Genomic DNA, 123,104 nt, shown 5'->3' with positions numbered 1-123,104 from the left:
TTTTACCGGTATATGCAAGGTAAGGGGACAAAGCAAATGAATGGACCAAAGAGAATAAAAATAAATCAGTGGAGACAACAGCGCTAAGACAACCAGAGATGAAGAGGGTAGGAGTGACAGCAAGTGAGATCTAATGAATAGTGATAGGTGTGGGGTTTTGTTTGTTAGGTTTTTTTTTGCCTCCAGGGTTATTGCTGGGCTCAGTGCCTGCACCATGAGTCCACTGCTCCTGGAGGCCATTTTTTTCCTCTTTTGTTGCCCTTGTTGTAGCCTTGTTGTGGTTATTATTGTTGTTGATGTCATTCGTTGTTGGATAGGACAGAGAGAAATAAAGGAGGGGAAGACAGAGAGGAGGAGAGAAAGACACCTGCAGACCTGCTTCACCATTTGTGAAAAAAAACTCCCCTGCAGGTGGGGAGCCGGGGGCTCGAACCAGGATCCTTACACCCATCTTTGTGCTTAGCGCCACGTGCGCTTAACCCGCTGCGCTACCGCCTGACCCCCAGTTTTTTTTCTTTTAAGACTTAAAGTAAAGGGGCCAGGTGGTGGCACACCTGTTTTAGTACACACATTACAGTGCATAAGGACCTAGGTACAAGTCCCCCAGTCCCCACCTATATCAGAGAAACTTTCATGAGCAGTGAAATACTACTGCAGGTGTCTATCTCCCCCTTCCCTCTCAACTTCTCTGTCTCTATCCAAAATAAATAATTTAAAAACCCTTTTTAAAAAAAGATTTGGGAGTCAGGCGGTGGCGCAGTGGGTTAAGCACACATGGCACCAAGTGCAAAGACCTGCGTGAGGATCTCAGTTCGAGCCCCTGGCTCCCCACCTGCAGGGGAGTCACTTTACAGGCAGTGAAGCAGGTCTGCATGCCAGCACTCACGTGGAATGGCTCCAACCAGGGGGTAAGCTTCCGACCCTCCCTCACCGGTTCTAGGAACCACGCAACTCAGAAAGAGGCATTGGAATATTCTAGTACGAACATTCATTTATTTGGAAAAGGGTACAGGTTTTTATAGAGAGTTAAACAAAGAACATTTTTCACATATGTCAGAAATTACAGGTTTCTTAAAGGTCAGCTTGCCCCTATGATAGGGGGCTGGTATGACAAGAATTGATGAGATACATAAAGGTCAAAACGATTAGTCTCCATGATGCAGGCAAGTTAATTATCCAAAGGCATTTGAGAGAAGCATAGGGGTTAAACCAGTAAGGTGAGGTAGAGAAGAAGCAAAACAAAACTCGATGTAAATCACAGATGTCAAAGGGCACAATGAAGTGGAAGTTGGGGTTTTCACTGCCTGGTGTTGGGAAGGTGTATGATAGAGTGTGTTCTCCTTTATGATCAAAAGGCGAAGTGGATTGTGAACTTTGAACTCTGAAGTAGGCAGCCATTTGGCTTGCTGATAGCAGGGGAAACTAAGTGTGAGAGGCTTGTAGGCTTTCTGTGAGCTTGAGAGACTAACAAGGAGAAACTGAGTCTGGGAAACTTTTCCCTCTTGGCTCATCTCTATAAGGAGAGAGGCTAACAAGTGGGGTGTCTTTCCAGACCTCCCCTAAGCTCTACCAAGCTTTCACATAGTCCCACATCTGCAGGTGTCTATCTTTCTCTTCCTGTCTCTGTCTTTCCCTCCTCTCTCAATTTCTCTCTGTCCTATCCAACAATGACATCATCAATAACAGTAATAATAACTACAACAATAAAACAAGGGCAACAAAAGGGAATAAATAAATATAAAAAAAATAAAAAGATTTGAAGTGAATTTTTGCTGTTAAGTACATGGAAATTTTGGGGTTACAAAAAAAATAGATCGAACTTCAAATACAAAATCTACATGTAATAAGCATCAGTTGTGTTATTTTATCAAACTCGTAAGTATATAAAAGAATGGATGTGGAGTTGGGGAGATAGCAAAATAATTATGCAAATGACTTTCATGCTTAAGGCACTCAAGTTCCCAAATTCAATCCCCAGTACCACCAGAAGCCAGAGCTGAGCAGTGCTCTAAAAATAATATGTAAGGGGCCAGACACATGGCACAAAGAGCAAGGACCAGTGTAAGGATCTTGGTTCAAGCCCCCAGTTCCCCACCTGCAGGGGGGTCTCCTCACAAGTAGTGAAGCAAGTCTGCAGGTGTCTGCTTTTCTCTCCCCCTGTCTCCCCCTCCTTTCTTGATTTCTCTCTGCCCTATCCAACAACAACAACAGCAATAACAACAATACCAATAATAACAGCAAGGGCAGCAAAAATTAGGGAAAAATAATGGCCTCCAGGAGCAGTGGATTCATAGTGCAGGCACTGAACCCCAGAGATAACCCTGGAGGCAAAAATAATAGTAATAGGGAATCGGATGGTAGCATAGTGGGTTAAGCGCACGTGGTGTAAAGCACAGGGACCAGCATGAGGATCTTGGTTCGAGCTCCTGGCTCCCCACCTGCAGGGGAGTCGCTTCACAGGCAGTGAAGCAGGTCTGTAGGTGTCTGTCCTTCTCTCCCCTTCTGTCTTTCCCTCCTCTCTCCATTTTTCTCTGTCCTATCCAACAATGACGACATCAACAACAATAACTACAACAACAATAAAAACAAGGGCAACAAAAAGGAAATAAATATTTAAAAATAATAATAGTAATAAGTAAATAATAAAGTAAAATAATTAACTTAGGGCAAGGGAAATAGCATAGTGGTTATGCAAAAGACTTTCATGCCCTAGGCTCCAAAGTCCCAAATGCAATCTCCCTGCATCACCAAAAGCCAGAACTGTGTAGTTCTATATATATATATCAAAAATATAAATGTAATTCCATAGCACAGCACAACCTCATGAACTTTTCCCAGAAACATAAGGTTAGTTCAATACCCAAGGAAATCTACTTTACTGAGAATCCACAGAAGAAAAGTCACATAAGCATATTAATGTGTGAAGTAAAAGCATTGGAGGATCTAGGAAATAGCTCACCTGAGTCCAGGTTTTGAACCCTGGCATCACATGAGAGCATCATAGCTCTGGGGGAAGTGCCATGAATGGTGGGACAGTACCATGGTGTCTCTCCATCTCTCTGTAGCTGAAAAAAAATTAAAATTCCTTTACAAAGTAGAACATTTATTACTCTAGCATATTATAGAAGTTATGCAGCTGATACAGGCACCTGTATACACAATAACTCTCTGCAAAAAGGAAATAGGTATATACATTTAACAAACCATATTCTGGAAAGTACTGAGAAAAAAATGACCCAATTCCTAAACATATGGGGAGAAGAAAAATTATGTTAATGGTGACTGGAGCATTTCATGCCTGAGGCTCTGAGGTCCCAGGTTCTATCCCTAACAACACCATAAGCCAGAGCTGAGCAGTACTTAGGTGTCTGTCTATCAATCACCTATTTCATTAAAATAAATAAAATATTTTTAAAAGATGACTGGAAAAATAGCATAGTGATTATGCAAAAAGACTTTCAGGCCTGAGGCACCAAAGACACTCGGTTCAATCCCCCAGCACCAACATAAATCAGAGCTGAGTAGGGCTCTAGTAAAAAAAAACAAAAACACACACACACACATTCTATTCTCCCAAAGTAATCATAGTAATGCCAGTGAAAGTTTCAGGATTATTTATTTGCTTTGTAAATAGATAAACGCTGACTGCAAATTTTACCAGAAGGGCAAAGGAACTAGAATAACTAAAACAAATTTGAAAGGAATAAAGCTGAGGATTGATTCTGTGCAATATAAAGACATGCTATGTGTTTGCAGTAAGCGAGACAGAACTGGGGGAGAGTCATCATACCAGGGGTCAGTAACAAGTCTGCAAGAATGTCTGTTTTACAAATGTGTACAGGAATTCATGGTGACAGAATGGTCTTTTTTTTTTTTTTACACCATCCCATAATTTTTTTAAATTATTTCTTTATTGGGGAATTAATGCTTTACATTCAATAGTAAATACAATAGTTTGTACATGCATAACATTCCCCAGATTCCCATTTAACAATACAACCCCCACTATGTCATTCATCATCTTTCATGGACCTGTATTCTCCCCTGAATGGTCTTTTTAACAAATGCATATGCAAAAAGCAAACTACATAAGCAAAAACAACAACAACAACAACAACAAAAAACAAACAGGGAAATTACTGAACTAGTAGAGCACAGAACTTCCATATACAAAATAAATAAATAGAAGAAGAACCTTGATCTAAGCCACATATTTTATACAAAGGTTAAGTTATTAACATTAACTTATGAACTCATTAACATTTAGTCATAGATATGAGGTACTTATGTACAACACGAAACTACAAAACTTAGGAGATAGAAATCTTGATGACCTGATCCTGGGAAAAAAGTCTTTAGCAAAGACATGAAAAATACAACTCATCAAAGAATAAATTGATAAAGTGAACTTTGTCACAAAGTCAAACTTAAAAATATATATATTTAATTAAGGCTCCATAGCACTGCTGTGTTCTGGCTTCTAGTAGTTCTGGGGATTGAACCTGGGACCTCAGAGCATCAGGCATGCAAGGCTTTTGCATAACCATTATGCTGTCTCCCCAGCCCCAGAATTTTGTTCTATAAAATACATTGACCCCACCTGCAGGGGAGTCGCTTCAGAGGCTGCCACATCCCCTTCCACCCCAGCTGGTTGACAGAGTCACATCTGGGAGAAACCCACTTCAGAGAAGGAATCTTCTTGGAATAGGATGTGGCATAATAAGGGGAATAATATTCTTGATAGAAATGACTGAGAGGATGAACTGTGAAATAAAACTCCAGAAACTACCCTGTGAAAATTGTAAACAATCCCTCTTGTCAGAAATTGCCAAACAATATTTCCCAAACAAAACCAATGGAGATTTTATGATAGCATTACAAAGGGCTGAGCTGTTAGCTCCTTGGCCTACTCAAGCACCTAAACCCCAACCTTACAAGAATAAGAAAACTAATAACAGAAAGATAGTTCCCACAGCACAGAGACCACCCCCCCCCCCAGCTTACAAGTTTAATGGGCAACTCTGGTATCCACCTAGGTCTAGAGGGTTACAGAGCATTCCTGACACTCCATTGCCCTATACAGGAGCATATGATGAGAAAGGCATTTGTTGGGTAAATATTAACGAAGTAAGAACAATGAATGTATTCTCAGCTAGGATTCATGGAAAGATTGGCTAGACAAGGTCCACCTTGGTGCATACACACTAAGAAACAAAACCAAGCTATAACTAAGCAATTAAACCAGTATTACAAAAAATATTGCCCAGAATGTGTATGCAGTAAGGAGGATAATAGAAAACATGCTTTGTCACAATATAATGTTTATCACCTTTTAAAAGAAAATTCTAGGAAACTTTTAAAATGTTACTTTCATTTTACTGTAACTCTTGCCACAAACAGTTGTACTACAAAGCATAAAAAAGGCTTGCTTGCTTGAATTAATCAGACAGGCATCAGACCTCGGTGTCTTGTCTCATTCATCTATCCACCGCTACTCTGACACACCTTCAGGGACTCCTGACCCGTTGCAGCTGGACTGTGGCAACAGGCGTTGAAGCAGGTCTGCGGGTGTCTTATCTTTCTCTCCCCCTCTCTGTCTTCCCCTCCTCTGTCCATTTCTCTCTGTCCTATCCAACAACGAACAACATCAACAAGAACAATAATAACCACAACAAGGCTACAACAACAAGGGCAACAAAAAGGGGAAAAAATGGCCTCCAGGAGTAGTGGATTCATGGTACAGGCACTGAGCCTCAGCAATAACCCTGGAGGCAAATAAAAAAAAAATACATTGAGACAAGGAAAACACAATCTACAGACTGGGAGAAGCTATTTGCAAATCCCATAGGAAAGGCCTTGATCTAAATTACAAAACTTCACAGAAAGAAATCAAACAATTCCATTAAAAATGGGCAAAAGACTTGACACTTCCCCAAAGAGGAGCCAGACACACATGTGGGTGGGCAGGCAGGCGCTCACCATCAGCCTCGGTGCCAATTAAAACCAACACCAGGACTCACTCTGTGCCTGCAGGTGGCTTCAAAGTTAAAATCGTGACACCAGATGCTTAGAAGGATGTGGGAAAACTAGATCTTGCTCTAGCAAATGGCTGGATGGTTTCAGATCCAGTTAGATACCACTTGACCCCAGGGTTCAGCATCTGTCTCTGTGACACAGAAGTGTGGTCTAGCAGAGGGCTGCCTGCAATGTCCAGGGAGGGGGCTGCCTCACTGGGGAGGAGGTGAGCAAGCTGGCTGTCCATGTGGGGGATCTAATAGCAGAGGACGGGAACACAGAGGTCCACTGAGTTCAATGGTATCAATCACCTTTTCCACCAAGTTCAAAGGCATCAGTCACTTTGTCCCAAAGACAGAAGAGGGAGGACAGTGTGTGTGTGTGTGGGGGGGGGGTAAGGTTGGACTATGGAGGGGGTGCCACTCACATTAAAGGGACAATGTACCATACACATAAAAGCATCTGAATGTGAAGGGCCACCTCCAGGCCTTTCCTTCCCAGCACTGGCCTGGCCTCAGGCCCTTTCTGGTCACCTGACCTGAATCTGCCCTCAGCCTGAGTCCGGGCACCCTGCCTTCCTGCTGGGGAAGGGCAGGGTCAGAGGGCAAAGTCTGAGCAGCCTCCGCTGAAGGTGCAGGTTAACATGGGCAAGCAGGTAGAGGTGGTAAGCCAGAGTGGAGGTGGGTGACAGAAACAGTGGAAGTGGCCCTGGCTGGGACCTGAGCTTAGCCCTATGGAACCTCAGTTGGCTGGTCTCTGTTGCTGGGGGTAGAGAGTGAGCCCACACCCAGTTTGTGTCACCTGCTGATTGGACCCAGCCCAGATGGGCGGTGACTGGCTGGAGGAAGGGGAGAGGCAGGACAATACCTGGCAGGTGCTGAGGGACAGCAGTTCAGCTTCCTCCTTGCGGCAGACCAGTGTCCACAGCGCAGGTGAGAGGTTCTCTTGGTCTGGGGGCAGGGGATGTGGGGTGGGGGGCTGAGCAGTCCTGAACTGGTTATCCTGGTTTTAGAGGGCTGGCTTGGTCTGAGGGGTCTGACTAGCCTTGTATCTCTGTTATATTGTAGCCTTCACACTGGGGGCTCAGAATGCTTCCTCCCCTGAAGGTGGGGTCCCACTAGTACTTGCCCCTCTACCTGTTGGTCTCTGTCAAGTGGCCTGGGTTGTCTCTGAGCCTCTGTCTGACCCCCCAGAAATGGAATCCTCACTCCCCATATGACCCTGGGACAAAGGCATCCCTACAGAGTCGGGCAGCAGTGCAGCGGGTTAAGCGCAGGTGGCGCAAAGCGCAAGGGCCAGTGTAAGGATCCCGGTTTGAGCCCCCGGCTCCCCACCTGCAGGGGAGTCGCTTTACAGGCAGTGAAGCAGGTCTGCAGGTGTCTATCTTTCTCTCCCCTTCTCTGTCTTCCTCTCCTCACTCCATTTCTCTCTGTCCTATCTAACAATGACAACATCAATAACAACAATAATAACTATAACAACAATTTAAAAAAAAGGCATCCCTACACTTCTTCCAGTTTGGATGGGATACATGAGGCATTTTTTCTTGCAGGGACACTCGATATGATACCAAATCACCTGATGTTCAGGTAGCAGAGCTCTCTGGGAGGTGGTTCTTAGGTACAGCGGTCGGCTAGCTTGGGGCTGGCTACTTGTGCTCCCATATGCACAGTATAACTCTGGGGCATGTGGGTTTGAGCCCCAATGCCGGACCCTCTCCCATATCCCCATGGCTGGAGAGGGCTCTGCAAGGGCTGTGGCCTCTGAGCCAGGTGCCTGGGACTAGCTGCATCCTGCTCGGCCAGCTGCCAAGGGGTCAACTGGAAAGTTTCAAATCAGATTAGGAAGGCCCATATTGGGGTTTCAAAGATGCTCTTTTTTTCCCCTTTTGTTGCCCTTTTTTTTTATTGTTGCTGTAGTTATTATTGTTGTTGATGATGCCGTCATTGTTGGATAGGACAGAGAGAAATGGAAAGAGGAGGGGAAGACAGAGAGGGGGAGAAAAAGATTGACACCTGCAGACCTGCTTCACCATCTGTGAAGTGACTCCCTGCAGGTGGGGAGCCAGGGGCTTGAACCGGGATCGTTAAGTCCTTGCGCTTCGTTCGCACCATGTGAGCTTAACCTGCTGTGCTACCGCCCGACTCAAAGATGCTCTTATTAAGAAGTCTCCAGCTTTGGCTGGCCAGTGACACCCTCAGAAGCGTACACACGTCACTGTGTACAAGGACCTGGACTCAAGTCCCCCACCCTTCCCTGTTCCCCGCTTGCACGCGAGAAGTTTCACGAGCAGTGGAACAATGCTGCAGGTCTCTCTCCCTTCCTCTTTCCCCAGCCCATATACCCTCTCTATCTCTTACTCTCTCTCTCTCTCTCTCTCTCTTTCTCTCTCAGAAGAAGAAGAAGAGGAGGAGGAGGAGGAGGAGGAGGAGGAGAAAGAAGAGGTTGTTTGCTGGAAGGAACGGTGGAGCTGTGTAGGCACTGAACCCCATGAATAACTCTGGGGGGGCAAAAGAAAGGAAGAAATGCCTTGTTATTAGAGTAGGCAGGTAGCAAGAAATTAATGAAGGAGAAAGGAGGTGGAGAGTGGGTGAGGGAAAGAAGCAGGCACAAGGGTTTGCAAACAGGTCAACTGGAAAGCAAGCCCACCGACCACATAACAACAGGGAAGGCTGCCAGCCATCTGTCCAGAAGAACAAATAGGGGTTGCAAAGACCACCTCCCAGGGGAAAAAATCCCTTCTGATAGGCATGTGCAGTTTCATTGAGGCCTGGGAATTTTTCTTTTCTCCACCAGGGTTATTGCTCGGGCTCGGTGCCAGCACTACAAACCCACTGCTCCCAGAGGCCATTTTTTCCACTTCTTCCTTTCTATTTTCCTTCCTTCTTTCCTTCCTTCCTTCCTTCCTTTCTTTTTTCTTTCTTTCTTCTTTCTATTTTATTGGAAAGAAGAGAGAGAAATTGAAAGGAGGGGAAGATAGAAATGGAGGGAAAAAGACACCTGCAGACCTGTTTCACGGATTGTGAAGCTTCCCCTGCAGGTAGAGAGTGGGGGCTCAAACTCAGGTCCTTGCACATAGTAATAGTGTGCTTAACCAGATGCGCCACCACCTAGCTCCTGCTAATGTCATTTTTGATGTTCACCTCTTGTGAAGCTTCTCTCTGCAGGTGGGGAGCAGGGACTTGAACAGGGATCCTTGTGCATGGTAATATGTACTCTTAACCAGGTGCGCCACTCACTGCCCAGCCCCCCTCCTTGGACTTTTCTGAGGATCATAGGAGGAAGCAACCATGTTAGGAGCCTGAGGATAGCACTCCTGGGGAGTAGACGCAGACCCCTAAACTCTACCTCCCCAAAGTAAGACACCCCATATAAACCCCCTAGGCAGAACACAGGCCAGCTGTGGACTAACCCAGCTGCCTACTTGATGCTCTTTTCTGAGTGTCTCCTTGGTGTCCATGAGCTTGCTTTGCTCACTGACTTACTTGGTGGCTGTCAGTGTTTCACTTCTGCCTACATGCCTGCTCAGGGCCTCTGTGTGGTTCATCTTGCAGAGGGCTTAGCTAAATTGAACCACACAGAGACTTCCTGCCTGGAGTCTCAGTGTAATTCAACTCCTGGAAGAGGTTCTCACTTTTGTCATCCCTGCCTGGAGTTTTGGGTGAATCTTCTCCCAGAGGATCTCAAGAGTTGAAGTCCTGATTCTGGTAACATTCTGATCATTCTGTGGAGAATCAGTGTTTCGCAACAGAAGCCTGGTTGCCCACACTGGCCATCAGTGAACTGGAGCTGGCTTATCCTGAGGTATGTTCCTCAGTCTTGCCAATGACCAGCCAGGTGGGGTGCCAGAGCCCCAGTAGGCTTTCAGCATGGGGGTGTAGTAAGTGACTGCATTGAAGGGCAACTGATGTCCACTGCTGTCTACTGCTTGCAGGTGCCAACCTTGTCCACACCATGGGGTCCTCGTGGAAGCAGAGGGTCCTTGGGGTCCTGCTGTGCACGGCGGCTGTCCTGGGCCTTATCATGCTAATTCTCATACTGGTGGACGTCACTAATGTACTGCTGCCTGCAGACACCAAGGTGGGTCCAATCCCTGAACAGAGCAGGAGGTGTGAGGGAGGATTGGGCTCCCCTCTCCTCACCTCTCCCGACTCTGTTATTCCTAGTATGGGATGGTGTTTGATGCTGGGTCTTCCCACACCTCCCTCTTCGTGTATCAGTGGCCTGCAGATAAGGAGAATGACACAGGCGTGGTCAGTCAAGCTATGGACTGCCGGGTAAATGGTGAGTGGGCACCACTCCTCCTCCTCCTTTTCATTTTCAATGAGGCTTCACTGCCGTAGGCTTACTTTTTCAATCAGAAAGAAACAATCTATCTATTGCTAGGAGCTAGGGTTATGAAAATATCTACCATGAGTATTCTAGTTTATTTTCTGTGTTTTTAATAGAAGATTTATGTATACATTAATGGGGTGGTGGGGAGAGAGGGAAGAAGAGAAAGAGAGAAAACCAGAGCATCAATTGGGCACATATGACGCTGGGGCTTAGAGTCTAAAGCCTCATCCACTGCACCACCTTCCGGGCTGCCTCTGTCGCTTGTTTTTTTTCATATTTATTTATTTATTTTTCTTTTGTTGCCCTTGTTGGTTTTTATTGTGGTTGTAGTCATTATTGTTGTTGTTATTGATGTCGTCGTTGTTGGATAGGACAGAGAGAAATGAAGAGAGGAGGGGAAGACAGAGACAGGGAGAGAAAGATAGACACCTGCAGACCTGCTTCACCACCTGTGAAGCGACTCCTTGCAGGTGGGGAGCCAGGGGCTCGAACCGGGATTCTTATGCCGGTCCTTGCGCTTTGCACCACCTGCGCTTAACCCACTGAGCTACCGCCTGACTCCCTATGTTGCTTGTTTTTATCTATTTATGAGAGAGAGAGAGAGAGGAGGGAGGACACACCAGACTATCACTGGCACATGTGATATCAGAGATAGCATGGGACCTCATGCTTGACTCTATCCATTGTGTTACCTCCCAGGCTATTGTCTTCTCTGTTTTGTAAAGATATACACCAACTGTTATTTATCTTTTGTGTGCTTTAGTTATAAATATAGCTAACAATTCTGTATATATTTTTCATTTTTAAAATATCTTTTCGTGGTCCGGGAGGTGGCACAATGGATAAGGCATTGGACTCTCAAGCATGAAGTCCTGAGTTCAGTCCCCAGCAGCACATGTACCAGAGTGATAGCTGGTTCTTTCTCTCTCTCCTATCATTTCTCGTGAATCAATAAATAAAATTTTAAAAATATCTTTTCTTTTTTCAAAAAAATGTCTATTTACCTATTTTTAATGAGAAAGAGACACACAGAGAAAGATACTCACAGAGAGCTACCAGAGCACTGCTCAGCTCTAGTTTATGGTGGTGCTGGGGATTGAACCTGGGACTTTGGAGCCTCAGGCATGAGTCTTTTTCATAGCCACTTTCCACTACATTTTTAAAAAGTGATATATGCTCGTAGTAGAAAAAATTCTTTAATGTCTGCATATAAAAAAGAAACAGTTTGAGTCCCCGGCAACCCCACCTGCAGGGGAGTCACTTCGTAAGCAATAGAGCAAGACTACAGGTGTCTAGCTTTCTCTCCCCCGTCTTCCCCTCTTCTCTCGATTTCTCTCTGTTCTATCCAACAATGACAGCAGTAACAACAATAATAATAACAGTAACAATGATAACAAGGGCGACAAAAGGGGAAAAAATAGCCTCCAGGAGCAGTGGATTCGTAGTGCAGGCACCGAGCCCCAGCAATAACCCCGGAGGTAAAAAAAAAAAAAAAGAAAGAAAGAAAGAAAGGAAAGAAGAGAAAAGAAAAAGAGAAAGAGAGGAAACAGAGAAAGACCACAGCACCAAAGCTTCCTCCAGTGCAGTGGGGGTCAGGCACAAACCTAGGCTGGGTACATAGCAAAGCAGGTGCACTCTCCAGTTGAGTTATTTTGCTGGCCCAAGTGGACAGTTCAGGGTGCTAGACATGGGTGCTTGCAGCCTGACTGCGGTTCCTGGCACGTAGTTTGGGAGATGGAATAGACTAAGGTTTCAGGAAGCAGCGCATCCCTCAACAAGTCAACCAAAAGGATAAAGGACTCAGACGTTGAGAGAGCTGCCCTAAATGGCCCAGCTAGCCAGTGAGCTGCCCCACAGAGCTTGACAGACCTCCCTGCCTGCACCTGCTCTTGTATCCGCCTGGGTAGCCTACTGCTTCCGGCTTCTGGGGGCTCCAGGTGTCCCAAGCCTTTGGTTGTGTCCCTGTATTCTCTCTCTCCAAGTGAATCCAGATCTTTGTGCCAGATCTCCTTCCTTTTTCTTACAAGGATACTTGCCATTGGGTTCATTTAGGTGATGGAGAAAGCCGTGTGTGTGTGTGTGTGTGCGCGCGCACGTGTGTATTTTAAATTGTTTTTTTTTTTTTTTTTTGCCACCAGGGTTAGCTCTGGGGCTCAGTGCCTGCACAACAGATTCGTTCCTTCTGGCAGTCCATCTTTTTCTTTTTTCTTTTCATTTTTTTTTTTTGCCTCCAGGGTTGTTGCTGGGGCTCAGTGCCTGCACTATGAATCCACTGCTCCTGTGGCCATATTTTTTTTTCAATTTTTTTTTGATAGAACTGAAAGAAACTGAGAGAGGAAGGGAAGATAAAGAGGGAGAGAGAAAGATAGACACCTGCAGACCTGCTTCACTGCTTGTGAAGTGACCCCCCCCCCACATGTGGAGAACCGGGGGCTCAAACTAGGATTCTTGCACAGGTCCTTATGCTTTGTACTATGTGCACTTAACCCAGTGCACCAATGCCCGGCCCCTTTTTTCACTTTTTAAAATTAATTTATTTTTACAGTACAGAGAGAAACTTAGAAGGGAGGGCAAGATTCAAAAGGAGAGAGAGACACCTTGTAGCACTGTTTCATCACTCGTGAAGCCTCCCTCCTGCAGATGGGAAGTAAGTTCTTGAGCCTGAGTCCTTTCGAGGGGTAATGTGTGTGCTCAAGTGGGTGTGCCACTGCCCAGCCCAACTGAGATACACAATTACACTCACAAAGGTCCTTTTCCCAAACAAGGTCATGTTCACAGCTTCCAGGGTTGTGATGTGGATATATGTGTGTGTGTGTGTGTGTGTGTGTGTGTGTGTGTGTGTGTGTGTGTGTGTGTGTGTGTGTGTTCATCTGCGTCACCACAGACACTGTCAGCTTTTGGGGTGAGTAGCCTGGTGTTAGGGGTGCTCTGTTTCAGGGTCTGGAATCTCCTCCTATGCCTCCAACCCTGCACAGGCTGGTGAGAGCCTGCAGGACTGCCTGCAGGAGGCACTGGCGCTAATCCCAAAGGCCCGGCATAAGGAAACACCCTTGTTCCTGGGGGCCACCGCGGGCATGAGACTGCTCAAGTGAGGAGGACTGGCCCCTGGGCATGCCCTCTCTAATGGTGGGGCGGGACCCCAGTGAGCTTGTAGTCAGCCTTGGCCCTGGATCCTCCAACAGCCAGAAGAACAGCTCACAGGCAGACAGCATCTTTGCAGCCGTCAGCCACACCCTGCACCAGTCTCCAGCAGACTTTCGGGGTGCAGAGCTACTGACAGGGGAGAACGAAGGTGCCTTCGGTTGGATCACCATCAATTATGTCCTGGGGGCACTGGTCAAGGTACCCTGGGCAGCCCGAGACAGGAGGATGGGTCAGGAAGGCTGTGAGGCAGAGGCTGGTCCCAGAACTCAGTGCCCCCATCCATGCTCAGTACTCCTTCTCCGGAGAGTGGATTCGGCCTCCGAAGGCAACGCTCGTGGGAGCCCTGGACATGGGTGGAGCCTCCACCCAGATCACTTTCGTGCCCCAAGGCCCCATCCTGGACAAGAGCACTGAGGCCACATTCCGTCTCTATGGCTTCAACTACAGCGTCTACACCCACAGCTACCTCTGCTTTGGCCGGGACCAGATGCTCAACAGGCTGCTGGTTGGGCTGGTGCAGGTGGGACCCCATGGACACTGGGGGGGCAAGGCTGAAGCCAGCAGGGCTTGTGGGGGACTGGTGCAAGTGGGACCCTATGGACACTGGGAGCGAGGCTGGGGGCAACAGGGCCTGGGGGAGGGCTGGTGCAGGAGGAGACTGGGGAAGGACAAAGATGAGGGCAGCAGGGTCTTGGGGGCCTAGTGTAGGGGGACCCCATGGAGACTGGGGGCTGAGCTGGGGGTAGCAGGGCTTTGAGGGACTGGCACCGGGGAACCCTAGGCTGCTGCTCAAGGTCACCTCTTTCCCTCCCTGCAGAGCAGCCCAGGCTCCATGATCCGCCACCCCTGCTACCTCAGCGGCTACAGAGACACTGTTTCCCTTGCCTCCCTGTATGACTCATCCTGCATCGACACCAAGCCCCCCCCAAACCTGCCCCAGAACTTGGCTGTGGAGGGGGCAGGGAACCCCGAGGCCTGCATATCCATTATCCAAAATCTCTTCAACTTCTCCAGCTGCCAGGGTCGAGAGGACTGTGCCTTCGGGGGAGTCTACCAGCCCCCTGTGCATGGCCAATTCTATGTGAGCACCTCCCCCAACACACACTGCACCCAGCTTCCTCTGGAGCCTCTTTGAGGATCCCAGGACCCATGTTGGGGCAGGAAGGGGATTCCACCTTGTTCCTATAGCCTCCTCTGACTTGGGGGCCTAGGAGCACCACTCTCTTGCCGGCACATAACCTCCTGTCCCCACTTCCAGGCCTTTGCCAATTTCTACTATACCTTCAGCTTTCTGAACCTCACTTACAAGCAGTCACTGCCTGAGGCCAACACCACCATCTGGAAATTCTGCCAGAGGTCCTGGGAAGAGGTGGGTGCATCTGGGGCTCTCTAGGTGCCACTGTCATAGACAGGGGCTTGATGGGCCCTTCCTGGGTGGGATTTGGGGGAGTCCCTTGCCATGCTCTCTGGTGAGGGACTCGGGGTGGGGGTCATCTACAGACAGGCACAGCCTCTATGGAATGGACGGGGAGGCGTCATTGACTCTGCTCCCTGGCCCTCAGGTGGTGGTGAGCTACCCGGGGCAGCAGCCCTGGCTGCGGGACTACTGTGCGTCGGGCCTATACATCCTCACACTGCTGACAGAGGGCTATGGCTTCACCCAGGAGACTTGGGCCAGCATTGAGTTCCACAAGCAGGTGATTGTCTCCCCCCAAAAAAAAATAATAAAAATCCTGTCTGGGTTTCCTGCCCCAGGAGAGAGAGGGCAGCCACTACCCAGCCCTGACTCACCCATGTGTTCCCAGGTGAGTGGCACAGACATCGGCTGGACACTCGGCTACATGCTCAACCTCACCAACCTGATCCCCTCCCAGGCACCGACCCAGGGCAAAGCACAAACCCAAGCACTCTGGGTGGCCGGCGTGGTCTTTGTGGTACTGACCTTCGTGGCCATTCTCGGGGCGGCTGCAGTCCAGCTTCTCTGGCCTCAAGACTAAGCCAGGCTGTCTCCTACCCCTGGAAGGCAGCACCCTGGCTCCCACGACCCAGAGCCTGCGTCGGGGGCACCTTCCAGAACCTCAGGCCTATATGGGATCCAGGAGCCTAGTCCCTTGGGCATGTAATGGGGGTGTCCTGGCCATGGAGGCTATGCTGGGGGCTCCCATCTCGGTGCTCCATGGTGCTCCTCAGCCCTGGATGGTGGCTTTCTGCACAAAAGCTGGGTCCAAGACATTCCTGGCAATGTGGGAAAGGCTGGCTCTGGGAGGGACTGCTGGGGTGGTGGCAGCCTGGGCCCAGCCCTGGCCCCCTGTTATGCAGCCTTTGGTGCTGTCCAGGCACTAGGACTTCTCTCCCTCTGCCCCCCCGCCCAAAACCTGAAAGAGGAAGCACGCCTGGTAGGGACAGCTTGCCTTTATTAAAAGCCTCCATGCAGGACTCTGAGCTGGTCTTGCTACCAGGCTCCAGGCTCGGCCGGGGCTTTGCGTTCGGCCTGCTTGACTGGGCCCACAAAGCACTTGGGGAAGACGCCAATCCGCCCATCACAGTGGCCCTCCAGCCATGCCTGGTCCACTATGGGTACAGAGGTGGGTGTAGGGGTGTCAGAGGACATGTGAGGGAAAGGGGACGCTGGTGAATGCTGGAGCTCCCACAATGTCTGACATCTGCCCACAGCCAGCCGCTGGGCCCCAGGAACCCCACTGGATGGCCCAGCTCTGTAAGTGGACGGGGCAGAGCTACCTTCGCTCAGGATGTCCACGGTGTCGCCCCGTTGCAAAGCCAGGTCCCCGGGCCCCTGGGCCGAGTAGCTGTGTTGGGCTACTACCTGGTAGAGAACAGGGCGGCCAGCTGCTCCCTGTAGGTGGGGAGGGGTAGGGCAGGTGCACAAGGCAGGGCACCCCCCCCCCGCACCCCTATGTCCCCACCTCCACCTTTGCCCTTCTGGGGCTCACCCGACACTGTAGTTGCAGCCCCCTGAGGTGCACTGAGTCCTGCCAAGCTCTCTGCAGAGCCTCCTCCCCAGGGATGGGGACCCAGTGGCGGGCTTCACCTGCACTTTGGACACTGCAGAGAGGCCCCGTGAGGGCACCCTGTGAGGGTGACCCCGTGTCCCACCCCCAACCCCTGCAGCAGGCAGGTAACTTCCCACCCACCTGAGCTGCCCACACCTGGCCTGGAGAGGGAGGGCCTGGCTCAGGAGCGCCCGCAGGTGGGGCAGGTCAGTGCCCCAGGGGACCTTCAGGACCAGGGTAAAGGTGCACTGTACAGTTACGTCGACCAAGGACTCAGGGTCACAGCCCCCTGAAGCTTCTCCCTAGAGCCAAGCAAAAAAAGGTGATCACTGGGGTGGGCTTGGCAGGAATGTGGACAGGGACAGAGTATAGGGGTGCTGGGATAAGAAGGCTTCATCTTCTGGGACTCCCCCAGGCCACTCAGAGGAATGGAGAGATGGGTTTGGCCTGGGGCAAAGGGATGGCACAGGAGCCGGTGCAGCTTTATTCACTTATTTTTTTTTTTCTTTTTCTTTCCCCTCCAGGGTTATTGCTGGGCTCGGTGCCTGCACCATGAATCCACTGCTCCTGGAGGCCATTTTTCCCCCTTTTTTTGTTGCCCTAGTTGTTGCAGCCTCGTTGCGGTTATTATTGCCATTGTTGATGTTGCTTTGTTGTTGGATAGGACAGAGAGAAATGGAGAGAGGAGGGGAAGACAGAGAGAGAGGGGGAGAGAAAGATAGACACCTGCAGACCTGCTTCACCGCCCGTGAAGCAACTCCCCTGCAGGTGGGGAGCCGGGGGCTCAAACTGGGATCCTTACGCCGGTCCCTGCGCTTTGCGCCACGTGTGCTTAACCCACTGCGCCACCGCCCGACCCCCTTATTCACTTATTTTTTAAATATTATTTACTTATTTGATAGGCAGAGAGAAATTGAAGGGGGAGAGGATATATATATATATATATATATATGGAGAGAGAGAGAGACTTGCAGACTTGTTTTACAGCTCTCGAAGCTTACTCTCTACAGATGGGGACCAGGAGCTTGAACTTGGGTCCTTTTGAATGGTAATGTGTGTGCTTAACCAGGTGTGCCACCACCTAGCTCAAGCTGTTGCATCTTACCCTAGCATCTGTAGGGTCCTCTGAGGGCCCTGGGTCTGGCCCCCCAGCCACCAGTAGCCCTGTGGAGGGAGAAGGGCAGGGTGTCAGGTGGGCCACTGCTGGTCCCCAGAGAACATTTCTGAGTGGATAGCAGTTTCCTCCTTGGAGAAAAGCAGCTGTCTGTCCAGGGAGCCCCCACAGTACATGCTCTGACCTACCCTCCCCACTCCCTTACCTGCAACAGCTTGTTTGCCGACTTGCTCCTCATGAGGCCTCTGCAAGAAAAAGCCAAAGGCTGGTGCTCTGATGGGGCCTGGCTGGGGGCTCAGGTGGTGGGAGGCCCAGGGAATGGGCTTCAAGAGAGTGGGCAGGAGTTTGGGGCCTTGCAGGAGTAAGGCCCCAGCCTGGGGCTTATTTGGGGATGTCACATGGGCACTGTCCCTTGCAGAGGCCTGGTGAGGGTCTGGCCAGGGCACTACATGTCCAGTTCACAGCCCAAAGCAGGCCTGGAACCACAAAGGGACCTCCCAGCACCAGTGGGGACAGGAGGTGGCAGCTCCAGGCTGACCCCAGGAAGTTGAATACTGGGGCTGGAGACTAGCTGGACTTTATCCCCCTACTGACGCTCGACAAGTGGGGGTGCTAGGGGCCCAGTCCAGAACTGCGGGGGCTGCAGATTCTGGCTTTCAGTGATGCCTGGGAGTTGGACTTGGCCAGATTCACAGGCCAGATAAAGCAATTAGGAAACTGTCCATGTGGGCAGAATATCATGTACTTAAAATTCAAAGTTGAGGGAGTCGGGCTGTAGCGCAGCGGGTTAAGCACAGGTGGCGCAAACCACAAGGACCGGCATAAGGATCCCGGTTCGAGCCCCTGGATCCCCACCTGCAGGGGAGTCGCTTCACAGGCAGTGAAGCAGGTCTGCAGGTGTCTATCTTTCTCTCCCCCTCTCTCTCTGTCTTCCCCTCCTCTCTCCATTTCTCTCTGTCCTATCCAACAACAATAATAACTACAATAATAAAAAAACAACAAGGGCAACAAAAGGGAATAAATAAATAAAATAAATATTTAAAAAAAATTCAGAGTTGGGGGGCTTGGTGGTGGTGGTGCACCTGTTTGAGCAAACACATTATTATCATTCCCAAGGACGCAGGTTCAAGTCCCCATTCCCCACCTGCAGAGGGTAATCTTCATGAGCAGTGGAGTCAGTGTTACAAGTCTTTCTTTCTCACTCTCTCTCTCTCTCTCTCACTCTCTCTCTCTCACCTCCAGGGTTATCACTGGGGCTTGGTGCTGCTCGGTGCCTGCACTACAAATCCACTGCTCCTGGAGGCAGTTTTTTCCCTTTTGTTGCCCTTGTTGTTTATCATTGTTGTTGTTACTATTATTGTTGTCACTGCTGTCATTGTTGTTGGATAGGACAGAGAGAAATCAAGAGAGGAGGGGAGACAGAGAGGGAGAAAGACAGACACCTGCAGACCTGCTTCACCGCCCGTGAAGTGACCCCCCCCCTGCAGTTGGGGAGCTGGGGGCTCGAATCAGGATCCTTAAGCCAGTCTTTGAGCTTCATGCCATGTGAGCTTAACCCACTGTGCTATACCGCCTGCCCACCCCCCCTTTTTTTTTTTACCAGAGCACTACTCAGCTCTGACTTATGGTGGTGCAGGGATTATAACTGGGACTTTAGAGCCTCAGGCATTACCATTATGCTATCTACCCTGTTCTTCTCTCCCTTCTTTTTTGCTTCCAGGTTATTGCTGGAGGTCGGTGCCTGCACTACGAATCCACTGCTCCTGGAGGCCATTTTTTCCCATTTTGTTGCCGTCGTTATTATTGTTATTGTTGCCATTGATGTTGTTGTTGGATAGGACAGAGAGAAATCGAGAGAGGAGGGGAAGACAGAGAGGAGGAGAGAAAGATACCTGCAGACCTGTGAAACAACCCCCCTGCAAGTGGGGAGCCAGGGGTTCGAACTGGGATCCTTAAGCTGGTCCTTGCACTTTGTAGCACGTGTGCTTAACCTGCTGCATTATCACCCATCCCCCCTCCCTTTCTACCCCTTCCCTCTCAATTTTTCTGTCTCTGTACAATAAATGATTAATTTTTTTTTTTTACTTCAAAGCTGAGCAGCTGGGTCAATGGCCCATCTGGTAGAGCAATAGTCTGACTCCCAGTTCTGCATGTAGGGGTGGTACTCTGACTTCTTCCCATGTCAAACTCTATTTGATATGAAATTGATTAAAATAAATCTTAAGAAAATTTAAAAAATTGGGGCCCAGAGGTAGCTCACCCAACAGGGTGTGTCTTATCATGTGTGGAGGTCCAGGGTTTGAATCCCAGCAACACATGGGAGCACTGAGGGGACTCCAGGGATGGTGGAGCTGTGCTGTGGTGTCTCTCTCCCTCTCTTTGTCTGTGTTTCTCTATATAAAATAAGAATGAAAAGCGACCTGGGAGGTGGTGTGGTGGATAAAGCATTGGACTGAGGACTGGGTGCACCTGGTGCATGAAACCATGCACAAAGATCTGGGTTCAAGTCCCCCACTCCCCACCTGCAGGGAGCTATGAGCCATGAGGCAAGTCTGCAGGTATCTGTCTGTCTTTCTCCCTTTCTATCCCCACTCTCTTCTCAATTTTTATGTCCTAGCAAACAAACAAATGGGGGAAATAATGGGTGCAGGGAGCTGTGAATTTCTGGTGTAGATACTGAGCTCCAGTGATAACCCCGGCAGCAAGAAAAGAACACCGACTCAAACAGCGCAAGGTGTGCTCGACTCTTGGCATCAGGTGTGCCAGTGATGCTTTCTGTCTCTTTAATAAGTAAATAAATCTTTGTGAATGACGAGAGATAGGCAGATATCACAGTGGTTATGCAAAAAGACTTTCATACTTGAGGTATCAAAGACCTCAGGTTCAATTCCACCATAAGCCAGAGTTGAACAGTGCTCTGGTGAGAAAAGAAAAAAGAGTGAGTGAGAATATTGGGTAGCTGTGGACTGGCATGTGTTCAAGGTCCTAGCACTGCGAAACGATCACTGAAGTCAGTGGACATGGCTGCTCTCTCCAAGGCAGCTCCACCAGCCAGTCTGTTCAAAGGGCCTTGGTCTGTGCAGCTTCCATTGACCAAAGATCAGTGAAAGAGTGAAGGCGTCCTTTGACAACTGCAGGTTAAATGTCACTGCCTTTCCCACTCATACCTGGCAGGGACCTGTGTCCTCCCTTCCTAGCCTCATACTGAGCCCCTCGGGCTTCTGGGCATTTTGTATCCAGGAAGGAAGGCTGGGGTGACAGGCACTGGGCATTACGCCAGCTTCCCCCCCCCCACTGCTTGATGCCATGGTCTATTTACATAATCATTGTTTTGCCTGAGACCCACCCTGCCTGCAGGGTATTGGTTTATCTCATTGGTTAGAACCTTTGCAACAGCTGCTATGGAAGCTTTCTACATTGGAGCTCTTTTCTTTTCTCCACCCCCTCTCCTAGCCATTTCCTTTTCCCACTTGCCACTTCCGGTTAAAGATATATATATATATATAGATAGATAGATAGATATAGATATAGATATATATATAGCATTGTCTCTGATCAATAAAGGCATTGCATTGCGTTCCCGCTCAGCCACGAGTTCCTGGTCTCTTCCCTCTCTGGCGACGCTAGCCTGGCAAGGCACCTTGGGTGGGGGCTGGGGTGGGGATGCAGGTGGAGAGGACTGCTGGACTCCTGTGTCCACCGTGGGCTTCAGCACACTCCATCACTGGCATCCAGAAAACTAAGCTTCCCCTGCCCACCAGGCAAACAGACCCCTGTCCTTGGGTCCTCCAGTGCCCAACACATGCTGGCTGCTTGTTCCCACATTCAACTTGGGGGAACAGAGCTGCCCTCTTGTCTCTACTTCAGGGGACCTCCTGGGGCTGAGGCTGGCACCAGTTCTACAGCAGCCTAGGACTCGAGCCCTGGGGTAGGAGGGGGCTCACCCTCAGAGTCTGCCACACTTTGGCCCCCTTCTTGGGAGGGCCTCCTTCTTGGGAAGGCTCACTCTGTACTCCCAATCTGTGCAACCTTGAGCACCTCAACTGAGAGAGCCAAGCCTAGCAAGAAGGTGGGGGGAGAGGGGGGTGAGCCACAGTGATTGAGGGCCGTGTTCTCCTCTATTCCCACAGAGGGACCAGAGGCTCATGGGAGGCCACAGGGGGCACTGACCAAATTGGGGAATAGAGAGGGAAAGTTAGAGGAGGCTGGACACCCCTTTTCTAGCACCAAAGGGACATGGCGGTACTAGTGACTAGTAGGCATGGCTTCAGCATTGTGACAGAGGTTGGGTGGGGGAGGTGGCCTCCCATGAAGCCTCAGGCTGACAGACAGGAAAACATGTTTGGGAGCCCCTTCCTACCAGGGGGCAGCCCTAGGTCCAGCTTCTCTGGCTATATCCCATCCCTGTGGGCATAGTGACCCCCCCCAGATGAGTGTGAGGGCCAGGTGGGTAGTGTCACTCCCTAGGCAAGACCTACCTTCAGGTCAGAGGAGCACTGGCAGCCCCAGTGTCACAGACCCTTTGGGGACTTGCTTCCTTAGCAGCAATGGGTCTGAAGTGTACTGACTGAGGGAGGTGGGCAAGGGGGACAGGGGGACCCCAACCCACCTGGATGTCCGGGACAGTAGAGGCCACCACCTGGTGAGAAACAGGGAAGGGTGGCAGGGTAAGGGCCTTATAATTTCGGTTCCCCCATCCTGGATGTCTGTCCTGGGTCCCCAAGTCACTGTGTGCAGAGCAGAGACCCAGGGAGGTAGGAAATGTAATAAAGGACATCTTTGCTGATCATGTTAACTGTCTTCCTCACCCCATGTCTATTCTATGTATGTATTTAGGATAGAGACAGAAAGAAATTGAGAGTGAGTGGGGAGATAGAGAGGAAGAGAAGAGAGACACCTGCAAGCACTGCTTCACTGTAAAGCTTCCCCCTGTGAAGCAGGTGGAGACTGGGGGACTTGAACCTGAGTCCTTGCGCACTGTAATGTGTGTGCTCAACCAGGTGCACCATAGCCAGGCCCCTCCCTCTCTGTGTCTATCTAAGATTGAAAGCGGGGAAAAGTTCTCCAAGAAAGCTGAAATCATAAGCATGTAAAGTCCTGACAGCAAAACAAAAGGAGTTGGGTCTGGGAGGACAAGAAGGAGAGGTGCAGGTGGGCCAGCAGCACGGTGGGTAGAGGCTATCCTGCTTGCAGGAGTTTCTGCCTCAGGACCCCAAGTGCCAGCTGGAGAAGCTGTACTGGATGGGGGAGTCAGGGCTGCAGCAGGGGGACGGCCTCAGAGCACACTTTAAGGGGGCAGCTTGGACAGCCACCCTTGAGCTCCTCCTGGCCCAGCTGCCGGTCCGCTCTCACCTGCTAGTGGCAGACTGGCCTGGAGTGTGTGGGGCCTGAGAAGTTGCCCCTCCCTCCCACCCTTACCTTGGCCTTGCCCAGGAAATCCACTGGTTCCAGATGCTCCAGGTGCCACCTGTGGGGCCTGAAGACCTCACCATTGGGAACCCGCCGAGGCTGCAGGGAGGCCCGTTTCTGGAAGGAACCAGGCTTGAGCACCTGACCAGCCCACAGCAGCTTCTGAGCCCCACAGAAGGCGTGGCTCCCTGTTCCCCCACTGGCCAGGGGAAGCCCTCACCAGGCCCCTACTCCTGGGCACACGAACAACTTCCCTCTGCAAGTTCCATCTCTTATTGTACATAAATGTGAGCCCCAAACTGCAGGCTCTCTGGGCACCTCATCTCACCTGCCCCCCTCACCTGCACTTGGTCCAGGGCAGCATCTAGACCAGTGCGGGCTGCTACTGTGCCCTTGGAGATGGCTTCCAGGAGGCTGCTGGTGGCTTCAGTCCAGAGGCCAAGGCGGCACTGAGCCACGGCCACATTGAACAGCACCTGGGGACAGGCAGATGATCACTGCAGGGCCAGGACCCTGCCTGGGTCAGCCCCCCGCCCCACTTAGCCCCCCTCCCAGCCCAACCCCCCCCAGCCCTGCCCCAGACGAGCCCCCAACCCTGCTCTAGCCATTCCCAGATCAGGCCCCACTGCTGTTCCCGGGTCTCTTCCCAGGTCCACACTCACTTGCTGCTCTGCCTCAGTCCCACACAGGCCCAAGTGAAGCCCGCTGCCTGGGAGCATCTGCCAGCAGAGGTCTCCTCCTCCTGGCCCCCTCCCTCTGTCATCCTGGGGTACTCTCTAAACATCATACTGAGCCTCAATCTCCAGAAGCATCCTGACCTCTCTCACCCCCATTCTGCACCTGGCCTCCTCCTGCCTACTGTCCCATAGTTTAAGGATTCCTGTTCCCTACCCACCCACAGTGTAAGAGGAGGTTTGGGTGGAATTGATGGGTTAAGATTGTCACCATTCAGTGACATGCTGGGGACCAAAGCAAAGCCAGCTGGGAGCTGACACTCCTCTCTGGAAGGTGCTGCCCCAACTCCTGGGCCTCATGGAAAGGAGAGAAATGGAGCCTCCTTCCTTTGACATTCTGTCCCCTGGTGACCCAAACTCGTAGTCAGCTGGTTACAGGTCAGCAGGGGTCAGTGCTGCACCAGCTCCCAGGGAAAGGTGTGTGGGGTGGGGGAGGAGGCAGGGTGTGTCTCCACCTTCCAGACCTGCACCTGAAGGGACTTCCCCACTAGCCTCCTCCTGCCACTCTGGTTCTGTGCCAGGCAGGATGTTTCTGGGAATGGGTCACACACATACCTGGACCCCTTCCCCAGGTCCACACTCTCTCCCTCTCTGGGGGTGGGGGGTCCTGCCCCAAATTGGGGGACAAGGCCCAGTCAGGCTTCCTCTCAGCCCCATGACCTTTCACCTCTCCACCGACTCTCTGGCCATCTAGGCCCGTCTCTTGGGTGGAGGCAATTTCCCACACCCCCCCATGTGAGTCCTAACTCCCCTCCTGCAAAGGGGTGACCAGTGGGCATTGCCGAAGAGAGCTTCTCAGTCAACAAGCTACCCCCTTCCCCAAAACAGCAACAAGACAGATGTGGGGGGAGTTGGGGGTGCAGGCTAAAGAAAAGGAGGGCTAAAAGGACCACCTGGGCCCTCTGTCACACGGACAAATGCTCACCTCCCAGGCTTGCAGCTTGAAACTCAGGCCCAGCTGCCTGTAGTCAATGGTGGCGTTGTCCCTCAGCAGTGCCAGGGCCAGCTGGAAGTCAGTCAGGGCCTCCTGGGACCTGCGGGCAGTAGATGAGGGGGCAGGGCAGCTCCCCCCCACCTCTCCCCAGATTCTGGGGATCCCTGCTGGGAGCAGTGACAATCACCCAGGTCTCAGCACCTGCACAATGGGCCACATGGTCAGCAGAACGTATGTATATGGTACATGGAGACCCAGCTGTGACTGAGCTTTGACACCCCTGTGGGAGCCTTGTACACCTCAGATCCTCTTCCAAACTGGCTTTTCCCTCCTATATACCTCTCAGGCCCCATTCCCTGAGGCTGCCCCCCATAACTCCTCTGGGACCCCCAGCCCTACAGGGAGGTTTCTGGGCCCTCAGACTCCGCCTTCAAGGGTAAGGTCCTTTGGGGGGACTACACCCCTGAGGCCAGGCTGAAGGGGAATAAGCAGTGTGCACCCCAGTCCCCTTTGTCATGGACAAGCGTTTTGCCAGCCTTGCTTCTCTTCCCACCTCTGCAGAACAGGCCCAGTCATGTGTCTCCAAGGCCAGCAAGACATAGCAAGAAGTAAGAGAGGGGAGCTTCTGGATATGAACCCATGTGTGGGGACACAGCACAGCCCTGACCTGCCCTGCTCTGGAATGATGACAGCGTCTTCTCCTTGGCTTCAGTGGAGCTTCGAGGAGGGGTCAGTGAGGGAAAAAGGGAGGTGGGGCACAGGGCTCTGTGGAGACAAAGGCGCCTCTGTGCTCACCTGTCCAGCTGGAGCTTGGCCACTCCTCGCTGGAAAAAGCCCACAGCCAGGCAGGCGTCCTTGGTCACAGCTTGGTCAAATGCCTGAGAACAAAAAAAAAATACCCATAGAATGGCCTATCTGTGACCCCATGAGGGGTGCCATGTGAGGCACCTGAAGGCGGACCTCTTCAGTAAGCCCATCGAGTGCCTTCCTTGCTAGTTGGGTTCTCCAGGGGTCCTGTGACAGGCAGAGGGCAGCGAAGGTGTATCAGACACCACCCCCCCTTTTCCCCAGGAGGACCAGTAGAAGCAACAGAACATGAGCACTCAGGGGTAACAATTCTAGAGGAAGGTTGATGAAGACTTCAGTCGGATTAGCTGTGTTGCATTTGGTCATTCGCACAAAATGACATACTTCTGGGATTTAAAAAAAAATTTGTATTATATTTATTTGATAGAGACAGCCAGAAATCGAGAGGGGAGGGTAGGATAGAGAGGGAGAGAGACAGAGAGAAACCTGCAGCCCTGCTTCGCCGCTCGCAAAGCTTTCCTCCTGCAGGTGGGGGCTGGGGGCTTGAACCTGGGTCCTTGTGCACTGTTACTTGTGCGATCAACCAGGTGCACCACCACCCGGCCCCTTAGGATGGTTTTTATTTGTTTGTTTGTCTTTTACCAGAGCACCACGCAGCTCTGGCTTATGGTGGTATGGAGGACTGAGACTTTGGAGCCTCAAGCATGAAAAGCTTTTGCATAACCATTAAGCTATCTCCTCCACCCTAATAACACACTTTCAACCTGTTGCAAACAGAAAGAGCAGCAGGGATATCCTAGCATGTGTGTCAAGCACGACTCTGCCTTCAACCAGACTCAGAAGCAAGGGCCCTAGTTGCTAATGAAAATCGGATGATGAGATGGTGGCCAAGTGGGGGGTTTACTACTGAACTGAGTTTGAACAGGGATTGCAGGTCTGGACAGGGGCATGAGGGGGATACTCAGCACCAGTGAAGTCCACTTGTTTTGCTTCCGTGCCACACAGAGAAGCTAACCAAAGGCCGGATAAGGTCCCTCCTCAACCCACCCTATTTATAGCAACTGCTTTTATCCACTGTAGCTATTGCATCTGTTTTTTTACAGACCTCCATATTCTCAACTCCCACACCCACATTGTAATTACTCAAGTTGACCGACTTTAGACAGTACTACTTTTCTTTCTGTTAGAACAGAGGAACCTCACAAGTCTCTACTTCTGAAGCCTTTGACCCCCTTTCTAATGAACCTGGTATATGAGCAAGTGATGACTAGGTTGGCTTACACCTGCAATTCACTGTGAAGCCATCTGCCAAGTCCAATGAATGTGCTCTTTCTTGCATGATGTTATATGTTTCCAAACTGAAGTTGATTTGTAGGGCTGGTGAAATAGCTTACTCTGAATAGTGTGTTGCTTTGCCATGTGCACGACCCAGCATGAGCCCCTACCATACTAAAAGAAACTTCAGTGTTATGGTCTTTTCCTCTACTTCTCTCCCTCTCTCTCTCAGCCTGCCTCTAGCTAAAAATAAATTAAATCTTGAAGTCAATTTGCATGCAGGTGTTAGCCTGTCTCTAGCTAAAAATAAATTAAATCTTGAAGTCAATTTGCATGCAGGTGTTAGCCTGTCTCTAGCTAAAAATAAATAAAATCTTGAAGTTGATTTGCATACAGGTGTTAGAAATGCAGAGTGGGGTGGGTCCTTGCTCAGCTCCCCACCATATATAGTTCTGTATGACACTGAGCCCCTATAAAGTTTTTTTAAAAATTTGTCTGCAAGATTTTTCTTTTTTTAAAAAATGTATTTATTATTGGATAGAGACAGAGAGAAATTGAGAGGGGAAGAGGAGGGAGAGAGGGAGAGAGACAGACACCTGCAGCTTTACTTCATTACTTTTTCCCATGCAGGTGGGGACCAGGGACTTTGAACCCAGGTCCTTGCACATTGTAGTGTGTGCACTTAATCAGGTGCGCCACCACCTGGCTCCCCCATAAAATTTTTCTTTTAAATAAATAAATGTTTCTTATTTATTTTTAATGAGAGATATACAGGGGGTGGGGTGGGAACCAGAGCACTGCTCAATTCTGTTTTATGGTGGTGCTGGGGACTGAACCTGAGACTTCAGAACCTTGGGCACGAAAGTCTTTTGCACAACCATTATGCTATCTCTCCAGCCACCCCCCCCCTTTTTTTTTTTACCTCTTTGCAATTGCACTACTTCTGGTGGACTCTTCTTTGCCCCTTTTGATATCAGAGGGAGACAGGGAGAAAGACAGGACACAGAGAGGAGGCACCACAGCACCACTTCACCTCTCATGAGGCTTCCCTTGAGCATGGCGCTCTCTTTTGGTGGTGGGGACTAGAACTTAGGTGTGAGCTCTACTGGATGAGCCATCTCCCACACCCAAATTTGCTTTTCTTTTTTTTACTCATTTGTACAGTTTTCCAGGTAGCTGTCACTGATCGCCTGATCCACAGTGGGATGCTAATTCTGTCCGGGTTTGGGAACTAGCGCAATGTACAGTAGCTGCTTTATTTTTCCTTGCACCTACAGAACATGCATCACTGTGATGAATAAGTATTGTGCAAAGGGCAGAATGGCTGCCGCTCCCTGGGTGAAGCAGGTGTGCGTGTACTTGTGACCCACACCCTCTATCTGTTTGGGGGAGTAGGTTGAGAGGCAGGTCAGCATTCAGATCTGGGATTTGGGCATCAATGAGACAACCTGCCTATGGCACCTGCTGATGTCCCCTGCTTCAAGCCCTACAATGGAGGGGAGGCAGGTAAGCCCCTTCCCAGCTGGATCCAGTCTTAAACTAGTTTCCAGAGAGGCCCCCACTTCTGTCATGACCATCTGAAACAGGAGTTCACCCGGCCTTTCCCCGGGTCATAACCCTTCGGTCAAATGGTAAGGTGGTAAGGGATCCCTGTGTCCTCAAGCTACCCCCCCCCCAAAAAAAAAGCCAACTGCATCTAGCCAGAACATGGGGACCACCCCAGGTGACCATTAGAAGGAACGGTCGGGGGAATCCCACCTGAGGGAGGGAGGAAAAGGGTGGGAGGTCCTGGGACATAGCCCTCACGCCTGAAACTTTGTTGGGCCATAGGGGTATCTGCGACCAACCTTTGGGGCTCCGGGCTCACCCTCAATGCAGCCTGGGGGTCGCCGGCCAGCAGGTGCACGCAGCCCACGTTGAAGCACATTCTGGCGGGCGGGTCCGGGTCGCGGGAGAAGCAGCGCAGCGCGCAGCCCCAGTCCCCGCGCGCCACTGCCTCGGCGCCCTGGTGCCAGTCGTGCACCCGCTGCTGGAGCGAGGACATGGCGGGGCGCGGCCGGAGCTCCCCTGACACTGAGTCGCGGACACTGACTGGGTTGGACGGGCCCCGGGTCACCTGACTGAGCACTTGGCAGGGGTGCGAGAGCTCCCGGCACGCCCCGCCCCTCCCCACAGGCCTGACTCGCCCCCGGACCTCAGCCCGCCCCTTCAGGCTCCGGCCCCGCCCACCTCGAGTCAGCCCCGCCCCGGGCTATTTTCCTCTCCGCCCCTCCCAGGCTCTTCGTGACTCGGCCACGCCCCGTCCCGAGTGGGCCCCGCCCACACGCACCAGGCCCCGCCCGTATCCAGCTAAGCCGCCCCTTTACAACAGAACGTGATCACGCCCCCTTTGCTAGGCCCCCCTCCCCCGCAGGCAGACCAGACTTTTGCGCGCATGCGCTTCCGAGCTGTAGCCCACTGACCCCCCGCGTCTGATCGGGTTCGTCTGAGAAAAGCGTCCCGGGCCGCTGTTGACGCCGAGCCAAGGTTCCGGGAAGTCTCAGGTGAGCCGTCCACGGAGCGCCTTGACCCTCGCTGGCGGGGCTTCGAGTGTCCCGACCTACTGGCCTCTGTGAGCCCCTCTCCTCTCCTGGACTCCGGGCTGCCTCTCACCTCCCAAAGCCCTGCGCCCCAGTCGCTTCCGGGTTGGGTCACCTCACACCGCCGACCCCGCAGCCCGAGGTCGCCGACTTCCTCTAAAGCCCCCCCTCCCCGACCCCAGCCGCCCCGCCTGCTGTCCCACCCGGGGCCCACAGCCCCCTGCCCTCCCTGAGCCCCACTTGCCCACCGCCGCCTCCAGCCCTGTCTCCCCGCCTTCCCGGATACCCTCCCTTGTGACCTCGGATCGCAGGTGGGCAGGAGGGGCCCAGTCCAGTGGCCGAGCCCCCTCTCCCCGGTTGGTCCCCACCCCCCGGGGGCACCCGCGATGCTCGCGTCTCCAGGCGGCCTCCCGCCAGCTCCCCGATGAGCTGAAATGACCCCGCACACCGTCTGTGCAAGAGTCCTGCAGCGTTGACTCAATACCTCAGCTCCTTTGTCCTGTACTTTGAGAAACTGAGATGTAATTTACATAGACAATTCACTTTTTTTTAATCCCAATTTTTTTTTTTTTGGCAGAGCTTGGGCCTCAGATATGCACAATTTCACTGCTCCAGGCTGCTGCTTTTTTCTTTTTTCACTGGGGGGGGGGGGGGGATCGGGGAGAGAGAGAGACCGAGCACAGCACCAGAGCTTCCTCTACTGCCATAGCGCCTCCCATATGGTGTAGGGGTCAAACTGCGACCACACCATAGCAAGATGTATGCTCGACCTTGTGATCTCTATCTCCAGCCCCAGCATTCAATTAACTTATTTATTCATTTTATTTTTTAAAATATGTATTTATTTATGAGGGAGAGAGGACCAGAGCATCATTCTGGCAGGGCGATGCTGGGGATCAAACTTGCAACCTCATACTTAAATCTATCACTTTAGCCACTGTGCCACCTACCAGGACTCTCTTTGTTTTACTCCCAGCTGGGACCTCATGCATTTACTTTTACCACTGTCATCTCCCCCACTTTTGCCCCCAACCCCTACAATTTTTTTCCTACCTGGGCTTCGCTGGCACTTAATGCAAAAGTCCTAGCAGACTTTTATTTTTTTCTTCTCTTTTTACTAACAGGAAGGGAGAGACAGAGAGGGGATTGAGACCCTTACACTGCTCATGAAGCCCCCCTTTTTCATAATGTTCCCACGTAGTGCTGGAGGTTGATACCCAGGTCCTTGAGCATGGTAAGATGTTCACTCTGCCCACTGGCACTGTACTGTTTTTATTTATTTTTATTGACATATACATAGAAAGAGGGAGAACTGCTTCTGGTGCTATCTCTCAAGAGACAGCATGGCAAGGCATGCACCATGCTCTGGTGAGCTCTGATCCCTACTCTTTAAAAAACAAAACAAACAAACAAACAAACAAACAAAAACACCAGGGTTATTGCTGAGCTCTACACAATGAATTCATGCTCCTAACAGTCTTTTTTTTTTTTTTTTTTTTTTTTAGATAGGACAGAAAGAAAGGGAGATAGAGAGGCAGACACATACAGACCTGCTTCACTATTTGTGAAGCTTCCCTCCGGCAGGTGGGGAGTGGGTGTTTGAATCACTAATTCCAGCACATTCATCATTCACAGCATTCGCCCCTCCTCCCCGTCCAGGCCCTGGCATCTACTCTGTTTTCTATCTCTGCAGTTCTGGCTCTCCGGGACATTTCAGGTAGATGGGGTGGTGGTATGTGAGCTTTGTGTCTGGCTTTGTTCCCCCAGTGTTGTGCGTTTGAGATGCATCACACTGTGGTGAGTTAGGGTGTCACTCCTTATCAAGGCTGCGTTACATGCCATGGTTTTGTGGCTCTTTCCTTGGGCCACAGGCATGTGGGCAGTTCTCACTTCTCAGTTGACATCTGCTATGCTTTGTACACCATTTTCAGTTCTTGGCTGTTGGACTCTGGGCTTTTCTCCAGGCTGCTTCATTTTGCATTCCCACCTCATTCTCTCTCGGAGTCGTTCACTGCTCAGTGGTGGTTCTGAGTGTGGCCCTTCCCCCTCTGTGCTTCCAGGACACGACCATTACCTCTCCACACTCCTCACTGTGTTCAAGACCCCCCTGGGCTCATTGTTTATGTCATAGTACGGGTGCCCACTGTGGTCATTTCACCAACTTGCTATTTCCATGGTGAAAAAGATAGAGAATGCCACCCCTGTGCTGGCCCCTGTACATGAGGACTTACTCGCACCTCTCCTCCTAGTAGCCCAGAGCTGGAACCTGCCAAGTGTCCTTCAGGGCCATGTTCAAGTGACATGTGGTGCCCCTGGAAGTGCTGAGTGTGAACAGCTGTGGCCAGCAGGCTGCAGGCTCTGAAGTTCTGTTCTGTCCAGGGAGGTGACATTAGTAGTTGCCAGGGTCACTAGCAGGTTGGGGGAGGGGCTAGACGAGCAGCCATGTCTGAACTGAATCAGAGCCAACTTCCTGGTTTTCAAGGTGCACATTCACTCCCTTCCCTTTCTGTCCATCCTTCTTGCAATGAACCCGGGGTCTTGTGCATGCCACCACTAAGGAGTCTCTCTGGGTGGATTTCTTCATAATTTTTTATTAATTGGATAGATAGAAATTGAGAGGGAGATAGAGTGGGAGAGAGAAAGAGAGCCACCTACAGCATTTCTTCACTGCTCATGAAGCTTCCCCTCTGCAGGTGGGGACTGGGGGCTTGAACCTGGGTACATTCAACCAGGTACATTCAACCAGGTGTGCCACCACCCCTGCCCCCAATTTATATTATTATTTTAGAGAGGAGAGGGAGAGATACCACAGCACCATTATGTCATCCGTGTTGATGTTTTTTGCTGCTAGGAGCTTTGCTGGAACTTCAGGCCTGCAAGATTCCACCAATCCGACTCTCTCTCTCTTTTTTCAGAACCACAGTGCTGTCTCCCCAGCCCTTAAATAGCATCTTTCCTTTTTTTATTTTTCATTTATTTATTCTCTTTTGTTGCCCTTGTTTTATTATTGTTGTTGTTATTGATGTCGTTGTTGTTGGATAAGACAGAGAGAAATGAAGAGAGGAAGGGAAGACAGAGAGGGGGAGAGAAAGCCAGACACCTGCAGACCTGCTTCACTACCTGTGAAGCGACTCCCCTGCGGGTGGGGAGCCGGGGGCTCAAACCAGGATCCTTACGCCGGTCCTTGTCCTTTAGCGCCACCTGCGATTAACCTGCTGCTCTACTGTCTGACTCCCTGTCTCTTTTTCACAAGAACTCTTTTAAAAAAATATTTATTTATTCCCTTTTGTTGCCCTTGTTTTATTATTGTAGGTATTGTTATTGATGTTGCTGTTGCTAGATAGGACAGAGAGAAATGGAAAGAGAAGGGGAAGACAGAGGGGGGAGAGAAAGATAGACACCTGCAGACCTGCTTCACCACTTGTGAAGCGACTCCCCTGCAGGTGGGGAGCCGGGGGCTCGAACCGGGATTCTTATGCCAGTCCTTGCACTTTGTGCCACTTGTGCTTAACCCACTGTGCTACCGCCCGACTCCCTCTTTTTTTTTTCTCCCCAGACAGAAGGTGAGAGACAGAGAGGGCGATGAAGACACAGAGATAAGGAGAGACACCAAAGCACCACAGCACCTGGTAGAAAGTACATTATAGTGCTCAGAGAAGCAGGTTCAAGCCCCCGGCCCCACCTGTAGGGGGGAAGCTTCACAAGTGGTGAAGCAGTGCTGCATGCGTCTCTCTCCCTCTCTATCTTCCCTTTCCTTCTCTCTTGTTTTTTATTTTTAATTTTCTTTTATTATTGAATAGAGAGAGAGAGAAATTGAGGGGGGGAAGAAGAGATAGAAAAAAGACAAGATACATGCAGGCCTATTTCACCACTTGTGAAACTTTCCCCCTGCAAGTGGGGATCAGAGGCTTGAACTTGGGTACCTGCACACTATGATATGTGTGCTTAACCAGGTGCACCACTGCCTGGCCCTCTCCCCCTTATTTCTCAAATTCTTTCTGTATCTATTCCAAAATAAATAAATTCTATATACATATATATAAATCATTCATACATATCTATAAATATCTATATGAAATGGTAAGAGCAGCTTGTTCCTGACCTAATATATATATATATATATATATATAAATATATTTAGAATTTATTTATTTATTCATGAGAAAGATAGGAGGAGAGAGAAACCCAGACATCACTCTGGTACATGTGCTGCCAGGAATCAAACTCAGGACCTCATGGTTGAAAATCCAGTGATTTATCCACTGTGCCACCTCCTGAACCACAAGAAAGGATTTTCATGAGTACTGTTAGCTTCCTATCCAGTAGATGAAAATGCCAAGTTAATGACTTAAAAAAAAAAAAAGACTTACTTACTAATGAGTGACTAATGAGTGAGAGGAGGAAGAGGAGATAGAATGAGATAGGAGGAAGTAGAGAATCTCTCTGACTTGTGCAATATTGGGGCTCAATTTGGGACCTTATGCTTGATCCACTGCAGGACTGTTTTTCTGAGGCAAGAATGTGGCTCAGACAGGTCAACTTAACACTGTAATTCACTTCTAAAGGAGAGATGAGAGTGCCAGAGACAGTTCAGCATGCAGAGCACTTGCCTTCCACATGTGAGGTCCTAGATCAAGCCCTCGAACTGCTTGGAGCACCATGGTAGCACAGAGAGAAGCTCCATCAGTGGTAGAGCAGTGCTCTGGTGTCTCCTGTTTTTTTTGCTCTCCTTTTTCTCTAGCTCTCTCCCTCTTTCACCTCTCCCTTAAAAAATAAGGAGTAGGGAGTCAGGCAAGTAGCACAGTGGGTTAAGCACAGGTGGCACAAAGCGCAAGGACCAGCATAAGGATCCAGGTTCAAGCTCCTGGCTCCCCACCTGCAGGGGAGTCGCTTCACAAGCGGTGAAGCAGGTCTGCAGGTGTCTTTCTCTCCCCCTCTCTCCATTTTTCTCTGTCCTAGCCACCAACGACGATAACAACAACAATAATAACTACAACAATAAAATAACAAGGGCAAGAAAAGGGAATAAATAAATGAATATTTAAAAAAAAATAATAATGAGTAATTGGGAGTCGGGCGGTAGCTCAGTGGGTTAAGCGCACATGGCGCAAAGTGCAAGGGCCGGCGTAAGGATCCCTGTTCGAGCCCCTGGCTCCCCACCTGCAGGAGGTCGCTTCACAAGCGGTGAAGTAGGTTTGCAGGTGTCTTTCTCTCCTCCTGTCTTCCCCTCCTCTCTCATTTCTCTTTGTCCTATCTGACAACAATAACAACTACAACAAGGGCAACAAAATGGGAAAAATAGCCTCCAGGAGCAATGGATTCATAGTGCTGGCACCGAGCACCAGCAATAACCCTGGAGGCATAATAATAATAATAAGCAATGGGCAGGAGAGTCTGCTCAGCAGTGGTGTCATCCATGCGTGTGGCCCTGAGCCTTGAGTTCATTTCCTGATGCCACTTACAAAGTAAACAGTGGGGGCTGGGTGGTAGCGCAGTGGGTTAAGTGCACCTGGCACGAATCACACACTGGTATAAGGATCCTGGTTCAAGCCCCCGGCTCCCCACCTTCAGGGGGATTGCTTCATGGGTGGTGAAGCAGGTCTGCAGGTGTCTATCTTTCTTTTCCCCTCTCTGTCTTCCCCTCCTCTCTCAGTTTCTCTCTGTCCTATCCAACACCACCACCAACAACAGCAGTGGCAACAACTACAATAATTAACAACACGGGCAACAAAAATGGGAAAAAGTGGCCTCCAGGAGCAGTGGATTCATAGAGCAGGAACCGAGCCCAGCAGCAACCCTGGAGGCAAAAAAAAAAAAAACCAACCAAAAAGTAAACAGTGGGGGCTTGGAAGTTAACTCACCTGGTAGAGCCCACTGTTGACCATGTGTGAGGACTCAGGATTGATCCCCTAAGCCCCACGTGAGGGCACCAGTATGGGGAAGCTTTATGAGTGGTGAAGCCGTGTTGCGGTGTCTCTCCTCTCTGCTTCTGTCTCTCTCTCTCCTGCTCTCGCTCCTTATCTGACTTTCACCCTCTAACAATAAATAAATAAAATTAAATAAAATAAAAACTCTGCCAGGAGCAGTGGACTTGTGCAGGCATAGAACTGTGGCGGCTAAATAAATAACAAAAGAGCTCATTCTCCTGAGCTGCTTTTGGGGAAAGATGCCAATTACAGAGTAGGTCTGATATTTGAAAATAGATTTTAGATTCCTACAGGGGTATTGTTGGGAAAGGCTGGTTTGTTTGTTTGTTTCCCACCAGGGTTATTAGTGGCACTCTGTCTGCATGGTGACTCCACCATTCATAGAAACTTTTTTTTTTTTCTCTGCCACCAGGGTTATCACTGGGGCTCAGTGCCTGCATGACGAATCCACTGTTCTGGTATCCATTTTTTTCTTTTTCTTTTTTTCTTCATTTGATAGGACAGAGAGAAATTGAGAGAGGAGGGAGAGAGAGAAAGGAAGAAAGAGAGATACCTGTAGTACTTGCTTCAGCTGCAGGTGGGGAGCAGGGGCTTGAATCTGGGTACTTGTGCATGGTAAACGTCTGCACTTAACCAGGTGCACCACTGCCAGGCCTGTTTTTTTCTTTTTATACAACATCATGTCCCTCAGTGAATAAAAATAGCCCTAGATGTGACTTAGATGCTTGCTGTTGTGATGACTGTGGGTTCTTTCTGGATGGACCATGATGTGGGCTGTCTCCAGAAAACAGAGCTCCCCAGAGGGCTCCCTGCCAGGAACCCCCGCCCCAAATCCACTACAGGAGACTGTTCCCGGCTGTTAGAACCTGCCAGCCCAGGAGGCCTTCAAGGGCGTGATCCTGCCTTCGTCCTGCCAGCAGACAAAGTACAATGCCTGCACGTGGGGAAAAAGCTTGAGGCTGATCACTGAGACTTAGAGATGAAAGGAGAGTATAGACCAGGGGGGGTTTACTTCTCCCCTGCAGCAACCCTGGGGTGCCCCTTGCCCTATAAAGAGGGCCCTTTCCTCGCCGCTGATGCAGCTGAAAAGGAGAGCACATGCAACTGACCTCTTACTGCACAGGGACAAGGCAGTCGCATGGCTGGCCCATATCTGTACTCTGGGTCCATCCCCCATGGCCACTCCCAGGGTCAGGACTATCCCCACGCCGTGTGCCGCCATCCCCAGGAAAAGAGAACAAACACATGGGCTGGAAACATACTCACACCAACAGCTTGACCTCAAGACTGACAGTCCAATAGCAAAAGAACTGTCGGAAAGAGTGCCTGTCACACGACGGCCAGTGGCCAGGCGGATAACATTTATTAGAAACAGCTGGAATGTTCCCAAACCCCAGGCTTAAACGCCAGTCAGTCAAGAGCATCCAGAGAGCCAATAGCTCCTCTGTGAAGGAGAGGGCCACACGCAGCTCTGGGAGCTGGGGTAGGGTGCTGTTAATACTTCACAGTAATAACCTGTATACCTTTGCAAGAGAAACTCTAAGGAGCCTGGATTTAACCGAAGGTATTCATCAGGTGGGGAGGAAGCTATACTCCCCAGCTAGTAAGAAGTCAACTACAAAAAGGAAGGGGCCTGAAGATGGCTCACCAGGCCAAAGGCCCACTTTACCATGTAGAAGAACCTGGGTTTGAATGCCCTCCCCAAGTCCCCCACAAACCACATGGTAGAATTATGCACTGCACTAGAGAAACTTCATCAACAGTAAGTATTGCAGTGCCATGGTGCGTCTTCTTTCTGTCCCTCTCCCTCTCCCTCTCCCTCTCCCTCTCCTTCTCTGTCTCTGTCTGAAACTAAACAGAGTCTGCTGAAGTTGTGCAGGTGCAAAGCCCTATGCGGAAATAAATAGGTTTTATAGAAGAGGGCTCTAATAAAGAGAAAAGTTTAAAGAAACAATTCAAGGGAGTTGGGTGGTAGTGCAGCGGGTTAAGTGCACGTGGCGCAAAGCGCAAGGACCCCAGTTCAAGCCCCCGGCTCCCCACCTGCAGGGGAGTCCATTCACAGGCAGTGAAGCAGGTCTGCAGGTGTCTCTCTTTCTCTCCCCCCTCTATCTTCCCCTCCTCTCTCCCATTTCTCTGTCCTATCCAACAATGACGTCAATAACAACAACAATAACTACAACAATAAAACAACAAGGGCAACAAAAGGGAATAAGTACATATTTTTTAAAAGAAACAATTTAAAAGTGTAACAAAGGTAGTTATTTGAAAAGGCCAATGAAATAAACTTTTGTTTGTGCAATGCCAGAAAATAATCAGAGAATGATCTGAGGGCCTCACATCTGCAGTAGCACTGAGCACTCTCCCCGGCCCAGTCTTTCTACTCTAGATACTCGGAGAGGAAGAGACACCAAAGCACCACTCCACCATTCTGTGGAGCTGCCGTGGTGCCATCCATGGTGCTCCCATGTGATTCTGGGGATCAAACCTCAGGATTCACACACAGTAAGGCCTGTGTTTTACACACTAAATTATCTCCTGGCCCTGGAATAAAGTACTGACCAGACTGATGAAGGAAAACCAGAGTGAATGAAACAAAACCCACCATGAAAGAAAAGGGAGTACCACAAAGGTGAGTCTAGTTCCCAGTCACACAGTGATAGCTAGACAGTAAATACAACATCCTCCTGGAGAAAATGAATGACGTTCTAGCAACACAATGTGTCAAAGGGACCTAATGGGACACACAAAAGGACAATGGGTGGCCAGCAACCGACTACATCCCATCAGAGCAGGGCTGGTGCGGCTGCCTGCTTCCTAGATGTCCCACGTTTGTTTTCCTGAGTGCCGGGGCTGGGGTGTCAGGTGGCTACAGGAGATCACTGAGAAGTTAAAAATCCTGGGCCCCAGAAGCCAGACTTTCCACCTTCTGCACCCCATAATGACCCTGGGTCCATACTCCCAGAGGGATAAAAAATAGGAAAGCTACCAGGGGAGAGGATGGGATATGTAGTTCTGGTGGGGGGAATTGTGTGGAACTATACCCCTCTTTTCCTGTTGTCTTGTTGGTGTTTCCATTTTATAAATAAAAATTACAATAATTTGAAAAAAAAAAAAAAAAAAAAAAACCTATTGGGCCTGAGAGGCAGTTCTGGCTCTGGGCAGGGGACCTGGGAGCAACCTGTCACTGGTGTCCAGATTAGGAAGAAGTGGCCAGTTGACTCTATCCCCTTCCTAAAATTCAGAACCATCAGTGTGTTATAACAAACAGCCTCTGTTGAGGGCTTGGAGATGGCAAAACCCTGGGTTCAAACCCTGGCACTGCAGGGTAGCAGCACAGACCAAGGGAAGCTCCATGGATGGTGGAGCAGTGCCAGGATGTTTCTCCTTCTCTCTCCCTATTTTTTAAAAAATATTTATTTATTCCCTTTCATTACCCTTGTTGTTTTATTGTTGTAGTTATTATTGATGTCGTCGTTGTTGTTGGATAGGACAGAGAGAAATGGAGAGAGGGATGGGAAGACAGAGAGGAGGAGAGAAAGATAGACACCTGCAGACCTGCTTCACCGCCTGTGAAGCGACTCCCCTGCAGGTGGGGAGCCGGGGTTCGAACCGGGATCCTTATGCCGGTCCTTGCGCTTTGCGCCACCTGCGCTTAACCCGCTGCGCTACAGCCCGACTCCCTTGAGCCACTTTTTATCTGTTCATTTTTTACCATTTACAACAGCACGATGATCTATAATTATCTCAAAATACAAAGAAAAAAGCTACTATGTTGTTCTGTGATGTGTAGTTCAAATAAAGTGTCCCAATCTACATTACTTTAACAGTCTATACTAACATGATACTTAGACAGTAACCATTAATTAGCTGGGGAAATTTATTCTTTTTTTATATATATTTTTATTTTATTTATTCCCTTTTGTTGCCCTTGTTGTTTTATTGTTGTAGTTATTGTTGTTGTCGTCCTTGTTGGATAGGACAGAGAGAAATGGAGAGAGGAGGGGAAGACAGAGAGGAGGAGAGAAAGATAGACACCTGCAGACCTGCTTCACCGCCTGTGAAGCGACTCCCCTGCAGGTGGGGAGCCGGGGGCTCGAACCGGGATCCTTCAGCCGGTCCTTGTGCTTTGTGCGCTACCGCCCGACTCCCTCTCTCCCTATTTTCTGTCTGAAATGAAAAGAATGAGAAGAGGTAAAAAAAAAAAAAGCCTCTGTGGTTTTCTCCTCCCCCCACCCCCTGTGAATACAAAGCAGACTGATACTCAAAATGTGATTTAGAAAATAGAAAGCATGGGGGCCAGGTGCTAGTGCACCAGGTTAAGCACACACCGTACAGTGTGCAAGGACTGAGGTTCAAGCCCCTGGTTTCCACCTGCAGGGGCAAGCTTCACAAGTAGTGAAACAGTGCTGCAGATGTCTGTCTCTCTCTCTCTCTCTCTCTCTATATATATATATATATATATATATATATATATATTCCCTTTTGTTGCCTTTTTAAAAATTTTTTATTATTATTATTATTTTTAACCAGAGCACTGTTCAACTCTGGCTTATGGTGGTGCGGGGGATTGAACCTGGGACTTCGGAGCCTCAGGCATGAGAGTCTGTTTGCATAACCACTATGCTATCTACTCTCTGCCCGCCTTTGTTGTTTTTTTATTGCTGTTGCAGTTATTGTTGTTATTGATGTTGTTATTGGATAGGACAGAGAAATGGAGAGAGGAGGGGAAGACAGAGAGGGAGAGAGAAAGATAGACACCTGCAGACCTGCTTTACTGCCTGTGAAGCAAACCCCCTGCAGGTGGGGAGGTGGGGGCTCAAACCAGGAGGTGGGGAGCTTGAACCAGGATCTTTACGTCGGTCTTTGCACTTGCACCATGTGCTCCCCTAGGAAGCCCTCTTTGCTTTTTTTTTTTTAAGTCCATGTTCTTTTGTTTTTAATTATATTTAATTATTCTCTCTTGTCGCCATTGTTTTATTGTTGTAGTTATTGTTGTTGTTGATGTCGTTGTTGGATAGGACAGAGAGATGGAGAGAGGAGGGGAAAACTGAGAGGAGGAGAGAAAGATAGACACCTGCAGACCTGCTTCATTGCTTGTGAAACAAACCCCCTGTAGGTGGGGAGCTGGGGGCTCGAACCGGGATCCTTACACTGGTCCTTCTGCTTTGTGCCACCTGCACTTAACCCGCTGCACTACCGCCCCATTCCCTTAACTGTTATTTTTAATTATCTTTAGTTAGTCATTGGATAGAGACAGAAATCAAGAGGGGAGGGGTAGCAGAGAGGGAGAGAGAGAGAGAGAGAGAGAGAGAGAGAGACCTGCAACACTGTTTCACCACTTGCAAAGCTTTCCTCCTGCAGGTGTGGAGCTGGGGGCTCAAACCTGGGTCGTTGCGCACTGCAACATGTGCGCTCAACCAGGTGCGCCACCGCCTGGCCCCTGGGAGCCCTCTTTGTGATGTGGCAGAAAGCACAAAGCAGCCAGTTCTCTCACACAGGCTGGAGACCCTTCGTCATCACGCAGCTGGAAGACAGCTGAGCACCGGACACAAACCGCCTGAGCTCTCTTCCTACTCTGGTGCGGCGTCAGGAAGCAAGTTGGGGGTCTCTTGCATGACACTGCCAAGTGACTTCCCAGCACAGTTTTTAACAATGTGTTCTGGGCCACACGGTGGCACACCCAGCTAAGCACACATAGTACTAAACGCGAGTGTCTGGGTTCAAGTCCTTGGCTCCCCACCTGCAGGGGAGACACTTCACAAGTGGTGAAACAGGTCTACAGGTCTCTCTCTCTCTCTCTCTCTCTCTCCAATCCCCCCATCCCTCTCACTTTCTCTCTGTCCTATCCAATAATAATATAATAAATAATGCAAAATAGCCTCCAAGAGTGGTGGATGTGTAGTGCCAGCACCAGCCCCAGTGATAACGCTAGAGACAAAAAAGAGTGTTCTGTATGCTTAGAGAGGGGGTGGGAGAGGAATGGAGAGGCACAGGGAGAGGAAACACCGCAGCACTCCTCCACCATCTGGCCTTGCCTGTGGCTTTCCTGTCTGTGGTGCCCCACGTGATGCCAGGGATCCTACCCAAAGCCTCACACATAGTAATGTGTGCTTTGCACCCATGACGCTATCTCTTGGTCCCTCCTCTGCCTTTCAGAGACGTCACTGGCCTCGGTTGCTGTGGATGGAAGTTGAGACAGGCCTGGGCAGCCACCCACAAGGCCGGCTGTCCTGCCTGGCTACAGACATGCTCCCACACTCTCAGCCAAAGACAGTTTGCACTCTAGGCAGATGTTTCTATTTAAAATGAGGTCAATTAGGAAGAACACTTGGAGGGGCTCTGGCCTGGCCCTCGGCAGCTGGCCCCATGGCCTCTTGCTCTGTAGGGCACTCCCGGGGTTGGGCGTGGGGATGGGGCTGAGTCTGAGTCTGGGAGTGGAGTCTTCTGGTCTTAGGCCTTCCTCATGGGGTGGGGGGCTTAGGAGAAAAGGTGACCCCACCAAGGGAGGTGGAGAGATCCCAGATGTCCTAGAACTAATTGGACCAGGATAAACCAGAGTGGGAAGGAGGCCCCAGATGGTTGGTGCTGAACTGTGCAAAAACTGGACAGAGCCTGTGGGGGACCTGTCCTGGAGGTCAGGGGCAGGGTGTCAAAAGGCCCAGAGCCTGCTGCTCAAAAGGGGTGGGGAGAGGCAGCTTTTTATGCACTGGATGTACCCCAAGTGGCATTCCTGCCCCCCTTCCCTGGCCAGCCTGTGCAGTGGGATGGGCTTGGGTAATGAGGGTGATCAGGAGGTCAGAGGTCACTGCTCACTTCCTCAGGCCTTGCTGAAAGCCCTACCCTACAGGGAGGCAGGGTTGGGGGTGAAGGAACTCAGCCCAGAGGAGGAAGCAGGAGGCCCAGTCTGACCTGGGATTCTCCCTGGAGCTGGTGGGGATGCTGGGGAGCTCAGCCAACCATGGGCCTGTCAAGTGATCCTTCCTAGTGCCCCCCACAAAGCCCAGGAAAAGTTTGCAGTCAAGAGACAGACGTGGAGGGGGACACAGGGAGCCCATCAGAGGCTGTGACTGGGTAGCTTCACTGCAGAGTGGCCTAAGGGACAAGATGTCTCCTCCGCTACATCAGGACAGACCAACAGACAGACAGAGAGCCTGGCCTGCTCCAAGGTGCAACCTGTGGACAGTCACCAGTCCAAGGGCCAGTCTACTGGAGCAGCACCCACATCCACCAGCAGAGGGCTCCAGAGAGTCAGCCGCTAACCTCGCCTTGTGTGGCAGCCTGGTGGCTGTGCTGTCCCTTGGGTCTCAGGGGGCGGCTGTCCTGGCCTGGTGGCCGTGAGACCAGCCTTTGTGGGTGTTCGCTGGTGAGCGGGGAGCCCTGCTCCTGGGAGAACTGTGGCCCATGACCTCGCTCTATGCCCTGGACCTCCGGAGCATGTCCCCAGCAGGCCCCATAGGGCCCCAAGAGGGGTGCAGTGGAGAGCAAGGAAGGCATGTGGCAGGGGCAGGCTGGGGCTGGGACTGAGGCCTCTGCCGGGGTGGGAGTGGGAGGCGGGTGTGGGGGGCAGGGGGAGCAGTCAACTTACTCCGCTCACAAGCCAGCCTGCAGTGAAGCCTGACTCAGGCCATGGTTGAGACACACTAACAGCTTTTGTGATACAAGAGAAATGGTGGGCTCCTTCCTACCAAGAGCTCCTGTCTTGGCATTACTTAGGCTTAGTGTTCCGGGTTGACTTGGTTGGGGGTGGCTCTGTGTAGCCTACATCTATGTAGAAGCCTTTCACAGGCCCAGGCCTACGGGTGGGTTACGGGGGGGGGGGGGGGCAGGTGCAAGGGTGCCCAGTGCATTCCCCGAGGGTCCTCAGAGGGACTTCCAGAGCTTCTGGAACGAATGACCTGCCCTTGGCACCAGGGAGGGGGCGGCGGTCCCGCAGGACCATGCATGCTGAGGTGAGATGAAGGAATGGTTGGGTGAGCACGCTCAGCACCCTGTATGGTTGGGGTGTGTCCCCCTTCCAGTTCCCGTATTGCAGGAGTAAACTGTGGGGACCACAGAAAGTGATTACAGATAGAGATGGGGTGCTGGGATAGATGAGTTGCTGGGGTCCCACTGGGTCCTCATGAGGAAAGGACATGGGGGTGCAGTGGGCAGCTGAGAATGAGGATATGGGGCAAGAAATAACACACAGGCCCAGGGGAGAGGTCGTGGAGCAGCGGCCCTGCCCTGGGCCTTGGCCATGTCTGCAGCTACACTGCTTTGTCTTGTCTGCCCTCAAGAAGCCATTACCCCCACCCACCCCCACTTGTGGATGCCACAGGGACCCCATATCCACTCCCCCTGCACTTTCATGAGAAAGCCTCTCTGAGCTGTCCAGGAAAGGGGCTTGGGGGCTCTGGGGCAAGTGACATGAGATGCCAAAGTTGTGCCAGCCCTAGAGAAGCTGTGAACTATGACTGATTGACCAACAGACAACTATATGCTGGGGAACCAAAAACCTCAGGCTGGGGTGACTCACCCCCCCCCCAGTCTGTTAGAATGACCTGTGGAGGGGCCAGGAGATAGCTCACCTGCTAGAGTGTGTGCTTTACCATGAGTATGGACCCAGGTTCCAGTCCCTGGCGCCTCGGGAAGGCATCACAAGTGGAGGAGCAGTGCTGTAGTCTCTCTCCTTTCTGTGTCTGTCTCTTCCTCTTTGTCTCTCCTCTATGTGTGTGTGTGTGTGTGGGGGGGTCCATCAGCAGTGATGGAATCACAGAGTCTGAAGTCCCAGTGACAGTATGCAGAACAGGTTTTTAATTTAACAATGATCCAAGAGCATGACAAGGTGAAGGTACCTGAGGGCCCAGCGGTGGATGATGGAAAGCAGGTACACAGGCAGCCCAGGAGAGCCCAGGGTTAGTTAGACACAGGGTCTGGAGGCCAGAGAGCATGCTCCTGACATGTGCTGGTGTACACACCTGGTGGCCCTTCATTGCCACACGACCCAGTGCTTATCCTTCAGTGTAACCCCACCCCCTGAGATTGTACAGGCTGAGAGAGCCCATCTACCAATGTGCAGGACTGAAGTCTGAGACACTGGGGTGGGGAGGAAGCACCTCAGGGCAAGAGAGAAGGCTGGATTATATGGGCATGTAGAGAGCAGAAACGAATAAGCCAATGAAAGTGAAGGAAGGGTTGAAAAAAAAATCTCAGGAAACTTCTGCATAGCAGAGAAGAAGGGTGAGAAAAGGACCTTTGGGGAGGTGGCATAGTGCATAGAGTGTCCGACTAGTTTGATCCCCAGCATTGCATATGGCAGGGTAATGCTGTGGTTCTGTCTCTCTTGTAAACAAGTAAACATACAAACTATTCGTTTGTTTATTGCCACCAGGGGTATCACTGGGGCTCAGTGGCTTGGTGCCTGCACAAGGACTCCACCACTCCTGACAGCCATTTTCTTTCCATTATTATTATTTTTTAGTAAAGGTGAGAGACAAGAGAAAAGGATAGACACCTGCAGCTCTGCTCCACTGTTTCTGAAGCTTCCCTCTGTGTGCTCAACCAGCTGTTCCACCTCCTGGCCCATATGAATAAATCTTTAAGAAAAAGAAGATGGGGGAGATGGGTGGTAGTGCAGTGGGTTAAGTGCAGGTGGCACAAAGCGCAAGGACCGGCATAAGGATCACGGTTCGAACCCCCAGCTCCCCACCTGCAGGGAAGTCATTTCACAGACGGTGAAGCAGGTCTGCAGGTGTCTAGCTTTCTCCCTCTCTGTCATCACCTCCTCTCTCCATTTCTCTCTGCCTTATTCAACAATGACGACATTAATAACAACAACAATAATAACTACAACAATAAAAAAGCAAGGGCAACAAAAGGGAATAAACATTTTTTAAAAATTAATAAAATGTAGAGAAAAGAAAGGAAGAAGAGGAAAAAGATGACCTTCTTCCCAGGAAGTCTGGCCTGGCTTTCCTCCAGGGGCTGCCCCTGCAAGGGCCCCTGTTTTGAGATTGGGGGGCAGGGCCACAGCACAGGACCTGGAGCTGATGTGAATTTCTGGAGCTGAATGGTGGAGGCCAGCTGGGCTCCCATGCCTCTGCCCTGTAGGGCTGCTGGAGTGCCACTCTGGACCCCTGGCAGCAACTCCCACCTCCCTCCCCTGCACCCTGGCCCACAGAGGGGGCGGCCCTGTTGGGAGCCAGCCTCACCCATGCAGCCCAACACCATCCTGTTGCAGCTGTCAGAGGTTGAGTGGGGCGAGTTGCACAGTCGTGAGGGTTCTGAGGGCTTTTGTCACTGGAGGAGGTGAGTACTCTGTCCATGCATGGACCCACCTCCTCCAGTGACACAAGTAACACAGTGCTTACCTCCTCTGGGGTGCCTAGAAACTGGGGCAGCCCAGGAGTATGTTGTTCAGGAATGAATAAGAAATCAGGTGTAGGGAGCCGGGCGGTAGTGTAGCGGGTTAAGCACAGGTGGTGCAAAGCACAAGGACCAGTGTAAGAATCCCGGCTTGAGCCCCCGGCTCCCCACCTGCAGGGGAGTCGCTTCACAGGCGGTGAAGCAGGTCTGCAGGTGTCTTTCTCCCCCCCCTCTGTCTTCCCCTCCTCTCTCCATTTCTCTCTGTCCTATCCAACCACGACAACAATAAAACAACAAAGCCAACGAAAGAGAATAAATAAATATTAAAAAGAAAAAGAAATCAGGTGCCCCTGGCAGGATGTGGAACTGACATGCTCACTTACACATGTTCAAGGGCACTTGCTGGGCAGTGGGGCTGGTATGGCCCCGTGACTCAGAGCTGGGTCTTCATAGCAGGGCCACCTGGGGTCCCATGACCCCCTACATGTAACACAGATTGACCTAGATCCACCTTTCCTGGGTCATAGCCTGACTTCCCTTCTTCCTCCAGCACCTCAAAGATGGACTCACAGGATGCCAGTGGTCAGTCTGCTGCTGGAGAGCCTGCTGCTGACCGCACTGCTGGTGAGTGCTAATGGGAAGGGACTCTGTACCCCCACAGTCCTCTGTACAATTGGGGCTGCATTTGGCAAGACTACGTGTGGGGCATGTGGATGTGTGTATGTGGGGGTGTCCAGGGTTCATGTGGGGTTGTGTATAGGTGTGAGGGGTGTGAGTGCATTATGGAGGTGGTTATCTGCATATATAGTCTTGAAGGTGGTTATCTGCATATATAGTCTTGAAGCCTGCCTTCAGCAAGCCTTGGGGACAGGGATCAAGGAACTGGGGGGCAGAGACTCAGGAGCAGCCCTCCAGCTTTCCCAGCCTCACCCTTTGCCCAGGGGAGCAGACAATGGCCGGTTTATCCTGAGCACTCAGGGTGGAAGTCCTCATTTCATTTGACTTCATCTGCCTGGACTTGGAGCACAAACAGCCTCCACACACCCCCATAATGGTGTAGCCCCAGAATCTGTCTCCTCTAAGAAACACACCCCCCCACACACACACACACACACAGGGCCATCTGTGTGGTCCTGATCCACCAGTAGCCCCCTCCTCTATTTATCCGGGTTGCTGTCAGCCTGCCTTTCCCAGCTTAGGCTTTGTCTTGGTGTTTCCCCAACATGTTGCTCCCTAGGGAGCCCCAGCCCTACACAGGGGAGAGGGGTCTGTGGAATTGGGGTCTCTGTTGCATCTTTGCATGTTGGATGATTTGTGGATGCTCTGGCTATGCTTCATAGGGAAGCCTACATAGGCACTGAGGCCAGTTCCCTCAGAATGGGACACCCCTTCCCTGCTGGTCCCTAGCATCTTGGTGGAGGGGGCATCCTGAGGAGGAACAGGAGCAGATAGGGTGCCCCCAGCCAGTGAGCGAATGCTGCCCCTTCCTTATGTGGGAAAGCCCAGAGTCTCTGCCACTCCAGCGGGTCACCCCTGCCAAGCCTGGAATCCCGGTGTAATGTGGACTCAGTCAAGCATCAGCCCTGGCACATGCTATGTGGGCCAGACATCCTGCTTCCTCAGGAAGCTGGTGTGACCATCTCTCCCTTCTGCAGCGCTATGGCTCCGGCTCAGGGTCACTGGTAGTCCATGGGCCAGGTCACCCACTATGCTGTGACTCCTGCTCAGACACAACCACTGCCTGGCTTCTTGGGGTGCCCACAGGGCTGGCCTTGGGGGGGGTCACCTGAGCAGTATCTCTGCTCCACTAGGGTATAGCACCCCAATGCCTCCATCTCCTTTGCTGGCTTTGCTGTAGAATGGTGCCACCTGCTAGTCTGTGGCCTTTGGAACTCTGACCCTGAGCCCAGCATGGTGGGGACATCACTCTAGAAAACTGAGGGGTATCCACTAGGCCACCCAGCGTGTCCTGCTTTGGTAGCAAGGAGTAATGGGAGCGAGGGAGCCACTGAACCACAGCTGCCTCCTCCTGACAGCCTCCTCCCCCCGCCCCCACTCCCAGCAAGATGACACATTCTCTCCAGCTGCTGCATCACAGTACTGGTGGCTGTCCCCCCCTGAAAGCATGCCCTCTGTAACTGGGGGAGCCCAAGAGTGGCTGGGCACTCAAGAATTCTGGCAGAGGGTCAAGGGAAGGACTGAGGCTGGGAAGTCAGTTCTGGGCTCTGACTCAGGGAGTGGGGGTGGCTACTAAGGAGAGGGCCACTCTCAGGCCAGTGACGTGCCCTCTCTGCATGCCCAGGTCTGAGGAAGCCGTAGTCACTGGCTTGTAGGTATAAGTGCCCTGGGGCATGCACTGCGACGCAGGCGCAGCTGAGTTTCTTTTGAGCTAGGAGATGTGAGCCCAGCTTCACTACCTTTCTAGAAGGCCAGCAGACACCCCAACCATGCCTGGGGACCACGTGCGGAAACCCATATGGGTCTCTTACTACATTCTCCCTCCTTTTATTTTTTGTTATTTATTTACCTGAAGGGGAGGGAGATCACGGCACTGAAACTCCCTGCAGTTCGATGAGGGCCAGGCTCAAGCCTGGCACGTGACAAAGCAGCACACTATCCAAGTGAGCTCTCTCATCAGCTCTCCCTCTCTTTGAAAGACTAACGCATTTATTAGCAAGAGAGAGGGAGGGTGGTAACTGGGGCATCACTCTAGCACATGCAGTGCCAGGGATTGCAGTGATTTGGGACTCCCCCCCCCACCAGGTTATCACTGGGACTCAGTGCCTGCATGATGAATCCAGTGCTCCTGACAACTATTTTTTCATTTAAAAAAAAAATTATGGTAGAGACAGAGAGAAATAGGGTGAGACAGGAAAAGAGAGAGGAAGAAAGAAAGACATCTGCAGTCTGTTCCACTGTGCCACTCAGCTTCCCCCCAGCAGGTGGGGATGGGGGGCTCAAACCTGGGTCCTCAAGCACGGTACCTTGCTCATACTTTTAAGTCCAAGCCTCTAACCACTGTACCACCTCCTAGGTCCCTCTCTTACCACTTTCTCTCTGCTCCCCTTCACTGTTTAGGTGTTCAAATACCAACATCAGAGTTAGTGACTGTGGGTGAGGGTGTTTTAGCGTCTGGTTGGACTGAACCCCTTTGTGGCTCCTTCTTGGTTTCCTTCATCTGTGGCTGGAGCCTCTGGGCATGGCAGTACAGGAGCTCTTGCTCTTGCCCAGGCTTCCTCACACTTGGACTTGGGGACCCATTGCTTTAAGACTGCACTATTGGGGGGTGGAGGGTAGGCCCTGGGCTTCATCAGGATAGGCCTCAGCGGCTGCTGCCAATAAACACAAGTGGCTCATTTCTGAGTCCCTGAGAGTGAGGTCCCTTCATGGGGAGACATGCCGTGGGCCCCCTCTCCACCTCCCTTACCTCCTTACATTCCTCTCCTCAAAACCAGCAAACATATAACAAATGGCTGGTTCGGGTGAGTCTGCACACGGCTGTGAACCCCAAGCTCTGACTGAAGGCAGGTTTGCCCTGCCATTTGCTCATTTGTCCCTGGGTACATTTACTTTTTTATTATTTATTTATGTTTGGCCACCAGGGCTTTGCTGGGGCTTCCTGCTTGTGTGATTCCACTGCTCCAAGTGGACTCTCCCTGCTTCCCCAACCCACTGCCCCAGACAGAGAGAGGAGAGATGCCACAGCACTACATCTCTTGTGAAGGTTCCCCTTTGTGAATGGCCCAGGACTCTAGCCTCCCAGCCTCCTTTTTTGTTGTCTTTTATTTTAACAGAACTTGAACATTTCATGTTACTTTTTCCCCCCCCTGAGTGGGCTTTAGGCTTGCAAGATTCCACTGCTCTTGGCAGACTCTTTTGTTTATTTTATTTTACTAGATAGAGGGTGACAGACAGAGAGGGAGAGATAGGAGATACTATACAGAACCGCTCCACTGCTTGTGAAGCTTCTCCTTTGTATGTGCGCTCACGATGGCTGGGACTTGAACCCAGATCCCTGAGCATGGTAAACTGTATCCTCTGGGATCAGGTGGCAGCACATCTGGTAGAGTGCACATTATTGTGCGAAAGGATCTGGGTTGAAGCCCCCAGCCCTCACCTTTGGGGCCTGGGGCTGGGGAGGGGATCTTCACAAGTGGGTGAAGCAGGTGTCTCTCTTTCCCCATCCCCTCTCAACTTCTCTCTGTTCTATCAAATAAATAAATCTTTGAAAAAGTAAAATGAAATGTATTCTCCATTGGATAGGCTGTCTCCTGACCATCTCCCTACTTCCCTGCCATTTCTCTCCCCGCCCCCCAGCACTGGTTAGCTCTGGCTTATGTCAGTGTAGAGAACTGGGACTGATAGCCTCAGGGATGAAAGTCTTGCATAACCACTGTGCTGTCTCCCTCCCCATCCTCTCCATTACTTTTGAAAGTTAGGCATGCCGCCCTCAACATCCCATTGTTAGTAAGATCTTTTTGCCCAGTGGATAGTCTCACATGTTTCCATTTTCTGTGTCCCCTGGGGTACAGTACATGCTGAACTTGATCATGCGTGCTTGCCCTTCTGCTGTGTATCCCCTCTGCCCCCACCTCCCGTGCTGTGGTACCTGCTGCCTGGGCTCTTGTGCTTCTCATGACCTGGCCCAGCTTTGAGGCCCAGGATTTTCTGTATGGAGCCAGGAGCAGTTTCTGAGCACTGGGGTTTGGATTTGGGAACTGGAGGAAACGCATGTCTCCTACTGAGTCCGCTCATACTATCCTAGTCCAGGGACTCAAGTAGACTGGACAGAGTGGCACTGCCTGTGCTCAGGTGCCAGGCATGTGCAGGCAGCTTTGCTCAGCTGGAGGCCAGCAGCTCCTGAGAGCGGGCAGGTTCAGGCCAGCCTCTCCTGGGGTCGATGGAGGTGGATGCTTTGAGGACCACAGACAGACAGACAGACTCCACCCGCAGAGTCTCTGATTTAGTCAGCCTGCTCTACCTGTTTGTTGTCACCTCCTGCTGGTACCAAGCTGTAGTACCGCACAGGCCTCCTAGATACAGACATAGCCCCAGGTGAGGGTGTCTGTCCCCCACCAGTGAGTTTGTCCCCAACGTAAGACCATGCCCCCAGTTGAGGCTGACCCCCAGGAGGGTTCAGTGGGAACAGGTGTGGAGGTAGAGCAGGTGTTCAGTAGCCAGGTGTTCAACAGCCCAGAACAATCAGTTTATGAAATTTTATTTCCCCAAGTCTATTGATATCTTTTTTTTTTTTACAAATTATCTTTATTTATTGGGTAGAGACAGCCAGAAATTAAGAATAGAGGGGAGATAAACAGATCCAAAAAGGATGAAAGAGGACCTAGTGGGGGTTGTATTGTTACATGGAAAACTGGGAAATGTTATGCATGTGCAAATTATTGTATTTTACTGTTGAAACATTAATTCTCCAATAAAGAAATTTAAAAAAAAGAGGGAGAGATGCTTTCCCCCTGCGGGCCAGGACTGGGGGCTTGAACCTGGGTCCTTGCACATTGTAATTTGACAGACAGGGTGGGGACAGGGACATAGACGGGGGGCAGCGGTGAGAACAGGAACAGAGACCAGAGGGTGGGGTAGGGAAGAGACCAGGGGGTGAGAGCAAGAGCAGAGACCAGGGGGAGAGGGCAGGGACAGAAACCAGGGGATAGGAGCAGGGACAGAGACAGGATGGGGAAGTTAGGGGGGGGACAGAGGGTTCTTCAGAAGTACCAGGATGGCCTGTCCCTCTGACCCTGTGCTTCCTTACTGCCCACTAGTCACCAAGCATGCCAGGGCTTTCTGGGGATTCCTGAGACAACCAGAGGACAGACAGACAGACAGACAGACAGACACTCCTTCATCTAAATAGCATTCAACTCATTGTCACCTTCACACGGAGAAGATAGGTGGATTCCAGGAAAAAAATGTCAACCTCCCAGGCCTGAAGATCTGCTACTTTCCTTCATAAACAGGATCAGCAAAATGAATAAAAACAGTTTTTTTTTTTGGAGGGGTGCCAGAGTTTCACATGTGTGTGATGCCACGATTCCCAATGGACTCTATCTCTTTTAAAATTTAAGACAGGGAGTCGGGCACATGGCGTGAAGCGCAAGGACCTGGCTCCCCACCTGCAGGGGAGTCGCTTCACAGGCGGTGAAGCAGGTCTGCAGGTGTCTATCTTTCTCTCCCTCTCTCTGTCTTCCCCTCCTCTCTCCGTTTCTCTCTGTCCTAACTAACAATGACGACATCAATAACAACAACAATAATAGCTACAACAATTAAAAAAAACCAGGGAAACAAAAGGGGAAAAAATTAATAAATATTCAAAATTTTTTAAAAATTAAGATAGAGATATAGGGAGAGGGAGACAGAAGAAATAGAAACAGAGAGAGAAGGATAGATACCACAGCACATGTGCATAGTGTTCCCATGTGGTATAGGGGATCAAACACAGGTCCCAGGCTGAGGAGTAAAATGTATGCTCTACTGAGTGAGCTATCGCCAAGCCCCCACTCCCTGACCTGTTCCCTGCCCCTGGTGTGGAACCTGTTCCCTGGTGTTAGAACTGCTGTCTGCTAAGCCTCCTGAACACTGGGAGAGAAGGCTGTTCAGGGCAGCCAGTGGCAGCTAGCTGGGCTGGGAATGCAACCTAGCTATGGATATGTATCCACACAGACTGAATCCTGAACCTGACTTTCTCTCCAGTGTCCTCTCCCTACACATAGCTGCCCTGTACATAGCTCTTCTTATATAGCTGGTGGGGAGGTATAGGGGCCTGCCATCAGCCCAGAGGACATTATCTCCTGCCGCCCAGGCCAGTGTCTGTCCCCACCAGCAGGCCACTCAGGCTGGCCCAGGTCTGGTTGATGTCCAACCCGTGAACAGAAGATCCCTCAACCTAGGTCCCTAGCCCTCCTCCCCCAGGCAGCCCCCTCCTACATGGGCCTGCTTATCTGGGCTGTTCAGACACCCCTCCCCTCTCCACGTCCTGCCTTCCCAGGTCATGCCCACAGGAAGCCAGCGATTGTTCCAGATGTGCGTCAGTCTCAGAGCCTCCCCTCCGGCCTTGGCCTGCTTGCCTGCCCTCACCTACCCACCCATTGCATGCCTGCCCACACACCAGCCAGGCCTGCCCACTCCTGCTCAATTCTGCAAATCCTTGGGAGTCAGGCAGTAGCGCAGCAGGTTAAGCGCACGTGGCACAAAGCACAAGGACTGGCCTGAGGATCCCAGTTCGAGCCCCCAGCTCCCCACCTGCCAGGGAGGCGATGAAGCAGGTCTGCCGGTGTCTATCTTTTTCTCCCCCTCTCTGTCTTCCCCTCCTCTCTCCATTTCTGTCCTATCCAACAATGACAACAACAATAACTACAAAAAAAGGGGGGCCAACAAAAAGGGAATAAAATAAATATAAAAAAAAAAAATCCTTTGCCCACCCCTGCACAGGCATGCTCAGGGCCCCTCCAGGCTAGCCTCCCGGAACTGCTGGTGGTCACCATGGAGTCTCTGCCACGCCCCATTATATCTGTTCTCTTCAGTTCTGTCAGGGACCCCATCTGGAAGACTTGCCTTCTGGAGTGGACACTGGGGTCCAGCCCTGAGCCTTTTCCCAACTGACTGTCCTCTGGGACCCTTCAGGTCTGTCTCCGATGAGAGCCCTGCAGGTTGTAGTTGTCTTGAGTCAATTTATTGGTGAGACCAGCTCCTGGATTTACCTGGGAAGCCCCCCAGTGATCCCCTCCATCTCCTGATTCTGACCTCTAATTTCTCCACCACCACCACCAGGGTCCTCCTACCTGTCCGGGATGCCCCCTGTCTCCCTGAAGGATCTCAAAGGATAGAAAAGGTTTGCCCCATGATGCCTCTGGGGCTTGGGTTCTATGATTCCTGGTGGGGAGGGGAAGCCTGAGAGGGACAGCCATTTAAGTAGGTTAGCAGGATATGTGGGGGGAGAGGCTGTAGGGCACAAGGGCCTTGAAAGGTGACAGAAAGCAGGGAAAGTTCCAGAAGGATGACTGGGCTGGGATGAGGTGGTGGGAAGCTGCCACAAAGCCATAAAGAAGTGACCTGAAGGTCGTGGGGGTCCACCCAGTGCACCCAGTGAACCCCTGTGTGTGTGTGCTGCCAGCTGGCTGGGCCTAGTTCCTGGGGAGCTCTGACTGGATATTGGTAGTGGGGCCTCAGCAGTCTGACTCCCACTCCTTGCCCCATGGCTCATGTCTTCTCCCCCCCAGGCCAGGACCCACTCCAGTTGCTGCAGGCCCTAAAGACATTGTGGCCCTCTCGGGAATGGCTGCAGGTGAGTGGAAGGAATGGGGAGAGCACTGGGGAGACCCCCCCCCCCCCAGGGCAGAGGTGGGCATCGGCCTAAGGCTCAGAGCAGGAGGGAAGGGCCTGGATCTCCATCAGCTTCCACACAGCACAGGAAACACTCAGGTCCTTGCCTGCTTTGTTTTCTACGGCCTGTGACTTGGGTTGGTGTGGCCAGGCATTGCTTTCCTCTGGGGGGGCAGCAGTGAAGCCCCTCTGGCCCCCAGAGGCCTGATTCCCAGGAAGAAGAGGTGGCCTTGGCTGGGGGCTACACTCATAACTGCTGCCTCCCGCTCTCTAGTCCTCTGATTGGTGAGGGCATTTCTGCCCTTTGGCCTCAGCCCTGTGTTCTACTCCCAGGAGGCAGCAGATACGGGCATTTCTCTGACTTCAGGAGAGGCCACAGAAGGACCACAGGGTTTGCAGGTGGCTGGTAGACAAGGCCCATTTTCTAGTATTGACTGCACTTCCTCAGATGTTGGACTGGATCCACAGTGGGCTAATTGGGTGGTGTCCAGAGTGGATGAGCTTCTAGAAAGTGCTGAGGCTGAATGTTGAGCATGTAGCTATTATGATCACTTTCTGGCTCCTGTTAGTCCTGGACTAACCAGGACTAACGCCCAAGAGCAGGGCTGGGCTTCTCTGCACCGGTGTGGGGTCCAGGCCTGGTGTTGATCAGACAGCACCACCACTTCATTCAGACCTCTTAGCAGATACTGCAAGCCAGCAGCTAGGGAAATCCATCATCCTACAGATGCACAAAGCATTTATTTATTTATTATTTATTTTGCATCTGGTGGTTTTGAAATCCAGACTAAGGAAACAGGGCTGTGTTTGGGGGGGGCCTCTCAGTGGCAGATTTCTACCTTCCTGGATGTCCTGGTCACTCCAGGCCTAGACCGTGCCCTGCCAACCCCCCTGGCCTTCAGGGCATCTTCCTCCACTTTTCCTGGGACCCAGTTACTGAAGACCAGGCAAGTAGAGGAGGACATGGGACACTGAGGGGGTTCAGAAGACACCTGCTAGAGGTGGATGGGGGGACTGGAAATGAGAAGAGGGCTATGAGGAGTGGGGAAAGCACAGAGGGAGAAAAGGGGCTGGGTTTGGGAGAGAAGCTGAGCTGTTTCTTCCTATGATGTGGGCACCCAGGTTTGGGTGAAGTGAACTGGGGTGCCAAGAGGGCAGCTCTCAGAGGGTGGAGGGCTACAGCAGGTGTCTTTGGGAAGGTGGTTGAACAGAGCCTCAACCTCAGAGCCTGGGGAGTGGGGGTGGGGGTGGGCTGACTCTTACAGGGCTCACAGAACTCACACCCAGGTCAGGTGAGCATTTACCTGCCCAGGTTTGTAAAGGTTGGGGTCTTCCAGCTTTTCGGTTCTCTTTAAGCCTTCTAGAAGTTGGGGTTGGCTGGTGGAGATAGATGGTGGCCTGAGTGGCTCCCTGGGAACCACAGCTCCTTGTTCGGTGTCCCCGGGCCTGGCCTCTGCACATTCATCCCTGAGGCTGTCCTCAAAGTGTGTTTGGCCAGTTCTGATGCCCAAGTCAGGGACAGCGGGGACAGTCGTGGCTCCCCTCACAGGGACCTGGGAGTCCCTGCAGTGGCTTCACTTGAGGGGCAGACCCAGAGGGCTGAGCAGGGCATCATGAAAGGATGTCCCCGGGAAACAAGTTGTGAAATGGCCGTCATCTCAAAGCCCAGCTGGTGGGGGCAGCTTGAGCTCTGAAGGGTTCTGCTGGCCTCCAGATCTTTGGGTGCAGAAACAGGACAGTCCATAAAAGAGTTTATGGGGGTTTGGGTTGTTCTGTCTATTTCCCGTGGCCAGCCAGGCCCACTGATGTGTCACCGTCACCGAAGAATTGTCCCAGGTGGTTGGGCACATAGAGGTGAGGAGACAATGTCCCTCTTTAACTTCATAGTGTATGTTACAGACCTTGAAAGTGTAATAAAGGAATTTAGTTTCTTCCTTTCTTTCTCTTTTTCTTTCTTTCCTCTTTATCTCTTTCTTTCTCTCTTTCCTTCTTTCTTTTCTTACCGGAGCACTACTCAGCTCTGGTTTAGGATGGGGGTAGGGGGCGGTGACAGCAATTGAACCTGGGACTTCTGAGCCTCAGGCATGAGAGTCTCTTTGCATGATCATTATGCTATCTACTCCCACCACACACACACACACACACACACACACACACACACACACACACACACACACACTGCCCCACTTAACCCCCCCCCCCAACCTGGGGACACATCTCCGTCTTCCTGGGATGTCAGTGTGGATAGGGTCTGGGGCCTGAGATGCAAACTGAGACAGAGGCCCTAGGCACAGAGTGTGAACAGCAGGACAGTGGCCAAGTGTGAACAGACTACACACTGCTGAACGGGTTGGGGAGGGTGGCTGGAGGCCTAGAGCACCACGGCACAATAACAACGAGGTCCTGTGTCCCCACAGCTCCGGGAGGAAGCCTGGCGGGGCTTTGCTGCCCTGGACAACCCATGTGCTGGACTTCTGGACATGCTGGCAGGAACTGGGGGCTGGCGAGTCAAGGGCCCCTCCCTGGAGGCCTGGCTCATCTGTGAGCTGCATCGCTGGCTGCAGGCCCAGCCTGGCCTCAGGCCACCCCAGGTGAGTCCAGCAGGCCAAGCTACAAAGACCCTTTCCACCCTGCACCCCTCCATTGCCTGGCCAGGGCCCTGTAGCTCCTGCAGGTGCTGCCCCTGGCTGACAGGGCTGACCTTGAGCCTCCCTTGTTTCCTCACCTCATCCCTGCCACCCCCCCCACACACACACACACAAACCTCCTATGGCACCTGCCAGGCCTCCCTAACACCAGCCTTCTCCTGGGATCTGCCACAGGATGCCCCATCTTAAGCCAGGCCCCCTTTTCTAGGGTGACCAGGGACTGAAGCAACTGCAGGCCCAGGCAGTCAGAGTCCTTGCAGAGAGCCCCGCCAGTCTCGTGGAGCCTCTGGTCAGCATCTTCCAGCTGCAGGATGAAGACCGGGGCCCCCTGCTGGTTCATGTCCACCACCTCCGCCAGGAGGGCAAGTTCAAAGAAGTGAGTGTGCCCTCCTGGGCCCCCACCTCTCCAGTGTGGGGGACCCACACTCCCTACCTGTCCCAGAGTACTCCTAAACTTGGGAAATTGCCCTGCTGCTGGCAAGCTCCACGTGTGTGTGTGTGTGTGTGTGTGTGTGTGTGTGTGTGTGTGTGTGTGTGTTGGGGAGGGGGGGTCACGGCCCTCCTCCCTCCTCTGGCGGCTGTAGCCTAGGCAGGGGTAGAGGCCCTCTAGGCCCCACTACTAAGGACAGTGGGGTGGTGGCCATGGCCACAACAGGTCTGGGACAGGACACTATGCCCCCAGCCCAGTAGCAAACTCTGGACAGTGGTGGTAGGGTGTGCAGCAGGGCATCTGTGCATGCTCTGGGGGCTGTCCTGATGGTGCTGTGAGTGTATGCAGCGCAGAGAGTGTGGGCCTGGAGCCCTGCTCTGTGTGCGGTCACTTCAGTTTGTGCTTATTGGTTTTCTTGGATTGAGTCAGGCCATGCTTCCCGGGGGGCCCTCCAGCATCTCCATAGCCCCCTGGCCGGTGCTCAGGGCTGCAGTCAGCATGGGCACAGCAGAGACCACAACCCAGGTGTAGAGAACCAGAATTTGTCTTTGCCTCTGGCTAGCCCCCCACCTCTCATTTTTGTGGGATGTCTGGGAAGGTCATTTTGCCCACTGGTTGTGGTAAGGAGGGTGCACATAGACTGTTGCAGCCACAAGGCTCTGAGTAGGTGTTTGGATTCTAGGCAGGTTTCGTGAATCTCTCCTGTGAGGTACACCAGCTTTCATGTAAGCCCAGAAGGTTCTTAGAGGGTGCTGGAGCCCTGAAGCCTAAAATGCAGGTGTCACTGGGACCTAGAACTTGGTGTGTGGGGTTGGGGGTGGGGTGGGAGGGAGTTTACAACAGCAGAGTGGTGGTGCTTGAAGCTGGTTGGTCAGACTCAGGGCCACCTGGGCCTTGCTGGGCACTGGATTTCTGGGGTTCCTTCCAGAGGCTTCCTTCTTACCTCTACCCCCAGCAGGCTCAGGACAACATAGCTCTTGGGCACCCCAGATGGAGGCTGTCCCACCATGGGGTTCCCAGACTTCCCATAGGGCCATCAGCTCAGGGTGTGGGGCGCTGGGCCCTGCCTGGCCAGTGAGTGGCGCTGGGGAACAATGCCACCGGGCTGGCGCTCATGTGGCGCTCAGCCATTCTCCCTGGGATGGGCGGCCGGGCCTGGAAGAAAGGGGAGCCAGAAGGCAGCTAGTGTTCCGGCGGCTTCTGTTACCCGCGCCTTTCAAAGAGTGTCTGGGGCCGGCTGAATGCGCCTCCCTTGCGCGACGAGGCAGGAATCCCAACACAAAGGGCGCTCTTGTCCCGCACAGGCCCCTTCTGCGAAGAAAAGCCATTGTCCCCCGAGCGGGCCGCCCGGCAGGCGGTGCATGCTCCAGTGCCCACCAGCACGGCTCGAAAGGGCCGCATTCAGGCCTGTCCGCTCGGATTAGCAGGGGCTCACGACTCAATGTGCTGCGATATTTCATGTCCAGGCGGCGGCTGGCTCTGCATGGGATGAATGCCTGCTTTTGTCTGCTGTGTTATTTTATTTACATTTTTTAAACAGCTTATCAAGGTAAAAAGATATCTTTGCTTTAAGGGGAGAGAGAGAGAGAGAGAGAGAGAGAGAGAGAAAGAAAGAGAGAGAGCGCCCTTGGCTCCAGGCCTGCTGCGTCTCGGAGGTGGGAGGCCGGCCCAAGTCCGAAGCTATGGCTACGTTGTGGCCGCCTGGGCACCTACCCAGCCCTCCCGCCGATGGGGTAGAAGCCCAGGGCGCTGTAGAGCACGCTTCCCACGCTACTGCTGGTACCTCTGGCTTTCTTGGTTGCTTCTGTCTGCACAGAGTACCCCCACAGCCCTGCCTAGGGCACCAGGAAGGCCCTGGACATGCCCAGAATGCCCAGCTTGGGGGATCCCACCCCTCCCCACCTCCACTAGGCCTGTCCCCAGGTTGGGGCCATGGTGCAGGTGACATTCCTGCATGCCCAGGCACTGGGCCACCTGGCCTGCCCACCCCTCAGCAGAAGCTCACAGAAATAATGAAAGACATTTCAAAGACCAAGCCTGTTGGTGAAAGAACACACTAAGCCCCCACAGAAGCTCAAGCTACAGGCCGGCTCCTCGGTGGGGGGCTTCCTACAAGAGGTTGTTCTGCTGCCAGGGAACCCTCCTGTGACCTGGAGAGCCCGAGTAGCCTCTCGCTTGTCCCATCTTCCCACCCCTTTCAGGCCACTGAGCCTCCAGGCTCTGCAAATACACCATGGGGCCCTCCACACTGTCCTGGGGGTGACCATGCTGCCCAGCCCAGCCACACTGGCCATACCCCTGCAGTAGCCTCACGTGCCTGCCTGGCCAAGAGAGGGCACCCTGGGTGCATGGAGGGTTCTGGCCAGGCTTGGATAGAGAGCCAGCGGCTGAGGGCCAAGGAGAAGTGAAGGACCATGCCAGGTACCTCAGACCCCCTCTGACATCATCATGTGTGTGTGTGTGTGTGTGTGTGTGTGTGTGTGTGTGTGTGTGTGTGTGTGTGTGTTTTGCACCCCACTACACAGGCAAAGTCAAGCTGCAAGGTCTGGGTGCCAGTCATGAGCTCCACTGACCAACTGCAGTGAACTGCAGTGATCAACTGCAGTGACCAACTAGTACCTCTGGTGTTGCCAGCCCTAGGTAGGGGAGGGGAGGGTAGAGAGATGAGGTGATGGGACTCCAGGGCACTCTGCATAGGGGTGTCCTGCCTGTACCCATGCCCACTCCTGAGACAGAGGCCTGGCTTCAGGATTCAGAGGGGCTTTTTTTGGGGGGGTTAGGTCCCTCCAGACTGTACACACTGAACTGGGGTCCAGATGGAGTCTTAGGGGAACAGAGCCTGTGGATGGTAGAGGCAGATGACCCAACACAGGTGGCATGGGGGCATCTTGTGCCCAGACCAGCTCTGTTGCCCCCCCCTTCCCTCAAGGCAGGAGAGAGAGCTCACCAGGGTGCATGCCTTACCATGCACATGGCCCAACATTGAACCCTAGCACCAAAATGGAGGAATCATAGGACTAAGTGAAGTACTTGCACTGTGTGTGTCTGAATGAAAAAGTCAGCCCAGAAGCAGTGAAACTCTGCATGTATGAGGCCAGACTCTGCCAAAGAAAAAGAGGGAAGAGGAGGAAGGGAAGGGATGACTTAGAGAGAGGAAGAAAGAAAGGAAAGGAAAAGGAAAAAAAAAAAAGGAAGACATGGTTATGGCCATTCTGTGGGACTGGAGTGGCCCCTACGGAAGACACCCCCCAGCGGTGGAGCCTGCAGCTCTCCCTGGGTCTTGAGCCCCTCCAAACCCCACAGCGGTCTCCCTTTGTTCTTCCCCATGGTGACCCCCTTTCTTAGCATTGGGACCCCTCCCCCCACCCTGCAGGCTTAGTGCCCCCCTTCCCCCAAAACTACAATCCTTCCCCATGCTGTGCCCCCCCCCAGCAGCACTACACCCCCTCCTGGGCAGCCGAGCTCCTGGCCTAAAGCCAGGCCCATGCGGCGCCGGGAAGGCCCCCTCCCCGCCGGGCCCGGAGCGGGAGCCTTTCCCAGGCCGCTATTTTGGTCAGCTTTGCTCCCGGGCAGGGCACGCCCCCCCCCCCCCCCCCCCCGGTTATTTTTTGCTTCGAATGGGAGTGCGATGTATGGAAAATATTAATAGCAGCGGAGGCTACGTGCGGGTGCTCAGGCCTCCACCGTGGCCGCAGGTCCCTGCTCATGGAGGGTCCCGGGTCAGGAACCAGCCCCTGCCATGGAGGAAGGGGCTGTGGTCCGGGCCTTCTGTCTGGCAGCTGCTCTCACGGATGTGAGGTCATTGGCACAAGTAGAACTCCTCTCCTCCTGAAGCCCCACTAGGACCAGTCCCCCAAAAGTGACAGTGGTGTGGGGTTCCAGCACTGTGTGAGACAAACTGGGAGGCAGAAGGGTCACACACAGGATGGGAGGGTGCACCCCAACCAGGGTCCAGGGAGCTGGCCCAGCACAGGGTCTGTCAGTCTGGGCCTCCAGTGCCTGAAGGTGGCTGGGTATGCATGCAAAGGGTGGGCCCTCAGCATGGTACTGGCCCCCTAGTCCCCAGGCCCCTGGGTAACTCACCCCTATGGTCTCCAGGCTCTCATGCTGGCCATGAAACTGAAGCTGCAGCCAGAACTGGATGTTGAAGAGGTGAGTGTCTTTCACATGTAAATGTCTTCAGCTTCAGCCTGGATGAGGCCCAGAAACAGATTTGGAGAGGGAAGGACTCCCCCTCCCCTCCCAAGTGAGCTGGGCTTGTGCTCCCCACAGGATGGAGCCAGGAATATCAGAGGGCAGAGGTTATTATGAGCACTGGTGAGTGAGCAGAGCCCAAGAGGAGGATCAGAGGTGGCAATCCCAGGAGCCCCTTCCTGCTGGGGAGTGTCCCAAGGCCCAATGCCACAGGACTCCCCTCAGGACTCTCCAGGGGCCTGGCAGCCTGGGGGCTCTTCCTGGCATGTACCAGGTCCACATGCTGACTGCTGCCTGTGCCATGAGGGACATTTCTGAGCCACTGGGGTCATGCCATACGGTGGTCCTCTGTCCTGCCCCTACTGTTAGTCCTTCCCCAAGGATCATTCTTGCTTCTTGGGGCCTCCAGGCTTTGGTTATAGACAAAGGACCACAGGGTGCCCTGGGGGGACCAGGGCGGAAGCAGAGGGCCTATGTGCTAGGTACTCAGGCCAGAGCAGCACAGCTGGGTGCTCTTAGGGCCTGTGGCCACTCCCTTCTCAGGTGAAGTCCTGGGGTTTGGCTCAAGGTTGTCTCCCCACACACAGATGAGCACCCCATTGCTGCTCCAGGACAAGCTGAACCTTGTGGAGTGCTACGTGGCTGGCTTCCCCAACCTCCAGAAGAGGCTGTTGACCCTCATGGACTCCTGGTGCCAGCCTGGCTTTGACATCAATGCCATTGCCAGGTGAGTCCTGGGGATCCACTGGGCAGGGGGTCTGGCAAGGCTGTGTGGCATAAAGGCATGTCACAGCCAGGCCAGTGAAGGACCTGCTCCAGAGACACTTGAACTCACACAATTGTGCAAAGTGCAAGCTTATCAGGCGATGTTTGGGAGAAGAGCTTCTGGCCACTTCTCAGCAGACTGGCTAAGGATGAGGCCACTTGGGGAGACTTGCAAAAGCTCTTAGCACCTTTGCTCAGCAGATAGTGGCTGATCAGGCCTCCACAGACCCTTCCTCCCCTATCCCCATGGAGCTTTGGCACTTCTGAGTCTGTTTCCTCACCCTTAAATGGGACTAATTCTGCCTCGGACAGGGTAGCTACGACTTAACATATTACAACGCTGGCAACACATGTATGGCACTGGGCCAGGTATGTGTGTGCTAGCTGTCTTCACTCGTGTTAAAAAGAAAGACATGGGTAGGGGGAAAATATGTGAATGAATTGATGGGGCTGGGATCAGAGTTTCCTGTGAGGCAGGGATAGGGATGGCAGAGAAGGTCTGAGAGGTGGGTATGACTTAATTGCAGGGACTGGTTTAAATGAAGGATTAAAAAACACTCCTGGCTCTGTGCTCTGAAACCCTGACCTTGAGAGTATATGCAGCCACCAGAGCTTTCTTCTCACCACAATTCTCCACTGAAGGGAGCGAGGTCTCCTGGGAAAGTAAAAAGAGTGATGGTGATAGAGTCTGACGCTTTGAATCTTCCAGAATCTGGGAGTCCAGAGTGATGCCCAAGGGAGCAGGGAGGAAAGTGCTTCTTGACAGTGTAAGTCAGCTCATACATGGATAGGACAAAATCTTCAAATGTCACTTTGTAATAGCCAGTAAAATAATAGATTTAGGCTCAGATGATGAAAAAAGGCCAAGAAAGAGAGCAAATGCAAACTAGTAAGCTCAGGAGTAACAAGATATCATCACAGCACTTACAGATACTGAAGTGGTGGTAATTTTACACATATAGATTATTATTGGATAGAGACAGAGAATAATTGAGAAGGGAGGGGGACAGACACCTGCTGTCCTGCTTCACCACTCGTGAAGCTTTCTCCCTGCAGGTGGGAACCAGGGCCTTGAACTCAGGCCCTTGTGCACTGTAAGGTGTGCACTTAGCCAGGTGCGCCACCACCTGGACCCACAGTGGTAATTTTACAAGTTGATAAACATATATAAACATATGATAAGCATATGATAAACATATATTTAGTAATTTAGATGTGATAGGCTGAATTCTTGAAAAAACACTATTTACCAAAAGCAGACACAAAAAGAAGAAAGAAATTCTAAATAGTCCTATATTTACTAAATAAATGGAATTGTTAGTTTTAAATTTTGTTGAAAAGAAAAGACCCATACAACCTCACTGGTAAATTCTTTTAAATACAGAAATCACAGCAATCTTGGGCCAATGAAATAGCTCACTTGGATAGCGTGCTGCTTTGCCATGTGTATGATCCAAGTTCGAGCCCAGCCCCCACCACATTGAAGGAAACTTTGGTGCTGTGGTCTCAATCTCTCCCTCTCCAAGTCTATAGCAAAAAAGAAAGCAAGTCATACCAGTCTTATACTAATATTTGCAGAGAATATAAAAAGGAGCACACCCTGGAACCAAGAGGTAGCTTGCCCCCCTGAGCATATACCTTGAAGTTTGAACCTCAACACTATATGGGAGTTCCATGAATAATGGAGCAGTGCTATGGTATCTCCCCTGTTTTCTCTGTCTCCCTCATCTTTGATGTCTCAAAGAATTAAAGAGTGAAAAATGGGGTCAAGGAGATTGCTGAGTAGTATTGCATGACATCCTTTGTTCATTTTTTTTTTCTTGCCTCCAGGGTTATCACTGGGGCTCGGTGCCTGCACTATGAATCCGCTGCTTCTGGAGGCTGTTTTTTCCCTTTTGTTGCCCTGGCTGTTTATCATTTTTGTTGTTATTATTATTGTTGTCATTGCTGTCATTGTTGGATAGGTAAAAGAAATCAAGAGAGTAGGGGAAGACAGAGAGGGGGAGAGAAAGAGAGACGCCTGCATACCTGCTTCACCGGTTGTGAAACGATCCCCGTGCATGTGGGGAGCTGGGGGCTTGAACCAGGATCCTTAAGCCGATACTGTGCTTTGTGCCATGTGTGCTTAACCCTCTGCACTACCTCCTGACCCCCCCCCCCCTTTGTTCATTCTTGGACACTACATTAAATAAATAAATAAATAGGAGCATTATCTCAACTGCTTTGTGTAGCTTGTCCTAAGCCTTTGTGCCACAATTTGGAAAGGATGTAAGAAGAAAGGAAAATTAAAGTACATTATACCTCATGAACATAGATGTAAATATATTAAATAAGATGTTAGCGATCAAACCAAGTGATTGAAGTTAATTGAGGGGGGTTAGATAGCATAATGGTTATGCAAACAGACTCTCAAGCCTATCTAGGCTCTATCTAGTCCCAGGTTCAATCCCCTGCACTACCATAAGCCAGAGCTGAGCAGTGCTCTGGTAAAAAGAAAAAGAAAAAAGAAAAATTAATATTTTATGAGAAGGTCTAGCAAAATAGCTCAGTTGGATAGTGTTCTGCTTTGTCATATGTGCAACCCAGATTTGAGTTCAGGTCCCACTGCATTGAGGAAGCTTTGGTGCTGTGGTTTCTCTTCCTTCCTTCCTTCCTTCCTTCCTTCCTTCCTTCCTTCCTTCCTTTCTTTCTTCCTTTCTTTCTTTCTTCCTTTCTCCCTTTCTTTTTTTTTCCCCCACCAGGGTTATTGCTAGGGCTCAGTGCCTGCAATACAAATCCACTGCTCCTGGTAGCCTTTTTTCCTTTCTTTCTTCCTTTCTTTCTTTTTTTTTTCTTTTTCATTTTATTGGATAGGATAGAGAAATTGAGTGGTGGGGAGGAAGATACAGAGGGAGAGAGAAAGATAGACACCTGCAGACCTGCTTCACTGCTTGTGAAGCAACCCCTCCCCCCCCCCCGCAGGTGGGGAGCTGGGGGCTCGAACCAGAATCCTTGCATGGGTCCTTGTGCTTAGTATTATGTACGCTTAGCCTGCTGTGCCACCACTCGACCCACAATTTCTTTCCTTGCCTCTATTTCTTTTCTCTTTTGTTGCCCTTTTTTTTTTTTCATTGTTATTGTAGTTATTATTGTTGTTGTTATTGATGTCATCGTTGTTAGGTAGGACAGAAAGAAATGGAGAGAGGAGGGGAAGACAGAGGGGGAGAGAAAAACAGACATCTGCAGACCTGCTTCACTGTTTGTGAAGTGACTCCCCTGCAGGTGGGGAGGTGGGGGCTCAAACTGGGATCCTTATGCTGGTCCTTGTGCTTTGTGCCACGTGTGCTTAACCCGCTGCAGTACCACCCGACTCCCTCTCTGTTTCTCTCTATATGCAAGAAGAAGAAGAAAAGAAAAAAAAAATCGGGGGTTGGGTGGTGGTGCACCCAATGAAGCTCACATAGTATGAAGTGCAAGGACCCACACAAGAATCCTGGTTCGAGCCCCTGGCTCCCCACCTGCAGGGATGTCACTTCATAAGCGAGGAAGCACGTTTGCAGGTGTCTATCTTTTTTTTCTCCCCCTCTCTATTTTCCCTTCCTCTCTCAATTTCTCTCTCTCCTGTCCAATAAAATGGAGGAAAAATGGCCACCAGGAGCAATGGATTCTTAGCCCCAGCGATAACCCTGGAGAGGAGAAAAAAAAAATAAAAAAGCCAACCAGGAGCATTTAAGCTTCAGTGACAACAGCAAAACAAAAGAGAGAGAGAGAAAAAAGGCAAACTTGCACAAGAAAATATTTTTGAAAGACACAAGAACTGTCATCCAAAATGTAGAATGGACTTCTAAATTTCAATAATTAAGAAAACCAAAAAAAGAGGGCAGGGGAGAGCAGACATATGCAAAAAGAGAGAGAGAGAGAGAAGAAAGATGAAAAATAGAGAAAGAAGTTCCTTTTTGTCCAACATCTTAGTGCAGCAATGGTGAATTTTCAATGCCACCCAAGGATGACAAGAAGAAAAAAAAAGATGCCAGGAACTCAGCCAAGAAAGACAAAGATCCAGTGAACAAGTCTGAAGGAAAGGCCACAAAGATGAAGAAGTTCAATGGCAAAGTTCAGGACAAGCTTAATAACCTGGTCTTGTTGGACAAAGGAAGTTCACAACTGTAAGCTCATAACCCCAGATGTTGTCTCTGTGGGACTGAAGATTTGTGGCTCCCGGGCCAGGGTTTCCCTTCAGGAGCTCCTCGACAAAGGGCTTATTAAGCTGGTGTCAAAACACAGAGCTCAAGTAATTTACACCAAGGGTGGAAATGCTCCAGCTGCTGGTGAAGATGCACAAACAAGTTCCACTGCTGTACATTTTGAAGAAAAAAAAGGGGGGGGAGTTGGTTAAGCGCATGTGGCGCAAAGTGCAAGGATCCTGGTTCGAGCCCCCTGGTTCCCCACCTGTAGGGGAATCACTTCACAAGCAGTGAAGCAGGTCTGCAGGTGTCTGTCTTTCTCTCCCCCTCTCTGTCTTCCCCTCCTCTCTCCATTTCTCTCTGTCCTCTCGAATGACAACATCAGTTACAACAACAACAATAATTACAACAATAGAACAACTAGGGTAACAAAAGGGAATAAATAGATATTTTTTAAAAAAGGAGGAGGGGAAGGAGAAGAGAAAAAAGAAAGAAGAGGAAGAGGAGGTGACTACAACCCAGTTAAAAAGTGCTTCAAAGACCTTAACAGACATCTCATCAAGGAAGATACACAAACGGAAAGGGACATATGTGAAGATGTTATACCATATGTCTACAGGAAAATGCATATCAAATGAGACCAAGATTCCATTACACACCTGTCGGAATAGCCAAGATCTGACAACCCTCAGCACTGGTGAAGATGTGAAGCAGCAGGAACTCTTGTTCTCTGGTGGAGGGGATGAAGAATGGGAGAGAGCCAGCCCAGGAAATTCTTACAAAACTAAATATAGGCTTACTGTAGCATCTGACAGTCACGCTTCATTTCCCCAAATGAGTTGAGAACTTAGGTCCAGGGCTGGCAAGGTAGCTTACCTGCTTTGCCTACTCAACCCAAGTTTGAGCCCAATCTCCACTGCATTGAAGGAAGCTTCACTGCTGTGGTGTCTCTTCCCTCACTCATCTCGTGTCTCCTTCTTCCTATCTAAAAAACTTGGCCCAGAGTTGTGAAACCCCAACAGCAACAACAAAAAGCCTGTTATTATCAAGCTGTAAAAAGATACAGCAGAACCTTGAATGCACATTACTATCTGTAAAAGCTACATACTGAGAATTGGGCAGTAGCGCTGCAGGTTAAGCGCACGTGGTGCAAAGCGCAAGGACAGACGTAAGGATCCCAGTTCAAGCCCCCAGTTCCCCACCTGCAGGGGAGTCACTTCACAGGCGGTGAAGCAGGTCTGCGGGTGTCTATCTTTCTCTCCCCCTCCCTTTCGTCCCGTCCTCTCTCCATTTCTCTCTGTCCTATCTAGCAATGACGACATCAATAATAACTAACACAACAATAAAAAACAAGGACAACAAAAGAAAAAATAAATATGAAAAAAAAGCTACATACTGTGTAATTCCAACTATGTGATGCACAGGAAAAGGCAAAACAGTAGAGGGAATAAAAGGCTCAGCATTTGCCAGTAGTTGGGGGTTAGAAAGAAGGATGAACAGGAAGAGCACAAAGTATTTTTTTTTTCTAGAGCACTGCTCAGCTCTGGCTTATGGTGGTGCAAGGGATTGAACCTGGGACTTTGGACCTCAGGGGTGAGAGTCTCTGCATAACTATTTTTCTGTCTCCCCCACCCTAGCGCAAAGGTTTCTTTTTTTACCTCCAGGGTTCCTGCACTATGAATCTACTGCTCCTGGAAACCATCTTTTTTTCCCATTATTGTTGTTATTGTTGTTGCTGTTATTATTGGTGTTGTTGCTGCTGCTGTTGTTGGAAAGGACAGAGAGAAATTGAGAGAGGAGGGAAGACAGAGAGGGGCTAGAGAAAGATAGACGCCTACAGATGTGCTCCACTGCTTGTGAAACGACTCCCCAGCAGGTGGGGAGACAGGGGGCTTGAACTGGGATCCTTATGCTGGTCCTTGTGCTTCACGCCATGTGCACTTAATCCATGCACTACCGCCTGGCCCCTCCTCAATAAAGGATTTTTTAGTACAGTGAACCTACTCTCTGTGATGCTATAATGTTGGACACATCGTGTGTGTGTGTGTGTGTGTGTGTGTGTGTGTATGTGTGTGTGTGTGAAAAATCATAGAATAAAAAACAGTGGGGGGTGGGTGGTAGCGCAGTGGGTTGAGCCCATGTGGCGTAAAGCACAAGGACCAGTGGTTTGGGCCCTGGCTCCCCACCTGCAGGAGAATTGCTTCACAGGTGGTGAAGCAGGTCTACAGGTGTCTGTCTGTCTTTCTCTCCCCTTTCCGTCTTCCCCTCTTCCATTTCTCTCTGACCTATCCAACAACAATGGCATCAATAACAACGATAATAATAACCACAACAATGGTAAAACAACCAGGGTAACAAGAGGGAAAAAATGGCCTCCAAGAGCAGTGGATTTGTGGTGCAGGCACCAAGCCCCAGCAATAACCCTGGAGGCAAAAACAAAAACAAAAACAAAAACAAACAGTAATAGTAAGCCTAATGTAAGCTATGAATTCTAAGTAATACTGGCATAAGGGTCATCTTTTTTTCCCTTTGGTCATCACTGGAGCTTCACTGCTCCAGGTTGACTTTTTCAGATAGATATATAGACAGATAGACAGACAGAGGTAGAGAGAGAGAGACAAGCAAACACCACAACATCAAAGCTTCCTACAGGGCAGCAAGGACCAGGTTCAAAACTGGGTTGTGTGCATGGCAAAAGAATGCACTATTCAGGTGGGCTGTTCTCCTTACTCTAGATTCGTCTTGTAACAACTGCACCATCTGATGGGCCTTTGATAGTGGAGGAGGTTGTTTCAGGGGCAGGAGATATGTGGAAAATATCTGTGCTAAAACCATTCTAGAAACCTAAAGCCTATTTATTTTTAAAGTTCATGCACCAGGATCAAGTGGAATTTGTTTCAGGAATGCAAGTTGAATTAACATCTGAAGAGTCAATAATTGTTAATAACAGCTCAAGTAACAAAATCATATAGTTATCCCAACATATAATAAAGAAAACTATTAAATCCAGAATTTAATTCTGGTTTAAAAAAAATACTCTCAGCAAGCTACAAATAAAAGGGAACTAGAAGTGTCTGATGGGGGATTTTTCTGAAAAAAAAGAAAAACACACAGCAAGCATTATTTAAAATTAATTGTACTGAGGGCCGGTGAAATAGCTCACTTGGATACTACACTGTTTTGCCATTTGCATGACCCAAGTTTAAGCCCAGCCCCCACTGCACTGAAGGAAGCTTTCAGTCTCTCTCTGTGTCTGCCTCTCTGCCTTCTCTGTCTTCTCACTCTGGGAGCAACACCTCACCCCAGGGCCTGGGCTGCTCCATCTCCATCCCACTGTGGGTACAAACCTCCCCCTGTATAGTTAGAGGCCAGTAGGTGGCTCATCTTTAGACTGTGTACATGAATTTGTGCAAGGATCTGGATTCAAGCCCGGGGCTACTACACAGGAAGGCCTGCAGCAGGGAGGGAAGCTTCATGTGTGGTAAAGAGGTAGGTGCTGCAGTGTCTTTCCTCTCTGTGTCCCTCTCCACACACACACCAGGAATGGTAAAAAGAACAGAAACAACCACAATATTCATGTAGGGCTGGTTCCTGGATAGGTGTGTGTATGGTTGGGGTGGGCGTGGGGCTGCCAAACAGCTGAGAAGCCTCAGAAGCTTGGAAGAGCAGGTCACATCCAGAGTTTGGAATGGGGTAGATCTGGGGGTAGCACCTGCTGGTCCTGGGGAGAAGGCACCCCATTCCAGGGACTGGGCTATGCCATCTCTACCCCATCGGGGGTGAAACTTCCCCTGTATGGAGGTGCTTGGGACAGGACTCAGGGAGCAGTAGAAACCAGCTCTCCTCCTGCCAAGCGGGCCTGCTGGACTTGGCTGATCATATCCACAGGACCTAAAATGGCAAAGGCAGACCTCTGACTTCCCCCAAGAACTCAGGTGTGTTCTGAGGAGGGAGTCTCTCCCAAAGTACAAGCACCTTTGGGCAAGCCATGGAGCTCGCCGGTGCTCAGCCTTCGAGCCTGCGTGTGACTTCCCTGGCAAAACCTACTCCTGAGCTGCGTTCCCTTCAAAGCACTGCTCCTTCCAGACAGCACCCGAAGGTGGCCTGCTTGAAGCTGGGGAAGCTGAGCCCCCGGGAGCTGAGCCGGCGGGTGCTGTGCCTACAGGAGCGCTTTGGCCTGGACGCTGCTGGTGAGTCTGCCTGCACCCTTCCACCCTCCCCTCCCAGGGTGCCAGTGAATTTGATTGCACTTCCTACCACCCAGTCATCATCCATTGTCCTAAAGGCAAGGCCCTGCCAGCAGTGCTTTGCAGCTCCAGCGCTTTGCAATGCTCACACAGCTCGGGCTAGCAGGAGGCCGCCGCTCTGGCTGGACCCTGAGGCCACCTGCTCCTCTCTGCCCTCGCCAGGTCAGGTGCTTCTGAGTCAGGGAGCTTTGTGCCTGTGCTCACAGCTGTGGTCAGGCCTCCCTGAGGTGTCTGTGCCCAGTTTGCACACAAAACTGGGCATGGCCCCCCAGAAATGGGCAATAACCTGTCACCCCTTTCCTTGAGTGTGTTTGTTTAAGATTTCAGGGATTTCTTCCTCAGAAGCCCAGAGAGCCATCCTGTGTGCCAGGTCACCTTACCCAGACGACCCAGTGACTCATTGATTTGTGTTGGGAAATAGTGGTTTTATATAGTTTTTTTTAAAAAATTGTATTGCTGCCAAGGTTATCGCTGGGGCTTGGAGCCTGCACAGCAAATTCACCACTCCCAGCAGTCATTTTTTTCCCCTTTCTTCTTTATTTGATAGGACAGAGAGAAATTGAGAGGGGAGGAGGAGACAGAGACAGAGAGACACCTGCAGTGCTTAATTCACCACTCATGAAGCTTCTCCTCTGCAGGTGGGGAATGGGGGCTCAAACCTGGGTCTTCCTACATGGTAACACGTGCACTTAACCAGGTGTGGCGCGATCTGGCCCTAGAAGCTATAGTTTTTCCCTGGGATTTATCCGTCTTGTTTTCAGTCCCATTGTGTTGTCAGAGTGTTTGTAGTGTCCCTTTATTTTTTTGTTTTGCCACCTGCTTTTCTCAGCGGTTTTGCATTTGTACAACTCCACCACTTCCCGTGGGAGATATATATATATTGGAGCTATAAACATATACACACACATTCTTTGGAAATACAAATACATATTTTTTGGGGGGGTATGATACCACAGCACTACTCTACCACTCACAAAGCTTCCCTTGTGCGTGGTGTTCCTGGGGCTTGAACCTGAGCCCTTGCATGTAGTGTGACATGTGCATGCTACTGGGTGCGCCATCACCCACTCCCACCCCCTAGTTCTTTTTTAGATGTCTATGGCATTGTGCTTGTCAGGGATTTGGCGTTCTCACTTTCTTACTTCTCTTGTTCCTTCTCACTGGAAGTTTGTTTTTTGTTTGTTTGTTTTGTCTCCAGGGTTATCTCTGGGACTCAGTGCCTGCACTATGAATCCACTGCTCCTGGAGGCTATTTTTTTCTTTTGTTGCCCTTGTGGTTTATTGTTGTTGTTGTTGTTATTGTTGTTTTGCTTTTGTTGTTGTTGGATAGGACAGAGAGAAATCAAGAGAGGACGAAAGACAGAGAGGGGGAGAGAAAGGCAGACACCTGCAGACCTGCTTCAACACTTGTGAATCGACCCCCCTGCAGGTGGGGAGCCAGAGGCTCAAACCAGGATCCTTATGCCGGTCCTTGCGCTTTGTGCTATGTATGCTTAACCTGCTACGCCACGGCCCGGCCCTCTTCACTAGAAGTTTTTTTTTTTTTTTTAATTTCTTTATTGGGGGATTAATGTTTTACAGTAAATACAATAGTTTGTACATGCATAACATCTCTCAGTTTTCCACATAACAATATAACCCTCACTAGGCCCTCTGTCATCCTTTTAAAGGACCTGTACTCTCCCCCCCCAAGAGTTTTTTACTTAGTAGATGCAATACACCAACTCCTTCACTGGAAGTTTTAATGTTTATAAAGAACTTGCTTTTGGCACACTCCACTGTCCCATTTTCCTGGAGATGTAGCTGACAACTAGTGATACATTGATTATAGTTTGCCAAATGAGTCCACCTGGATGTCTGTTTCAGAATGATCACCACAATAAGTTAACATTAATATCTGTCACTGACTTAGATACAACTGTGTGATAACTTGTAAGATCTGTGTCCACGTAGGGTGAAAGAGATAGCTCACTTTAAAATCCCTTCATATCACAAATAGCAGGCTTTCTTTTTCATGACTGAATAATGTTCCAGTTTGTGTGTGTGTGTGTGTGTGTGTGTGTGTGTGTGTGTGTGTGCCAGAGAGAGAAAGACAGTCATTATTCATTCACCCATTGATGGACACCTAGATTGTGCCCACATCTTAGCTACTGTGAACAGTGCTGCAGTGAATGTGGGAGTGCCAATATCTTTTCAAAACCCTGTTTTTTATTTCCTTTGGATAAATACCCAGAGGTAGAATTGCTGGGTCATGTGGTATTTCTGCTTTACATTTCTTGAGGACCCATCATACTGTTTTCGATAGAGGCTGCACCAATGTGCATCCTGACTACCACTACACAAGGCTCCTCTTCCCCAGCATTTGTTATCTCTTGTCTCCATTCTCACAGGTACGAGCTGATAGCTCCTGGTTCTGATTTGCATTTTCCTTCATGATCAGTGATGTGAGCATCTTTCCATGCACCTGTGAGCCATTGTCTGTCTGTCTGTGGAAAAATGATCAGGTCCTTTGCCCATTTTTTGTTTGTTTATTTTTGTCACCAGGGTTATCTCTGGGGTATGGTGTCTGCATGACTCCATCACTGTCCCCTGTAGTCATTTTTTTTCTTTTCCTTTCTTCTTTCTTCCTTCCCCCCTTTGTTTCTTTTTTCTTTTTTTAATTTTCATTTATAAAATGGAAATATTGACAAGACTATAGGATAAGAGGGATGTATCTTTTTCCTTTTGATAGAGGGGAAGAGACAGAGAAAGACAGAAACAGAGCAGAGAGACACCTGAAGCACTGTCTACTGCTTGTGAAGCTCCCCTCTGAAGATGGGGATCAAGGACTTGATTTTAGGGTCACATACCCAGTCAAGGGAGAGGCAGACACAGATGGGGGTCTGGGGGTCCCGCTGAGCGTCCACAGGCCCAGGACTCTCCAGGCAGAGTTGAGGCACAGGCTGAAATCTGGGCTTTGTGGATATTTGCGAGCGCTATTTGGGAGTTCCTAGCTGTCACCTGTGTCATGTGGTGGGCTTGCTTGTCCCCTCTCCATGGAAGAATTGCTTCAGTCAGCTGTGGAAGGGGTGTTTGGGTCTGGACACACCCACCCACACAGGTGGCACCCGGGTCTCTTCTGTGTACGTGGCATTGATTCTTTCTCTTTTTTTAAATATTTATTTATTTCCCATTTTTGTTGCCCTTGTTTTTTTTATTGTTGTTGTAGTTGTTGTTGTTGATGTCATTGTTAGGACAGAGAGAAATGGAGAGGGGAGGGGAAGACAGAGGGGGGAGAGAAAGATAGACACCTGTAGATCTGCTTCACCACCTGTGAAGCGACTCCCCTGCAGGTGGGTAGTCAGGGGCTCAAACAGGGATCCTTTAGCCAGTCCTTGCGATTCGCACCATGTGCACTTAACCCATTGCGCTACTGCCTGACTCCAGTGGCATTGATTCTTTGAGGCTCTGGGATAAACCATCCCATTGGCAAACTGTGGAAGCTTTGTGCCTGGCAGTGGAATGCCTGGTTGAGTGCACATGCTACAGTGTGCAAGGACCCATGTTCAAGCCCTTGGTCTCTGGCTGCAGTGGTGAACTGTGTTGCAGGTCTCTCCCTGTCCCTCTCCCTGTCCTTCTCCCTGTCCCTCTTTCAGTCTCTCTCTCTCTCTCTCTCTCTCTCTCTGTCTCACCTTTTCCTGTTGGCTTCTCTGTCTTTATCAATAAATAATACAATTTAAAAATATTTAAAATGTGGATGCTTGTAGAAATGTCAGGGAAGCTGGTTACTGGTCATAGGTCCAACCCTTTGTCTCTGAGCCATCCTTCCTCCCTCCAGTGGCCTCTGCCCCAAGGTCTGTCCCCATGCAAAACTGACCCACAGCACCACTACTCATCCACAGGGTGCTGAGCCCTGTGACCTCTGCAGAGAGGGGGAGACAGGATGTGTGTCACCTGTCTGAAGAGTGGGGTCACTACCCATGTTGGGGGTAGGCAGGTCACTCTGGAGGTGTGGACAGTGGGACTCCATGGTCAGCACCTTCCTAGGACACCCCCCCCCCCAGATGATGAGGATTGCTGGGTCCAGGAGAGGAGGCAGCAGTACCCAGTACCCTGGGCTTGACAGGGGAGACAGAGGAGAGCAAATGCAGTGTCCCTCCCCCCACCCCTGCAGCCCCAGGGAAACAGCCTGAAGGGCCTGCAAGCTGAGCTGTGACTCCTCCCTCACCCCCCACCCCACCTCTTCAAGGGACTTGAGGGGCCAGGAGGGTGGCTCTGATGTGGGGGGTGGGTTGGGGAACACTCCCCAAACCCCACACCTGCCTTCTCTCCCCAGAGCTGTGTCCTCATGCTGTGGCCCAGCAGCGCCTGTCTGCCCTGCGGTACCTGTGCTATAAGCACTTCGTGGAGGTGTGTGTGCCCTGAGCCCCCAGCAGGTGGTGCCTGGGGGTGTCGGGGTGGGGGGCAAGTGGCTATTGGAAAGGCTCACTTCCCTTTTGCTTTTGCAGGGAAGCATGACCCGGGAGAACTGGGTGGACCACGTGCAGGTGAGTCCCAGAGCAGGTGTTCCCCAGCTTCTCCCATGGCTATGGCAGGGGGAGGGTGAGCCAGTGGCACAGGGCCAGTCACACCCCCCCCCAACAGGTGGCCACACCCTAAAGAGACAGAGGAACCCTGAGCTGCCCACCCTTTCAGTGTGTCAGAGGAGGTGAGGAGACGTGTGCAGAGCGCCTTCCATCTCTCCAGTAGAAGGTTCTAGACTGTCCCTGGTGCCTACTTGTTCTTAGCTCTGCCCCCCCCCCCACTCCTACCCCAGGCCCCATGGAACTGCTTCTTGGGGTGCTGCAGGGACATAAAGAGGGCTTAACTATTAGCCCCTCCAGGTCTGGGGTCACCATGGGCTCAGAGCAGTCCCCTGACCAGAAGAGAAAGCCCTGGAAGGAGGTGGGGTCCATGAGCCCCCCCCCTTTTGGTGAGCACTGGAGCCCTGGGCTGCTCTGTGGGCTATGGCACCTCCCTCCCTTGCAGGCAGCCTGGCAGCTGGTGCATCCAGTGGGGGGCAGTACTGAGCTACCTCAGGAGGGCTCAGGTGGGGGTGGGGCTGAGTCATCAGAGAGGAATGCAGCCCCCCCCCACCCCACCCCACACATTGGGCAGGCCCGGAAGGCCCGGTCCCCCCCTGGGTGCCAAGGCCGAAGTAGGCCGGAAGGGCAGCGGACATCCTGAAGAATGTGGAGGGGTTTCCACATATTGTCATCCACATGGGAACCCACGGCCCAGGGGAAGCAGTCGCCTGGGGCTGCTGGGGGCTGCTCCATCTGGGGGGGGGGAGCGGCCCACTGCCAGCCAGCAGGGGCTATGGGAATGCCAGGATGGGGGTGTAAGTGTGGGGGGCTATGGAGTTGGAAAGTATCAGGAGATGAGGGGCAGGTACACAGAGCTCAAAGTCCTGGGGACTGTGAGGTTCCTTCACTTCCCCCCAAGTGACCACATCTGGGTCTGCAGGGACTCACTTGAGGACTGCAGGAGGGACCCCAGTGGTTTGAGCACTGGACATGCCTTGCACTTTTTAGGGCTAAGGTGACACTTGACACCCCCCCTTGGTCCCTCTGTGACTGTGGACATAGGGTTCCAACATGATGCCAGGGAACACCACCTACCCAAGGCTGGTCTGCAGGGCCCAGGGCACCCTGCAGAGTTCTGGAATCACCTGGCCTCAGGCAAGGACAGTGAGCAGAGCCTTGTAGGAGCAGAAGTGTGGGGAGGGAGTGACCTTCAGCCTCCCATGTCAGTCCCCACACACACACACAAACCCTCTCCTCCCCCTGACCAGACCCAGCTGGCTGGGTCACTGACCACAAAGTTGACTTTCAGGGGCAGCCTTCTCTAAGGGGCTTATAGGTGGTCTGGGGCTTAGGAGGCATCCATATCCCTGGGGGTGGGGGTGGGGGGCAGGTCAGATAGTGCAACCCCATCCTGTTCCCAGGAGCTGGTGGGGCAGAACCGGTGGCTGCAGGAGCAGCTGCTCCAGCTGCTTGTCACTCACAGTGACATAGGCACTACTGCCCAGTGTGCCCGGGACCTCTTGCTGCCTGTGGAGCTCCTGCCCCCTGCGGTGGCCGCAAAGCTTGGCCGGCTTCAGCTGGAGGAGAGGTGCGTACCTCAGGCTGGGCTTGTGGAGGCACCCTGAAGCGTGAGGTAGGTCCTGGGAAGCTGCTCAGGTTGATTGGGAGGGTAGACAGCACATGTGGGGTGGGGGCAGAGCACCGACTTTCAAAGAGCAGAGGATGGAGTGGGGGCATGGTGTCAGTACCCTCACCATGACACTCTTCACCTGGTTCCCCCATCAGGCCAGATGCCCCAGGGGCTGTGATCTGGAGGATAGAGTTGGGGGAGGGCGGGGTTGCATGAGTGCTGCTCCCTACCTCTGGGGTTGGCCCTGGGCCCAGAATCCTTCGGACCAGGCACCAGCTGTCCTGCTCCACGCAGGCCTGCCGAGGTGCCTTTCAAGGACCAGAGGGACCATTACTACCAGCTGCCCATCGCCAGAGGGGACATCTGCTTCCTGGCCTCATGGGAGGACCTGGCCCAGCACGAGGCCCAGCTCCTGCGGGTGGGTCCCTGGGCTCTGCTGGGTCTCAAAAAGGCCTGCTGTGAGGGTGCAGGGTATCTCTGTGCAGCTGAAGAGGTGGCCATGGCCCCCCACCCCCATCTTGTGGGAGCTCCTGGGCCAGTGGGGGCAGTCATCTGGGCCTATGTCTTTGGCCTAAGGTGCCAAAACTGACACCAGCCCCTGCCCCAGCCCGATCAGGTCATGGGCATGGACCTGGAGTGGAGACCATCCTTCGGCACGGGTGGCCGGCCCCGGGCATCTCTCCTGCAGGTGGCCGTGGAGGGCCGCGTATTCCTGCTGGATCTGCTGGGCTTCTCGCAGCTGCCTCCTGGGGGCCCGGCTGTCCAGGCCCTGTGCCGGCTGCTGTCCCGGCTGCTGTCAGACCCCACCATTACCAAGCTGGGTGAGCGTGGCCACCAACACCCACCACCCACCAGGGAGGGTATTGGTTGATATCCTGGAGTGCAGCCACTCTTGACGATCCCTGCCTGCTTGCAGGTTATGGGATGGCGGGGGACCTGCACAGCCTGGGTGCCTCCTTCCCTGGCCTGGTCCATGTGGAAAAGGAGCTACAGGGAGGCCTGGACCTGATGCCAGTGCATAAGCGGGTCAGTGCTTTGCCATGAGGCCAGGGGGCTGTGACCCAGGGGACCCACTTGCTTGTCTGCATTAGGGAGGGGGCTCTCTCTATACCAGGCTGTTTCTTCCTGGCCCAGGCTTGCCTACTCCCTGTCCTAGGGTTCAGTGTCCCCAGGAAATGAGGGTTAAGGACATCCCTGTGCCTTCCCGAGAACTTCCCCAGCTCACACCCTTGGGGTGGGGGTTGCCTCAGAGCTGAGCAGGGGGCAGGTGAACCAAGCCTTGCCCTTCTCACTCTGCTCCCTGTGTGGACACCTCAGGCACCCAGCCTTCCCCAGAGCCTGTGGGGCAGGGGGTGCCCACTCAGGCCACCCCTCACCTTTCAGGGTACTGTCTTGGCAGATGCAGATGGCAAAAGCCCCAGGTGTACCTAGGCCTGGGGGGCCACGGGGGCTCAGCCTCCTGGTGCAGCAGGTGCTGGGCAAACCCCTGGACAAATCACAGCAGCTGTCCAACTGGGACCGACGGCCGCTTCGTGAGGGGCAGCTTATCTATGCAGGTGTGCAACCGCCTACCCCAGCCTTAATACCTCCCAGGGGCCCCTCCCCACACTCTTCCCCCTCCCCCCAACATACACTGCAGGCTGAGTCCCACCCGTTCTACAGCGGCGGATGCCTACTGTCTGCTGGAAGTGCACAGGGTGCTGTGCAGAGAGCCTGGCCGCTTCCACCTGACAGCGGACCTGACAGAGAGCATGAGGCCGGGGCAGAGTGACAGATCAGCCTCTGAGGTCTCAGGCCCACCCCGGCAGGTGAGGGAAAGCCCCTCGTGGTCTCTTGTCAGGGGAGGCCTGTGGGCCTGCAAGAGGGCAGTGTCTCCTGGGAGGGTCTGGGCACCTCTGCACTGGAACCTTCTGCACGTGGAGGCTGGCGTCTGGGGAAGGAGAGCTGCCCCTTTGGCCCCACTGCCCTGTTGACATCAGGCCCAGTGGGCTTATGTGTCCCTGCTGTCTACTGTGCTGAATGTTGCTCATGATCCTCATGAAGAGAGGAACCAAGCATTTGACCCTTGGGATCCTTATTCCCACTAGCTGGGGGCTCCACCTCAGGTGGGGGCGGGAGGGTGATGAACAGGCTTCATTACAGGTGCCAGTGGCTACAGGCCTGCCCCCCACCCCTGAGGTGCCAGCCAGGGCTTTCCGTGTGGTGTGTGACAACATGCTACAGGGACTGGCACGATGCCTCCGCTGCCTGGGTGCTGACGTGCGGGTGCTGGGCCTCGGTGAGGACCACCGCGAGGCAGCTGAGGTGAGTGCACGCAGGACTGCATCTTCCCATCATGATTGGGAGCAGGCCTGTGTACCCACTCGGAGCAGAAGCTGTGTCTGTGGCCGCCAAAGGGCACTGGTGTCATTGTCACTGGCTGCTCTGCCTCATCCTGGGGAGACCCTTCTTGCCTTGTTACTTGCCTTCCTCCATGACCACTGACTTGGAGCATGTTTCCCCACAGTCACAAGCTGCCTGGGCCATGTCCTGGGAAGGGCTTGGTAGAAGGCATGCAGGGCGTCACTATGGCTCCCAGGGGCCCCTGGGGAGTCTGCTTCCTCTGGCTATCCCTGGGGAGTATGGCTGGCAGACAGCTGCCTGGTGACAAAAAACTCTGGAGCAATGTCAGTGTCCCTTGACCTAAATCACCCAGTGGTCAGAGGGGGCACCCACTTTCCTCTGGGAGCCCCAGCAGTGGGTGCACCCAAGTAGCAGGTGCCTCCATGTCAGCCAGGGATCTGAGCCTCCTGCCACTCCTGGGGCTGACACAGCACCCCATAGCAGCTCTACCTGTTGTGGAGGGATTTGGACTATGAGTGGAGCCCTGATAGCTGCCCCTACATGCTCCTCTGGGTGCTGGTTTTATCTGGTGCCTCATGCCTGTATAACTTCTTTGTGCACCCCCAAAACTCTCCTCAGTCACACCAAATTGGCTGTCATCTCTTTGGGGTTATCTTTGGAGACATGTCATCAACAAATAATACTTTTCGCCCTCTTCTGCCAATCTGTATAACTGTTAATTTTTTTCCATATTACATTGGTCTAGCTTCCTAGGCCAGTGTTGAATAGGATCAGTGGCCACACCAACTTTATCCCATTTCTGATGTAAAAGGGAATGTAGCAGCAGCAAGCACTGTGGTGTCAAGATACCCATACCACACCTGGAAATTCCCCATGATACCACTCTCACTGCTTATGAAAGAAACAGATCCTTTCTCTATAGATACTGAGAATCATTGAGAAATAAAAGTTTTCCCCCTTTCATTTGTGGTCATGTGAGTGACATGATCAAATTTTTTATTTTATTCTTTTTCTTTTTTAAAAAATATTCCCTTTTGTTGCCCTTGTTTTTTATTGTTATAGTTATTGTTGATGTCGTCATTGTTGGATAGGACAGAGAGAAATGGAGAGAGGAGAGGAAGACAGAGAAGGGGAGAGAAAGATAGACAGACACCTGCAGACCTGCTTCAGAATCCCCTGCAGGTGGGGAGCTGGTGGGATCATTTCGCTGGTCCTTGTGCTTTGCGCCACCTACACTTAACCCGCTGCGCTCCCGCCCGACTCCCCTTTTTCTTCTTCTCCTTCTCCTTTTTATTTATTTTTCTTTATTAGCGGATTAATGTTTTACAGTTGACTGTAAATACAATAGTTTGTACATGAATAACATTTCTCAGTTTTCCACACAATACAACCCGACTAGGTCCTCTGCCATCATGTTCCAGGACCTGAACCCTCCCCCATCCACCCACTCCAGAGGTTGTTTTGTTTTGTTTTGTTTTGTTTTTTACCAGAGCACTACTCACTGCTGAGCTCTGGCTTATGGTGGGGCTGGTGCTGAGGATTGAACCTGGGCCCTCAGAGCTTCAAGCATGAGAGTCATTTGCAGAATCATTATACTGTCTCCCCAGCCCTCACTGCCCTCTGTAAACATGGCGACTCAATTCTGCACTTCCTGTTTGGAAAGCATGTGTCTGTCTTCAGGACTGTCCAGTGTGACTGTTCTTTTTCATCCTCACTTCAAGCCTTGTAAACACATTGGGGAGGTTGCTCTCTTTATTTTCTTCAGCGTTGAGTAACACTTGAATTACCCTGTCAAATGTTGAGTGACCTCCTACAAGGCGTTGGGGACCTACCATGTTGGCTGGTGATTTTCAATGTTGGCTTCTGTTTGATGTGGCAGTAATGGGACTGCCCAGTTGTCAGCATTTTTTGGAGTCACTTTTGGTGACTTGCGTCTTTTCCTGGAATGTGTCCGTTTCATCCAGTATCTCAGATACAGAAATCAGTTGCCATAGCTCTGGGGTGCTATCCCTGCGTCACACTTCCGTTCCCATTGTTACTCCCGTCTGTGCCTCTTTCTTGATCTTAGATTTGTCAATGTAATAAGTCTTTTCAAGTTGCTGGTATTTGGCCTTGTAGATCCTTTTTTTGTTTTCTATGGCATTAATTTCTATTCTTATCTTTATAGTTTCCTCCTTTGCTTTTTGGGGGGTTGTTTCCAAGTGGCGCGATTAGCTCTTTAATTTGCAGCCTTTTAAATTTTATGATGTAAACACTCAAAACCATAAATTGTTCTTGAGTTCTATTTTCACTGCATCCCATCAGTTTTGATACATAGCATGCTTCTAATTCCAAGAACTTCCGAGTGGTCATTACAATTATTTGAGTTGAGTTACTTCAGAAGGCCAGTTTTCAGTTTCAGTAGGATGGAGTCTTAAAAGCATTTTAGTTTAGTTATCTTTTTTTTTAAATATTTACTTACTCCCTTTTGTTGCCCTTGTTGTTTTATTGTTGTAGTTAGTATTGATATCATCATTGTTGGCTAAAATAGTGAGAAATGGAGAGAGGAGGGGAAGACAGAGAGAGGGAGAGAAAGACAGACACCTGCAGACCTGCTTCACCGCCTGTGAAGCGACTCCTCTGCAGGTGGGGAGCCGGGGGCTCAAACTGGGATCCTTACGCCGGTCCTTGCGCTTGGCGCCACATGCGCTTAACCCGCTGCGCTACCACCTGACTTCCAGTTTAGTTATCTTTTAAAAATTGCTTTCTATCTAACTACATTATAGTCAAAGTGTATCGCCTATAGGTGCCCTCTCTCTCTCCTCTCTCTCTCTCTCTCTCTCTCTCTCTCTCTCTCTGTCTCTCTAGCAGAGCAGAGCAGAGCACTGCTCAACTATGGTTTATGGTAGTGCTGGGGTAGAACCTAAGATCTCAGAATCTGAGGCATGAAATTCATTTGCATAATCATTATGCTGGTCCCCCAGCCCTCTAACAATTTATTAACCGTGAAAGTGGTCTTTTAAATAAATGTTCCATGTGGATATATCCGTGTGTGTGTGTGTGTGTGTGTGTGTGTGTGTGTGTGTGTGTGTGTGTGTGTGTGTGTATCTCAATCTTTAATTAGGGTGTTGCTTAAATCATCAGTGTCTTATTTTATTATGTTTCTCCCTGATTCTGTCAAAGAGTAAGAGCTGTCCTGAAGTCTTCAGTGATGGTGACTCCAGCATGTTCTGATAATGGTGTCAGCATTTGCTTCATGTGCATATATGTCTCTGGGGAATGAACTGAGGACCATGTACATACATGGTCCTGCTGAGTTAACCGCCTGGAATCTTTCCTTTTTTCTTTTGCCTGTTAGGGCTTCATTAGCTGTATGATTTCACTGCTTGTGATGGACTCCTTTCCCTTTAATCTTGGATAAGGACAGAGAGAAGAAAGACAGCCCAGCACTGCCCCAGCTTGCAGGAGGCTTCCCTTGGTGCAGGTGCTCCCACGTGGTACTGGGGGCTCAAACCTGCATCCTCATGAACAGCAAAGTGGACACTCTACTGAGGGAGCTATATCTCTACATCCCCTTTGTTAATTATTGTATTTATTTACTCATTTATTGACTAGAAACATAGATAAATTGAGATGTAGGGGGGATAGAGAGGGAGAGAAAAAGAGGGGGCGCCTGCAGCACTGCTTCACCACTTGTGAAGCTCCCCACAGGTGCTTGAATTTAAGTCCTTGTGTGTGCTCAACTAAATGTGCCGCCATGGAATTCCTCCTTGATGGTGGGGAGTGAGCTCAGTAAGGCATTTTTCTACCTACTGAGCTATCTCCCAGCTCCTCCTTTATGCATTTAAAGTAATATTACTGGGTGCATATACACACAACTTCTAGAAGCCTTGTAAATCCACTGAGTGAAGTCCTTCACAACTAATCTTCTGACTTCGTTGTTGCTTTAACTATAAAGTCTGTCTTTAGGAAGACTAGTGCCATTTCTCTAGCATTTCTTGGCTAATTTCAGAGTCTTTTCACCTTCCTCTTTTTAATATTTATTGATTCCATTTTGTTGCCTTTTTTATTGTTGTAGTTATTATTGATGTCATTGTTGTTGGACAGAGAGAAATGGAGAGAGGAGATAGACACCTGCAGACCTGTTTCACCGCTTGTGAAGTGACTCCTCTGCAGGTGGAGAGCCGGGAGCTTGAACTGGGATCCTTATGCTGGTCCTTGCACTTTGCACAACCTGCGCTTAACCCGCTGCGCTACCGCCCGACTCCCCACTTTTCACCTTTCATTAACCTTCCTAGCTCAGTTTAATCTGTAATTTTACACAGTGCTCTAGCTGGGGTTTAAAAAAAATCAAGCCTGGCAAATTTGCTTTTTAAATGGTTGGTTAAATCCATTTACATTTTTGTAATTACTGATGTCATTTGGATTTGGTTGTACTATCTTTGTGGCCTTTTCCCCTTTGTTTCTTACACATTTGTGGACTTTTTTTTTTTTTACTCTCTGTTGTCACCTCAATTAAGTTTGAAAACTATAAACTCTATTTCTGTTCTATTAGGGATTGCCCTGGCAGTATTAACGCCATTATTTGAATTAAAAATGTAGAAAACAATAATGGTTATACAAAAGACTTTAACGCCAGAAGCACCAAAGTTTCCAGGTTCACTCCCCAACACCACCTGATAAGTCAGAGCTGAGTGGTGTTCTAGTAAAAACAGAACCAAAACGTGCGTTGGTTTGGATGGAGCCTGAGCCTTGAGCATGCACAATTTTACTATTCCCAGGTAGAGAGAGAGTGAGAGACTTATCACCACACTGGAATTTCCCGTAGTGCCATGTCCTTCCCATGTGATGCCAAGGTTCAAGTTCAAGTCAAATATATGGCAAGACATAAACCCAGTGACTTTTTTTTTTCCCTTTTGTTGCCCTTGTTGTTTTTTATTGTTGTTGTAGTTATTATTGTTGTTGATGTCATTGCTGCTAGATAGGACAGAGAGAAACGGAGAGAGGAGGGGAAGACAGAGAAAGGGAGAGAAAGATAGACACTTGCAGACCTGCTATCTCTGGCTCCTCAACAAGGTCTGAAGCTAAGACATAGGGGCTGGCAAGTGGCTACCCAGTAGCGCTGCCATGTTACCTACCATGCACGAGGATCCCAGTTAGGAGCATCTGAAGTAGGAAAGCTTCCTGAGTGTTGGAGTGGTTCTTAGGTGTCCCGCCTTCTCTCTGTCTCTCACCTTCTATCTAGAGCAAGGGTGGGGAATATCTGTCTCACAGACTGGAAATCATTTGATCTTGTCCTGCAAGTGCAGGCAAGACTTAAATTCAATAAATCTAGGACCTTTTCTCATAGCAACATTAGGTACTCATTTTGAAGTTGACAATTTCTTTAAAGATTTTATTTACTTATTAATGAGAAAGATAGGAGAGACAGAAAGAACCACACATCACTTTGGTGCATGTGCTGCTGGGGATTGAACTCAGGACCTCATGCTTGATAGTTTAGTGCCTTAGCCACTGAGCCATCCTCCGGACCACAGAAGTTGATAATTTTATACTATGTTTGTGCTACTGCCCAGCCCCCAAAGTTGATAATTTTGTATGTTCTGTGAATGATATAATATGCAAGTGGTCCTTGGCAGAAATAAAGCTTTCCCATTCCTGATATAAAAGAAAGAAAAAACTGGCCACTGTGAGCAGTGTAGTCATGAGTGAAGGCTCTGTGAATCCCAGTGATAACTCTAGCAGCAAATGATAATTATTATTAAACATGTACATATTTACATTATTATTTAGCATTAACACAGATATCTTAGATCATTTTAGTTTTCTCAGCCTTTTCCTGTCTTTCCAGTTCTGATTTTCTAGCATCTAAATATAATGTTTTTTAAAAAAATATTTATTTATTTATTCCCTTTTCTTGCCCTTGTTTTATTGTTGTAGTTATTATTGGTGTCATTGTTGTTGGATAGGACAGAGAGAAATAGAGAGAGGAGGGGAAGACCGAGAGGGGAGAGAAAGATAGGCACCTGCAGACTTGCTTCACCACCTGTGAAGGGACTCCCCTACAGGTGGGGAGCCAGGGGCTCGAACTGGGATCCTTACACTTTGTACTTTGTGCCACATGCACTTAGCCTGCTGCACTACCACCCGACTCCCCGGTTTTTCTTTTTCTTTTAATTTATTTATTTTACTTGATAGAACAGAGGGAAATTGAGAGGGAGGGGAGAGAGAGAGACAGAGAGACACCTGTAACTCTACTTCACTGCCCGTGAAGCTTTTCCCTGTAGGTGGGGACTGGTGGCTTGAACCCAGGTCCTTGTGTACTTAAACAGGTGCACCACTACCCGGCCCCCAACGTGGTTTTTCTTACTTCTAGAAACTAGGCACTATCACAAGTGTGCTATGAGTATGAAGCTTTCTGAGTATGTGAAGCATGCTCACTCCTGCACAAGACTTTGGCTCAAGGAAAAGCAGGTCTCTCTCCTTCTCTCTCTCTCATTCTCTCTGTTACTTTGGATAGGACAGGAAGAAATTGAGAGGGAAGGAGGAAATAGGGGGAGAGAGAGACAGAGACACTTACAGCACTGCTTCACTATCTGTGAAGTTTTCCCTGCTGCAGGTAAAGACTGAGGACTTGAACCTGCATCCTTGCACATAGTAACGTGTGCACTGAACTGGATGGGTTCAGCCACTAAATCATCGCTTTCTCAGGAAAGGTCTGCCTTGGCTGCATCTTCTTCAACCATTTCACTCTCTCTTGAGTGCTATGAATTCCGTGGGGCCCCTGAGTTCTGGGCTGCACTATCGTGGTACATCTCTTACCCCTTCTTTCTGTGGCTGCACCTTCCTGCACTGCTTTCCCTGTGTTTACTTTAGTTATGCATGTGGGTTTTGAATCGACTTAGTTGTGTTTTTTTTTTCCCATCACACTGTTGTATGTTTGTTATCACTAAAGAATAACCACTGGCTCTACTGCTTTTGCTCTTCCTGTGTTTGTGGTAAAATATACATAATGTGAAATTTCCCGGTTTAGTCATGCTTAAGAGTGCAGGTACATTCACACTGTTGTGTAGCCACCACCACTGTCTGTTATCAGGAGGGAAAATAAAGCTGCCAGGCTTTACTGGGGATTTGTGGCCACATGACTCCACCGGTCCTGGTAGACACACACACATGCACTCTCCCTCTCTCCTCCCCTTTTTTTTCCAGATGGGGAGAGAGAGAAGGGGGGGAACCACATCATTTGTGAAGCTCCCCTTTTGTGTGGTGCTCCATGTGGTGGCTGGGGTCTCAAACCTGGGTCCTTGTACATGGTAAAAATGTGCTCACTACTGAGTGAGCTACCTCCTTGTCCTCCTGTTTTCAGAAGTTTTTTTTTTTTTTAATCTTTCCAAAGAAAAAAAAAGGTTATTTATTTATTTAGTTAGTTAGTTTAATGAGACATGTTGGGGGAGAGAGAAAGAGAGGTACCAGAGCATTGCTCAGCTATGTGGTGCTGAGGATTCAACCTGGGACCTCAGACTCAGGCATGAAAATCTTTTCATATAAAAACAAAGCCTTTGTGGTCTGTGAGGTGGCGCAGTGATTAAAACTTTGGACTCTCAGGGATCAGGCGGTAGCTCGGTGGGTTAAGTGCATGTGGCGCGAAACGCAACCACTGGCGTAAGGATCCCAGTCTGAGCCCCCCCCCCCTCACCTGCAGGGGAATCGCTTTACAGGCTGTGAAGCTGGTTTGCAGGTGTCTGTCTTTCTCTCCCCCTCTGTCTTCCCCTCCTCTCTCCGTTCCTCTCTGTACTATCCAAGGACGAACAACATCAACAATAACAATAATAACCACATCAAGGCTATAACAACAAGGGCAACAAAAGGGGGAGAAAATGGCCTCCAGGAGCAGTGGATTCATGGTGCAGGCACTGAGCCCCAGTAATAACCCTGGAGGTAAAAACAAAAACAAAAAAAAAACTTTGGACTCTCAAGCATGAGGTCCAGAGTTCGATCCCCGGCAGCACATGTGCCAGAGTGATGTCTGGTTCTTTCTCTCTCCTCTTTTCGTTCTCATTAATAAATAAATTAAATTAAATTAAGTTAAAAAAAACCTTTGTCCCCAGTGAATTCTGTCCTCACCACCATCCTTCCTGCTGACCCATGCCTACCACATCTGACTGTACAGATGTGACCCCTCCAGGATCTCACAGCACTGGGACCTCACAGGTTCTACAGTCTGTGACAGCACAGTGTGCTCAAGGCCCACCATGGATTAGCAGATGTCAGAATCCCTTTTTTCTAAAAAAATTTTTATTTATAAAACGGAAATATTGACAAGACTGTAGGATAAGAAAGGTACCTTCCCATACAATTCCTTCCACCAGAACGTTGAATCTAATCCCCTCCCTGGATAGCTTCCTATTCTTTTTTTTTTTTTCATTAATTGGGAGATTAATGTTTTACAGTTGTCAGTAAATACAATAGTTTGTACATGCATAACATTTCTCAGTTTTCCACATAACAATACAACCCCCACTAGGTCCTCTCTCATACTTTTCTAGGACCTGTACTCTCTTAAATTTAAGTAAAAAATTGTGTGTGTGTGTGTGCACACGCACAGGTATGTGTATGATGTCTACTCAGAGAGTCTCTTTGCATAACTATTATGCTATCTACCCCCCATATTTACTTTTTTTTCTTTTTGCTTCTAGAATTGTCGCTGGGGCTTGGTGCCTGCACTATGAATCCACTGCTCCTGGAGGCCATTTCCCCCATTTTGTTGTCCTTGTTGTTGCCCTTGTTATTGTTGTTATTATTGACATTACTATTGGATAGGAAAGAGAGAGGAGGGAAGACGGGGGGGGGGGGGAGAGAAAGATAAACACCTGTAGACCTGATTCACTGCCCATGAAGTGACCCCTCTGTAGGTGGGGAGCCAGGGGCTTCAACCAGGATCCTTACACTGGTCCTTGTGCTTCACATCATGTGTATTTAACCCACTGTGCTACTGCCTGGCCCTCCATGTTCACTCATTTGTTTATTTATTGATGTATACTTGGATTCTATCTATATATTTTTTCCCAAGGTAGCACGGGGGAGTGAACTGAGAGTCATGCATGATACTACCAAGTGGCCTTCCTGATCCACTTTTTAGATTTTATATCCTTAGAAGTGAAAAGAGAAACAGGCAGACTGGGGAGAAAAGGGGAGAGACATCCAGTCACCATTGTACCATCCATGGAGCAGCCTTGATGCTGCTTATGGTGCTGCCACCAAGGTTTGAACCCAGGGCCTTAGGAACAGTGAGATACACACTCTACTCCCTGAGCTATCTCCCAGCCCTGTTTCTGCCTTTTGGCTGTGTGAAAATGCTGTCCTTCACCCTTGTGTGCAAGCATCTGTTCCAGTTTCTGCTTTTAGTCCTTCTACATTCCCCCAGTAGTGCATGGGCTTCTGTGGTCTCCTCATCCTTCTCAGTACTTTAAAAAGTGGGGTGACGGGGGGCTGGGTGATAGCACAGCGGGTTAAGCACACATGGTGCAAAGTGCAAGGACCAGCGTAAGGAACCCAGTTCGAGCCCTTAGCTCTCCCCACCTGCAGGGGGTTGCTTTGCATGCAGTGAAGCAGGTCTGCAGGTGTCTGTCTCTCCTCCCCATCTCTGTCTTCCCCTTCTTTCTTGATTTCTCTCTGTCCTATCCAACAACGACAGCTATGACAACAATAACAACTACAAGGACAACAAAATGGGAAAAATAGCCTCCAGGAGCAGTGGATTCACCCCAGCAATAACCCTGGATGCAAAAGAAAAAATATTTTTTAAAAAAGTATATATGTAAATAAAGAGAGAACCAGAACATCACTCAGGAACATGCAATGCCAGGGATCAAATTCAGAGCCACATACTTGAAAGTCCAGCACCCCATCTACTGTGCACCAGCACCTTCTCATTAATGTTTAAATAAAAGCCATCCTTGTGGGTGTGCGGTAGCATCTCACTGTGGTTTGGGTTTGCATTTCCCTAGTGACCCTGAATGTCTTTGTGTGTGTGTGTGTGTGTGTGTTGATAGTCTATTTGTTTATTTTTCTATAGAGAAATGCCTGTTTAAACTTCTTTATCATTGACTTACCATTGACTCACAGTAGTGTACAGTTTTTGGAGTATAGTTTCACAACTGTGTATGTGTATAAGACTCATCACACACACACACACATACACACACAAACACACAAAGTTCCAGTGCTGTTCCACCAGAAACATCCCCTGACTCTATCCTTAGCACCAACACCTCTTCCCCATCCATTCCTTCTGATAATCACTATAGTTTGCAAAGAGTTAGTTGGTTTTGTTATGACTTTTTTTTTTTGCAAGTTCATTTGTATTATCTGTGGTCAGCATGTGAGTAAAACCAAGCAGTTGCTGGCTTTCACTTCCTTCTTTCATTTAGCACAATCACCTCCAGTTCCATCCATTTTGTATCAAAAGACACAGTGTCATCTGTTTTCATGACAAGCAGTATTCCATTAAAATTTTTTTTTTTTTTACTTACTCATGTATTTGATAGGACAGAGGGCAATTGAGAGGGAAGGGGAAACTGAGGGAAAGAGAGAGAGAGAGAGACACCTGCAGCATTGCTTCACCAATTGTGAAGCTTTTCCTCTGCAGGTGGGGACTGGGGTCTGAACCCAAGTCTTTACGCATTGTAGTGTGTGCACTCAACTAGGTGCGTCACTGGCTGGTCCATGCAATATTCCATTTGAGGTATATAATCTGTGACTTCGAGAGTCCATTATCTGGTGAAGGGCATTTAGATTGCTTCCATGTTTTGGCTATTGTGAATAGTGCTGCTATGAACATAGGTGAACTTAGAACCTTTCAAATTAGTGTTTTCATGTCATTTGGATAAATGCCTAGCTCTGTAGTAGCTGTGCAGAATCATAAGATAATTCCCGTACTTTATGGAATCTCCATGTCATTTTCCAGAGGGGCTGCACCAGTTTGTATTCCCAGCAGCAGTGTAGCAGACTTCCTTTTTCCCACCCTCACCAGCACTTGTTGTTTCAACCTTTTTGATGTAGGCCATTCTCATTAGTGTGAGATGGTATTTCATTTGTGGTTTTAATTTGCATTTCTCTGATAATAAGTGATGTGAACCTTTTTCTTTTCTCCTGTGCCTGTGGGTTATCTGTAAGTCTTTTGTGGAGAAGTATCTATTCAAATTGCTTGCCCATGTTTTTTGTTAAGTTGCTTGGTTTTCAGTTGTTGATTTGTATAGATACTGAGCCCCAGTGCCACATGGGAGCACCAGAGAGTTCCATGGATGGTGGAGTGGCATTGGTGTATCTCCCTCTCTCTATCCAGAGTAGAAAACTGGTCCAGGGAGGCCACTCAGCAATATCAAATATCACATTTCTCTAGGACTGGAGTTCATTCCCCAGCAACAGATATATGTGTGTGTGTGTGTGTGTGTGTGTGTGTGTGTGTGTGTGTGTGTGTATATAGTGTCAAGCCCTTATCTGACATCAGATGTACAATGTCTTCTTCCAATTGCTAGGTTGACTTTTGTCTTTGTGGTGGTTTCATTCACTGTAACAAAACTTTTAAACTTGATGTAGTCTTCATTTGTTTATTCTTCCTTTAATTTCCCTTGCCATTGGGATTGAATCTGCGAATACATCTCTGATGTTAAGGTCCTGGGTTGTATCACCTACGACTTTATGGTTTCAGGTTTATTATCCAAGGCTTTAATCCATTCTGAGTTGATTTTTGTGTATGGTCTAGTTTCACTTTTTTCCATTGCCACCTGGGTTATCACTGGGACTTGGTACCTGCACAATTCCACCACTCCCAGCATCTTTTTTTTTTTTTCTTTCAGTTGTTTTCAGTTTTCTGTTCAGTTTCCCCAGCACCATTTTTTTAATGCCCCTTATCCATTTTTTAATTGGATAGCTACTTACTTTCTTGTTACTGATTTGTAGGGGTGCTTTCTACATTCTGGGTATTAATCCCTGTTTCTATATGATTTGAAAATATTCTCACCCATTCTGTGATATTTTTTTCAGTTTCTGTTTGTCTTCATTAGAACTTTGTGACTCTGGGCTGATTTTTTTTTTTTTCCGGACAGAGAAGTGGGGAGAGAGATACCACAGCAATGATGCTTCCCCTATGCTGTGACACTCTCATGTGGTGTGTCAGGGACTTGAACACATGGCAGAGGTGCCCACCCCAGCACCATCACTTTGTTAGGAGTTTCTTTAACATAAAACAGTTTGTTTGTTTGTTTTTATTTTTCCTGCAATACACTTCATCCGTTTTTAATTTTGTTGCCTTTGCTTTTGTGGGTCAACCCACAAAATCCAAGTGCAGTGTGGTGACATTTTCCGTGCTTTAAAGTTTTGTTCTCACATTTCTGAGTTGGCCCCTTGCATCCTCCTGAGACAACTCCGAGGATGCAAGTTGAACACACAGAGAGCTGTGGTGTCACCTCCTTAGTGGTGTCTTCCTGTGGCCTTCAGGAGCTGCTATAGGGCCTTGGTTCCTTGTGCATGGAGACTCTGGTGACCTCTTCCTCTTCCAGTGTGAGGAGACATCCAGGTTCACCCTGTTTACCTTCTGCCTCAGCTGAACCAGCCATTTATCTAAACAGTCCAGGCTCCGTTTTGAGAGGAATCAAGTTAGAAGCCAGTCCTGGGGGCTCAAAAGAGAGCTCACTGGGTAGGGGCATGCCTTGCTCTGCACTTGGCCAGCACCACGGGGGAAGTGCTTTGGCATCAGAGGAGGTTCTGGTGCTATGGTGGCTCTCCCTTTCTGTCTACTCTCAGAATCAAAGAGACCCAAGGAATCAGCAAGATAGTCACCTAGATGGTGTGCTTTCTTGGTCATGCATCTGACCCAGGTTCCGGCCCAGCCCCCACTGCACTGGGCGCAGCCTTAGTGCTCTGCTGTCTTTCCCTCTTTCCCTCCATCTCTGGCTCTCAGTTTCTGTCTGGAAAAGCCACCTGGAGGGTGTCAGGTGGTAGCTCAGCACGTTAAGCACACATGGCAGGAAGTGCAAGGACTAGTGTAAGGACCCAGGTTTGAGCCTCTGGCTCCCCACCTGCAAGGGGGTCACTTCACAGGCGGTGAAGCAGGTCTGCAGGTATCTGTCTGTCTTTCTCTCCCCCTCTCTGTCTTCCCTCCTTTCTGGATTTCTCTCTGTCTTACTCAACAGCAACATCAATGGCAACAATAACAGTAATGACAACAAGGGCAACAAAATGGGGAAAATGGCCTCCAGGAGCAGTGGATTCGTAGGGCAGGCACTAGACCTCAGAAATAACCCTGGAGGCAAAAAAAAAAAAAAAAAGACACCTGGAAGCAGTGAAGCCCTAGAAGAAGGAAGAGGGGGAGGGGTGAAGGGGGTGGAGGTGAGGAGAGGACTATGATAACAACAACGACATGACCTCAGAGCAGTGAAACTGTTTGGGCCCCATCTCCACAAAAGAATGAAATCAGTTTGGGAACAGGGTGCCCATAGCTATCATGCAAGACCTTTTGTTTCTGGGCCTCTGAGGATGTGGAGTGATAAAATACTTTGTGTGTGTGTGTGTGTGTAATTCTAAAATATTGTACTCAGATCTGAGGCCAACAACTTAACCCCCTTCATTCTAATCATATATTGTCTCCTTACTTGGTGGCAGACACTAATACATGTGCCCTGCTGCCTGCTTTATGTCACAGCTCATGCCAAGAACAACCAGAAGAGCAGCAGTGTTATCACCCCAGTGTCACCTCAGTGTGTGTGTGTGTGTGTTTCTGGGCTGCAGTACAACCTCAGGGTGACAGGGAGCCAATATACTGTTTCTGTGACACTTGGAAGGACCCACTGTCTTTGAATTTTTAGGAACTGATTTTTTTTAAAAAATGTTATTAAAAAAAAAAATATATATATATATTAATGAAAGGAGGTGTAGGTGCCATGTGGTGGCACACATTACAGTGCACAAGAACCGGGGTTCAAGCCCCTGGTCATCACCTTTAGGCAGAAAGCTTCATGAATTGTGAAACAGTGTAGAAGGTGTCTTTCTCCTTCTGTGTCTCCCCCTTCTATCTCAATTTCTCTCTGTCTCTATCCAAAATAAATATATTAATGAACGGGGATGGGAAAGAACCAGAGCATCACTCTGGCACATGCACTGCTGGGAATTGAACTTAGGATCTCATGCCTGAAAAGTACAACACTTGGGAGTTGGGTGGTAGCGCATCAGGTTAAGCACAGGTGGCGCAAAGTGCAAGGACCAGAGTAAGGATCGCGGTTCGAGCCCCTGGCTCCCCATCTGCAGGGGCGTCACTTCACAAGCAGTGAGGCAGGTCTCCAGGTATCTATCTTTCTCTCCCCCTCTCTGTCTTCCCCTCCTCTCTGTGTTTCTCTCTATCCTATCTAATGATGACATCAACAACAATAATAACTACAACAATAAAACAAGGGCAACAAAAGAGAATAAATAATAAAGTGGATCTTTAAAAAAAAGATTTTAAGGGAGTCAGGCAGTAGCACAGCAGGTTAAGCACACGTAGCGCAAAGCCCAAGGACTTAAGTAAGGATCCCGGGTTGAGCCCCTGGCTTCCCACCTGCAGGGGAGCCAGGGGCTCGAACGAGGATTCTTACGCAAGTCCTTGGGCTTTGCGCTACATGCGCTTAACCCGCTGTGCTACCGCCTGACTCACTGCTTTTCTTTTCTGTCAAAGTACTGCTCACCTGTGGCTAGTGGTGGTGTTGGGAATTGAACCTGGCATCTTTTGCATACAAACTCTATGCACATGTGCTATGCTATCTCCCCATCAGGACTGCTTGCAAAGTGTGATTTTGCTTGCAGTTTGATGAACTGTTTGTATGGTCTTAAGGCCAAATCAGTAAAGCGACTAATGCTTAGATGTGGCGGCAGGAAGCGAGCTGAGGCAGCTGGAATGGGAGGGTAGAGGCAGGGATAGAGGGAAGCAGCCCCTGCCCAGCATGCCCCCACCCGCTCACCGCAGCTCTTGTCTCCTGTGCAGTTGGCCAGGCAAGAGGGAAGGATCATCCTGACTTCAGGACTGCCGTACCACAAGGTAAGGGCCCGCAGACAGCACAGAGCCCCTGTGCTGTAGCCCTGGCCCTTCTTGCATGCAGCTCATCAGCTTGGTGGCTAATCAGACACCACTGTCCTGTCAGGCTGGGCCAAGGAAGGGGCTGGGTGGTTGTGTGACCCCTGCTTAGCATCTGCTTGTCTCCACAGCTCCAGGCCCAGGTCAGGGCCGGCCGCTGTCTCTCTGTTGACTGCTCCCTCAAGGCCCAGCAGCAGGCAATGGCTGTGCTCAAACATTTCAACGTTCGAGTCACCCTCTCAGACATCTTCAGCCGCTGTCAGGTGGGTTCCACCTCAGGCCTGGCGTAGGCCAGCAGGATGCTGGGAACTGCCTCTGGGGCATTGAGGGGGGCATGGGGCCGTGTGTTTCAGCATTTCTGCTCCTCTAATCTGCCGCCTTCTTGCTTTCTTCCATGCCGTGCTCTGGCACTAGTTAGCACTTGGCGAAGGGCCAATAGGTCATATTTAAGGGTTTCCTCTTGCCCAGCCGGCCTCCTTTTGGGTCAAGTACAGGGAGCTGTGGTGGTCAGATTTGACTGAGGGCAGAGGCAGGGATTTCCAGGCTGTGTCCACTCTGACTTCTAGCAAGTTCTGAGCAGGAAGCTCTCCATGTAAGGCAGCTGTGGGGTACAGGCCAATGTTCCTGACACTGGGGTTGGGGTGTACAGGGTACAGTGTGGGGGGGGGGGATGCTTAGGGAGTGATTCTGGCCCTTGGTGAGAGTGCTGTTCTAGAACATTCTGGAGCTCTGGCCATGATGATGTTCTACCAGGAGCAGCAACCAGCCCAGCTTGAAGAGATTTTTTTCTTCTTGGTTTGTTTGTTTGCTTGGCATGTCAGGGATTTTATACCTGTGTGATATCCATCAGTCCTGGTGGACTTTTCCTTCCTTCAAGCCTAATATATAGAGGAGAAGAGACACAGAGGGAGGAGAGACACCACGGTACCTGTTGTGCATGGTAACCCCATGTAGTACTGGGGGCTCAAACCTGGTCCTCACACAAGGTTAAGTGTGTGCTCTCTCCTGATGCCTGGGGGTAAATTTTGGATTCTGCTGGGTCTCTGCCATAGCTTTACATAGTGGACATCTCTGTGCCCAGCATCCTTGAAGCAGATGCCTGACAAGATGGGGGAAGCCCTGTTTGGGAACCTGCTGCCAGCCTGGTCCCATCATGCAGGCCCTTAGCCCCATCCCCACCCCCACTCCCCACCCTGGCCCCCAAGGCCCTTTGCTTCCCAGGAGGTGGGAAAATGTGCTTGGGGACCTTTTCCTTTGGCTTTGAGCTCCGGAACGACAGGAACAGCATTGCAGCCTGGCTTTGTCTGTGTTCAGGCCAGGAGTGCTGTAAAGACCCCAGGAAGTCCAGGATGCTGTGAGGCATCTTAATGAGCTTCTCAGAGCCTCAAAGGAGCATTTTCTTAAGCAAACAGGAAGTGAGTGGCTGGTAGCACCCCCACCTCCCCAATTTGCGTGCTGGGGATGAGGGGGGTTATGTGTGCACCCAGTATTCCTCCAGACCTCAGAAGTCAGGGGAAAGGTGATACTCCAGGCTGGTAGTCCCCAGCCCATGGGGTCATGGGGGAGGGAGCAGGGGGTGAAGTGAGTGCTGTGTGAACAAGTGGGGCAGTTGTGGGGAGATCAAAGGCTGGGGTGGAGTTAATGCTACACCCTGACCATGGGGCTCAGGGAGTGCAGACAGGACTGTATCCACTGTGCACAGCTCCTCAGGGGGCCGATGGGGAGGGGGGCAGGAGGGCTCAGCATGGGAAACTGTGTGCCCCCGCCCCAAGTGTACCACCCATAAGTGAACACAGAAAAGTGCCATGTGGATGCCAAGGGGAAAGTCTTAGGGGTGACCCCACCATCTTCCCTCTGTCTTCCCACCAGAGCAAGGGGCTGGGGGAGCAGGCATCCCAGTGGGCTGGGTTGGTGGCACAAAGCTCACAGGGACTGCCCAGGGAGCTGTGGGGGACAGGGTGGCTGGCTGGGCCCCAACATCTCCTGAGAGCCATTGCTGCCAGGCAAGTATCCATTTTCTTCCTCTTCCTTCTGCTATTTTGGTGTCACTCCAAGAAGGAGAGCCTCCCAAGGGCCTGTGGCCTGAATGATGCTGGCCTTGCCCTGCCCCTGCTCCACCACACACCCCTGCCCTGGGCATGGAGGTCTGAGTTCTGGGGCGCATGCTGGCGTAGACGGAGACCCTCTGGGGCCTTGGCTAGAGCCCCAAAGCCCTGAGGGTCTTGCAGGGAGCAGGGTCGTGACCCCAGAGCTGGCGACCTGGGATTGTTCAGCAGCAACGTCCGCCAAAAGGACATTCCCAGTGCTGTCCACCCTGGGAAAATATTTTATCAAAGAAATTTGGGTTTTAAAAAAAAAGTCTATGCCGACCCCCTGACACATCTATTTTTTACTGTCCCTGTGGTCCCTGAGTGGGAGTGGAGGAGTCTCCTGGAAGTAGGTGACATCACCCCCCGGAAGTGGGCACCCAGAGGGACGACCACTGCAGGACAGTGACCTGGAGCCCGAGGGCCTGGGATAGAGCAACCTGGATTTGAGGGGCCAAGTTGGGGGGGGGTGATTTGGAGGGGGTGTCTAGCCTCAGTCAGAGAGAGATATCTCAGGTGGGGCAGCAGGGGGCTCTGGGGAAGCCAAAACGTGTAGGCCCCAATGTGGGGAGGGGGGTGGCAGTGTATAGGCCCCATCCCAGGGCCCGGGGACCCTCCCCTGGTCCTGCTGGCTGAGTGCAGACACAGGACAGACAGGAAGAGGCACAGGACCGCTGACCCCGCCCCTCCCCGGCCTTTGTGCAGCGTGGCCCCCAGCCCCGTTCCCACACTCCATGCCCCTGGGGTCACAGCGGCACAAAGGCTGCAGGAGGGGCAGCCACCAGCCTGCACCCTGCGTGGGGACAGGCCCCTCCCCAGGCTGCAAAGGGGCCAGCCAGCAGGCTTAGGAGGAAAATAGGACAGGGGGACCTTAGGCGGCTCCCCACATCCCCAGACCCAGGACTCTGGCCCTTGGTGGCTGCTTCAGTGAGCTCAGTGCAGCCCCCCAAGGGCAGCAGGCCAGTCACCCTAAGATCAGCCAGAGCCAAGCCCGAGTTCCCACTTGGTATTCCTTGAGGGAGTGAGGACCTGGGTCCCCTGGCCGAAGAACTCTGGTGGCCTCAGCCTGACCCTAGATGCAGAAAGGACACTTCACACTGGATGGGGCTGGCCTAGCAGCATGTCTGTCCCACAGTGGATCTGTGGTGCACTGTGAGGGGCCTGGGTGCTGTCCATAGTGATGCTCCCCTCCCTCCAGGCCTGCCCTGGCCACCCCTTCCCCTCAGGGCTGCTGCATCTTAAGCAGCCTTGGACTTGGAATAGCTTCTCTGGGCCAGCACTAGGGCGGTGGAGGGCACAGGGGGACACTCATCCTGCTACCCCATATGCCTGTCTGGAGTTAGGGGTGGATGGCAGGTTTGGCCTTCAGACCTTCTCTGGACCTTAAACTTGACTACGTGCACCAGTCTGGGGTTCCCTGGTTGGACCCCCATATACTGAGTGAGTACAGCACATGTTTGCTTCTGGGAAGGATGCCCCATGTCTGGTCAGGCTGGGCTGGGCTGGAGAAACAGCCTGAACAAACAGCCAGAGGCCTGGCTGGGGTGCTGTGGGCTCGAGGGAACTGGCAGCAGCTGAGTGGGACAGGAAGGGACTCGAGATGGGAGAGTGAGATCTGGATGATTCTAGAACAGGCCTGGGCTTCTCTGCCATTCAGCTGGTGACCAGAGACACTGGCTTACAGGCACCCTCAGAACCAGTGTCTCCCATGCATAGGACACCTGAGCAGGGGGACACGACACCTCAATACAAGGAATGCCATCAATACAGTGTAAGGGTTTGCAGCCTTATGTCTGCCACCATCGCAGCCCCAGGCTGCCAAGACCCCAGCCAGGGGCTGCTAGAACACTGGCTGGAATACACCAGAGGTCATCCCTCTCCAGACCCTGAGGACCTGCTTTCCAAGGGTGGGAGCTGTGAGCCAGCCAGCTGTACTAGCACACACTCACAGTTGCTACCCAGGGACCCACCTGTCCTGGCAGGAAGCCCCACAGCCCTCCAACTATGAACACCTGGAGCATCCCCCACCCCTCACCTTGCCAGCCCTGCTTTCTGAAACCACTTTCATGGGGGGTGATACCAAGCCACAGCCCGCACCCCATCCAAACACCCCCCTCTTCTCACTCCTGGGGGAGTCAGGCGGGAGGTAGTCATGTCCTGCCCTTGCTTTGACTGACCCAGAAAGGCATCTGACCAGGGAGGGCTTCTTTCTTCTTTCTGAGCAACTACCCAGCAGCTGCAGCTGCCCCAGCCCCAAGAGGGTATGGACTGAGAGTCAGGTAGCAGCCGGTCTGAGGTGGCAGCCAAGGACCTGGCATAGGGCAACCGACCAGGCCTTTGCAGACCTGTGTCTCTTTGGCTCTGGGGGGAGGAGGCAGGACAGCCTGGGCCTAGGGCTCAGAGGGTGGAGGCAGCCAGCTCTACCGGACTGCAATGAAGAAGACAGCTAAGGGGCAGCTGTGGTGGGCGTGGGGGGGGGTCATCCCCAGAATCTAACCATCCTGTCTCCCATCCTGACAGGCAGGGGGGCTGTGCATATACGGTAATGTGGTGCCCGGTAGGAGTCTGTGTGGCCTATGGGTTGGGGAGCACCCTCTGCCTGCCTGCAGTCCCAAGGCAGGGCCTTTGGGGTGGGGTAGGAGTGAGGTGAAGCCAATATTGGGTATGTTGGAAGGAGGGCACTGGGGACCACACCCTGGCAAGACCTAGGTCAATCAGGGACAGAGAGGCTGCTCAGTGGACGGAACCCTGTGAAAGGGAGACCCAGCTCAGCCCTGCACTCCTCACTAGAGATGGGGTCCCTCAAGTCTGAGGGAGGGTCAGGCTTAGGCAAGGATTGCTGTTTTTAAAACCCCTGCCCCCTATAAGGTTCAGGTGGCGGTATGGTGGAAGCCCCTTTCCTTCCTGGTCTTGGAAGTGGGCATAAGCCCCTGCTCCTGCCTCAGCCTGGTGCTGACCCCCTCCACTGGGCATCTTAGGAATAGGTTGTCATTGCCCAATTCATGCCACCCCCCACCACTCCCCACACACACACATGCACACAGACACAAGATGATCGCACTCTTCTGCAGCACCTGAACTCCCACTCTCTCCATTAAACCTCCAGTCCCCAATTTAAACACCTTTCCTCCAGGAAATCCCCTAGACCCAACTTCAGTAACACCACCGCCCTCTGGGGTAGTACTTTGAGGGTTCTCTCTCTCTGGGTAAGAACACTGGGCATCAGGGATCTTCCCAGAAAAGTCTCTTTCAGGCCTAGACTGGGTGCCCCACACCCCCAATTTCGTGCAACTTGTTTTGCAGCAAGGCTCAGGGTTCAAGCTTGCTGTCTGAAGCCTGAGTACCTGTGGGACAACCTGGGTAGGAGGGGTCCCCGCCCTGGCTCCTGAGGCACCAGCCCAGACCCTGGGTGGGCGGGCTCCCCAGCCCCTCCCCCAACCCGCTAGGGTCTCTGTGCCCTCCCTCCACCGCGCGGCCCTCTGGGCTGGCGGGGTCCCCAGCCCCCTCTCACATGCACCCCCACCCCCCACCTCCGGGGCGCGGGAAGCCAGCGGGGCGGGCGGCCGTTTGCTTTTGAATCTGGGCCGGCGCCCTGAGTGGCCCTTTCAAAGGCCGGCGGCGCCCGTTCCCAGGCGCGCCCCGCCCCCGCCGCCCCTCCTCCCACTTTCCCACGCGCCGCCGCCGCCGGTTCTCACGGTCCGCGCCCCTCCCCCGTCTGGGAACGCCGGCCGCGCCCGCCGCGCGGGGGGTGCCCGGGAGCCCCGGAACTGGGGGGCGCCTCTCGCCTCCTAGGGAGGGGGTGCGTCTGTGGGGGTGCGCGGAGTGAGAGAGACGGGGGTCAAGGGGGGTGCAACCGAAGGAGGTGCATCTAGTAGCGTTGGAGGTCGCAGAGCAGAGCCCAAGCAGGCCTAGAGGTTCCTGGGGGCTACCCATGCGATTTCACCCCAAGGTGTGTGCTTGTGCCCCCAGTTGTTCCCCACCCCCTAGTGCTTGCCCTGTGCCCTGGACACCTGCCACGTGGCCACTCTGGGACTTGGGCTGTGCAGGGAACCCCTGGAGGCCAGGAACATTCAAACACATCACACACACATACACACACACACACACCCTGCCCTGGACACACACTACACACACACACACACACACACCCTTCCCCAGACACACACACACACACCCTTCCCCGGACACACCACACACACACACACACACACACACACACACACACACACACCCTGCCCCAGACACCACACACACACACAAACACACACACACAAACACCCTGCCCCAGACACACCACACACACACACACACACAAACACCCTGCCCCAGACACACCACACACACACACACACACACACACACACACCTCCTGCCCTGGCTGTTGGGAGCCACTTGTTGGCCCCTCAGTCTCTTGGCAAGGGAGCAGAAACTCCAGTCAGGCCAGGAGAGGTGGGGGCTGGGAGGCGCCTGGGGCTCCAGCAGCTCTCCCAGCATGGCCCAGTTCACCCTTGCACATGCTACTCGCCTTCCTGAGCTTCCAGCACGTGAACATGGGGTTGACCACCTGCTTCATGGGGGCAGAGAGCCCTGTGGTCAGATTTGGAACCTTCCTAATCTGGCCCCACCATGCACCTCCCTAAGGGCCTGCGGTCTGGATTTTAGCCCTCTGTGTGCACCCTGGGCCTGTCAGCTATGGGCAGCCATGTGGGGACTCCCACACCCCTAACCCACTGCCAGTGGGAAAGCAAGGTCACACCTAGTTTGAGCCACTGTGCCTTGGAGGGTAGATGGGCTGGCAGCCCTGTCTGGGGCCGGGCCACAGCTTAGGGCTTACCCCCTAGTGCTACTCAAGGCTGTGGGAGCATGTGGTAAGGAGACAGCAGGCCTGGGGCTGGGGGCTGCCTAATTGCTTCCTCCTCCGGTGCTGTGGTTCTCCCAGAGGTGACAGGGCCATACTCTAGGCAGGGAGGGGTCTTTCATCCCACCACCATTTGTTGGGCCACTCAAAGGGGCCAGAGTGGACAAGCCATCCGAGGGAGGCCCTGGACAGCAAATGGGGTGGTTGGGGAGTGGCGCTTGGTAGTAACCAAATGGCACCAAGCACCCTGGGGACGGTGGGTGACAGGAGAGCTGGACCATCCTGAGCATCCTGTGTGAAGGTGGCTCAGATCCGGATTCACTGTAGGAGGGAGTGATGTTTTTTGCTCCCTGCTGCTCCTTCAAGCTTCTCCATTCTTCTGTTCTCCCATTTGCTCCAAAGAGCATGAAGTGGCCGTTACTCCTGAGCATGTCCCAGCTTGTCAGCTCAGCCCCAGCCGCCCTACCTGCAGGCTGGGGAGCTCCAGCATCGGCCTCCAGGACTGGCACCAGGCTGACCTGCCCCCAGCCCAACACCTGGCCTGGCTCCCACGCCTGATAGGGGCTGCAGAGGCAGGCAGGCCCCCCAGGAGTCTGTACTGCAGAAGCCCCTGGGGCCAGCACTCCTGAGCCTCCCAGCTGGGTCTGGTGTCCAAAGGGCAGCAAATGCATGAACTAGGGTCTTCCCATGGGGGACCCTGGGTTCTTAAACTTACTACCCCACCCCACCTCAGGAGCATGGGTTCTCTGGCCTGTTCCTTGGTGGGCCCAGGAGTGGGCTGGGCCCCACCTCCCCTCTTCCTTCAGCCCTCCCTCAGTGAAACCCAGGGTTCGGACTGATGGAAGCCTAAGAGTGTGTGTAGGCACCTTGCCAGCTCTTGGCTGGTCTGGACTCTGCTCTCAGGCCTGGGAGAGGCGGTGGGCCCTGGGAGAGTGTTTCCACAGCCCTTGGAACACAGGAAAGTCTTCTGCCCATTGCTTTGTGAGCACGAGACAGAGGGGCCCCTGGGATAATTGGGCTCCAGCAGGTGGGCACCCAGGGCAGGAGGCAGCATGCATTCTTAGGGGCACGTGATTCAGGACACGTGCTTTGACTTGGCCTCTTGCTGCCTGAAGTGACCTCTGAGTAGGGTGAGTCCCCCTAGCTGCCTCCCATGGCTTAGCCTCATGGCAAGTTATCCTATCATAAACCCTGTAGGCTGAAGGCATCCTCTCAGGAAGCTTCCAAGGGGCTGCAGAGGGCAGACCCCAAACCCACCAGCGCCCTGTTCTGGGATAGGTCGTCTGCTGGCAGCCCAGCCCCCAGAGGCAGCCCTAGGATCCCTGAGTCAGGCTTCAGCAGCAGGCAGCCGTGGGAACCCAGCCACTGGTGGTCCCCTGGGACCCAGCAGCCTGGGCTTTCCCAGCCTCCTGTGCTCACCTGGCACTGCCTCAAGGGAGGGGGTGCCCTGCCTTGTGCTCCAACCTAGATGGGGGGGATATGAGGTCCAGGGGGCCCCAGGACCAGGATGCCCAGCTCCACTGGCATCCTGAGGCTGGGTATGGGGAGCAGAGGCCAACCGTATAGCCTCCCCACCCCCAAGTCCTGGGTGACAGAGGCCATGGGTTCTGGGATCGAGCCTTTGTGAGAAGTCCCTTCTCTTCAGAGTGAAAGTGTACTGCTGCCAAGGATAGCAAGGAGGAACCTGCCAGCCCTCAGGGCAGCTGTGCCATCTGCACTGACCTCACAGAGCAAGACTGAGACCTGGCAGTGTTGGGGGAGAAGCTGCCAGGCTGGAGTGGACAGGACAGGGGTGGACAGCCAGGGCCTGAAAGCTAAACCCCCTGTTGAGGGGTACAGGGCCAAGGGTGGGGTGTGCAAGGCAGAACTGGCTTTTCCAGTGGGGAGGGGGTGGGCTGGTGGAGGGCAGGCCTCCTAGGGTCCTATTGGGGTACAGCAAGGCCTACGGGGCAGCAACCGTGGGAAAACCAGCACTGGTGGTTCCCGAGGGTGGGGCCAGGTCCTTGTGGACGACACAGCGGGTTTGTCTGTACCATGACTCAGCTTGAGCTGGCAGCCCCGCCCAGGTGTGCACCCCAGCCCCAGCCCTGGCAAAGCTGGGTGACCACCAGAGTGGAGGACCCCCACTGTCATGTTCAGCCCATCCCCCACACTCATAACCTGCCGGTTCTGCCCATACTCCCCACCTGAAGCCACAAGACAGACTTTTGGGTACTGGAGGTCAGCTGGGTAAGGTGCCCAGGGCCCCCCACCCAGGAATGGAAAGGGGCTTCCTGGTAGGGGAGAGAGCCAGGGGGAGGATGCTGCTGGGGACCAGCCTGGGATTCCCAGGCCCCACCTGTCCCCCACCCCCAGGCCCTGCATGCAGGTGGAGTAGCAGAGCTACTGGGAAAGGCAGCCGGGTGTTGAAAGGCCCGTGGGAAAGGAATCATGGGGGCAGGCGGTGCCGCCCCTGACGTGGGCACAGCCTGGGGCCCCGGGAGCCTGCAGCCTACCCACCCACCCCCAGCAACGATGCGTCCGGGCCACTGGGGTGCAGCAGAGTCCCTGGGGAGGCCCGGGTTGATCACATGAACACAGAGCCTGGCACCACCTCCCTGTGGCCTGGGAACTCCGTGTAGGCCCCGTTCCTGGCTCTCCTGCCGCCCCCAGCACTCCAAGGTCTGCAGGGCTGTGACAGTGCTTCTCAGCAGGACCTGTGCCTGCCTGCCCAGGAAGGATACCAGCCCTGCTGGGACTCCTAGGAGCCAGACCCTCTAACCTGCAGTCAGTGACCATGGGAGCAAGGGGGAGGGCACAAGCCCCACCCCTACTCCCAGGGCCCGTTGGGGGACAGAGCTGGGCCAAGCTGGACAGTCCTGCTAGGGAGCCACATGTGTGACACTGATGCCTGCTGCTGTGGATAGTCCTCCCCACACACACACAGGCAAAAGTGATTTTGCAAATGGCCTTAACAGCTTGGTGCCCCCTCCCCCCCAAAAAAAAAAGTATGGACATAAGCACCCAGGTCAGGTGGGAGGTAGCAATGTCCGCATCCTGTAAGGCTAGGACCCAGGCCTGGCCCTGTCCCCAAGGTCTGAGAGTCTGGTCAGGGTCTCAGAGGGTCTAGAGAACCAGAGGCAGCCTACAGGGTTATTTAGGAGCTGGCCTTGTCAGGGAGGGCTCCCAGAAGGTGGTGTGTCCTATAGAGAAATGATGGGATGTGTCAGTGAAACCATCAGGGCCAGACCCAGAGCTTTGAGGAGCTCGGGGCTGCAGGAGGGATGGGGGAGGGAGAACAGAGCCTCAGCATCCTGTGCCCTCAGGCCTGTAACTGTGACCAATACCTGAAGGTCTCCAAGGACATGATGCAGCATCTCTTGTGGCTTGATGGCCACCAGGAAGGCCCCAGCAGCACAGGTAAGTGTGCCCCAGGGGGGCAGGAGGTTCTTGGGGAATACAGTGGACAACACGGGCAGTGCCTCCAGAATTAAGAAAATGGCATCCTCCCCCAAGGACCCTGCTCAGCTGCTGGTCAGCCCACCCCTCACACGGAGTTCACATGCAGACATGCCTAAGGACATGTACCTCACACACAGACATGTGGGCAGGCTCATAGAGCCATGTGTGGGTACACACACTGATGTGCACACGAAAGAACACATGAAGGCACACCCATGTGCACAAAGGTATACACACTTGTGCAATGGGAATGCACAGTTGTGCACACACAGATGCACCTGCTGGCACATTGCCTGGTCTGCCCAGCAGCCATCAGTCACCAGCCTCAGTCTCCCTCCAGGCTATCACCTCTGCCCTCCACCAGGCCCCAGTGGGGGAGTGACAGCTGCTCTCCCGAGCCCCCCTCAGGGAAGGGCATCCTGTGACCCGCGTGCAGGGTCAGGCCAGTCACCCCTGGGTTCCTTTAGCGCAGCTGCTGCCTCTCAAAGTGAGGACGCCCCCGCTGGCTGATCCTGGGTGGCCTGCTCCTGAGGCATAGGGCCAGAGCAGGAACCCCACACACACACCCCCAGCCCACCCCTGCTCTCTGCAGTGGACTTGCCATGCTGGAGGCCAGTAAGGAAAGCTGTGTGTTTGGGAATCTAGGCTCTGCCCTCTTAGTCCCCCAGGCCCACCCAGAGGCTCCCTTATCCTGAGGTGAGGGCAGCACTTGTGCTGTTGGGGTACAGGCTTGGCTAGACAGGATGAAGGAAATGGGGCCCTGATGGGGGCCCCAGCCTCATGGGGCTCCAGGGAGCAGAGAGGCCTGGCAGGAACTTCCCTGGAGCCTGACTGCTGCATCTGGAGCCGTCTGCAAGGGAAGTGTTTGCTGAGCAAATTACAGGGGTCAGCAGGGCAAGGAGGAGGGAGCTTCTCCCACCTGCTGGCCAACGCTCCTCAGCACAGCCAGCTCTGACCCTCACCCAGTGCCCAGAGTGGGGGCCTCTGGAAATGTCAAGAGGAGGAGCTCCCCAAGGTCTCTTGCAGCCCCTCCCACTGGTGCGGGTTGGTTGCGAAAGGCTCCTTGGCAGTGGGCTTATCTGCTCATCAACACAGATGGGCTGCCTTTGCCCCTGCCCGCCCCCGTTCTCGTTCTCAAGCCCCCAAGGGCCCTAATCTCCAGATCTCACTCCCAAAACGTGTTTCCCAAGGACCTTTGAGCCCCAAGAAACTTCCAAGGTGTGAGCTCCCATGGGAGGGGACATAGCTGGCACCGGAGCCTCTCAGGCACCCCCCTACCCGCCCTTTGCCCTCTGCATTGGGGGCAGGGCTGGGCACTGCTGTGGGTGGCGGGCTGCCTCCTTAGGAGTCCTCACTGTCCTTGACTGCCAGGTGCCGAGACCACCCAGAGTGAGGATGCACGGGAGTCAGGTGAGCTCAGACCACCCTTGAGAGCATGGCAGCTCCCCGCTTGGCATCTCCTCCCACCTCAATGGGACTCTAAGGGGGTGGTCCTTGTGCTCTGGTGGGGTTGGGGGGGAGCTACACAGAGAGTGCTAAAAAAGATGGGGAGCCAGTGTCCTGTGCCGGTAGGAGGCAGAGGCCTGGTGTCTGGGGAATGCTGCAAGGGTGGTGGGGAGCAGCTTAGGGGTCGGAGCACAGCCTTGCATGCATGGGGTCCCAGGTTCCATCTGCTGCTAGAGGTGAACAGTGCTGTGATTGATGCCTCTTGTATAAGTTTTTAAAAGGTATGAGGGCCAGATGATGGCGCACCCAGTTGAGTGCACACATTAACATGCACGAGGACCTGAGTTCAAGCTCCTGGCCCCTTCCTGCAGGGAGGAAGCTTCACAAGCAGTGAAGCAGGTCTGCAGGTGTCTTTCTCTCTACCTCCTCCTTCCCTCTCAATTACTGTTCTATAAAAATAGGGGAAAAAAATAGGGGGGTGAGCCTGTCATGCAAGCACCAAGCTCCAGCAATAATCCTGGCGGCAATTAAAAAAAGTAAAGTGAATGGGGTTGCCCAGAGGTTGGGGCTCAGAGCAGCCATGCCCTTCCCATCCAGGTTTGGCCCCAGAAGAGACCCTAGGGAGTTGTGCCTATGAGCCCTCGTGCCGCTGGCTGGAGGCATCAGATCTTCGGCCTAGCCCACCTGCCACGCTGAGCAATGGCACACGGCTTCAGCTGGCAGGGGTCCCTGCGGGTGTGCTGCGACGGCCAGGCCTGCACCACTTCTTCTGCTGCCCTGGCTGCGGCAAGGTCTTCTGGGAGGGTTCCCACCTGGGCCGTGTGGCCAGGCACTTCCGGGAGATTCTCAAAGAGCCCCTGACGCAGCCAGCTGAACCCCCTAGGACTGAGCCATAGACACCCCTCCTCTGTGTCCCCCAGGGTGACCTACAATAAATGCAGGTGAGCCCAGAGCACACAGGCCCCATCTCTGTCTCTCTTGGTCTGTTTATTGCTCCTTCCACACCCCTCAGGGACATGCTATAAAGGGGGCAGACCAGATCTGGAGTCAGGGTGCTGAGGAATGGGGCAGATGGCCAGTGGGAAGGGTGGACCAGAGCAGGACAAGGCTCAGGCACAGGCTGGAGGGCTGGACCAAGGTAGCTCTGCAAGACAGATGGAGCTCAGTGAGGGTGGAGAGGCACCCTGTTTCTCAGCCTAAGGACCTAGCTTCTTACTAATCCTGTCAGGCCTTGCCTCCCCCAACCCCAGCAGGTCTCAGGTCCTCAACCAGGCTGCAGAGCTCCAACTCCCTTCAGGGGATGTGGATGGGGATCCCAAGAGCTTCCTGGGGAGCAGGCTCCAACCTGGGGGTGCTCTATCCTGGAGCAGAGGCTGGCAGCCAGCTCGGGGGCGGGGCAGGGAAAGGGTGTGTGTACCCGTAAGTTTGAGCTTTCACTGTTACAACTGCAGGAAAAGTAGCTGGTTTCAGGGAAACTGAGGCTTACAGTCTATTGTATGCCCAAGGGCACCAGTGCCAGATGGAGTGGGGGCCAGGCTAGAGGCTCCTGTGGTGAATGGGGCAGGCCCAGTGCTGCCTCTCTCCCTTGCCCGCCTCCTCCTGGCTCACCCTCCAGGAATGCGCCCCCACCCCACTCAGCACTCACATCCCTTTCCTGTCCTTCCTGCCTGCAGCGGAAACCTGCTCTGATTTGGCAGAGCCCAGCGGAAGCCTCAGGCGATCTGGGGGCCCTAGGAGGGCTACTGCCTCTTTCTAGCTGGGCACACCTGCAGGCCCAGGTGTGGTGGCCTCAGGGGTCAACTGGGCACTGGCAGTACCAGTCCCCCTCACTCATCTCTGGCTGGTGCCCCTGAGTTATAGTGGTGTGGCCACTGGTGAGAGTGTGGGTTAGGGGGCTGGGTCAGAATACCACCCCACAGATGAAAGGTGGTTAGAGCTGGAGTAGGGGGGCCTGCCCAGAAAAGGGGACAGCACCAACTCAGCACCCCCTGTCAACCACCCATGGGCAGGGCTGAGGGTCAGGCGGGGTGCTCTGGTGAGCGCCAAGCTGGACCTTCTGGGGGAGGCGCTTCACAACCTGTCCTGGGGAAGATTACAATGACTCCACCCCCTGCCTTGGCCCAGAGACATCCTGGGGGTTCTCAGTGGGTCCTGGACAGGCACCCCTGCAAAACAGCCAGGCAGGAGTCCAGCAGGCCAGGTTTCTTTCCTGCCCCTGCCAGCACTCTACATCTAGGGCCACCCTGCTCCACCCTGACTGTGCAGCCTCTAGTCAGAGGGCAGACCTGTTCTCAGTGTGGTCCTCACAGCCACACCTGTGCCAGTAAACTAGTTCCCTTCCTCATTACTGCCCCAACTGACAGTGCCCTTCTGGAGCCCCAAGTGCATAGGTCCACCCTCACACCCCCTTCTTGCCCTGAGGCTCCTTCAGCCCAGGCTGTGTTTGTGGTGAGTGGGTCAATGTTCAGAGCTAAGTGTGCATGTCAGCACCAAGCCGGTAGGCTGCCCCTCCAGGACGGCTGAGGGGTCAAGCCCCTGGTTGGGTAGCTTGGCCCCCAAACTAGGCCCAGGAGCAGCCAGCGGGCAACGGCCCACAGCAATCGTCTGTGGCAGTTCCTGCCCCGGGCGCCCTTCCTCCGCTCTGCTGTCCCTGGCCCCGGGCTGAGTGTTTGTTATTTGATCTCTATCCTCTCTCGGCCCTTCTACCAGGTGTCTGGGCTTCTGGGAAGAAACACTCTCCTCTTTCCCACGCTCCCCGACACATTTTAATGAATTAGCTGGAAGCCCCGCCCCCACTGCCCGCCTGCCGCCCGCCCCCACCTCACGCCTTTAAGGTGGCTGTCGTCCCCGCTGCCCGGTCATCGACCCCTTCCACACTGGCCACTCCAGCCACCCCACCCAGAGCTCCCCAGCCCAGTTCCAGAATGTTCCCCAAGCTGCACCCTCCCCTCACTACTGTGAACTCCAGGAGAACCAAAGCAAAGGGGTCCCCAGAGGGAATGGGGGGAGGGGACTATTCCACCCGGCCACCACTCCACCATAGTCTGCTGGTGATGTCTCCAGCAGGTGGGGTCCAAACTAGTCGGGTGAGGGGCTGCCCCCAGGTCTCAGGCTGGGGTTCCTCTTTCAGAGCCAGTGAACTAGTCTGCCTGTGGAGTAACAAGGAAGCCCCTCCCCCCATGTAAGGGTATGGGAAGGGGGAAGCTAATGCCCAGCTCCTCCCCCACCCTCTAATGGCATTTGGAGCAAATGTCTGCCTTTTGGGGCCCGTCCTTCAGCAAACGTTTAGGAAGTGGTACTGGGGGCCATGCCCTGCCCTCCTCTATGACCCCCCTGTGGGCAGCTCTGGGGGCGGGGGTGCATCAGTTACCATCTAGCCATGCTGGAAAAGCACAAGCCTGCCCCCCATTCCCCAGGGGGCCACAGGCTCCACCTGTCTGCCCCACCCACCCCAACCCCAACCCCCATGGCTGGTGTGGCGGGTGGTGGCTTGGGCCAGGCTCCTGTGGTCACTGCGTCCTTGCTAAGGGTTCCCGAGTCACCGATTTCACGGCCCATGGTGGCGGCCACATTCCCACGCTGAGCTCACAGGCCCCTTTGTCTCCTGTCTGCTGCCTGCTGCGGTGTCCATGGGACTTTGCTCCCAGGCCCAGCAGGGTCTCCAGATGCCCTTCTCCAGGCCAGGGGGCCTGAACCCACCCGGCTGAGGCCAGCCTGATCTCGCCACTTCCCAGAGCCTAGATATATGCTGTACCCAGGCCATTGTCCTCTCCTCCACCAGCCAAGCCCAGCCAGGCCCTGGCAGAAGCAGGAAAGCACAGAGGTGCTGGGAAAGCAGTGCCCACACAGCCTAGTCCTGTGCCAAGCTCTCAGCCCTGCTCAAGGCCTGTACTTTGCCAAGGCAGGGGGTCCCTTGTGCAGGTGGTGTTGGAGCTGTGCAGCCTCAGCGGGGCCTCTCAGCTGCCCATCCCCCAGTCCCTGGATCTGGGGAGTCAAAGACTATAGATGTTCCCAGTTTAGCAGCCAGACTCCACACCCCAGAGCCCATACAGGACCCAGGGGACATGTGTCTTCGGGCAAGGGAGGGGCTCACACTTGCAGTGGCACCAGCAAGTTGAGGCTCACCTGTATGGGGAGCTAGCAGGGTGAGAAAGGGAGGCAGAGGGGGTCTATGCACAACAGCGACCACTAGCCTCAAGATCAGACCGACAGGCTCAGGCAGCCCTGGTCACTAGGACCTCCAGGGAAATGTGCCTGACGAGCCCACTTGGGTCAGGTCTGAAGGCAGCTGGCCAGAGGCGGCACCCTCCCAAAGCATGGGGTGGGGTGTCAGCACCTCCTCGGTATGAGGCCTGGGGAGGTAGGGAGGAGTTAGCTGCAAACACCCAGGGAGACTTGTGCGGGAGGGCCCCAGGCCGACAGGGTGGTCCCCAGCCTTGGAGCTGCCTTCTGGGGGAATTCCCGGCTGGCTTCCGAAGGAATTCAAGTCTCTGCGTGCTGCCCGCTGCTCTGGGACTGCTCTGGAGATTCATTCCTCCTTAATTTCCAGCGACCACAGAGAGCTGTAAACTGTAAAATCCTAATGAGGTTTGGCTCTTGGGCTGGGGCGTCAATAAAAAGGGGTTTACAGTTTGGAAATGAGTCATTTCAGAGTTCCATTTCAGGGCAGTCCTTGGCGCCTCACCTGGCCAGGCCTTACAAGTCCCAGCTCCCGGACATGGGGGTGGGGGAAGCGGCCCAGGACAGAGGCGGGCCCCCAGGTCGGCTTGCTGCCCCCCACCAACCTCCCAAGGTGCCTCTAGTCCTGGGCTTCCTCGGCTGGAGCCCCTCTGCGGCTTCATCGTGCGGGGGTTCAAAGTCTCAGGTGTGGGGCCTCGTGCCGGGCAGGTCGAGGAGGAAACACTGGGTGACCCGGACCTCCAAGGGAGCCGCCCTGCGCGGGAGGGACCCGCAAGGCCGAGGCCACGAGCCCGAGCTGCTGGCAGTCACCAGCCACCTGGACCGAGACTCTCGCGGGCCGGACGGGATTCACCGCTGCGCGCCGACCTGCTGGGTACGCGCAGGGTCCGCGGCCGGGGTCACCCGAGGCCCGAGAAACCCGCATGTCCCGCCCGAGAGGGGCCGCGTAGGGAGCTTGGAAATCCCCGAGGAACCCGCGGGCTTGGAGGCGGGACAATTGGGGCGGCCGGCGCACACCCACAGAGGAACCCCACCACCACCACCAAGCACTTGCTGCCTGCCCCACGCGGCTCAAGACCAGCTCCCCCTGCGCCGAAACCCGCCGGCGGCGACCCCGCCCCTCTCCGTCCAGGCCCCGCCCCCACGTGGGAGTAGCCCAATCGCCGGGCCGTGGGCGCACGCGTCACAGGGTCTATTGTTATGCAAATATAAAGAAGCTAAAAGGCGCCCCGGCGCGGAGGGCGGGTGAGTGCAGCGGCGCGTGGGGAGGCGCGTGGGAGCCCAGCCGAAGCGAGCTGCGCCGGGAGCGCGCGCCAACGCCGCCCCGGCCAGGCCCCCGCCGGTTCAGCGCCCGCCCCCGTCGCCCGCCCTCCCGGGCGCGGCTGGATGCGGCGGGGACCCCGCGGCGGCGGCCCCGGGCCCCGAGCGCCCAGAGCGTCGAGGGGCGGCGTGCGGGGCCCGGGGGCGCCGCGCCCTCCATGCGCCCGGGCGCGCCCCCAGACAGCCGGGGGCCCGCGCCGCAGCCGCCGCCCGCGCTGAGTCCCGGCCCGACCCGAGGCCCGCGCCCGGCCGCAGCATGAGCCAGGCTGAACTGTCCACCTGCTCGGCGCCGCAGACGCAGCGCATCTTCCAGGAGGCGGTGCGCAAGGGGAACACGCAGGAGCTGCAGTCGCTGCTGCAGAACATGACCAACTGCGAGTTTAACGTGAACTCCTTCGGGCCCGAGGGCCAGACAGCGCTGCACCAGTCGGTCATCGACGGCAACCTGGAGCTCGTGAAGCTGCTGGTCAAGTTCGGCGCCGACATCCGCCTGGCCAACCGCGACGGCTGGAGCGCGCTGCACATCGCCGCGTTCGGCGGCCACCAGGACATCGTGCTCTATCTCATCACCAAGGCCAAGTACGCGGCCAGCGGCCGGTGATGCCCGACCCCACCGGGCCTGACCGGCCCCGGGCTCGCGCCCATCGTCTCTGCTGTACTTTCCCGCCAACTACCTCGGTGCGCGCCCGGCGCCCGCAGACACGACGAGTCCGCGCCCACGGAGGCCCCGCGTCGGCCGGGGGTCAGCGCCCCCCCGCGGCCGCCCGGCCCGGCCGGGCCCAGCGCTTCCCACGGCCCCGCCCGCAGCCTCGCGGGTGGGGGCGGGGCGCGGGCTCCAGCGCCTTTGAAATCTGAGTCTCGCTACCAGCAAGTTCGGAATCCCGAGATACCGGATCCTCCGCTCGAGATGTTTTCCCCTGCAGGTGGAGGGCGGGTGGCGGGGACGCCGGGCTCCGGGCTCCCGACCGACCGCAGGACCCGCCCGGCGCTGCCCGCTGCTGCCCAGGGGCCCCGCGGGGTGAGCGGTGCCCGGACGCCGCCGCGAGCAGACACTCCGCCGCGGTTCCTGGTGTCCCAAACTATTTATCATGTGTGTGTATTTGTGGGTGAAGTTCGTGCGCCTGATTTTTTGTTTGTCTGTTTGGAAAAATATATATATTGTGCGTGGTCAATGTGGCTGTGGGGGGGTGCTCTTTTTTTTTTTTTTCCCTTCTAGTCCTAAAACTAAAACTTGAGTCTGTCATTTCTTGGTTGCACTGAAGATACCGCCCAGCCTGATGGTTTTTCTCGAGCTGTCCTTTCGCCCCACCTCCTTTTCTCTCCCTCGATTCTTTCTCTTGGCCTTTCCACTCCCCGCCTCTCTCTGTCTCTCACTTGGTGAGTTCGGGAGCCCCAGGCCTCCCTCCGCCTTTTCCCTTGAGATTTTGCAGTTCCCACGGGAGCTTGGGTGCTCGGGCATGGCGGTGGGGGAATCCTACCTTTTCTAGTGAATTCTTAGTATAGTTTTAACAGTTGCACACTTTTTAAGAGAAAAAAGTAAAAGGATTTGCCACGATTAAATGTCATAACATTTATGACAATATAAAATATTAACCTATTTTAAGCCAAGTTTTAGGTGTATTTTTTGAATCTTGGTTATAAACCCAATTTTAAAGGGCGTTGTATTCAGCGTTGTGAAGGCAACAGTGTACCCATATTTATATTTTTATAAAATGCCTTTAAGACTGTGAATCTCTTGTGCTAATTTCTGAGTGAATTGAAGGACCGTTTAGCCACCTCTTCAGCCTCCTGGAGCTTCAAGGACCGGATTCGAATCCGAAAAAGCTGCCCTGGGGGAGGGGCTTCCGGGAGGGGCGCGGGGACCCGGGGGCGGTGCTCTGCGTCACTTTCAGTCCCCAAAGGCGCCCTTCCTGGTCTACGAGATTCTGATTTTCTATGCAACCCCACACCCCTTGTTTTGATCCGGAGAAATAAAGGAAGGCTGAATTATTCAAATTTAAATGAGGCTCCCCCTACTCAGAGTGCGGCTGACCCACCGTGCGGAAATGGGGAGCACTTGAGGACACAGGTGGGGGGTCGCTTTGTGCTGGCTGATCAGCTGCATGGTCAGCTGGCTCTAGAAAACCAGTGCGGAGACGAGATTGATAATGTCAGTGAAAGAAGCAGACATTGAGACGGAGGCACAGATCACTCCAAGAGGAGTTGCCCTGTATATTTTTCTAGATGCAAATACCTTTTTAATTATGTTAATTAATGTTAAGACGTCCTAGGCTGACATGCAAGCTGTGTCTGGTCCCGTGTGATCACTTCTAACTGGAGAAAGTGCGGCACGTTCCTGAGTGTACGATAGACTTGTAGCCCAGCATGAAAAATTTGTGAATAAATTTTTCATTTGATCTTTTTATATGAAAAAAAAAAAAACTCGGTTGGTTCTTGATTTTGGTGCTGGGAAGAGGGTCAGGCTGCGACACATGGATGCCTGGTGGTCTGCTCCTAAAGAAAGAATCTGGCTAGGTGGGGCGCTCCCTTGCCAAACTGGAGGGGGCCAGGTCCTAGTCTCCCTGGAGACCCCATGGCAGAGAATTCCCCAAATCCACCTCTCTGCTGATTCCTCTGCTCCTGGTCCCAGTTTCCTCTCATCCTACAGTGGAGGCCTCCAGATGGAAAGTTCCATGGAACTCTCTGCTCCCCAGCCAGATGTGTCCCCTCTCCACTATGTTGGTTTCATGCTGCTCTGCCAGCTGCAGTGGAGGAGTGCTTTCTACATTGTGGCTGCCTCATAACTAACCCCCTCGGGATGGAAGGAGGGCACTGTCACTAGTGGCGCCTGGCAGCTCAAGAGGCCACTGTGCCTGCCCTAGTGCCAGCCACTCCCCTGAGAGACAGGCCCTGAACTAGGCTTGTTAAAGAAGGAGAGAGCTGAGTGGGATGTGTGACCATTCCTGAGACCTCAGGACCCTGCTTGGGAGGGGGGTGCAGGAGAGGATTCCTCCTTCCCCCAGCCCCAGCAGGCAAAGTAGAGTGGGCAAAGGAAGTGTTCACTTTGCACTGACTCCAGTGACAAAGTGACAGCAGTTTGCAACACTTGACCACCCCACCCCCACCCCAGCACTGGAACCTCAGGTATGCATGTATGATTCTATCTATCACTCTTGGCACTGATTGTTTCCATTTTTATTTTACATGTAGATAAAGAAGACCACAGCACCACTCCACCAGCCATGGAGCTCCCCTGGTGCTGTTCATGGGTCTCTCTGTGGTGCCAGGGCTTTGTGCATGGTGAGATGTGTGCCCTACCTAGTGAGTCACATGCCCATCCCTTGCACCAAGTTCAGACCCCTCTGCTGGTGGCCTAGGATATCAACTTTGTCCCTGAAGCCATGAGCTCCTCCCATTTTGGGAGCTGGGCCCTGGAGGGCTCCAAAGACTCTCCAGTGTTAAGCCAACATCTGGCTGCAGCTCTGTTCTTTTGTCACCTGCAGAGGTGACACCCTCAAGAGGGGTTGGTCCCACCAGCTAAGGAGTCCTCCCTGATTCTTCAGCAGTGGTGTGGGTGCAGCTGGGAATGCATGGTCACAAGAGGGGGCATCGATCTTGCTCCCCTGGTTCCTGGGGAACCTGGAGGACAGGCCTAGGCATTTTTTGGGAGGGTGCCTCCATTTCCCACTGGGCACTACACCCACAGGCTGGGAGGGCGCTCTGTTCTTTGGTGTCAGCCAAAGCAGGCCACTACCCCTGCAACCTCCTTGTCCCCCCACATGATCCCCCCCATGACCATGGCTGCCGGACTCCCTTAAGTCCCCTCTTTTTGAAGACATGTGACTGAGAAGGCCTTTGTGTTGCTCACTTGGGGACACTTGTCTTCAGAGTGGGCGCTGGCTCAGGCAAGGGGCTCCAGCAAAGTTGGTGCAGGCCTGCCCTTCACTAGGCACCCTGGGAACCCTCTCCCAGCACACGGGGTCACAGTGATTGATAAGCAAGGACATGGCACAGGCTCTGTGTCCAGTGGTTTCCTGGGGAACCTCAAGGAAAGGAAACAAACCCAATCAAGAAGGACAGGTACCCACCCCCCATGCTAGACACGCCTGCCTGTGGAATGAAACTCCGCAGAGGAGGTGGCTTTGCAGAGGTTTGGAGCCGACCGGGGGTGATGCATAAACAAGTGTCATGGTGAGCTTTTAATTTTTCAATGTTCACTTATTTCCTTCCATCTAAGATGATTCCGCTGAGAAACAGCACAATTTGGGATTGGAAGCAAGCATTTTGGAGGTCGCTCCCCTCAGTTGTCAGGAACAACTTTCCTTCACACATAAGTACTGCGTCACTTTAAAACGGGGACAGGATGTCAGTTTTCCTACTGTGGAGCAAACAGTCCGCCTCTTTCCAGTATACCTAAATGGGGGAGGGGGTGCTCAGCAAAACGGGGCCTCAGCGCCAACTCTGACCTGTAGTGAAGTTCTGCTTTCCCTCTGGGCTGACATGTGCACTGTGTGACTGACTGGTCTGACCCGGCGGGGCAGGAAGCTCTCTCTGCCGGAATGGGGCCAGCAGGACCAGGAGCTCAAGGTCTGCGAGCGGGCCGGGCCCTGGATGATCGGGAGAAGACGGGAGAGGGGGGAGCCCTCTGGGTCTGGCCCTCCACACCTTGCAGCTCAGAACACCGTACCAGGCCCAATGGCCGCTGAGACCCCAGGAGAACCCTCAGAGACGTACGCGACCATACAGCCTTAAAGGCTGGACAAGGGGGTCCAACAGGGTGTCAGCGCCGGACCAGAAAGACGTATTAGGCCTGGGACCCCGGCGGCTCCTCCTGGTCGCCCACAGGACCGCCCTACCCCCACCCCGCCCGGCGACTCCGGGAGGCTGTTCCCCCCATCCCCAGCCCCGCGGGTCTGGGCTGCCCCCTCCCTTCCTCTGTTTGGCACATTCTTCTGCTCCACTGTACGTCGGGGCCATCCCTCTGCGCGTCCGTCTGTCGGTCTTTCTTCTCTCACCCGCTTCGCCCCCTCCGAGGCCGCGGCCCCCATTCATTCCCGAGGCCTCTGCCCTCTCGGCTGCCCGCGACCCCGCTCGGCTAGCAGCTGCTATGCTAATAAGGGCTGGGGTGGGGGGCGGGGGCTGGGGAGTCGGCCCGGGGATCTGGTGGGGGATGGGCCAGAGCTGGGGGGCGGGGGCGCGGACAGGCGGGTAGTTGCGCAGTGTGGAGTGCAGTCTGGGTGGGGTGCGGGTAGCTCACAGAGCCCGGGTCTTCGCTCTGCAAACCGTTAGCGAGAGCCATTGCCGGTCCCAAGCACCGGGTGGGATGGTATACGATAACCCGCACTCCCAAAGTGCCCTGGAAGGGTAGCGGGCACTGGGTCCGCCCCTGTCCCTCTCCCCTCTCCTGGTGTGCGATGCAGAGACCCGTTGCCATCGCATCTCCTGGGGTCACAGCCTGGGACGTTTTGGGGGGTGAGGGGCCCACCGAGCCTACCAGACGAGGTTTCCCGTGGAGCTCAAGTGCGCCCCAAGCAGGTAGGTCTGGTACAACCCGGACAGGTTGGTTGAATGTCAGGGTGGGGGATTTACAGTGGGGGTGCGGGGTCCTAGAACTCGTTTCTGCATTATGGGAGGGGTTCCTGGTCATACAGCGCCCCTCGGACGAGTGGGGGCGGCGGGCAGTGTCCTCAGTGGGCTGGGGTCCCCGGGGCTATTTCCCGGACAGCTGCTTAGGGACAGGTTCCCAACCCGGTGAGGACTCCGGCATGGATCGCGCGGCGCGGACTGTGCTGCCACCATGTGGCCGCTGCTGGCACTGCTCCTTTGAGGAGCCTGCGGCATGGGCCCCATGGGCGAAGAGGCAAGAGTTTAGGGCCTGGGGGTGAGACTAGTTCACTCTCAGAATGGGTCTAACAGGACCGATCTCAGGAGACCACGACCCCCCGGGTAAAGGGCAGAACGTGCTCAGGTTACAACACTGCCAATACAGGGTGTGTGTGTGAGAAAGACCTGGCTGGCTGGCTTGGTGCCATTTCCAGAGCACCAAGAATATTTCTGCACGTGTCCGCTTGCTTGGGGACATCCAGATCAGGCACACTGTCAGTGGGTGGGTGCTGGCACCCAAGAAGTTTCAGGAGCTTTGAGACTGGAATTCTCCCATCCAAGTACTAACTAGGCCTGATCCTGCTTGGCTTCCGAGATCAGATGAGACTGGACTTCTGCCCTTGCACCCAAACAAGTTATTTTATACACACACAGACACACACACACACACACACACACACACACACACACACACACACAAAATTAAAATAAGAAAAAGGGCTGGAAGTGGTCTGGGAGGTGGCACAGTAATAAAGCTTTGGACTCTCAAGCATGAAGTCCTGAGTTCAATCCCCGGCAGCACATGTGCCAGAGTGATGTCTGGTTCTCTCTCCTCCTATCTTTCTCATAAATAAATAAAATCTTTAAAAAAGAAAGAAAGAAAGAAAGAAAGAAAGAAAGAAAGAGGGCTGGAATGTAGAATATTCTACCATGTGTGGGGTGTTAGTTCGAGTCCTCATCACCACATGGGAGAACTATCAGGAGAGGCACCACGAATGGTGGAGCAGTGCTGCAGTGTCTCCTCTCTCTCTCCCTCTCTCCCTCTACCTAAAGTTAAAAAAAAAAAAAAAAAGGAAAGGAAAGGGGAAAAAGCCCGCAGGTGCAGTGGAATCACACAGGTGTGAGGACCTGGAGGGCAAAGCTAAAGAATGTAGACTGCCTGGGGAGACGGCATTAACTGTTATGCGAAAGACATTCTTGCCTGAGGTTCTGAGGTTCCAGGCACCACCATAAGTCAAAGCTGAACAGTGGTCTTGTGTCTCTGTATCTTGTTCTCTGTATCTCTCTTTCACTCAAATAACATTTTTTTAAAAAGTTAAAAATATTTCAAAAACATTACAGATGCCAATATAAAAGGGGGGAATTGGGCGGTAGTGCAGCGGGATAAGCACACATGGCACGGAGTTCAAGGACTGGTGTAAGGATCCTGGTTTGAGCCCCCAGCTCCCCGCCTGCAGGTGGGTCGCTTCACAGGCAGTGAAGCAGCTCTGCAGGTGTCTTAATCTTTTTTCTCCTCTTTGTCTTCCCATCCTCTTTCTGTTTCTCTTTGTCCTATCCAACAACAGCTATAATAGCAATAACAACAATAGCAATAACAACCACAACAAGGGCAACAAGATGGGAAAAATAGCCTCCAGAAGCAGTCGTATGCGTTACATTGGTTTGTTCTAGCCCTCCCCAAACCAAGAGAATTGGATCAGTCCAATTAATTTCGCGGGCCTGCTTGGCCCCGCCCCAAGGAACCCTGAGGGAGGGTTCCTGAGTTCATGAGTCGGAGAGTTCCTGAGTTCCAGAGTAAGGGAGAGGGTTCCTGAGTTTGAGAGTGCCAGAGTTAGCCAGAGTTCCTGAGTTCCTGAGTTAGACAGAGTTCCTGAGTTCCAGAGTAAAAGAGAGAGTGCTTGCGCCGCCGCAAAGAGACAGCAGAGTTCTGTTTGGTGATTAGTTTGTCTTAGTTTGTGAATCGTTGTTCCTGAATAAAGAAATACAGCTGCCCTGCCCAGCCGTTGTCTCCGCGTCTCTGTTCACCACCGTGAAGCAAGCCAGCCCGGCTAGAGCCTCCGAAAATTTTAACAACAAATGGCGCCCACGTGGACCTGACCTGCGCATCTCTCAGATAAGTAAAGACAATTTGGCTACCTATGTACGATGGCCTTCTCTTCTGCCTGTGAAGAGATCTCCAAAGGCCTCTGCTCTTTCTTCACGAGACTGTTTTGCTGTTTCTGGAACATTTATCTCTGGACCACTCTGTGGTTTCCACTCGCTCGGGCGAACTCAGAACAGCCAGCGGGAAGAGCCAGCGGGCGGGAGGCGAGGCGCGGAGCTGCTGTTTCCACCTGGTCAAACAGCCAGCCAGCCGGCTGCGCCCAGACAACCCCGCGCACTGCGCCCGCAGCCCCGCAGCCCCGCAGCCCGCAGGAGGCCTACGCCACCATGCAAGAGCCCGATGCCAGCACGCTAGAGCCCGATGCCAACATGCTGGAGCCCGATGCCAACATGCTGGAGCCTGAGGCCAACATGCTGGAGCCCGATGCCAACATGCTGGAGCCTGAGGCCAACATGCTGGAGCCTGAGGCCAGCCCACAGGAGCCGGCTCTCCACCGCGTGGTGCAGGGCACTGGACGCTTGATCCCTCCACGCTGCTCGGCCACTGCAAACAGGGCAGCAGACATGGCAGGGCCATGGGGCAGGGCCGCGGCGTTCTATCATGGCCGCCACCCCTGGGCACCTAGGCTCACGCCTTCTACAAAGATGGCCTGCCTGCCCTCTTTCTATGAATTCTGGAACCATCCCGGGCCTCCCGGACCCCCGGGCTCCCTGCCGAAACTGGGCACACGAGATCTCCAGCCGCCGGTCCGGTCTGAAGGCAGACAAGCTGGAGTACGCAGAGATTCGTGCAGAGATCGCAACCTGCAATTCCTAGAAGTGGAGCTGCGCGGGAAGCCACCTCCGGATGGTGAACCCCCCCCCAACAACTAAGACAATATAGATTTAAATTCGTGTTTAAAATGACATGTCTTCGTAACAAAGGTTTCTCTCCTCGTGTATTAATGACTATGTTTATGTGTATGTTTAAAGTTTGGTAAACAGTAGCTTTAAGGCTAAATTCTTACTAGTCAAAGATAAATGAAAAAGGTTTTCAACGTAATTCTCATAAAGATAAAAATTAACTTACATTTAAAGTCTGAGGTAAAAATTAGTTAACAATCAATATATTTCAACTAAGTTGGTCTAAACAAAAGGTTAAATAGACTTGTTGATATGTAAAACTCTCCACTACCTTCTCTATTAGAAATGGTAGATCGCACAATGGCTATGCTAATTATTCTCATGCCTGAGGTTTCCTCTCCGGCCCACACCTAGGGTGTGTCTCCATCTTGAATGGGTGTAACAAAAGGTTAAAAGACGTTGTTGATATGTAAAAGTCTCAAATTCCTTCTCTATTAGAAACGTTGGATCCTGCAGTAGATATGCTAATAACAAGTTTTGTTTCATAGTAAGTAAGTTGCAGCCAGCTGCCTGTGGGACCCTAGGCCGTTCCCCGCCCCCATGCAATTGCCCGTCGAGGCAAGTAGCCCCCCAGAGGCAAGAAATTTTTTTTTTTCAGATATGGCCCCCTCAGGCCTTCCCTTGGACACATGCTGGTTTTTGTTATATATGTTTCTGTTCACCCCACACCCTTGATACTATAGTCATTTAGTTAAAAAGAAAAGGGGGAATTGTCGTATGCGTTACATTGGTTTGTTCTAGCCCTCCCCAAACCAAGAGAATTGGATCAGTCCAATTAATTTCGCGGGCCTGCTTGGCCCCGCCCCAAGGAACCCTGAGGGAGGGTTCCTGAGTTCATGAGTCGGAGAGTTCCTGAGTTCCAGAGTAAGGGAGAGGGTTCCTGAGTTTGAGAGTGCCAGAGTTAGCCAGAGTTCCTGAGTTCCTGAGTTAGACAGAGTTCCTGAGTTCCAGAGTAAAAGAGAGAGTGCTTGCGCCGCCGCAAAGAGACAGCAGAGTTCTGTTTGGTGATTAGTTTGTCTTAGTTTGTGAATCGTTGTTCCTGAATAAAGAAATACAGCTGCCCTGCCCAGCCGTTGTCTCCGCGTCTCTGTTCACCACCGTGAAGCTAGCCGGCCCGACCAGAGCCTTCCGAAATTTTAACAACAGAGCCAGCCCATGATAACCCTGGAGGCAAAAAAAAAGGGGGGGAATGGAAACTGCCAGATGATAACCTAAACAGGAAGGAATACAACACAACCGAGTACAAACTCCGTGAAGTTGGGACTCACAGCTCTAGGCTGGCCAGGGTCCCAGGAGGCAGTCCTGGCAGTGGGTCTGGGGGACAATGTTCAGTGAAGTCCTGGGCATGTGGCCCTTTTCACCATGAGCACTTACAGATCAGGGCATGCATGGCTCAGGGCCTGGAGAGCAGGAAGGTGTGAAGACTTCAGCTGCCCTTACTGCTGATTCCTGGTTCTCCTGAGGACAGCCTGCCCTTATCAGAGGATAGTAATAAGCAACGGGCACTTGCAGTTCTCAAGGTTATTTTGTCAATAAACAATTCTTGCCGTCTTCCCAGGGCTTCTTGGTGGGTAGAGTCTGTTCTTCACTTACATTTCACTTGGAAGAACATTGTTGGATTTATCGTTCACCTTTCCCAAAACCAGCTTTATTGTGCTATAGCTCTCATGCAATAAAACGTGGCCAGTTAGATTCTGGTAGTTACGGAGAGATAGATCCACCCATGTAACTAAGGCCACAGTCAAAACATGGGACAAGGGGCCGGCAAGACAGCTCACCTGTGAGGGTGCTTGCCTTGCCATGACTAAAGCCCCCTGTCCAAGGGCCTGATGGGGGTACCATGGCACTGGGGGAAGCTTAGATGTTTGGTCTGTCTGTCTGTCTCTCTTTCTGAAAAAGTCAACCTGGGCAGGGGGGATAGAGAGAGAATAGGGCACACTTTATCATGGGCCGGGACCTGATATGAGTCACCAGCTGCCATATGGGAGTGTCATGCAAAGGAAGCTTCGTGAGCAGTAAAGAGGTGCTTTGGGTCTCTCTATCTCTCGCTGTTTGACACCCCGAACAGAAATGAATGTAGCACAACAAAGTGCAAACCTTGTGAAGCTGGGACTCACAGCTCCAGGCTGCCTAGAGCTGGGAGGGAGTTCCGGTGGGGGGATGTCTAAACTCTTGAATGTGTGAAGCCTTGACAAACTACAACACCCCCCCCACCACCACCACCAATATAGCACATTCCTGTCCTTCCACTCCTCTCAGAAATCCTTGCCTACCCCATCCTGGATCTGACACAGGACCTCTTCCATGCATCTGTTCTAAATTTGCACTTCTTACACCATAGTCCTCTTGAAATTCACCCATGTCTCAGTAACTTTGAGGGTGAAGGTCTTTTATACGTTCTTCTCCCCGCCCCCCAACTGGAGAAACCTAGGAGGTACTATCAAAGACACTTAAGTCCAGTGCTCTAGCAACTGTAACACCTCCTGGGCCACTCAACAAAATTATTATGCTCAATGAAAGTGTGATGTCTCTTCCCAAGAGGTGGCACAATGGCTAAAGTGCTGGGCTTGAAAGCACGAGGTCCTTTCATCACACGTGCCAGGGTAAAGCTCTGGTTGTCGCTTTCTCTCGTGTGTTAATACAGAAGTAAATCTTTAAAAAGTGTAGTGGGAACTGAGTGGCTGGTGCACTTGGCTGAGCACACACCTCACCATGCACAAGGACCTGGGCTCAAGACCCCAGTCTCCACCTGCAGGGGGAAGCTTCATGAGCATGAAGCAGTGCTGCAGGTGTCATTCCCTCTGCCTCCCCTCTCCCTTTCAATTCCTCTCTTAAAAAAAAAAAAGTTAGGGCTGGTGGTAGCGCAGCGGGTTAAGCACACATGGCACAAAGCACAAGGACTGGCATAATGATCCCAGTTCGAACCCCCGGCTCCCCACCTGCAGGGGGGTTGCTTCACAAGCGGTGAAGCAGGTCTGCAGGTGTCTATCTTTCTCTCCCCCTCTCTGTCTTCCTCTCCTCTCTCGATTTCTCTCTGTCCTATCCCAACAGCAATGACAGCAATAACAACTATAATAACAATGATAAACAATAAGGGGAAAAAATGGCCTCCGGGAGCAGTGGATTTGTAGTGCAGGCACCGAGCCACAGCAATAACCCTGGAGGAAAAAAAA

General features: G+C 52.2%; 4 protein-coding genes across 15 annotated transcripts; 3 read left to right on the top strand and 1 right to left on the bottom strand.

Annotated features, from left to right (window-relative positions):
- The first annotated feature begins 6,637 nt into the window (after positions 1 to 6,637).
- On the top strand, positions 6,638 to 15,901 carry ENTPD8 (ectonucleoside triphosphate diphosphohydrolase 8). Of its 4 annotated transcripts, XM_060199456.1 has the most exons (11): positions 6,919 to 6,947; positions 9,570 to 9,676; positions 9,950 to 10,095; positions 10,182 to 10,299; positions 13,288 to 13,438; positions 13,533 to 13,692; positions 13,784 to 14,014; positions 14,312 to 14,575; positions 14,753 to 14,863; positions 15,057 to 15,191; positions 15,300 to 15,901. In XM_060199456.1, the coding sequence occupies exons 3-11, from the start codon at positions 9,970 to 9,972 to the stop codon at positions 15,489 to 15,491; spliced, it is 1,488 nt and encodes a 495-aa protein (XP_060055439.1). In that variant the 5' UTR covers positions 6,919 to 6,947; positions 9,570 to 9,676; positions 9,950 to 9,969; the 3' UTR covers positions 15,492 to 15,901. The 4 variants fall into 4 exon arrangements, with proteins under 4 accessions (XP_016050164.2, XP_007537951.3, XP_060055439.1 ...); XM_016194678.2 differs by lacking the exon at positions 9,570 to 9,676 and having other exon boundaries at positions 6,638 to 6,947; positions 10,236 to 10,299; XM_007537889.3 differs by lacking the exon at positions 9,570 to 9,676 and having other exon boundaries at positions 6,638 to 6,947.
- Positions 15,892 to 28,975, bottom strand: NOXA1 (NADPH oxidase activator 1). Of its 4 annotated transcripts, XM_016194680.2 has the most exons (12): positions 28,646 to 28,975; positions 25,492 to 25,574; positions 24,688 to 24,796; positions 23,370 to 23,504; positions 23,038 to 23,145; positions 22,229 to 22,258; positions 17,825 to 17,864; positions 17,611 to 17,669; positions 16,647 to 16,807; positions 16,446 to 16,557; positions 16,234 to 16,348; positions 15,892 to 16,065 (listed from the first exon to the last, which is right to left on the bottom strand). In XM_016194680.2, exons 1-12 carry the CDS (start codon positions 28,820 to 28,822, stop codon positions 15,947 to 15,949), a joined length of 1,248 nt encoding a protein of 415 aa, XP_016050166.1. In that variant the 5' UTR covers positions 28,823 to 28,975; the 3' UTR covers positions 15,892 to 15,946. The 4 variants fall into 4 exon arrangements, with proteins under 4 accessions (XP_016050166.1, XP_016050165.1, XP_060055440.1 ...); XM_016194679.2 differs by having other exon boundaries at positions 15,892 to 16,348; XM_060199457.1 differs by having other exon boundaries at positions 15,892 to 16,348; positions 16,662 to 16,807.
- Positions 28,976 to 29,167: 192 nt separating this feature from the next.
- EXD3 (exonuclease 3'-5' domain containing 3) lies at positions 29,168 to 106,807 on the top strand. Of its 6 annotated transcripts, XM_060199452.1 has the most exons (23): positions 29,230 to 29,321; positions 46,179 to 46,252; positions 53,411 to 53,471; positions 53,860 to 53,924; positions 56,380 to 56,553; positions 56,819 to 56,986; positions 61,139 to 61,192; positions 61,822 to 61,961; positions 70,234 to 70,352; positions 74,725 to 74,798; positions 74,897 to 74,935; positions 76,375 to 76,541; positions 76,878 to 77,001; positions 77,191 to 77,404; positions 77,500 to 77,609; positions 77,983 to 78,139; positions 78,246 to 78,391; positions 78,726 to 78,887; positions 93,922 to 93,975; positions 94,143 to 94,274; positions 104,262 to 104,355; positions 105,769 to 105,807; positions 106,441 to 106,807. In XM_060199452.1, the coding sequence occupies exons 5-23, from the start codon at positions 56,443 to 56,445 to the stop codon at positions 106,737 to 106,739; spliced, it is 2,403 nt and encodes an 800-aa protein (XP_060055435.1). In that variant the 5' UTR covers positions 29,230 to 29,321; positions 46,179 to 46,252; positions 53,411 to 53,471; positions 53,860 to 53,924; positions 56,380 to 56,442; the 3' UTR covers positions 106,740 to 106,807. The 6 variants fall into 6 exon arrangements, with proteins under 6 accessions (XP_060055433.1, XP_060055431.1, XP_060055432.1 ...); XM_060199448.1 differs by lacking the exon at positions 53,411 to 53,471 and having other exon boundaries at positions 29,169 to 29,321; positions 70,249 to 70,352; XM_060199449.1 differs by lacking the exon at positions 53,411 to 53,471 and having other exon boundaries at positions 29,169 to 29,321; positions 104,289 to 104,355.
- Positions 106,808 to 111,583: 4,776 nt separating this feature from the next.
- Positions 111,584 to 113,073, top strand: NRARP (NOTCH regulated ankyrin repeat protein). The gene has a single exon (XM_060199453.1). It carries the CDS (start codon positions 111,599 to 111,601, stop codon positions 111,941 to 111,943), a length of 345 nt encoding a protein of 114 aa, XP_060055436.1. The 5' UTR covers positions 111,584 to 111,598; the 3' UTR covers positions 111,944 to 113,073.
- Positions 113,074 to 123,104: the final 10,031 nt, after the last annotated feature.

This window comes from Erinaceus europaeus, chromosome 10, assembly GCF_950295315.1.
Source record: "Erinaceus europaeus chromosome 10, mEriEur2.1, whole genome shotgun sequence".
NCBI lineage: Eukaryota > Metazoa > Chordata > Mammalia > Eulipotyphla > Erinaceidae > Erinaceus > Erinaceus europaeus.
The sequence above is the reverse complement of the archived record's forward strand: the minus strand, read 5'-3'. Positions and strand labels throughout refer to the sequence as shown.

Excerpts from the sequence above, each read along its gene's own strand:
- NRARP (XM_060199453.1), top strand. The coding sequence starts at position 111,599 with ATGAGCCAGGCTGAACTGTCCACCTGCTCGGCGCCGCAGACGCAGCGC.
- EXD3 (XM_060199447.1), top strand. The coding sequence starts at position 46,189 with ATGGACTCACAGGATGCCAGTGGTCAGTCTGCTGCTGGAGAGCCTGCT. Across the intron at positions 74,799-74,896 it reads GCTATAAGCACTTCGTGGAG|GGAAGCATGACCCGGGAGAA; the intron begins GTGTGTGTGCCC and ends TTGCTTTTGCAG. Across the intron at positions 76,542-76,877 it reads CGGCTTCAGCTGGAGGAGAG|GCCTGCCGAGGTGCCTTTCA; the intron begins GTGCGTACCTCA and ends TGCTCCACGCAG.
- ENTPD8 (XM_007537889.3), top strand. The coding sequence starts at position 6,839 with ATGGGCGGTGACTGGCTGGAGGAAGGGGAGAGGCAGGACAATACCTGG. Across the intron at positions 13,439-13,532 it reads GCGGGCATGAGACTGCTCAA|CCAGAAGAACAGCTCACAGG; the intron begins GTGAGGAGGACT and ends ATCCTCCAACAG. Across the intron at positions 14,576-14,752 it reads CTGTGCATGGCCAATTCTAT|GCCTTTGCCAATTTCTACTA; the intron begins GTGAGCACCTCC and ends CCCCACTTCCAG.
- NOXA1 (XM_016194679.2), bottom strand. The coding sequence starts at position 28,822 with ATGTCCTCGCTCCAGCAGCGGGTGCACGACTGGCACCAGGGCGCCGAG. Across the intron at positions 22,259-23,037 it reads ATTTCCTGGGCAAGGCCAAG|GTGGTGGCCTCTACTGTCCC; the intron begins GTAAGGGTGGGA and ends GTTTCTCACCAG. Across the intron at positions 17,670-17,824 it reads CGGCAAACAAGCTGTTGCAG|GGCTACTGGTGGCTGGGGGG; the intron begins GTAAGGGAGTGG and ends CTCCCTCCACAG.